General features: G+C 43.1%; 3 protein-coding genes across 3 annotated transcripts in view; 1 reads left to right on the top strand and 2 right to left on the bottom strand.

Moving 5' to 3' along the window:
* Armc9 (armadillo repeat containing 9) overlaps positions 1-55067 on the bottom strand; it is a 129518-nt gene extending 74451 nt beyond the window's left edge. The window contains exons 1-17 of the mRNA XM_028789580.1: positions 55023-55067; positions 52693-52780; positions 49500-49628; positions 47186-47356; positions 45219-45374; positions 40833-40925; positions 39345-39369; positions 35015-35172; positions 32174-32272; positions 21269-21303; positions 18439-18550; positions 16150-16242; positions 12888-12978; positions 10756-10879; positions 8818-8957; positions 7305-7381; positions 4167-4241 (exon numbers count right to left, since the gene is read on the bottom strand). Of these exons, the coding sequence (XP_028645413.1) occupies positions 4167-4241; positions 7305-7381; positions 8818-8957; positions 10756-10879; positions 12888-12978; positions 16150-16242; positions 18439-18550; positions 21269-21303; positions 32174-32272; positions 35015-35172; positions 39345-39369; positions 40833-40925; positions 45219-45374; positions 47186-47356; positions 49500-49628; positions 52693-52743 (1629 nt within the window). The 5' untranslated portion in view covers positions 52744-52780; positions 55023-55067. The remainder of the gene's footprint in view (positions 1-4166; positions 4242-7304; positions 7382-8817; positions 8958-10755; positions 10880-12887; positions 12979-16149; positions 16243-18438; positions 18551-21268; positions 21304-32173; positions 32273-35014; positions 35173-39344; positions 39370-40832; positions 40926-45218; positions 45375-47185; positions 47357-49499; positions 49629-52692; positions 52781-55022) is intronic.
* Positions 55068-70356: 15289 nt separating this feature from the next.
* On the bottom strand, positions 70357-142930 carry Psmd1 (proteasome 26S subunit, non-ATPase 1). The gene is made up of 25 exons (XM_028789542.1): positions 142744-142930; positions 136901-136944; positions 135875-135948; positions 135565-135734; positions 133160-133365; positions 130868-131011; positions 129588-129814; positions 126327-126387; positions 125146-125274; positions 123378-123466; positions 122498-122576; positions 122062-122235; positions 119998-120109; positions 118690-118886; positions 117130-117225; positions 115125-115189; positions 94016-94130; positions 90583-90699; positions 81276-81378; positions 79509-79678; positions 77127-77219; positions 75535-75621; positions 74489-74635; positions 71737-71891; positions 70357-70570 (listed from the first exon to the last, which is right to left on the bottom strand). Exons 1-24 carry the CDS (start codon positions 142757-142759, stop codon positions 71745-71747), a joined length of 2862 nt encoding a protein of 953 aa, XP_028645375.1. The 5' UTR covers positions 142760-142930; the 3' UTR covers positions 70357-70570; positions 71737-71744.
* Positions 99504-110846, top strand: Htr2b (5-hydroxytryptamine receptor 2B). The gene is made up of 3 exons (XM_028789544.1): positions 99504-100063; positions 107502-107702; positions 109741-110846. The coding sequence occupies exons 1-3, from the start codon at positions 99721-99723 to the stop codon at positions 110628-110630; spliced, it is 1434 nt and encodes a 477-aa protein (XP_028645377.1). The 5' UTR covers positions 99504-99720; the 3' UTR covers positions 110631-110846.
* Positions 142931-144179: the final 1249 nt, after the last annotated feature.

The following is a 144179-nucleotide window of genomic DNA, read 5'->3' as shown; positions in this document are numbered from 1 at the left end:
GGACTGAGAGACTCTGGCAGCTCCTGTGGGGCCAGTCAGCCATCTGGGCTCATCCTATAGTCATCCGCCAGCCTGCCTTAGTGCTTGGCTGCCAGAAGAGCTAAACATTCTCTCTCGGCTCACACAGTGGCCTCTTCCCCGTTTCCATCCCATGAGAGTGAGCTAGGGGCTCTCTATCATTAGGAGACAGTGACATGCTCAATCCTAACACGCCAACAACAACCACAATGGCTACTGAGAGCTTAGGAACACCCAGAGACAAAGAGCTTGTTCCAATTCTTCTCTTGCAGAGGCAATTCTGTGATCCGCCCATATCTTTATAGATCACTTGAGTTCAATTGACGCTTGTTCTTACATCTCCAGTTTAGTTAGCACGTGGAAAGCAAACATCTCAGCCCCTGTGTAGTTAGGAGACTGTTTGGACACCTCACAGCAAATACTCCAGTGAAAAATCTCACATATAGTTGTTAAAACCACATATTGTAGGTAATGTTTAATCTAAATTATAGAAATGAGAAGGCATAAAAAATAACAGTATTCTCTGGGTGTGGTGGTGCATGGCACCATGAAACCCTAGCATTCAGGAGGCCAGGGCAAGAGGACCAAGGGCTCAAGCCTGCCCTGGGCTAGAGTAAGACCCTGCCTCCAAAAATAAACAACAAAACCTGTTATTTCATCCTAAAAGCAATGGCCTGACACTTCAGATCACCCTGGACAAACACAGGGTTGGGAAGGGTGACGGGGACTCATCCCTTGTCACTCAGATGCCTCAGAGGGCACAGTGTGCCAAGTAGAAAGAAGTGAAGGACTTAGCCCAGCTATAGTTAAACAGTGAGACAAAGGCAAGTCTACCTTAGTGGAAATGCTTGAGGCCAGAAATGTTTGGAATTTTTAGATTTTGGAATATCTGCATATACATAATAAGTAGGATATCTTTAGACCCAGGTCTAAACAAAATTAATTTGTTTCGGATTCATATACCTTCAATATGTAGCCTTGCAATGATTTACATACTGTATCTACCGTATCTATATAATATAGTATAGAATATAGACACACACACACACACACACACACACACACACACACACTCAGTCAGGTGTTATTCCTGAGACTGTCTGTCTGAATAGCCCACACTGGCCTCAGTCTCACAATCCTTCTGCTTCTGTCTGCTGAGTGCTGCGACCATGACTGACCCTACCTGGCTATACAACATTTTTAACAGTTTTGTGGATGAAATGGTTTCATGGTGTGTATTTTCCATCTATGGCTTTATGTCTGTGCTCAAAAAGTTTCTGATTTTGAAGCCTTTTAAAATTTAAAAATTCTGCACTTTTAAATTGATTTCTTTAAGATTTATTTATTTATTTATTTATCTATCTATTTATTTATTTATTTTTGTTCCATGCATCTGCATGTCTATTCTTGTTTTAATACCATGTTATTTTTTTCTCTCTTTTTTTTGTTTTTTTAAAGGTATTTTTGAATGGTTTTATTAGCATATATTAATATAGAATGACACTTTCACACATGTATATAATACATTAAAATCAATTCCCTCCCTCATTCCCCCCCCCTTTTTTTTTTTACAAAATGGTTTATGTTTTATTCTAAAAAACATTCCTACAAACTTCTGAATTACCAGGTATCCAAGGTTGGCCAGAAAATGAGTCACTAGGAACTGCCTGTCCTGTTCACACACTGCTGACATTACAGGCACATGCATCCACACTAGGTTTTTTCCCCACCACTGGGAGATCCCACTTGGGTCCCCATGCTTGCAAGACAAGCTGTTTACCAACTGAGCCACGTCCTCAGCTCTTCAGTAGAGATTTTCACAGTAAGGACGTGATGTAAGAACATGACGTTGCTTTGCCCTTTCGTCAAACACTAAACACTACCTTTAGATACAGAGTGTTGTCCCATCAAAGTACTGCTCATAGATACGGAGAGCTATGGAGTGTCTAACTTGAAGTTAGACATTTGGGAATTTCTTTTTAAACAGAGCACCCCTTCCTATCAATGCAAAGACTGCAAATCTACTATTTTAGTAACCACAATAAAATGCTCAGGGAGTCTGCAATATGGGGATTAAAGTTTTATTTATTTATTTTATATGTGAGCACACTGTTGCTGTTTTCAGACACACCAGAAGGCATCGGATCCCATTACAGACGGTTGTGAGCCAGTATGTGGTTGCTAGGGTTTGAACTCAGTGCCTCTGGAAGAGCAGTCAGTGCTCTTAACCGCTGAGCCATCTCTCTAGTCCCTTTAAATTGATTTCTAATTAATTTAATTGATAATTAAATATACTCATTGCTGTTTCTTTTCTCATGTATACATTTAAGATGCACATGGGTTTTGCAGATTTATTTTAATCTTTATATGTGTTTGTGTGCACTTCACATGAGTGCAGGTGCCTCAGAGGCCAGAAGAGGGAGTTGGAGTTACAGGTGGGTGTGAGCTGCTCACAGTGTGATGGGAACTGAACTTGGACCTCAAGAAGAATTTCTCTGGCCCCCGTAGTCTGAATTTCTTGTGTTAGGATGCTCAGCTTGCCCCAACTGAGATGGCAGTATTAGCGTGAGAGGAACCAATTGGATATGGCCAGATTTCTCACTGGACTCAAGGCTGTAGTAGTGCTGGGATGTGTCTTAGTGGCAGAGTGCTTTCCTAGTCAATAAAGCCACATTAATTTCATCCCTGGTAGTTTGGGGAACAGGAGAGAGACAGAGAGAGAGGGAGGGGAGAGAGACAGAGACAGAGAGAGACAGAGAGAGAGAGAGAGACAGAGAGAGAGAGAGAGAGAGAGAGAGAGAGAGAGAGAGAGAGAGAGAGAGAAGAAAAGGGGGGGCAGAGGGGGACGGAGACGGGGAGAGGTTTTAATTTCTAGTGTGAGACACTGCAGCACAGGTGTGGAAAGTTCTGGTAGCAAACAGGGGATGGACGTACCCCTGGCTGTGTGACTCTAGGCAGAGATGGCTACTCCCAAGTCATCCATAAGGAAATGGACACAACATAGTCAGTACTTCAGGGCCTCTGAGCAAGTAGGAGAAAGCACCTGTCCCAGTACCAGAAAGAGCAGTGAGCACCACTAGGTGCACCTACTGTGTGCGTGTACATGCACATATAGTGTGTATGTGGAAGCCAGAAGGTAACTCCCAGGAATTGGCTTTCTTCTACTGCTCTGGTTCTGGAACAGAACTCAGGTTGTCAGGCTTGGTGGCAGGTGCCTTTACCCACTGAGGAACCTGCCACCCCTAAATAATACTAGTTAGTTTTAATGTGGAAGGCAATTTAGTTCCAATTGTTGGGTGTGTTTATACAGACAGTTCTTAAATGAATCATGTCTTATTTAACTATTGACGTGATTTTAGATAAACAACTAAAGATTTAGTGATTTTCTTAAAAAAAATAAACAAACAAAACCAATGGGCGGAATGTTCTTGTGGTCTCCCGTGTTCTGAGTGTGGAAACACATTTAATCCCTTCACCACAGAATTTAATGTGTACACAGCTACTCTGGTTTCAGGTGGCATTCAGAAAAAAGGTCAAAGCTTTAGTGGTTTTGCTGGCTCGCTTTAGAAACAACTGTCCTCTCAACATCAGACACTGACCACTTGGCCGTTGTTTCTGTGCTTCAAATATAAGCACAAATGTAAACAAAGCAAGGAAAACTCTTCTTCCCAGTAACTGTGGTGCAAGGCAGTTTTAGAAGCTGCCAGGAAACACCTCCAACATTACAAAAATAAGCCTGCTAGAATTTCCCTAACACTGTGGCTTTTTACCATTTACAATTTTTACCATTTCCTCATTTCCTCATGAGATTCTGAGGAAAGCAACAGATTCTCCCTTGAGAAAAACCACCAGTGTATCTTTACTCACAGTTTTGGGGAGTCTGCCCTGGAGGAAGTGGAGGTAGCCCTATCTCCACAGTACTGACTCATGGTCCTGGGAGGACTCTGTGAACTGCTCAGAACTTTTTTTATCTTCTTCTTTTCTGTGAGTCAGGGTCTCACAAGAAGGTCTCATATGAGCCAGGCTGGCCTCAACTCACTAGGTAGTTCAGAACAGTCTCAAATTTGCAGCGATCTTCCTGCCTCAGCCTCCCAAGTACTGAGATTGTATTCATGTACCACTATGCCCAGCTCAGAACATCCTCTTACCATGGCTCTGGCCTCCTCACGAATGGACGGGATGGAGAGGATACTGTATAGGGCTCCATTCACATATGGCTGTATCTTTAAGGGGAGCAAAAAGAGAAGTCATTTGCAAGTTTTCAAATACTATACAACTCAATTATCTGAAGTTAGACTTAAGAACAGTCTATAGGTAAGGGGAGAGTTGGTATCCCATCCTTCAGAACCCAGAATGCACATTTCACATGAGACACCTCCATTTGTTTGTGACAGCTGCAACTGAAGCCAAACCTGAATCCACTACTCTGTCTCTATCTTCTTCCTGCTGTGTCTCACTGCTTAAATGATGTGATTTCTGGCATCCTGGTCACTCAGAACAGAAACTTGGCGTCACCATGGAGTCTGCTCTTTCCTCCCAGGGTTTGCTTGCTAAGTGTTATTGCTAAGAGTCCTTTCCCTCATGGGCTGCTACTGTCCTTGGACAACAGTGACACAGCTGAGGATACATTGTCTCTAAACCAGACCCGCTTCTAAAGCTTGCCCTGTGGTCCAATAACTGTACAGCTAAGCCTTCTTGCCTGTTCCATTCGATAAGAGCCTCATACCCTAAAAATATTAGCATGCAGATGAATATGTTCGTCTTGTTCCTGATGGCTCTGGGTCTTATCTTTCAAGACCAGGGCTATCTAACTCAGGGTACATAGGTGCAACCTTTGTCTGCTGCAGCTAACATTCTTCCAGCTTCTAAAATACACACACATATATATTTATGTTCTTTCTTTCTTTCTTTCCTTCCTTCCTTCCTTCTGAGCCAAGTTTGCTTCAGCTCTACATAATAAGAAATGATGACGACATTGAATTTCTGACTCTCCTGCCTCCACCTCCCAAACCCTAGGTTACAGATAGCACACCTGGTTTATGTAGCGTTGGGGATTGAAGGCATGGCTTTCTGCACACCAGACAAGGGCTCTATTGCTCTTAAGCAAATGTACTGGCAACAGCTGATGACTTGAATTGACTCCTTTGGTCTCAGCCATTTGCATTTCATTATGTCAGGGGAAGAAAGTGATTCCTGCAGCACTCACCTGCCTGAGTTGAATACAATTAAGAGTCTCAGAGAGCAATCAAGTCAGGATTAAAGTAGTGAAAAATTCTTTGGCTGTTGTAGTGGGAAATATGAAAGGCCCAGCATGAACTGCCATGGCCATCAATGTCTACCTGCTGAAGATGCCAGTGTCAGCCAGGTGATGCAGCCGTGGGAATAAACTCGACCCGAGCTGCCTGCCTGGAGTGGGAACAGACGCGTGACAATCTAGACTCCTCCTGACTCAGGGATCCTGCCAAGCCTGCCTGCTCAAAGATGCCCTGGGCCAGATTAGTCAAGACATGTCTGCTTGTGGGTGTGGCTTCAGCTGCAAATGCAAAGGGATGCCCTCACCACAGCACTCTGAAGGCTGAGACAGGAGAATCACAAGATTGAGGCCAGCCTGGGCTACATAGAAGGTTTTTGCCACGCTGGGCTACTGTGAGATGCCATGTTTTCTGCAAAGACACTTATAAAAAGGAAGTGAGAGATGAATCACCTGTATCTATCTGGGTTTGTGAAGTTGTTGTCCTACATATTTTTAAAAAGGTAGACAATAACACCAGCTGTGGTGGTAATCGTCCTTCTGGAGGGCAACCTGAGCCCTGCATGTGCTGTGAGCTGGGAGCCCTGAGGGCCACATATGTCGTGGAAGCTCAGTGTAGGGCTCCATGGGACAACTGTGGAGCTATCCCAGAGGACAACCGTTGTAGTGGAGTGGAAAGCCATCAATGCCCCGCCCACAAGAAATAAGATATGTACCAGGGTACGGTGCAAGCCTGCAAGCCAGGGAGCACTGCAGTAGTGAAGCTGAAAACAGGAGACCCACAAAGCAATAGAGAACGTTCCCTAGATGCCAGGGGACGGTCGTCAACAAATGAGCTCAAGGATGCAATATCTTTTATGCAAATTAAGTTTAGCATAATTTAAAAATATAGCACCAGGGCTATTTTGAAAGCACGAGTATCCACAGACATACAACAAATAGCAGAGGACACGGGGGTAAGAATCCAGCTAGGATACATGATAACAGAAAGTAAGGTAGGACACGGACCTGGCTAGCTCAGTGGGAGCAGAGCACCAGAAAATGAGGCATGAAATGTTAGAAACTATACAAGATGTAAGTCACATTCAAAAATGGCCAGAGGAGGGGTTGGGAGACGGCTCAGAGTGGGTAAGCTGCTTGCTATGCAGGCAGAATGCCCTGAGTTCAGAGCATCGAACTTATGTACAAACTGGGCAGGTATGGTGTGGGACTACATAAGGGTATCCTGGGTCATGGTTGAGCAGGTACTTAGAACCCCGAGATTCTCCGTGGAATTCTGCGTGAGAACCGGCAGGAGTTTGGTCCCTCCCATCATCTAGGATCCTGAAAACAGTCACATTTCCATAGAGTCACATAGGCCAGGCTATAGGCCTCAGGCCCTAGAGATTTACATACTAATGAAGGCCAGAGGGCAGAGAAAATTAAACATGCCTCCCCCAGATCCTCCCCCAATCCTCCCCCTTTCTCCCTCCCTATATAACTCGGGACTGCCCTGAGTTTTGGGGGGGTACGCCTAGATCCATCTATTATCCGTCATGACAATAAATCTTTTTGGAACCAAGGACTTCCTCATGTTACTGGGGCCTGCCGCTGCCAAGGCCCTCAGGCCGCTGGAACCATAAGAATCCTCCTCCCTGATGTGAGACCCGCCACACTTGCGCCGATGTGGCGGCCTTTTTAAATTTTCCCCACAGTATGGTAGTACCTATAATCCCAGCACTTGGGAGACAGAGACTGGGGATCATTAGGGCTGCCAGACTGACAGCACAGGAGAGCTCTGGGCTCTGATGGTTCTTGCCTTAGTAAATAAAGTGGAAAGCAATCAAGGAAGATACCCAATACCAAAATCAGGCCTTCATGGACACCCACACACATCTGCACTCAAACACATGTAAACTCATCCACAGATGCATGCACACATGCAATATGTCTAATGCAGCAACTGCCCAAACCAGCCCCTTGTGTAAGAGGTCACAAGCACCTAGGTCACCATTACAGTCCCCTACTCCACCACAGGGGCCAGCAGCCTGAGTACCTCATGGTTTTCGTGGCCAAGGAGATCCGAAAGAACTTTCAACATGAGACCTGCCACCTTAGCACACATGTTCTTTCCTGTGGGAAACAAAGCAACATAAAATGCATGTCAGACAGGCTAGCACCAACTATGTTTGACCTTGAGCTGGTCACTTATGTCACAAATCGATTCTCTCCTTTTTAAAATGGCTTATTATGCTGGTAGGTTCGGTGGTAGTGCATGCTTATAATCCAGGGAGGCAGAGGCAGGAGGATCTCTGTGAACTGGGGGCCAGCCTGGTCTACACAGGGAGGACAGCCAGGGCTACATAGAAAAACGTTGCCTCAAACAAACAAACTAAATAGATTATTAGCATCTGCTCCAAAGGGAGGTACAGAATTAAGGAAACCCACATAAGCCTTGAGAACTCAGAAGCTGGTGGGTCCTGACAACAGTCAGAATATCATGGACTATGTGGGCATTCTGTATCACCAAAGACATCACCAAACCACAAGCTGACGACAGGAAAAGGTGGCTGGGATCTGACAAGCATGCTGAGAGCTGGGGCTTCCACACAGGCTATTCTTAGAGCAGAGGACTGAGCAGCAGCTGCTTACTCGGTGAACAGCACATGCTTGACTCAGGCATGAAGCCCTGCAGGTGGGGACCGGATGACAAGCAGCTGAGCCAGATGGCTTCTTGCCCTCCTTTCTAACAGACCCTAGGGGATGGAGGCAGCCCAGCTGGACCAAGCACATCTTCTAAGGCATCTCATACGGCAGGTGACAGAGTGTCTGAGAGGGCTGATGCGTGTATACAGAAGCTAAAACTTCCATCTCCAGTGAGTAGGTAAGTATTTTGGTTTGCTTGTGGGGGAGAGGGGGTTACATTTGCTTTTGTTTTTGAGACAAGGTCTTAGGCAGCCCAAGCAGCTTCTAACCTGTAGTACAGCCAAGGATGACTTTAAATTTCTGATCCACCTGCCTCTGTCTTCTGAGTGCTGGGGTTAGAGGCATGCACTATCATGCCTAGTTTATGTGGTGCCGGGGACTGTGCTAGGCAAGCATTCTACCAACCGAGCGACATTCCCAATGGGTGAGAAGAAGTCTGTGGTGCCCATGTGAACCTCCATCTCCAGGAGATAGAGAATAATGAGCATGACTTAATGCCACTGCTTCTGCCACCAACTTAATCCCAGAGGCTGCTGGGAGCACACCTCTGTCTTCAGTGGCAGGGATCATGACTCTTAACTTCCTATCTTTGAAAAATGTAACCAAGATGAGAATGGATTGCCTTTCCTCTCCAGAAGGGCATCGCATACATACAAAACTGCATAGAGATTGCTAGCTTCATACCTAGCTAGAAATGCTTTACTCACCCCTGTCCTAAATTTCCAGGAGGGAGACAGAAAGCAAGGTCTACTGGGCTCACTGAGAATGTAGATATGTGGGTAGGTCTCTGCCCGTCCATCCTCCATACCAGGACATGTATATATAGGCATGGGTGTGTATGGATTACTGGGGGGCTACGACACCTGCACTGCGGAGGCAGAGGTTCATGAGCAACGCCACGGAGTACTCCAACGTGTAGTCAGACAGGCAGTCAGGGTCCTTTAGCAGGTCGATCAGCCAGAAGATGAGGCCGTCCCGAATCATCGCCGTCTGCAGAGGACGCCTGAGAGGAAGGAACAACCTTATTAGATGAATTAACTGCCGGGAAGAGAGTGGTCCAGGGTACAAATAGGGATCAAATGGAGCTATGAAAAACAGACTCTGGGGAACAGCCTATTGTGAAGTCCATTCAGCTGGGACAATAAAAATCCTCTACCTTTTAAGGACACAATAGTTTAATGAAAGATTGAGCAGTAAGAAGGCCTCCGGCTTTGAAAATCTCCTTTTCAATATCTAAAACTAGCAGACTGCTACTTCAAATATGTAAATGTTATCAATAGCTTTGGTTTACTTGACCAGGCAACTGATCTCAGAAATACTACTTTGAAACAAAATCAATTTGGGGGTGGGAAGCTCGCAGGATTACATCTTCCATGATTCCATGTACTGGACATGCACAAGCTAGGTAGAGCTACAGACAGGTATAGGCGACTGCCTAGGGCTGGGGAAGGAACGAAGAGCGGCAACAACTAGTGGGAGACTTCTGTTCTGTACTGATAGAAATGCTCTAAACTGGGACTGGTGAAATGGCTCATGGGTAAGGGTACTTGCAGCCAAGCTGGATGACCTGAGTTTGATCCCTGGGACCCACATGATGGAAGAAGAGAACGGATCCTTACAGATCACCCTCTGACCACCACAATACACACAGGTAAGTAAGTAAGTAGATGGGAAATCTGACCCACAGTCCGGTTGTGGTGGCTGCAGAACTCTGCAAAGTTGTAAAAACCAGGCCTGCCCATTTATGATGGCGAGAGATGGCTCAGCCGTTAAACGCACTTGTTGGTTTTGCAGAAGATCTAGGTTCAGTTCTCAGGACCTACATCACAGCCCAGAACCATATGCAACCCTGTTTTAAGGGATCAGATGCCCTCTTCTGACCTCTAATATGTATAACACTAGGCACACACATGTTGCCCAAACATACACACAGGAAAAACAGTCAAATGCATAAAATATTTTGGAAATAATGTTTTACTCCGTAGCCTTGGCTGTCTGGCACTCACTATGTAGACCACGGTGACCCCAAACTCAGAGCTCCACCTGCCTCTGCCTCTCAATAGAACAAACATCTAAGGTGTTTTAAGACCACACGAGATCTGGTACAAAATGAACATGAATTGTTGAAGAGTTGGCTCAGTGGTTAAGAGCACCTGATGCTCTTCCAGGGGACCTAGGTTCAGTTCCTAGCAATGGCATGGTAGCTCACAGTCATCTGTAACTCCAGTTACAGGTGCTTCTGAGGGCACCAGGCACGCACATGTGGATATACATATATTCAGGCAAAATACTCATACACATAGCATATATTTTAAAAGAAATACTTAAAAAAAAAAAAGAAAAAGCACATGACTTAAGTTCCAAGTCGTGCCTGGTCCAGGCCAAGACTCCCACAGAACTACTGGTCACATGATGTATAATGGGAAGCAACTTCACTATGGGGGTTTACCTCTAAGCCAAGCACCTGGCTGGCACTAATGACCTGATAGTAGCTAGAAGAAGGCACTGGCATTCACTGTAATGCCTTCCTCTATCCCCAGCAGCCTTGAACAGCAGAGCTTAGAGAGAAGTTTCCAACTGTAGCCTGGAAAGTCATCTAACTTCTCCTAAGTGTTAGCAGAAAGATACCATTTGCATCCTACAATTAAGTAATAAGTGAGTGGTGGTTCAACAACAACAGCACACAGCCAGCCAGCCAGCCAGCCACACACACACATACAAACACACACATACACACACACATACACACACACACCAGCCTGAGTTCAAAGGCAGACACTGACCAGTGGTATGGTCCTCACCTGAGACTGAACTTCTGCAAGGCCCCAAGGACATTCTCACGAGTGATGACGTCCTTGTCTTCCTCCTTGAGCCTTCCCTCCAGCATCCGCAGTACCTTTGTGTTCTGGGCCAGGTAGAGGCGACCTAGTAATGTGCCAGAGAGGAAAAAAGGAAAGAGGTAAAGAATTAAATGATATGTGCCAATGTCACTTTCTAGTAAAGATCTACATAGGGTACACTAGAAAGTTCTGGAGGAAACTATTAAAGTGTATTTCCCCTGAGTCAGGTGTGGTGGCTCATGCCTGTAACCTCAGTACTAGCGGAGGCAAGGCAGAAGGACTGTGAGTCTGTGGCCAGGCTAGTACATACAGAGGGGGATCCTGTCTCAGAACAGTTTACTCAATCACTGACTGACAGAATACCCAATGGAAAGCCTTTCTTCCTGTAAGCTGAACATAAGCCATCATCACAGTATGTGACACCTAACCTTGAAGGACCGTCAAGGAGAAAGAGGAATGGAGCTATGTTGTGAGCCTTCACAGAGAGGCAGCCAACAACTGCCTCTGCCACACTCCACTGCCCCTTTTAGACACACTCAGGGCCTGATGGGGGCAGAGGCCCTACCTGAGACACCTTAGTAAGTATAAAGTCACTACTAAACTTCTGTAGGTTTCTGCATCGACAGATATTAATTTAAATAGGATGGTTAGATGGGTGGATCTCAGTGCATATGCTGGCTTATAATAAATGTTTGCCAAATGAAGAGAATAATGAATTAAATACACTTGGTGAGTAGCATGTATTCATTACCTGAAAACTCCTTTTATTCACATTAAAAACACCTTGAATGGGGCTGGGTGTGGTAGCATACACTCCCGGCACTCAGGAGGCAGAGGCAGGCAGATCTCTGTGAGCTCAAGGCTGTCCTGATCTACAGAGTGAGTGCCAGGACATCCAGGGCTACACAGTGAGACCCTGTCTAGAAAAACAAACAAATATGCAAAAACAAAACAACAAACTCAAACAAATAAGAATCTAAGGAAACTATCCTGGGTATGTCTGAATGAGTACACTTGTGAATGGGGGAGTGCGGGAGGCAAGAGATATACATGGAGGTCACAGGACAATTTCAGATGTCAGGTCTTTCCTTCACTATATTTTAAAGCAGGGTCTCTCTTGTTCTGGCACAGTGATGTCGCACAAACAATTCTGTCTCAGCCTCCCATCTCACCCTAGGAATACTAAGATCCATGTCTGACATGTTAGTGGGTTCTAGGGATCCATACCAGGTCACCAGGCGTAAGTAAGAGCTTTTACCAGCTGAGCGCTTTCACCTGATAATGGCCTTGTGTTGAGGTTTGGTCTTTTGCTATGCACTGTAATGCTAAGTACAGGCCCCCAAGACCAGAGATGAGAGCCTGCGCTTAGATGCAAGTGATGCTATGTGACCTTGCCCCCAGGTTATTTCTGATTGGTAAATAAAGGTGCCTACTGCCTACAGCTGGGCAGAATTGAGATAGGCGGCGCTTGGTGTTCCCATCAGGGACAATGTTTTATTATTTTTGAAACTTTCAAATCCTTTGAAGACAGAAGGAAATGGTGAAGTGCTTGCTAGAATAAGCTTTACTTGTTTCACCAAACATATATTGGCAAGTAGGAATTATAAAAAATAGTATTACCTATCATACAGTTTAAAAAATTAAATAAGAGTTATAAATCCTTATATATTATAAAATAAACTCCAAAGGCAAGAAAATCTGCTCTGACAGAAACTCAGGCATAAGAAATAATTTTCGTCAGACAGTGGTGGCGCACACCTTTAATCCCAGCACTTGGGAGGCTAAGGCAGGTGGATCTCTGAGTTCGAGGCCAGCCTGGTCTACAGAGTAAGTTCCAGGACAGCCCAGGCTATAAAGAGAAACCTTGTCTCAAAAAACAAAACAAAGCAAAACAAAAAAAAAAAACAAAAAACAAAAAACAAAAAAAAAGAAAGAAAGAAAGAAAGAAAGAAAGAAAGAATTTTCACAAGATATGTTAGAAATTTAAATGGGGGATTTGGGGTACTTTAAGCAATACTGGAAAACACTCATTTTACAGGAACGCTAGGTTGCTTTGCCAGGGCTGCTCTGCTTAGAGGAAAACATCATCTCACCTTCAGATAAGGATGCCAGGGCATTGATGAGCCTGGCCATGTACTGCCGCACAGCCTCGCTCTTGGAGTGCAGTAGCTGCAGCACGCTCCTCTGCAGAGAACAACCGTTGAGAGAGAGAAACAGTGAGGTTAGGAGGTGGAGAAGGGAAAGATGGCCTCTGCCTGGTTTGATGAGGGAAAGCACCGGCAACTAGAAAAGCAGGGCGCATCTGGCTGCTACCATTGACAGCTTTCCAGATGAGAGGACACACATTTGACTCAGGCCCCTCCTAACACGGAGGGACTATAGTAAATGGATTGTTTTTAAGACACAAATTCTGAAGAACTGATTAGATATCATGAGAAATGTTAACAGCACAGTTCTAGAAATAGGATGAAGACCTGAGGTCAGTCACAAGACAGTACTGGGCAAGGACAAATCCCCTTATTCCTCAACTGATTCCACCACTTATTCCTCAAAAGGTGGAGCACTAGGGACAAAGCCAGGGACAGTACAGACAGACAAAGAGAAGACAGAAACAAGATGACTAGACTGCGTTGTGCTACTCCTGTGACCTCGCAGCACAGGGGCAGGGAGGGAGGAGTATCCTAAGAGGGTAGCACTGAGTGTCTCAGCCTTGGGGCACACCAGGTCCACACCAGCAGGAAGCTACCAAAATGCAGAGAGGAAGTCATAGTGAAAGTGCACGCCTATCACCCCAGCACCGGGAAAGCCGAGGCAGGACAATCTCCAGTTTGAGGTCAGTGTAGGCTATAGTGAAACACTCTCAAAAACCAATGGCTACAAGGCTGGAGAGACAGCTCAGTAGCTAAGAGCACTTGCTGCTCTTGCAGAGGACCTGGGTTGGGTTCCTAGCACCCACATGCCAGCTATCAACCATGAACAACTTCAATTCCAGGGGATCCAATGCCCTCTTTTAACCTCCTCAGACATAGCATACACATGGTACACATACATACAGGCAAGCAAACATTCACACACAGTGTGTGTATCACTAGTGCCTGATTTAAGATCTCATTTCGAATTTCTCACAATGCGTGGAGGTTAGTTTTAACTGTCAACTTGACAGTCTAGAATCACCTGGGAAGAGAGTCTCAATGTGGCTTCTAGATCGGGCTGACCCCGGGATCCTCTAGGGATTCTCTTGATTTATGAGGAGAGACCTATTGTCAGTGTGGGCAGGCCTGGCTCCTGAATAGGGGTCCTGAGCTCTGAGCGAGGCTGAGCTGAGTGTAGGCCTGCATCCTTTTCTCTCTAGGGATCCGACCAGCTGCTCCACATGGCTGCTGCCTCCATCTGCTGGGCAAGGTGGACTGTGCGTTAAGACAAACTCTCCCCCAAGTTTCTTTTGTCACAGGGTTTTATCACAGCAACAGAAATGAAACCAGGCTAAGACACTGTACTCTGAGCCTCTGCTTAATGACTTGTAAAAGACAAGTTGTGATGCCCACATTCTAAGGTGGTATAAGAACCAACCACAATCTCTTATGGAAAAGCCCATAACAGAATGCTCTGCACACAGTAGGTATGTCTGGATATCAGATTTCTTTCCCTCTTTCCCTGGTACGAGTTGCACTGGCTTCTCGAGTTATACTTAATTTAACTTTATTTTTTGAGACAGAGTCTCTTTGTAGACTCTTGTCTCTTGGCTGTTCTGGTACTTGCTATGTACAGACCAGACTGGCCTTGGTCTCACAGAGATCCATTTGCCTCTGTCAAGTGCTGGGATTAAAGGTGAGCGCCATCACATCTTGTAATTAAATTAATCAAAATTACTTTAGATATTTGGCTTTAAAGTAGCTAGACAGCTTGGGCTACATTACTTACTTCTTGTAAGTAAAATGTAAGTAAATTTTATATGACTATAAATAGCACTCACCTTTCCCCAATAAATTTAGTTACTTAATATTTACAAGAGAGACCAGTTATGTCATTTCTGTTGAAGGTATATCTTTTTCTCAAAGCTCTCAACCTCTTGTGAACTAAAGTTCTCAGAAGAGGCTGTGCGTCTAAAAGCTTGCAGACTGCTTATCCTCTGTTGACTGGGGCTTTACAGAAGCAGGACAGCATCCTACATACCAACCACACTTTTATGTCTGTGAGTACACTGTAGCTGTCTTCAGATACACTAGAAAAGGGCATCAGATCCCATTACAGATGGTTGTGAGCCACCATGTGGTTGCTGGGAATTGAACTCAGGACCTCTGTAAGAGCAGTCAGTGCTCTTAACTGCTGAGCCATCTCTCTGGCCCACTCCTGATGTGGTCAGCCCAGACTCTGGGCCTTGTGAATGCTGGGATTAAAACTGGGTGCTGCGCTGCCACTGCCTGTTGTAAAATCTTAATGAGACCTTCAGGTTGGCAATGCCACATCCTAAATTTGAGAGTTACTAAGGAAGAAATAATTAGCCAGTCAGCTCAATTTTGCCTCTGAAGAGGCCAATCCACTTTGGAGTTATGGTGACCCAGGATCAGCGTTACCAAGGAGTCATCTGCCCTACAAGTTCTTTGATAATTTCAGAGAACTCTAAACCATTCCCTCTAAAAGAAACAAATAGACAGACAGACAGACAGACAGACAGACAGATAGATAGATAGATAGATAGACAGACAGACAGATAGGGCTGGGGATGAGCTTGGTCAGTAGGGTTCTTGTCTAGTAGATTATTTGTGAAGCCCTGACTTCCACCTCTAGCACCATATATAAGCCAGGCCCAGGCAACAAGCCTCCAATCCCAGCATTCAGGTTGTAGACACAGGAAGACCAGAAGGTCAAGGTCATCTTCAGCCTTCACAGTAAATTTGAAGCCAGCCTGGACACTGTGAGACCCTAACACCAACACCAACACCAAAACAAACACCAAGATACCAAATAACATGGTGGAATTACATCCTTCCATGGCTACAGAGATTGTAGCATTTGACAAAACCCACTATTGCAACACCAGCCGTAAACTCTAAAATTGGAGCATCTTTCAAGTGGGAGGAGGGAGGAGAGAGAAGGGAAGAGGGAGGAGGGATGAGGGAGGAGGGAGAAGGGAGAAGGGGAAACTAACAGAAAGGGGGCAGAGGGCATCAGGCCATCTGGCTTGCCTGGGAATCTCCAGAACGGAAGTAGGTCAAGAGGTGAACACAGACCCTCAAGCAGCTGAATAGGAAATGCCGGGCAAGCTCAGCCTTCGGACAGTGCCTAGAGAAACCAAAGCCTCAAGTCTGCTGAGGGCCTTTACTATCAAGGAAGGTCTGGCTGCCCCTCACTCACCTGGTTGTGGCTGTGGCAATCCAAGAGGTCATTGCTGATGTAGGCTTGCAGGACTGTCTCCCTCTGCTCTCCAGGATGGGACGTGGTCAGGCGCTGCAAAGAAAAACAAAAGCAACAAATTCCTACCCAGGAAGAGCGAGGCCATGACAAGTGAGCAGACAGTCAACCAGCAGGGCAGAAGGTGTGTGTGGGGTGGGGGAGGTGTTCAGAGAGAACTCTGGCTCAGAGCCTGGGGCCCAGGCTTCTTGCAGAAAGCTCTCAATGACCCTATCCAAGGGGCACTGATGAGCAACAGGTGGGGGAGGCAGATGGGAGAGAGGCTGGCTAGCTGGTTGGAATCTGGGAAGGCATTCAATCTGTTATGTTGCTATATGAATTCATCTAATATCCACAAGGAAGAAGTTGTGGTGGGAAGTATGTGGCTCCATAGTAATTTCCCACGTGACATTTCGGGCACAGTCCTTCAGCAGTCCCTTCTTCAGTGGTGACCTGTCAGCTAGCAGGTCGTCCCTCCCTCTGTCCTCAGGCAGAAGCTGATGTTGAACCTCAGGGTGTTTATTTTCCCGGAAAAGGGAGCACACTGCTCATGTCAGGTACCCAGCTCTCTCCTGTCCTAAAACAGACTGCCGCATGCAGCGTGGGCAAAGGCTAGGCCAGAGCCAATAGACACCACGGACAAGAGGGAGGAGAGGCCTTCTGAGGGAGGGGGGAGCTGCTAGCTGACAGATCACCATAGAGGATGGAGCTGCCAAAAATGTCACGTGAGGAAATACTGTGGATCATGAGGCTGGATGGGAAACTGGAGAGAAACAAAGGCAAAGCAAGTCTTTCCTGATTGTCTGAAGAAAGTGCAGTTTTCTCCTTTAAGGGAGGCCCTTCCTCAGCAAGAGGTCCAGGGAGTATATGGACTGAGCCATGGCTGGGTGGTAAACTTGAGCAAGCAGGGTGGGTGTGGTGACAGGATCAAACACAAGCAAACCAGGGTTGGGCAGCCCTTGCTGATCATTCTCCCTGCCCCACCTAGTTAACAGGTCCCTACAACCAGAGTAGAGATCACGGGGTTCTCCCCTTGGGCCCCCAGGACTCCTCATAGTTCCCAATGAGGCCAGGCAGGATGTGCCACCAGATGCTAAGTACCAGTGAGGACTATTTCTACTCAAGGATGGTGATGTTACTTGAAAAATTCTGGTCCCAGGGTTCTCTGAACTATGGGGATCCACCAAGGAGCCTGACACTACTCAGGGGTGGGTTAGAAAGGACTGTTTGGTGAAAGGCTTTGGTAAATAATTCTCAAGGGGTGGTTCAGAAAACTCTGGGCATCACCAAAACTCTTCCATGGGATCAGAGGGGACACTCGTATTTTCACACTGACAGTAAGATGGGTTCGGCCACACCCTTGATCAGTTTCTCAGAGACTGGCAAGTCCTCCCCGAGGCAGATGCTGAAGGCAGGCACAAGGATGCCTGACATTCTTCTCACTTGCTTTTTTGTCTGGGAAACAACTATTGTCATCTATGCGGACATGCCATTTATTTATTCTACAGGGAATGATAAATATTTAAGTTTTCTGTTTTAATTTTCTAATACTGTAAATACTGTTAAGATAAAATTCATATAAACAAAAATCTCCAGAGTAGAGGGGTCTGGAATGTTTGAAAATTGACCTAGGCTGCAACTAGTCAACCCAGCCTGAGGAGGAATGGGAGCCCAGATGAGGCCTGTAAGTGTTTGTCCTGAGGCCTACCTAGTGTGTCTGCTGGTCAGTACTTGTTCCCAGGGCTCTCTGGAGTTATGACTCGCTGGGCTTGCCTATATACTCCAACTAAAATGCAGGCCCCAAGTTGAATATAGCATGTGACCAGGTAGGGGCTGGATGACAGGGGCGGCAGCCACATTACACATGAAAGCAACAGTAACTGACAACAGTATAGAATGTTTCACAAGAAGGCCAGGGCCTATTTCAGGAGCTGATTTTCTTGCTGGGGGTGAGGGAACTGCCTTACCATGTAGCCCTGGCTGGTCTAGCTCCTGCTCTGTAGAGCAGGCTGGCCCTGAATTTACAGAACTCTAGCTTCCTTTGCCCTCTGAGAGCTGGGACTAAAGGCATGTGCTCCCACACCTGGCTGGAGCGGCTTTTCACCTCAGGTCTTGGCAGTGGGAGGAGGTAGGAAGGGGTTTTTAGTACAGGGGTTACAAGATACCAGCCAAGTTACCAGGTCGCCAGCCAAGAAAAGCAGTGCTGGCGTTTGTCTGTTTTTTTGTTTTTAACTTCAAGGGGAAGATACCTACCCAGCGCAGAGCCTGCAACAAGAAGGCTTTCAAGCGGTCACTCCCCCAAATCAAATCCTTCTTCAGTTTCTCATAATCCAGGGAGGGCAGTAGCGGGATATCCTTCAGCTTCCTGCTCAGTACCGCAAGTTCAAAGAGAAAAAAAAAGGGCAAAGGAGCATGCCATTACTCTCCTGAGCATCATGACACCTGCTTAGACTGAAGGATCCCGAGGTGACCCAACTGCCACCCAACTCAGCTCCCAGAATCCCACTGTCCAGGCCCCCACCCAGCCTCAGCCAGATCAGCCCTGCCTGCAATGCTGGGTGGATTTTATGTAGCTAAATTTAATTCTTCTTAGATTTCGATGGCATGCAAATTTTCTGTAATAAGCATGAATTACTTACATAATAAGAAAAAAATTACATACTAGGTTTTGTTTTAGTTTCTGTGTTCCAACAGGGTCTCACTGTGTGGCCCAGCTGACCCTCCCTCCCAAGTACAGTGATTATAGGCTGTGTCACGGAAGTCCAACTCCCTAAACCCATGCTGACTTTTTGAGTTTGCTAACTGCACAGGGCTTGTGTAAAATATTAACACTGGGAAGTCTTGTGGTGGGCTGGAGACACAGCTCAGTAGTTAAGGGTACTTGCTGCTCCTTCAGAGGATACAGGTTCCATTCCTAGCACCAACCATCTGTAACTCTAATTTCAGATATGGTAGGAATTCTAGTAGCATCACTATATCTAGGGTAAACCTTAGAAAGTAACAGTTGTTTTTCACTGTCACTAGGGAAGACATCAATGACAGTTGTTTTCTGGAAGTCCTTTGACCTTGAAGAAATCATTGCAGAAGACAGACTGTTTTCTGTTATCTGTAGCTCTTTTCCTGAAGGAGCTTTATGGCCTTTGCAGGACCTTGGTCATAAGATGGTCCAGGCACACCTGGAATGTCTGGTACTGGAGAATGTTGCAAACACTATACAACAGGGACTAAACATCAGAGGCCTGATGCTTTCCTTCAGGAAACATAGATTAGATTAGGGACTCTGGGATGAGGAACTAGTTTCACGTCCCCAAGAAACAACTTTTGTATAACAATAAAAAATGTCTTTGCATGGCTGATCAAGGTTCGGTTCATTGAGGCTCGACCTCCCTGCTGCCTTAGAGCCTGAATTACATTCTGGAGTACCCCTCTTTCTTTGGTTGACCCACATAACACAGAACACTGACAGGACCCAATACCCTCTTCGGGCCTCTGCAGGCCGTGCATGTGCTGTATACACAGGTAAGCTGGAATACACACATACACAAAAATAAATGCATCTCAAAAGAGAATTTTTAAACAGTTTTTTATATCTCAAGACTATTATAACAGCTGAGTATGGTGGCTAACTTGGAGGCTGAGACAGGAGGATTACAAGTTCAATGCTCTAGCCTGGACTAAATTGTAAATTCAAGACCAGCCTGGGCTATACAATAAAAAAATAATAATAATTTTAAAAATTTAAAGTATGAACGAGTCCTTGTTCTCCAGAAATTGCAAAGCCCAGTTTGGCTCTGCTCCACAACTGGGGCTTTCTCCAGAGGGAAGGGTGGAGAACGGCTCTCAGTGGGCTGTGCACACGGACTAGGGGGGTATGCGTGCCCACAAGGAGTATTACCAAGGGGCCCAGGACTCTTCCACTGATCAAGGAATCGGGTCATGCCTCCTCCCATGTCCTCTTACTATTCTCCACAAACCCACCTCTTGTTTTCTGTAGGTGACTGACCCTGCCCTTATGTCACTAACAATGCTAGCCAACATTCAGAGAGTGCTTACAATCACTGTCCAGCAGTGTACTGTACAGTCTTCCTCACGACAAGCCTGCCGTACAGTCACTACCACTCTTGTCATTTCACAGTAAAGAAGCGGAAGCTCAGAGGCATAGAAGGTCCAAGCACCAGAGCTGGCGGCAGAGGTGGGATTTAACCAGGCTAGCGTGCTTGTGAATCATACTATACTGTCACTAAGTGGCAAGACCATGGGGGACTCAGGAAGGGGGCAGGCAGGTTGTGGCTGTCTCTGCTTGAGTCATCTCACTGATGACTGGTGAGTACACTTGCTGGCTTCAAGGTTAACCAGAACCTACTCCAGTGCCAAAGCTAGAGCATTAACCATGGTCAGGCTTCCCACTTCCTCGCTGCTGTAACATAGCTAGTGAGGTATGCATGTCACACACCTCTGTGGTGACAGCCTAACTCATCTGAACAGGGAAGCTAGGGATAGGCAAAGCTATCCCGAGGATGTAGCCACAGTGTGAGCCAGCAGAAGACACGGGACCTAAGACACTGCAATGTCTGCCGACTGTGGAATGACGGATAGAATTCATTTCTAGAGGATACCACTGGAATAAGCCAACTTTTTTTTTTTTGTTATAGCTGGGTTTTGTGGTTTTACTGTTTGTTTGGTTTTGCTATTTCATGCCACCTTGTAAGAATTGATGTTAAAAGGTGATTCTGGTTCAGTACAATTTATAATCACTGGTATTTCCTCTCATATCCACATGTAGTTGAATGTTTAGTAAACCTATCTTGAATTTCAGTTTTACACATAGATACAAATAGGGAGCTGGAGAGGTCGCCATTGCCCACTCTTCCAGGAGGCCTGGGTTTGGTTCCTGGCCCCACATGGTGACTTACAACCATCTAGAGCACCAGTACCAGGGGATCCAGTGCCTTCTTCCAGCCTCTGCAGACACCACACATGCAGGTTATGTACAGACAGACATACAGGCAAAACACCCATACACATAAAAGTAAATACAATTTTGGAACACAATTAATGAAAACTCTGAAAACTGATTACTTACTCAGGTACCAAGGAGGCTCGTAGCATGGTTGAGGCCTGAGGAGGGGACAGGAACAAACAGACTGTGTTAAACGATGACAGTAGAGCTTCAGCCAAGCCCCTTCTAACAGCACATAAGCAGCCATTTGCAAAGTGCTCAGTGTCCCCCAAAGGCATATATGATTTTAAAGCTGCTACTTGGAAGGAATGTACCACTAGGCCAGTGTCAGTCAGCTGCCCTTGGTCTATTGAGAGTCTTAAGTCAAACGCAATGAAAACCACTGGGCTCTCCTAGCCACACTTAGAGCCATCAAACCATAGACAGCATGAAGAACAGAAGCAGTTTGGATTTTTACGTTCTTTTTTCCTAGTGAGATATTTCTCTTTAAGTACAAGGTAATGTCATTTTGTGCCAAGCCAAACACTCCACTCCACAGGTGCTTAAAAGAAAAACATGACAGTTCCCTTTTGCCTCACTCCCTCATGGTGTGCAGGCTGGCTTATCAACTCTTTTACAGACACACACACTGCCTCACGTGGCCCATGTGGTGTATATGTCCTTATGTTTTGTCACTATCAGCACTGCTGAATTAAATAACAGGAATACAGAGGACTAAACAAACTTGACATGAGGCATGTGTCTGGCAACACACATCAAACGTAAAAGAAAATTGAGAATGGGCTGGACTGGTATTGGGGATTCCTATTGATTCTATTTGCTTGTGGGTATTGTTTATTTCTTAAATCTATCTATTAGATGTGGATATTTCATTTATGGATCAAACTGTTTGAAACTGCCTTAAAAGGATAAGGGGAGAAGAGACTGTTTGCCTAGCACCCCCAGTTTGCAAAGAAAAAAAAAAAGAACAGGGTAGAATAATGCAGACCACCGGAGAGAAAAGCTACGCAGAGGAAAGAATGGAGCCACACCTATCAAGTGTCACCAATTCCTGCCAGTGAGGGACACAGAGGGACTCTCTCTCCTTTGGGAGTTTTTGAAAATGTTATTCTCATGTCCCAACACTGGTCATCTACAAACACCTAATCATCATGAGACTGTCCCAAGAGTTACTCTAAAGCTCCCATGGATACTAAGGAGGTGGTCTTGCCAGTGACCCTGGTTCTGACAGTTTCCATCGGCCAAGTTTACAGACCACAGATTCCAGATTCGAGCTCCATTTCTTTTTTGTTTGTTTGTTTGTTTTTCCACCAGGACAGGGTATCTTTATGTAGTCCTGGCTGTCCTGGAACTCACTCTGGAGACCATGATGGCCTGGAACTCAGAGATCTACCTATCTCTGCCTCCTGAGAGGTGGGATCAAAGGCATGTACCACCATGGCCCAGCCACGCCTCACTTCTAAATGCCTCATGACTATATATGTTTTAATAGTTTTTGCAGTGCTGGGATCTGAACCCAGGACCCTGCAAGTCCTAGGCCAGCAGTCTACTACCCAGCTATACTCTTAGCAGTTTTACTCCTTCAGTGTTTTGACTAAATAAATGACTTATTCCTATTATTAACTTATCAAGCCGTTTGGAAACGGGTCTTAGACACCATCTAGAGAACTCACCTAACGGCTCATCTCACACATTAAAAACAGCAGGACAGGAAGTAGGAAGCCACCTGGCTCAAGTGAGGACATGGAGCAGCTACAGTGTTACCATACACACACCAAATGCAAATCTTTAAGTCCATAATATCAACTCATTCCTAGTTCCCCCAATAAAACTCACCCCTCCCTAAAGAAATCTTCTATCTCAGGCTTCCTCCTCCTGAGGCTGACTACCAAGGCCCAGCTATCAAAGAAGTACTAAAGTCCAGCAATTAAAACCTGCCTTTGGCTCATACCCAATTAAAATTAAATACCTCATCCTAACACAGGGCTGCCCCTTGTATCTTTATAAACTGTGGGTCATGTCTGTCCCCTCACTATCCAGAGGCAGTACTTTGTCCCCCTCTGGGACACAGATCACTCCCCCCAACTCCCTTGTTCCTTTTTCCTCCTTCATCCTCTCTCCTGTCTTTGTCTTATTCCCTGCCCTTTGTCCTCTGGGACAAATAAAACTCATTTGTGCTGAGAACTTGGTCTTGGGGTGTCATGAACCCCAACCATAAAACTATTTCATTACAACTTCATATCTGCAATTTTGCTACTATTGTGAACGTAATATCTGATATGGAGAATGTCTGATACACAACCCAGATGCTGAGAATGGCTGCCCTAGCAGTTCCCACTGGGGAATGAGTCTGCCTCCAGAAAACATCTGGTGATGTCTGGAGAGACTGTTGGTTGTTACAACTCGTCTTTGCAAGGACTTATGTGATTTTTTTCTGGGTTGCTTTTGTTTTGTTTTTTTTGCAAAGGAGTCTCATGTAGCCCAGGCTGGACTCCAACTTGCCATGTAAACAAGTATGACTTCAAACTTTGGATCCTCCTGCCTCACCTCCTAGAGTACTGGGACTTCAGGTATCCACCACCATAGCTGGTTTTCCGTGGTTCTGAGTGTTGCACCCAAGGTTTCAAGCAGGCTAAGCATGCATGTACTCTGCCAACTGAGCCCCAGCCACATTCAGTGTCACAGTCACACCAGCTTGCCAGTCATCTCACTGCTTGCCAACCACCAGGCTGACACACAGCAAACAGTCAAGTGTCTTCTGAATGACTCCAACTTGACATTCTACCCATGGGACATAGGCGGTGCCCACCGGTGAGTCCAGTGAGAATATCACCGTGGGTGGGGACCCCAGTGAAGGCAGAACAGGTCAGCATCTTGCCCCACCGGTCTGTGCTAAGCTTCCTGCTCTGCTGGGGCTGCTTGAGTGGAGGGAGCCCTGGTTGCAGTGTGACAGCTCTGGCCTCATGTAGCCCAGGCTAGCTTCAAAGTCACTACTGAACTGAGAATGCCCTAGAGTTTCTGGTTCTCCTGAATGCTGGACTGTAGGTATGAGCCACATCCCCTGGTTTATGTGATGCTGGTGACTAAACCCAAGGCTTCCCTCATGCTGGCCATTCTATCAGCTGAGCCACTCCCCAGCCCCAGAAGTGTTGGTAATCACACAGACACTGAGGAAGCTGTCAACTTCTGTGGAGCAACAGTCCACATGCACTGGGTCTCTAAGGTGTCCACTGCAGGCTCTCAAGCCAGTTATGACCACAGCTACTGCTGCCTGATAGGAGTCACTGCCACACAGCTGTGAGCACTGCGCTGCGTAGGGTGTATGCAAAGCCCAACAGCTGGCCAGTTACAGCCCAGTGGGAGAAAACAGGAGACCACACAATCTATCACAGCCAGAACAAATCCCTCGACAAATCTCAAAGACTTTTTTTTTCCAGGACAGTTTCTTAACACAGAAGCAAGCTCCAGAAAGAACTAGGGCTCAGCTGAGAGAGATAAAGGGCAGCTACAGCTGCAGGGTGTTCCCAGCCTCCCTGAACAGTCATCTGGTTCACTTGAGGAATCCCTGAGGAAATGCTGGGTGGGAAAGAAGCTTCTTCCGGGCACAGACGGAGGACACAGTAGACTAAGCCATGGACCAAGGTGTCGATGACTGAGTCAGATCAGTGAAAGCTCCTAGGATTCTTAGACTTGAACACAAAGGTGCACGAAAGTCAAGGTGCAAATGTCACACCTCTCAGGATCTTCAGCCACAGGAAGCCCTGGAGCCGAGCCTTCCCTCAGATGCTACCTGAGGCCCCAGCTAGTAGGCCTGGGACAGTGATCACAACCTGACAACCTGTGGTGTCAGGCTGTCAGCAAGTACAGGGGTGACATCCTAGGGGCAGCTCAGGAGGGAGAGTGGCCCTCAACCAAGGGCCTTGCACAACAGTGCGCCAGGAATCTCACTAGGCCACATGCTTCCTAAATCAAAGTTTGTTTGTTCTGGGCTAGGTTTAGTCTGCAAACACATTTAAAAAAAAAAATGTAAGCACGAAAAAGGGCGGAAGGAACAAGTGCTCAGCCCAGGTAGGAGCAGAACGGGGTGGAGGCGCCACACAGTCGGCCGCTTGCGCCTAGGGGGATCAGAGGGGCCGACAAACCCCTTTAGTCCAGGCCCAGCTCTGCCATGCCTCGGATGTGCTAAAGTACACATGAATGAGGATTATGGTACCCTCCCGACAAAATTTCCAGAGAGGCTCAGATCACAGTGGGACATCCAAGGCCTCAGCCTGCACCTGAGGGAACAACCCTGAGTGACTCTGTAACCAGAAGAGGGTGTGTACAGAAAGAGAACCCCTTTACCTTGAAGTAAGGACAGTCATGGAGCAAAGGTGTAATGTAACCTGCTACCTCTAAGACACCCGAATCGTTCCTAGGATACAAAGACGTAAACAAACAGACCCACCCAGAAAGCTGAGTGAGTGACAAGCATGACAATGAGGGGAGACCCTGGCTCACAGACAGGAGAGAACTACCGACAGTCTCAGCAACACACAGCAACTGACATAGCAGAGAGAGCCCTCAGCCAGCTCCCAGTGACCAGTGCAGCTGAGTGAAGGGGAGGGCCCGGCCCTGAGTGACTCCCAGGGGTCTCATTCTCCACACCAGGCAACAGGGCAGAGTGGATAGTGGGCACATAAATGTTCCTGCGGGAATCTGAGGAAAGAGTCTGGAAGTCTGTCTGGAGCTAGGGAAAGGTCATGGTTCTCCCCACTGACTGAAGTATAAAGGTATGAACTGCCATAGATTTGGGATCACAGGTACAGGACATACATCTGTGTGTGAGGCAGCAGCAAGGGGACAGGATCTCAGTAGGTGGCTCTCTCACCACACTGACCCTGAAGTGGAGTGGCCGTGTGGACAGCTGCAGGTAGCCTGTGAAGACCTAGAGAAGTCCCGGGAGGTGCGGATGGCCACAGCTGCTGAGCTTCTGCCAGAGCAAGACTCACACAACAGGGAGAGAAGAGCCATGCCTGGTTCCACACCTCAACACCTGTACAGGCCGCCCTGCAAAAAGGGGGCAGCCACCACAGCCTTGTAACATCTTACTAAGACAAAGAGAGTGCAGCTGCAGCTTCCCTCCAAGGTTCCCGTTTCCTAGGTCTATCATGAATTTACTGCTATCACAGAGTAGCTCTCAACTCCAAGTCATCCTTACCTGGAGAGGTGGGGGAAACAGAGGGTTAGTTCCCGGTTCTGCTGTTTGTCCAAATAAGGATTCACGTAAATGAAAATTTCTCATGAACTCCTAAGTCCTGGAGAGTCAGTACTGGGCCTTGGGACTCACTTGAAGTATGGCTCACATTTCACCCTGAGAGTTGGCCAGGGCTCTCTGACACGGTCAGCTGCCCTCTTACACGGTCCCCTCCAGGCAGATCTCTGGAAGGACTGTCCCTCACCTGGCCTCCAGTGCATGTACACTCATTATCTAGAGTAAACTGGCAGAGGAAGGAAGGACGGGCAGTGTACCTTCACAGGGAGGAATGGCTGGATGTACTAAGACTGTCCTCAAGGTGCCGGACACCTTTAATTCCAGTGCTCAGGAGACAGGACTGTGTGAGTTCAAGGCTAGCCTGGTCTATATAGTGAGTTTCATTATAGCCACGGCTATGTAGAGAGACCCTGTTTCAAAAACCTGAACACCACCACCACCTATGTACAGCACAGGAACTAAAAGCACTCTAACAGAACGCTTTCAAAAGTGTAGTTAGGCTGGACAAGGTGATGCATGCATGCATGGAACCCGGCACGGAAAAGGGCTGAAGCAGGATTCTAAGTGCGAGGTCAGCTTGAGAGCCTGTCTCAAAACAATAAAAAGCGTACACAAAAGTCCTAGTGAGCTAAACAGTGAGTTATAGAACAGCATAAGTGTATGTATTTTTAAAGGTCTGGAGGATGTGTGTTTAACCCAGGCAGATGGTAAGCTATGGGAGGCAGCTTAGTTGAAGGAAAAGGTTTGTGTTCTGTTGGATTTACTGTTAAATTGCGGCTTTCAAGCCAAATGTTCACATGGCCCTAACCTGTGTTGATAAACTGACTCTTGGGCAGGTTGTACAGGGATGAGTTGGCACCAGGCTCCCTCTAACTGCATGGCAGGGAGCTGTGTAACCTGAGCACTCAGCATGCGTTCAACAACAATGGGGACCCAGGGAGTGGAGAGAAAGATCCGTGCTTAGGAGCGCTTTCTGCTTTGGACAAGATCTGAGTTCAACTCCCAGTAATGATGTTTGGCATCTTACAATCACCAGTTCCAGGGGACCCAATGCCCTTCTTCTGGGTACTGTATTCACACACACGCATAAACATAATCATTAAGATAGTGATAACAAAATATTTTAAAGACAACAGGGATACAGTCTTTAAAATTGCAGTTACATGTTTTTGTCTTTGTACAAAGATTGAAGGACAGGCATGGTGGCACACGCTTTTAATCCCAGCACTTGGGAAGTGGCGGCAGGGAGATCTCTGAGTTCCAGGCCAGCCTGGTCTACAGAGTGAGACTGTCTATAGTGCCGTGCCATTACCATGGTATTCAGGAGCTGCTGTTGGCTGATGTGAATATGCCATTATGTGGCATGGATATCCTTCCAGAATCTTAGAAAAGATTCTGTCTTTTTTCCTATGCCTAGGGAGAACTCTGACTTCTCACTAGGTAGCCAATAACACAGTCTGATTTCCTACCTGTTCCAATTCTGGCCCTTTAAGGCAAAGATGAGGAACACTACAGTTAGGTCAGCTACATGGGGACAAGGGACACGCATGATTCAGTGTTACAGAACATCCAGGAGAATCCTCTACCTTAAAACACCAGAATCTCACCCAAACTCATCCTGGGAACTGGATCCACCTGCCAGCCCCGACAAGGCAGCATTTTGGACACATTTTGGACACTCTCTCCTCTGGAGTTTGTGAGGCCTTCTGCCAGTATGGCTCTTCTTTTTTTCTGGGTAGAGGAATGACTCACGGGGCACACCTTGCTGTGTACCACCGGCCCACCCATTCCTGCCAACTGCAGAGCCTGCCAGAGAAAGGTTACTTCTGATCATCTATGCTGCCCCCGTGTGGTTACTCTGTGGTAAGGCCAGCTCTTGATCATCTATGCAGCCACCATGTGGTAGCTCTGCAGTAAGGCCAGCTCTTGCTTGTTTATGCTGCCCCCATGTGGTGATTCTGTGGTAAGGGCAGCAGTACAGGTTTGGCAGGCTGTACAGAAGCGATGCTACTCCCAGACTCAGTAGGGAACCTATTTCTCCACAAACGAAGCCCATGCTTTCCAACATGGCTTTGCCAGTATTGATGGTGATCTCTACAAACCCTCTGCCCAGTTCTTCTGTCTTGTATTCTAGTTCAGAAGGGGGTATGTGAAGCAGTCCAGATTGGAAACCAGTGCAGTGAATTTTACAAACAGCAGCAGGCTTCAGGTGGATGGTCAACTGCCTAGCTTGAAGCAGGCTTGATGCCCTCATCATGCAGGCTTCACAGGAAGGTGCGTTCCTTAAAACCTAGATAACCAACCCTTACATCTTTAAACTCAGCCAGCTCCTAAGATTTCTACATGCTAACTCTCCCTTGGCTAGATCCTAAGGCCGCCAGAGCCATCCTCTGCTTTTCTCTGAGTGCAGAGCGGCCAGCATGGCCAGCAGCTCTGGGGAACAGCTCTTCAGTACCCGAGTAAACACACAAGTGTAACTGAAGTACAATCCTTCTTCCAGGGAACAGAGAGCAACCAGGCCTATGCCTCAGTATTCAGATAATTGTTGGCAGCAATGGCTCAACTCTCGTCCAACCCGCTACTTATTTATTTATTTATTTATTTATTTATTTATTTATTTATTTCAATGAATCTGAGGGCTGGAGAGATGGCTCACCAGTTAAGAGTATCAGCTGCTCTTCTAGAAGACCTGGATTTGATCAGAAACCACAGTGGCTTACAATTGTCTATAACTCCAGTCCCAGGAGACTTGGCACCCTTTTCTAGTCTCTGTGGATACTGCATCCACATGGTGCACAGAAATATAGGCAGGAAAAATGACCATATCCATAAAAATTTTAAAAATAAATATTAAAATCTGGGGGCTGGAGAGATAGCTCAGAGGTTAAGAGCAGTGGCTGCTCTTCTAGAGGTCCTGAGTTCAATTCCCAGGAACCACATAGTGGCTCACAACTATCTGTAATGAGATCTGGTGTTCTCTTCTAGCCTGCAGGCATACATGTAGGCAGAACGTTGTATACATAATAAATAAATCTTTAAAAAGATATTAAATTTTAGCTGGGTATGGTAGCACATGCCTTTAATCCCAGCACTTGGGAGACAGAGGCAGGTGGATCTTTGTGAGTTTGAGGCAACTTAATGAGTTTCAGGACAGCCAGGGCTATGTAAAACACAAATTTAACTTGCTTTTAAATTACAAAGTGTGAATACTTAGAAAAAATTATTATTTTTTTATTTTAATTTTAAAGGGCACTCAGAGAGATTAAAGCACTAAAAAGTCTCCTTTAGAAATTGGGGGCGGGGGATGTTCACAGGAACCAATTTCCGACTCATGATTTCCTGGCCCATGCAGACAGCACATATCACGGTGTTTAGAACGCACAGAATATTACCTAACATAATTTCCTATCTTTGCCGCCTGGCCATAGCAGTATGACAAGCATGCAGCTGCAGTCTCTTTGCTGTGGGCGGCTGGGAAGCTAGGGACACACCGAGGCCAGCAGTTTGGACGTACGGTGACCATGACAGGCTCCCCCATAGCAGCTTGTTCTTATTTTTCTTTCGATCACAATCATCTTTAGTCTTTAGTGTTTTTTCATTTTGCATATTTATGTGTCTCTAGCCCTGGCTGTCCTGGAACTCACCCTGTAGACCAGGCTGGCCTCGAACTCAGAAATCTGACTGCCTCTGCCTCCCAAGTGCTGGGATTCAAGGCGTGCATCACCACCGCCCAGCTATGTCTCTGCCTTTCAATAACCTGCTTTAATCCTACTTGAGTATGTGGGAGGGTATAAATTTTAAAAAATACTACAGGCAATCTATTTATGAAGATTCTAATGTGAGTGTATGAATCCTGTTTCAAAGTTGCACTGATCCCTGGGTTATGAGGATCATCAGGGACTCTGTCCAGAGCAGGCCTCACCTGCCCAACCTCTGACCAGGCTCAGGCAGGTGTGAGCTCCAGGATGCAGGTGGGCTCCTGAATTTTGAGGGTGTCCTTAGAGAGATTAGTAGCCTTCCAGGGTTGAGAATCCCTGAGTCCACACTGTGCACTTCCAGCTGTGCTGCCTAGGGAAAGCATGTCATTCCCCAGGAAACACTCAGCCTGGTATGCAAACCTGAGCCCAACTGCAAGGCAACACCAAACACGGAAGGAGAGTAGCCTGCTCTTCTAAAGGAGGAGTATAGTTTCCCCAAGTGTCAATACGATGAAAGTCAAAGAAAAGCCCAGGGAAATGGCCCAGAGCAAAGAAGCTCCAGAGTCCCGACAACATACACAACACTCAGCTATACTGGTGGCTATGACGAGCAGGAGAGGTTCCAGTGACAAATGGAAGTGGACACACTAGATAAGGTGACTTACTGCAGTGATAATTATGTGATTAGTAAGAGAATACCCATCTTCTCCTTGTCCCTCTGTTTGGAGATACGATCTCCCTTTTCAGCCCATGCCAGTCTCATGCTCCCTGTGGAGTCCAAGGTAAGCTCTAACTTGCTGTCCCTTCCTGCTTCGGCCTCTTTAATGCTAGGATCAAGGAAAGAGGCTGACACAGGCAAACTGTAGAGATACACAATGGGGGCTGGAGAGATGACTCAGCAGTTAAGGGTACTTGCTGCTTTCCCAGAGGACCCAAGTTCTGTTCCCATAACTCAAGAACTCTGGGGATCCGATACCTCTGACCTGTATGCATCCATATGCACATAACCACATGCAGACATGCTACACTAAACTAAAAATAATAAAATAAACCTCTAAAAGAAAAGGAAAAGAAATACACATTGTAGTCAGGTGTGGTATCCCATGTCTGTAATCCTAGCACTTGGGAGGTAGGAGCATCGGAGCTTAAGGAAGTTCAACACCTGTCTGATCTACATGAGATCTTGTCTCAACAAAACAAGAAAGCAAAAATAAATATACACCAGTCTGACAAAGAGGTACAAATATTCTATAAACCCTATTGTGTTTGTGTATGGAGACACATGGGGGGTGGGGAGAGACACACATACAGAAGCGCACATAGATACACACACACACCAAGGGAATAAATAAATGCTGGTCAAGAAGATGCCAATGTTCCTTGCTATGTTTGTGATTTTTCTTTAAACCTTTAAGTCTTGTCTTAAGCCACTCAATCTCTCACCCCCAACTCCCTTGTACGTGTGTAAGCATGCGTCAGTACAGTCATGTGTGCGTGTGTGTGCGTGTACGTGTGGAGACCAGAGAACAAAGTTGGTTGTTAATCCTCGGGCATTGTTTACCTTTCTGGGAGACAGGCCTCTCCCTGTCCTGAGGCTCACAAGTAAGCTAGCCTGTCTGCGTGGCGAGCCTCAGGGACTGCCTACAGTCAGGGACTTGCCTATGCATCTTCCCAGCACGAGGATGTCAAGTGCTCCAGGCCTCAGGGAGCAAACTCAGGTCCTTGTGCTTGCATGCCAAGCACTTCACTGAGTGGTCATCCCAGCCCACAAGAGTTCTTTTAAAGACAAAGCAAGGCTTCTAGTTGTTCCTCCTGACTCCCAGGCCTCAGTGCGCAGGAGCAGCTGCCATGGTAGACCACAAAAGCACCTCTCCTTGCTCACCCAAAGGGCCAACCCTCAGCTGCAACCGCCTCAAAAATAGCTTTGTTTTCCTTCTGGGAGCTTCTAGACAGCCAGACAATTGCATTGCAGACTCCTGAATGTCACTTTCTCACAGGCTTTCATTCTCTCTAATAACTTCACTTTTAAGTCTTGGGGGACAAACCCAGGACATCCCATCTCTCATGGCACCTCACCGTCCCAGGCCTTGTGAAGTCCACGCTGTGTGCCAGGCTCTGCCGCATCTGGTTACTGAAGAGGCGGACGCAGACGCTCTGCAGGTACTCAGGGGTGATCTGCAAGGACAAGGTCATCAGGTGAAAGCCACGCAGCCTGCCCACAGGACCTCAGGTACCTCAGCATCTGCATCCGCAGCTACGTCTCCTGTAGATGGGCTGATGAGATGGCCATGCTACACAGCGCTGCTACTGTGACAAAAATACCTTATAAGCAGCAATGTAGGGAGAAAGGGTTACTTTAGCTCACTACAGCCTGTCACTGTGGGGAAGTTAGGTTAATAGAAACTTGAGGCAAGCCACATTCAGTAAAGGGCAGAGGTAATGCAAGTTGCATGCTTACTACTTAGCTTAATTTCTCCACTCTTACACAGTTCAAAATCCAGATCCAGGGAATGGTGCTGCCCACAGTGGGCTGGGTCTTCTCTATCAACTACCTTAAAACTCTTCTACAGATATGCCTGCCGGCCAACCTGATGCAGACAATCCCTCACTGAGATACTCTTCCCAGATGGTTGTAAAGTATGTCAAGTTGATCATTAAAAACCACCAAACCCTCAGAACTCTGGGGAAGAATTAACACACTAACCTAAGAGAATAAAAATAACTGCCTTGCTGGGCAGTGGTGGCGCACACCTTTAATCCCAGCACTTGGAAGGCAGACACAGTCAGATTTCTGAGTTCGAGGCCAGCATGGTCTACAGAGTGAGTTCCAGGACAGCCAGAGCTACACAGAGAAACCCTGTCTCAAAAAACTAAAAAAAAAAAAAAAAAAAAAATCAAACAAAACCAAAAGACCCTGCCCTGTTTGAATAGATGTGGCCCAGCAGTTAAGAGCTCTGGCTGTTCTTCTACAGGACAGGGTTAAATTCCCAGCACCCACATGGACAGCTCACAACTGTCTGTAATCCAGTTACAGGGGATCCAACACTCTCATAAATATAAGCAGGCAAACAACCAATGCACATTCCATAAAAAAATAATAAATCATTTTTAAAAAGTGACTACAAGTACAATCACAGGCTACCCTACCCCATCCATACCATTCACTCTGTGCGTTTCAATTGCCATGGAAACTAAATGGTTTCTCAAGCGTCTCTGTAGATTCAAGGCACAAAGTAAGTGGGCAGCCATATGCAGTAGCAAGAGCAGCACTTTCAAATCTGAAGATCTAGGCTCTCGTTCTTGATTCCTGACCACATGAGCAGCTCAGAAGTCCTGCATTCCTGAGCCATCAGTGAGATGAAAGGTGCCCAGCTGCCTGGCCCACACTAAGGAGAGAGGAGGCTGCAGATGGGCCCAGTATTAAGGAAATGCTGGCTGAGTGGATGACAGTTATCATCAGTGAGTTATCACATGACACGATGTGACTTCCTGCCATGAAGGCTCAGGCTGGCTTTGAATTCACAATCCTTCTGCTTCTGCCTCCCAAGACCTGAAATTATAGGTATACAAAATCCTACCCAATTACAAAGTTTAATCATGAATGGTGTTGCTGACTGTTACAGAAACAGGCATTCTGATACAACCTTGGAGGGTAGATTGAATTTTTAGAAGAGTAGTTTGACAACATCTGTCAAAACAGTGACTTAGCAATCCATTCCTAGCATCCTTTCTGCATTCTGAGGGATGCAGATTATATAAGAGCCCTTACTGCAGCAGTGTCACAGTAAACAAAAGTCCTAATCTCCATCACTGGAGATGAGGCTAGACTCTGAGCAAGCATTTGCAGAATGAGGTCCGTGGGATTCACTGATTCCATTTCTTTACGAATGTGCTAAAGGAAGGAAGGAAGGAAGGAGGCATGGGTGGGCAGAGACCATCAACACACTGTGATACAAGGAACAAAATAGCAAGGTCCAGAGAAATGATGAGTTATATATGAATATCACAACTAAACCTAAGAACACTGGGTGCACAAGTCTACACTTGCAAGCCTGCATGCATGTGCACAAATATACCTCAATCACACAGGAGAACATGTTAGCATCAATATCAAAAAAGGGGATGAAGGGCTGAGGAGATGGCTCTTCCAGAGGTCCTGTGCTCAATTCTCAGCAACCATACAACCGTCTGTAAAGGGATCTGATGCCCTCTTCTGGTGTGTCTGAAGACAGTGACAGTGTACTCACATACATAAAATAAATCTTTAAAGGCTGGGGGGTAAGACTATGGTGAGGTCACTATGTCTTCCTCTGCATTTGTCATAAGCTCAAGTTTCTAGACAAGCTATGGGCTGCAGAGAGGGCTCAGTGGTTAAGAGAGAGCACTTGCTTCTCTGTCCCAGAAGATCTGAGTTCAGTGCCCAGCATCCACATCAAGGAGCTCACGCGTGCCTGTAACTCCAGCTCCGTGGGCTCTGGGCCCCCTGTTCTTTCTCCTTGGGCACAAGGCATGCCTGTAGTGAATAAACACACATGTAGGCAAAACACATATACACATACAATCTAAATGAAAGTAAAAAAGAATGCATGCTTCATGCTTCGTCCATTTTTAAAAAGATGTATGTATTTTTATGTGTTTATGTGATGGCATTAACTTATGTGCCACTACTATGAAGGGCCCATTAGTGAAATTTAAAAAACAACAACAACAACAGCAGAAACAACAACAAAACGAAGGCAGAAACCGACAGCCAGATAGAGCACATGTTTGGAAGGCAGGTAAAACATCGCAAGTGTTAGCTTGGTTGCTGCACCCCAGCTGTTTGAAGTACAGGGCAGGAGCCCTGCAGCACTGCGGTCCAGGCTCCATGCACTTCTTCTGAAACACAATTCTAGACAGATGGTGTATGTTCCTTACCATCTTGCCACTGACTGTGGCCTCCAGAGAATCCACCAGCTCGGCTGTGACTCCGATGAGGTTGTGGTAGTCGGCTTGGATCTTATTGTACCGCTTCAGGTAGGTCATGGCCCGGCGCTCGGCCTCCACCAGCTGCTGGTGGAGCTGCTGCAGCATTTCTAGGAAGAGAGTCTGCGCTGAAGCCAAGCACAAGGACAGCAGTGGCAGCAAACTCAGAAACCAAGTAACCATGCTCTTGTCCCAAGCTGCCAAGCCTTCTGCCATGATGCATCATAGGACCACAGAAGTGGGGACAATCAGAAGAAAGGATGCGGGGAAGGAGAACCCTTACTCACTGCTGGCGGATTGTGAACTCAGACAGCCATTAAAAGAAATGGGATAGAAGCTCCCTGAAAACTCCATACAACCAAGCTATACCACTCTTGAGCCTACACTTCAAGGCCTCTTTGTCCCACCACAGAAATACCTGCTCTCGAAAAACCAAAAAAAAAAAAAAAAAAAGAAAGAAAAGTAAAGAAATACCTGCTTATCCACATTTACTGCTATTCCATTCACAATCACAAAATAAAATAATTTAAAAAATAAAAAATAAAAAAAGAGCCAGCCTAGATGCCCACTGAGGATGTCAACTGTTACCGGCATCCTGGTACCACATGCCTTTAACCTCAGCACTTGGGAAGCAGAGGCAAGTAGATCTCTAAGTTTAAGTCCATCTTGGTTTACAAAGTGAGTCTGCAACAAAGGAACAAAAAAAAGAGTGCCAACTATATTTGGGTGTCAGAAAACTGGTGCAGACCCTATCAAGCTGGGGACTGGCCCTGACTCATCTGAGTCCAGGCCAGCAGTGATAAGAGCAGCTGGGAATTCCCAGTTGGGCCTGTGTAGTAGGTAGAGAATCCTCCAGCCCTCCAAGGCTGGGTTCCAGCCATGTAGCAGCCCAGTAGTGACTGCCACACTACTTGCCAGGCTGACCCTGTGAAAACAGCTATGTCCCTGCTCCTCCATGGGGCAAGACCTGTACCCTGAGCCTTGAGTGCAGGAGCATAGCAGGCAGAACCAGTCACATATCTGGAACCATATGGGCACAAGTGAGTGTGGCATACTGTCTTGCTCTGATTTCTTTCAAAAGTATATCAGCAGCCACACTTGAAGGTATCTTTCAGGACAGAGTATAGGATGTTCCAACTATCACAAGTCCATTCTAGCAATGGCTTGGGATAATGCAAGAGAAACGCACTCAGATGCAGGGCTGCTGACTACATTATACCTGGTGGGGTGGGGTGTGTGTGTGTGTGTGTGTGTGTAGGTGTGTGTCTAAGAGTCTGGAAGAGGCTAGAAAAATCCTAAAATGCTATGAGCAGAGTGGAGTTTACAAAGTTTAACATGTGAGCCAGATAGGGCTTCCATGCAAACACAATCACAGACAATAAATCCCATGCTGTGTGCTTCCAGACGGAAAAGAGAATTCTACCGAGGACTGGAGAAAGGGCTGTCCTCCTTATACCGTGGCAAAAAAATTTTAGAATACTTGTTCCCACTCCTGGGCCTTGTCAGAGAGTAAGCCTGAAAGATGGCTTACTTGGCAGAGACTTCAAAGCAGCAGGGCATTTGGACTATGACATGGTCTTTGCTTTTTTCTTTTATTTTTTTTGAGATTTATTTATTTTATGTATATGAGTATACGGTAGATCTCTTCAGACATACCAGAAGAGGGCATCAGATCCCATTACAGATGGCTGTGAGCCACCATGTGGTTGCTGGGAATTAAACTCAGGGCCTCTGGAAGAGCAGTCACTGCTCTTAACTGCTGAACCATCTCTCCAGCCTGGGCATTGCTTTTTTTTTTTAACCAAATCTTCAATGGAAATTAAAAGCAAAAAGCCTAGCCAGAAAAAAGTAAGACATGGCTAAGACATATCTTGGTGGGTAAAATTAGTTCTAATAAAGAGAAGCTTGTGTCTTGGCCTTTGTGAATGAACCCAAGCCCTTTGCACTGAGACAACAGGAAACAGGCATGGAAACTGTCAGGAACTGTGTGGCTACCCCACCTGCCACAGAGTCAGACTCAGAGATATAATTTGGTTTCAAAGACTTTCCAGAAGCCAGGCAGTGGTGGTGCACGCCTTTAATCCCAACACTTGGGAGGCAAAGGCAGGTGGATTTCTGAGTTTGAAGCCAGCCTGGTCTACAGAGTGAGTTCCAGGACAGCCAGGGCTATACAGAGAAACCCTGTCTCGAAAAACCAAAAAAATAAAAAAATAAAAAAATAAATAAAAATAAAAATAAATAAATAAATAAATAAATAAAAAGACTTTCCAGAAAAGAAAAATGGGACCCAGCCTGTGCCACATTCAAGACTCTGACAAAACAGAACAGAACAGAACAAAACAAAACACAACACAATACAACACCAAACTATGGGATGCCCAATCCATCCCAGATGGTCTTAGGATTTCTGCAGTCAGCCAGCAAGGCCCTCTAGATGACTGAGACCAAAATTCTAATGGGTCCAGGTATGTTTTATACTAGCAGCAGAATCTGGTGTCATCCACAGGATGAAGGAATTACAGTCACGGCAGTGTCCATCAAGATTTCAATGCAAGCCTGAGGCTAAGCAGCATGTTGGGCTGGAGGCAAGCAACCCCAGTGAGGGGGTAGACTCTACAGTCCTCGTAGTGACACTGAAGCCACAGGAAGAGCGGGCACCACAATGGACAGCACGGGCCTAGGAAAGCTGCAGGCAGGATGCACAGCAGCCCGAGTGATGCTGACAAGTAAGGCTTTGGGGACTCTCAAGCGATGGAAGAGTGGGCTTTCACTGTGACGTGGTCATCATCAGCTTTTGGAGCCAGTGGTACAATCCAACAGTTTAAATGAGTGTCTCCCAAAGATCCATGTGTTAAAGACTTAGTCCCCAGAGTCGTGCTATTGGGAGGGAGCAGAAACTTTCAGAAGGACTCAGCCCATCTCCTTTTTGCTTTCTGGTTCATGATGTAAGCAGGATGAAGGAGTTAGAGTCATAGCAGCATCCATCAAGATTTCAATGCAAGCCTGTGAGGCTAAGCAGCGTGGAGGCAGCACTACCACATCACTAACCTTTACCATCAAGTCCAAACCAACCAGGCTGCCTGATCTTGGACTGCAGCCACCAGACCTGAGAACTAAATCAACACTTCTGCTTTATACATTAACTGCCTCCAATATTTATTTCACTTTGATGATGGACAGATGGCTGACACACTAGACAACCAAGAACAAAAATGTTTAAAACCTTTTTTTGCTGTGCAGCTAAAGTCTCTGTGTGTATTAGAAGTGAAGGATTACTCACTTGCCAGCTTCCTGGTAAGCTGAATTAAATAATTTACTAATACTTCCTTTCTTTAAAAAACAAAAACCATGCTGGGGCTGGAGATATGAACTCAGAGGTTGAGGCCGCTGACTGTTCACTGAGGACCCAGGCTTGGTTCCTAGCACCCACACTGCCGTTCACAACCATTGAAGACTCCAGTTCCAGGGGATCTGGCCCTCTTTTGGTATCTAAGGGAAACGGTGTGCATGTACACAGACTTCCATGGAGGCAAAACACCCATACATAGAAAATAAAAATAATCTTTTTTTAAGGGTTTAACTCTCTTAAACCAAACATAGAAAACCAAGGAAGGAAGTTCTCAAATTCTCTGACATTGCTCTTCTTGGAAACGGGCAGTGTTGTTTCATGGACCACATTTTCAGGAAGGGAAACTCCAAGTGCTGGGAGCTGGGGATCCCGCCTTCAGTACCATGTGTGGAGCTCATCACAGACATGGCCCAACAACTCAAGGTGTTTCCAAAACAGAGCACCCAAGACAAGACCAAGCAAGGTAGGCCACCACGGCTACTGAGACACTGAGGCTGCTGAGGCTGTGTCAACTAGTTTTTCTTACCTTTAAGATGAAATGCTCAGGTAAAAATTATTGACTATAGGGGGGGAAAAATGCTATTTTACGTACACAATCAAGACTGGAATTACTCTGAAAATAATTCCCCTGCCCCACAGCGGCTGTGTGCTCGTACTGAGCCAAGGTAGGTCCTTGTCGCCGGGCTGTGAGTTAGCTGATCCCCATTTCTCTGTTTCTCCATCTCTGTTATCTCGTATACCGGACATGCTGACCACCAGCCATCATTAAGGAGCGGGCCTCACGGAGCTACACAGAGCAGGGTCACAGACACTCTGTAAACATTTAGACTGTGAAAGCCCTCATTTCTCCAAGCCCACAAGTTCTGCCTCCCACAGCTTAGAAGATGAGCTGGCTAAGCTGTTCTCATGAAAACTGTCATCAAGACAACTTACCTTTGCTATTCGGTCCACTCTCCTTCTAGGTAAGAAATCAGCTCAGGAAAACGGCCCTGGGGCACAGAACTCTGATGTTGTGAGGCTGATAGAGAAAGGAACTGAGGCTGACAGAAGAGACTGCTAAAGATAGCAAAGCAGAGAGCAGTTCCTCATGCTCCTGCCAGCCCTCGATCCCTCACAGTGGCCTGGTGAGGACTATGGGCTGCAGTACTCCCTCAGCCTCCACACGGCCTGTCTGCCCCCAACAAAGGCCTTTGCCCTGCTGGCAAAACCTTGCTAATATGCTGAGCCCATAACCCTAAGGCGGCCACTGCAGTCCTAAAGCTTCAGCCCAAGGGCACAGACTTGGGGAGGGCAGTGGCTCAGGCTGCACCTGAAGCTGGGCTGCCTGGCTTCCAATCCTACATCCATGTGTCTGTACTGCTTTTCATTTATCTTACATATTTCTTCCTTCTCTGCTAACAGCTCTTATGCACACAGTCTGTGCAGGACCTATTTAAAGTGACGTTTCAGTGACTTTCTGTATGTTCAGAGTTAGACAACCAGCATGAGTCACCTTTGTTCTTTTTCTCTCCTTTCCTTTCTGTTTATCTTCTTCCAGGGCTAGGGAATGAAACCTAGGCCTTGTGCAGATCCTCCAGCCTAGTATGAGATAGCTTTAAATAGATGCCTGTCCACTGTCCACTAAGAAAAGATACATGGCCTTGTGGACTAATAACTGGTGGCTGATCAGTCTCCTGTGGGTGGGTAACTGCTATTCTTTGAATGGTCCCCATTTATAGCTGTGACACTGTCCCTCTGTACGCTCATAAATAGATTATGATAATGGCTGTACAACTGTCCAATTTCTAAAAATCAATGAATTTTACAGGTATGTCGGGTAAACATTATAGTATGTAAATGATACAATGCAGCAGCTTAAAAAGAAGTCTGGATCTGAATGACAAGTCCAAACACTGTGACCCTCAGGCCTTCCAAATTATTCAGTGGCCTTCTACAAAGGAAAACTTCTTCCAAGAAGATCTTTTTCAACAGGATAGATTGGTTTTTTCTGTTTTCCCTACCAAGACAGTGTCTAGGCTAGTGACACCAAAACAAGACCACAAGGCTGAAAGGATGGCTCAGTGGTTAACACAACCTCCTGAAACTCCAGCTCCAGGGTACCTGACACTTTCTTTTTGCCTCTGCACTCACCTGTACTCACATTATGTACACACACGCATAGCTTCTGTAGGTATCTGTACTAAGACACACATACAAACATACATATATTACTTCTGCAGATACCTATACTAACACGAACGCACGCACGCACGCACGCACACACGCACGCACGCACGCACGCACGCACGCACGCGTCAGCCCTTTCCAGGTCATGGCAAAGCCTCCACAGATGCTTCATTTGGCAGCTTGCTGACTCAAGACACTCAACGCCAGTGCCCCTGCTATCGCACCCAGGGGGCTCCACCCACTTCAAAAGGATACATAGATGGTTAAAAGCTTTGGTGTGTTACTGGCTTTAAAAATTAAAGCTAAGAACTTTTCCAGCTTCAGCTTTAATTCTGGAGTCCAAGAATCCTAGAGAAAATAAATAAATAAATAAATAAATAAATAGCCATGGTACCATCAAAGTCGTGGGGGTGGGTTAAATAACCTGTCAGCTACAGAAACCAGTGTCCTGCCAGGGTTGGGAGAGGATGGAAAACAGTTTTTCCAATGTGTGACTGATTCATTTATAAATGATTCAAGGATCCACAGCAGGTCAAATAGCTTGCATATGACTGGAATATTTCATGGGATTTAAACACAAGCATGATAGGAGGCCATATTAGGCTGAATATCAAAATGAATTTGGTGCAGTCTGGGCACGCATACCATGGTAGATGTGACGCAGACAATTATTCCTTAAGTTGCTAGACAACCTGCAAAGAAAGGGAGTCACTTCTAGACCTCACTTAGACAAGAAGAAAGGCATGGTACAGGCCATACCACCTCATGTCATGGCAAGCACTGTGACACAATTTTAGTTCAGCCTACCCTTGAAAATAAATTACTTATCTCAAATAACATCCATTAAGGAAAAAAAGACAGAAATTGTGAAAGAGAAAGCATGGCAATAATTATCATCTCACTTCATATGAGCTGAGGTTTTATTATGTTACTCAGGTTGGCCTTGAACTTTTGACTCTCTTGAGTGCTGGGAAAATAGACAGACACTACTATGTCTGGCTTGAAAGGAACATTTAGGCTGATAATGAACTTTATTGGGATCATTTTATTTCTATTCTTGAAATAAAAATATTTCCCACTTAAAAAATTAAAAATTAGACTTATCGGGCTGGAGAGATGGCTCAGTGGTTAAGAGCACTGACTGCACTTCCAGAGGTCCTGAGTTCAAATCCCAGCAACCACATGGTGGCTCACAACCATCTATAATGAGATCTGATGCCCTCTTCTGGTGCTTCTGGTGTGTCTGAAGACAGCTACAGTGTATTCATATATAATAAATAAATAAATCTTTAAAAAAAAAATTAGACTTATCCATTTGTTTTGATGTGTGAAATTTTTGCCTGTATGTATGTATGTATGTATGTATGTATGTATGTATGTATGTATGTCACCATGTGCTGGCCTGGTAGCTGTGGAGGTCAGAAAAGGGCATCGGATGCCCTGGAACTGGAGTTAGGGATGGTTGTAAATCAGCATGAGGGTGTTAGGCACTGAATCCAAGATTCTCTGTTAATGTTCTTAACAACTGAGCCATTTCTCCAGTTCCCCAATCAAAATATCTTAAAAGCAATCCAAATAAGGACTGAGAATGTGGTTTAGGTGGCAGAGTACTTGTCTTGCATACAACAAACATGAGATTTGATTCTTAGTACTGCATAAAACTGGGAGTGGTGGTACATGCAGTGTCCTATAAACCAACAAACAGGCACTTTCCACTCAGCCACTTCTGACAATGTTCTTGAAACCAGTGTGACAGGCAGGAATACACACTCTCCAGGCATGAAGCCCTTATCTCTCCTTGACTGCTCTTATTTCTACTGCCTTCAGCTTTGAGAAGAACACTTTCTGAATCTGATGAACACTTGATCCCACACTTCTGAAAGACCAGTGTAGAGAGCCAGAAATGGGTCAGCTCTGATAAACAGTTGGGAAAAGCCACTCATCTGTCTCTTCCTGTGCAGAACACAGGCTTTAAAGTAAACTCGTGGCTGCTTGACTGTCTTCCCAGCACTAAATGCTCTGACCCTTCAAAATCGCCAATGGAACCTGACACAGGGCTGGACTACTACGGCTGTGCCGATCGGGCCAGGGCTCACCTCCATGTCCTTCCTCTGTTCTCTTCAGTTCTCCCTCAGACCTCCATGGTGATCTGCACACTAAGCAAGGGCTCCACTGAGTTACATTCCCAGCATCCTTTATTTTTGAGATACTAGGATGTCATTAAATTGCCCTGACTGGCCTTAAACTTCCTGCCTCAGTCTCCCTAGAAGCTGTGATTTCAGTCTGTACCACCAGGCTAGCTTTCTATCTCTTTAAATCTTTACTAAGCTTACTTAACTTAGTCTCTGGCAAGACATTCAGGAATGTTCCTTGAAGTGGCATCCTAAGTATTTCTGCAAGAGGATGTTCACTGACAAACTGAGTTTATAGAACACATTATGATCGTTACAAAGAAGCGTAACTAGCTGGATTGGTAATGCACATCTTTTATATTCTTTTTATGATTTATTTATGTAAATGTATGTGTGTTTATGTATGTGCTCACAGAGGTGAAGGATATGTCAGCTCCCTGAAGCTGGGGTTTTCCAGGTAGTTGTGAGCTATCTCATGTGAATGCCGGGACTCAAACTCAGGTCCTATGCAAGAACCATATGGGCTCCTAACCACTGAGCCATTTCTCCAGCCCATGATGTACACTTTAATCACAGTACTAGGAAGGCAGAGCTCTCTGTGGGCTCAACGCCAGTCTACCCTACATAATGAGTTCCATGTCAGCTAGGATGACATGGCACAGTAAGAGCCTGACAAGAAGAAGAAAGAAAGAAGAGGAAGAAGAGGAAGAGAAGGAGGAAGAGAAGTAGGACGAGGAGGAAGAAGAGGAAGAGGAGGAGAAAAAGAAGGAAGAAGGGGAAGGAAGAAGGGGAAGGGGAAGGAGAAGGAGAAACAGCAGCAGCAGCAGCAGCAACAACAACAACTGGTGGATCTCTGTAAGTTCAAGGTCAGCCTGTTCTATATAGCAAGTTTCAGGACAGCCAGGAGCCAGGGCTACATAGAGAGACCTTGTCTCAAGGGGATAAAAAAGACAAAGAAATGTCCTTTCCAGATGATACTGCAACACATATAATGTCAAAACAAAACAAAAAAAACACAAAAGAAAAAAATGAAAATAACTAAAAACAAAGCACGCTGATAAAATGAGGTCCATTTAAAATCTCTGAGTGACAAGAAAGGAACCAGAGTCCACAAATAACAAGAATAAGAATCCTGAGAGTGGAAAACCTGTGACCTAGAGGGTTCCACCCTCAGTAACGAGTGAGATTTTCTGTCCTTCTGTCTATGTGAGGGTAGCCACACATTTCCTTGCTTTAGCCTCTGAATACAGATCCTTAGATGCTTGCCCTTCAGACTGGCTTGCTGTCACAATTGTACAGTGGATTTTTTACAAATCTCACTCAAGGCCAAATTGGTGAATTTTATCCCATGTGTTCTTTACCATAATTTTTAAAATAGGAAAAAAAAAAGGTATGGAGGAAATGGAAGTCATGGACATCTGATCAGCTGTCCAGAGGACACAATAGAGAACTGAAGAGAGGCAAGATATGAAGAAATACAAACAGAATTTTCCAGAACTGTTCCAAGACACAAGGCATCAAATCAAGGAAGCTCAATAAACCCAAAGTAAAATCAGATTTCTGACCTTAGACACACTAAAGTGAATTATATAACCTCAAATCCAAAAGAAAAAAAATCACCCTGTAACAGACAGACAGACAGACAGACAGACAGACAGACAAGTTACTCCAAACAGCAGCAAGTAAGAGAGATGCAGGTTAGCTAGGTTTAAACACAGGTGGATCTTCTCGGCAATTCTTATAAAGTATACACAGAAGGACTGCTCGTGTATCTTTAAAATGTCAGTCAGTTTGTAGGCCTTAGTGTTGACAACAACACCCCATATTACAACACAAGGAAAGTTTGTAAAAACAAACTATATGAACATTGTTTTAAAATAAAATGAAAATGTTTGCTTGGCACAGAGGTGGGGGAAGAAGCAAGCACAAAGGGATGACACAAGGTAGTTCTCAAGAATGACTACTGCCAACATTCTGCTCCCTAATGGTGGTGACAGGAGTTCTAACTATGCTCATGTTAAAAATCCACAGAACTTTACCTGTCCAGAAGTCAGTTTTACTTTATGATGTTTGAAAAAACTGACTTGACGTGTGTGCATGGGTGTATGCATATGTGCATATGTGTGTGCATCTTACTGAGGATTATGTCAAAATGTAGTTCAGATCATACAGATTATACATTGCTATTATTTCCATTCTGAGACTACAACTCAACTTCCTTCTGCAAGTCCCTGCTAATGTCTAACTAGCCTGCTTCTATGTCTTGCTACGTTCCTTACAGGTTTATGTATATGAGCAAGAACACACGACCACAGCTAGTACAGGACTGAAAAAGTAAGTCAAATGTTACCCAGCCATTCAATACAATACTATATAAATTACGATAGCTATATAAATTACAGTTAAGTCAGAATGAGGATAAATCTTAGGTTTTTTTAAAGCACCATACAGAAATCACCAATATAACAATGTGGTCTGGTCCTGACAAGTCCCATAGGCAGCTGCTTACCTGGAAGAGTTCTTTAAATGAGGGGTGGACCATAGGATTGGGCACGAAGGGGAGGGCATAGAAGGGAAGAAACTCCGTAGTTTGGCTCAGGGCAGCCCCTTTTGTCTCCAGGTAGGTTTTGAAATAAGAAATCCTCTCATCTAGCTCCTGTTTGTCCTAGAAGAAGGAAGACGTGCTCAGGGTCTCTGGCCTCAGTCCTCCTGCTCACCACGTCCACTCTGTGAGGATCCCTAGGTCCCAGCCACGCCACCCATTGCTCCACCTGGCCAGGCAGGCACACTGCTCCAGTGTCTAACATCACTTCTTTGGACAGGAATGCCAGAGGACCAACGTGTAGTTCACATGGTATTTTATATCACTAGTGCCATTTTCTCACATCCTTATAAAGCTCCACAAACATCACTTTCAGCATCAGAATCGATCAGCTTGTCTAACAGATGGACCCATCGCTTCCGATTTCCAGACACAAACATTTGTCTGCATTCCCATGTTTCTAAAGGAGAATGACACATCTTTGTAGATTCCTGGAACAGAAGCGTCCTCCTTCCCTTCATGAAGCTAAGGACTGACCAGGCCCACATCACTGTTCCAAGCACAGCCCAGTTTGAGGAATCCCTGGTACTTTTCTCCCCACCACACAGACCCCACTTTCCTTTTCCCATCTCACTCAGCCTGTGCCATGAGGTCCTCTCCTAAGCACTGGGCCTAGAAAACGGTTAATACTGACTTTCATATTACATTAACACAAAAAATTTTAAACAGAAATAGGTGGAACAAAACAACAACAACAACAAGCAGCACAGAAAGTCTGACTCTGCCCGCTGGGTCACACTTAGAGGAGCAGCCTTCCAAGAACGGCTCCCTCAGCACTGGTCCCTCCACTGTGGCCCTGACGCTCTATTGAGCTCCCACAGGAACTTAGGGCAATGAAGTGGGTTTGGCCTAATGCTGCTTATAGTGTTAATTTTGGTCCCCAAACTGCTAATAGGAAAGTCTACACAAGACACTGAGGGACCCTCCCCCAAGTTGGTTCCAACTGGTAAATAAAGATGCCAGTGGCCAATGGCTGGGCAAGGCAAATAGAGATTGGACTTTGAGGATTCCCCAGCTTGGGACAGAGAGAGAGATGGCCCAGACCACACCATGAGGGTGAGAAGGCCGAAACGTAGTATAAATGGAAAGCAGCCCTATAGGGAGAGTGTGTGTATGTGGTGGGGGGAAGAGGAAGAGGCGGTTACCAGGGCAACAAAGATAAAGTATAGATTAGGAGGGTGTTAATTCAAGTATACCAGAGGGGAGTGTTTGCTAGCTGCGGATAAATTTAAAAGTGCCCAGCCACTGAGCTAATCAAAGCATAACAAAACTAACTGGCATGTGTGTATGTATGTCTTTCATTCGTGAATCCAGAGGGCTCTGACAGGTGGCGGTTTAACTAATTCACTGCTACAGGGCAGTGTTACCATGAGTGATACAATGTATCTAACTCTGTCCTGTGCTGTTTTGTCTGTAATTGAAGGCTCATCAACCATGTGGGCTCAGCACTCCAGCCCTCTGCCTCCCTTCCCATACCTTCAGCCAATCTAGGAAAAGCCCACAGAAGGTAAATTCAAGCCCATGGATCTTCTCTACACATGGGCACACTCCTTCCCCAATACTTTCAATGAAATGTATGTTCTTGGTCTTCTCTCAGACACACCAAGTTACCCAATAAAGCCAACTTACTTGGATGAGTCTCCAAGACTCAGACACCTGAGGTGTTGAAAAGGAAAACAATTTAACTTTGATGACAGAAACTATAAAATCTCCACATAAACTAGGAAATAATCTTCTGAGAATGAAGCCAAAAATCATTTATCAGGACATAAAATGCAACATGATAAAATGGCCACAAACCTAAACCCACGCTTCCTTGGTATCTGTGAGGCCTGTTAGCTAGCTCAGACTGACCCAAACCCTAAGTGGCCTACCGGCCTGCCTCCGGAGTACTTGAGAAGGTAGATGGCGAAGTGGATGTGAAGGTAGAATTCCAGCTTCTGGGCCAGGGAGTCAGTGTCTCTGATGGAGCTGGGAACATGCCCCTCCCACAAGTCAAAGAACATCTTCTGGTCTCCACTGTCAAACGCTGACACCAAATCCTTCTGTGGAGAAGACAAAAAGATTCAGGTCAAAGCCAGGCATGGTGGTCCACACCTTACTCACAACACTTGGGAGACAGAGGCAGGTGCATCTCTGGTGAGTTTGAGGCCAGCCTGGTCTACAGAGCAAGTTCCAGGACAGCCAGGGCTACACAGAGAAATCCTGTCTTGAAAACCCTAAAGAAGAAAAAAAGAAGAATTCTAGTCAAATAAGATGCTCATTCTCCCAACACACCAACCTCACCACCTACTGATGCTAGATACCGGCACACTCTTTCCCAGAGGCCCCTTAGGCAAGCCCTGTGACAGCTCCTAGGTTTCCAGCCTTTGCAATACCCAACCTGGACACTGTTGAGAGGACGAAATGCTAAGGCTTTCAAAACAGAGTTCTGAGGCCAGAGGACTCATGGGTATGTATGTGAATGTACTGAAGTCTTCCTTGAGTCTTACAAACTTCCACGGTAGAGAACAACTGTTTCAGAATGCTGCCCTACCCTGAGCTGCTACCATCAATACAAACCTACAACTTTTAAAAAGGAGCCCAAGAATGAATTTCTATCTCCTCCAAACCAGCTTGGAAAAGTTGAGAGCAGCCTGTTAGTCACTGTGGATGGGTGCTAGCAGAACAAAGCACAGGCAGTCATGCACAGCCCCCAGTTGTCTGGGGAACCTGGTCAGAGGCTCCTTTCTTTCTTGTAAATGAGGAATACAATGGTGAAGTGATTGCCCAGGGCTGTGCTGCCGGGCTAGCCTCAGCCCCATGCTCCCCTCTGCTAAGTTCCCCTGCAAACCCTGCCAGGCACTCTGGGTCACTCTGGGTCAGCTGAGAGTTCCGTGACTGTGTGGACGAGGTGAGTGCAGACTTACCTTGTATTTTAAGGCTTAGAGCCATGACATTTTTTCAAACATGTCTTGGCAGACTCTACACATCAAATGGTCCATCTACAGTTTATTCTAGACTCTGTATTTGTAAATAACAGACCTTTGCTATGCCCTTACCATTGCATCTGTACCTGGAAATGGCCCCTGCTTTAAAATAACCTCTATACATATACTGATTCACTGTACCTCTGGTTGCAAACTGGTCCTCTGTTAGCCAGGACCACTAAGATAAGAATGCATACACACCACTAATCATGGACAGCACAGTGTTGCTGGAACTGGGCCTAAGAATAGCAGCTTACGGCAACTGACAGATTTTGCTTAACCACTACTGCAGACATTTTTGTGGTTTGAGTTTCTAAAAAACATTTTAATTACATCCATTTAGTGAGACAGTGTGTGTGTTAGTGTATGTGCATGTGTGGTGTGTTGGCACGTGTGCCTTAATGTGTATGTAAAGGTCAAAGGCAACCTTTGGGAGTTGGTTCTTCCACCTCATGATCACAGGAATCAAACTCAGGTCCTGAGGGCTGGGAGCGAGTGTGCTTACCCACTGAGCCATCGTTCTAGAGCACTTTTTGCCTGGATTCCCTTGTCTTGCTTTCCTGATCTCCCTGCCTCAGCCTCCCGAGTCCTGGGGATTGGGTGTGTGCCGCCATCCTCCTCTCATGCTCCAAGCTACTTGTTTGTGAACTCTATCAGTGGGGCATGATGACAGAGTGGTGGATGCTGTAGTATGATAATATACGGTATTATCTAATAGCTATTGACTGGATAGCCAAGACAAATAAATAGTAAACACACACAAACACCAGAAAAGAATACATGTTAGCAAAGATGAATAAAACTGAAACCCTCTATATTACTGGAGGGGACATAGATTTATTTTATTTTACATGCGTGGGAGTTTTGCCTACATGTATTTAAGTCTGTGCCCCACAGGCATGGCATACCTAATACCTGCTGAAGCCAAAAGGGGGTGTTAGATTCCTTGGAACTGGAGTTACCAATGGTTATGAGCCACCATGTGGGTGCTGGGAATTGAACCTGGGTCTTCTGGAAGAGGAGCCAGTGCTCTTAACTGTTGAGCCATCTCTCCAGCCCACTATGTTGTTCTTTGATGGTATCCATCCTAATGTGATACACTGTGGTTCTTAGTGCATTCCTCTGACAGCTTTGGGTTTATTTTTATCTAACTTGAAAGAACTTGCAATTTTCTGACTGTCATAAGCATCTTCAGAGCTGAAGCCAGGCGAGGCCTTACCTGGATTACCAGCGACTTGGAGTCCTTCTTTAATGACCCACCAACAGTTTTACATAGTGGCTTTCCTTTTACTTTGCATTCTTTTGAAAATGTCTTCAAGGTGTCTTCAAATTCAGCGAAATCTAAGTACTAGAAAAGAGGGCATAATTTAGAAACAAACAAACAAAAATAAAGCCCAAATACTGTAATTAAACAAAGGTCAAATGCCCTGAGCACATACTCTCTAATGTGGACACACAAAAGACCAACAGGAATATGCTCAAAACCACACCCACGAGAATGTGTGCCATCAAAAAGACAAGACCTGGGGATGGTTCAGCACATGATGATCTTCCATCAAGTCTGACTCTCAGCACCAGAATCAGGAGGCTCACAGCCAGAGGAACCAACCTCCCCTTCTGGTATCCACTGTCACGCACACACTTGAATGCACATAGATGCACACAAACACATAAATCATAAAATAAAGTAAGTCTTCAAAAAGGCAAGCGGTAACAGTAACAAAGGAAGTAGAGGAAAGGAAATCTTCTATACTGTTGGTGACAATGGAGACCAACCCAGCTATGGAGAAGGTAATGGGGTTCCCCAAAAAAGTAAAGATAGGGAGGATAATAATAATAATAATAATAATAATAATATGATATATATTACATACATGTATGCAATTGTCAAATAACAAGTCACTCAACAAAAAATCTGAACTAGGCTATGATCCAACAATCTCATTTTTGGGTACATATTTTGGGTATATATAGAAAATAAAATCTATTTCTACAAATAATATCCACACATGAGCATTTCTACAACATTATTCAAATCACCCAAGACATGAGACAAACCTAAAGATCCATCAACAGATGAGTGGGTAAGAAAATGTGTTGCACACTAAGATTACAACCTTAGGAAACCCTGCCCCTGGTAACATGGATGCACTGGGGGGCACAGAGTACATGAGACAGCCCAGGCAGAGATGGATAAACACTGCACATGTCACAACTCACAGAAGCAGACAGCACAATGGCAGTTGCCAGTGGCTGAGAAAACATTTTGGTCAAAGGATAAATTCCAATTATACAAAATGAGTAAAGCCTGTGAGCTAACAGTCACTATGATGGCTATAGTTAATAACACTGTTAAACACATTAGGGATTTGCTAGGCGAGCTGATTTTTGTTCTTAACACAGAGTAAGACAAGGAGGAGGAGGAAACATGGGATCGGTGTACTTAATTAGCTTGATCAATGATCACACCGGCTTGTCATAAATGTACATCTTTTTGTCAAGTACTTATAGAAGACAGGTGTTCATGGATTCCAGATAAAAGTAAAAGACTTCCTGGGGCTGAAGCTCCCGGTAACACCCTGCCTGGGTTCAGGGAAGCAAACCCGGGTCTTCCCTATGAGCCATGTGTGTTCTTAACCACTGAACCATCTCTCCAGCCCTGTCATCTTTATTAGTAAGAGAAACTAAAGTAACGCAGCTTGAAAAAAAAAAGGCTAACTCGCCTGGCAAAGGTCCACAGCTTTTGGTTTACTAGGATCCGTTTGAAATAGAATTAGAAACAATGCTTTGCTAACAGGAGAATGTAAACCATTAAAACTGGAAAACGTGGGCTGGAGAGATGGCTCATCGGTTAAGAGCACTGACCGTTCTTCCAGAGGTCCGGAGTTCAATTCCCAGCAACCACATGGTGGCTCATACCTATCTGTAATGGGATCTGATGCCCTCTTCTGGTGTGTCTGAAGATAGTGACAGAGTACTCATATACATTAAATAAATAAATAAATAAATAAATAAATATTTGTTTTAAAAAATGGAAAATGTTAGCAGTGTAGGCTCTTGCAGAGTGCGCCACTCTCAAGGACAATGCTCTAAAACAGTTCTTCAATTGGTATTGGTCACATTGTGTTCTACTTGTTCTAAACTGTGGCTGGGTCCCCTGGCCCTGTCTAGTCCTTGTGGTTTCAGTCATAGAAATGTGTTCAGCATCACCACCATGAACACAGTTGCCTGTCCAGAGTGGACACCATCTTCCCTCCAGTGTCTGTTGAAGCATGGATGACAGCTCGCTCACACTCAACAGCCTCCTCTTCTCCAGCTCCAAACCTCGCAGGGCCTGCCTGGGACCTTCTCTTCTCAAGCTTTCAGTGCAGCAGATCTAAATGGCCCTGAGATAAAGCTGACCTACGGCACAGGCCTGGGATCCCAGCACTGGGGAGGCAGAGGCCTGAGAAAAGGGACTTCAAGGTCATCTTTGGCTACCTATCAGTTTCAAGGCCATCCTGGGCTATATGAGATCCAATCAAACACAACACACTTGCATGCACACAAGTGAGTGAAGTGGAAAATCATGTAATGATTAAAAGAAAAAAATTGCAATTCAGAAAAAATATATCACACCTTACTATTTATTTATATAGCCATTTACTCATTTAATTTGTTTTGATAACCAGATGTCTACATAAAGCCCAGACTGACATGCTGAAGCCTCTCAAGTGCTGGGTTACATGTATAAGCCTGCTACATTTTAAAGATGTATTTATTTTTATTTTATGTGCGCAGGCAGCTTGTCTGCATGTATATCTGAACACAACGTGCACACAGCATCCACAAAGCCAGAAGACATCAAATCCTTTCAAACTGGAATTACAGGTGGCTGTTAGCCACCATATGGGTACTGAGACCCAAACCTGGGTCCTCTGGAAGAGCAGTCAGTGCTTTTAACCACCAAGCTATTCTTGCCACATTTTAATTTTCTTTTTAAAGCTTTGTTTTTTATTTTTATGTGTATGAGTATTTTGCCTACCTGTATGTATGTACACCACATCCATGCCTGGCATCCACAGAAGCCAGAAAAGTGTTGGGTTCTCTGAGACTAGAACTACTGATGGCTGTAAGTCCCCATGTGGGTGCAGAGAATCAAACTTGGGTCCTCTGGAAGAGTAGTCAATGATCTTAACCTCTGAGCCATCTCTCCGGTCCTACATGTTTTAGGGACCTGAGTTCCAATCTCAGAACCCACAAAGGGTGACTCACAAACTTCTCGCCTGCAATTTCATCTGCAGGAGATCCAGTGCCCCACTCTGGCTTCTGTGAGTGCTCACACACACAATGCAAACAGCCATACAGACATAAACACACAAATAATCTTTTTTTAAAAATGCTTTTCCGTGACTTGTGTTTTATATAACTACCTCTTTCACTAGTCCAAGTAATTCAGACTCATGAGCCAGGATATCCCCCATAGTGAACGGTTACTGGTAATTCTCACAGCAGAAATCTCTACAAGATAAAAACAAAACAAAGCAAAACAAAAACAAAGGTTAATTTAAACCACTGAGAAACCACAAGTGGGTGGCTGTGGTGGGCAGGATACATGGCCCCAAAGACAGGTACATAGTAATCCCCAGAACCGGTGACTAAGGGGCAACGGGAGGTCACATGACTAGGGGGATTTAAAGGTAAAGGCGGCATTAAGATAACTAATCAAGATAGCTGTCCTTCAAGCACAGAGATAAGCCTGGATTACTAGTTCAAGAGAAGTCACTGAGGAAGAGGAGACAAGATGCAGAAAGGGACTGGTCACTTTGGGCTTTGCAGAGAGTCACGGAGGCATGGCAGGAACTGGGAGGCAAGGTGCTGTCCTCTAGCTTGTCCTGAAAGGCCTGAATCCGGCACACTCATCTGAGTCCCCTCAGTAGGGGTCCAATCAATACTTTACATGGCTATCCACCAGAAATGCTCGCTGCAGGCTTCTAACTTGCAGAACTTCAGGACTCTAAGCCTGCACTACTTCAAGCACCAAGTTCATAGGGATTCCTCACAGCAACAGTAGAAGAGCTAAACTGTGGTTCTGCTGGGAGAGTGCTTGACTAATACGCATAAAGCCCTCTAGCACCTCATAAACTGGGTGTGCTAGCACATGTCTATAATCCTGGCACTTGGGAGGGAAGGGTGTGACGAACAGGCCTGTGATCCCAGCCTGTGGAGGTGTTTCTAGGAACCCACGGATGAAGCCAGACTTCTCAGGACTTCTCTCTAAACCCTTGGTAGCTCTCAATTGATCTGCTGACTTGAACCACACTGGTCAACACAGATTTCCAGCATACACGGAAGCTCCATGATGCCCACAATACACCTGCCCTCAAGGAAGACCTGCATGTCCACAGCTCTGTCCGTTTTGATGCTCTTTCTGCAAACATCTACATCTTGTTTGCTCTCTGCTTAAAGGTACTCATCCAGAGACTCAGAAAAACACCTCATCTGGCCATCACTCCCAAGCCGGCTGTGCTGTGCATCCCCAGAGGAACTCCCCACTGGTTGACTTCAATGTCCTCTCACTGATGCACCTGCATCAGAATCCCCTTCATAACTCAAAGCAAGCGTTATGTGTGGCCCTATGCCCCAAGATGCCTGTTAGACAACCTGGTCCGGACAGGACTGGAGCTGGATGGAAAGAGATTCAGGGAAGAGAATGAAAGCAAGAGCCGAGGTCACCATCTCATTAGAAACAGAGTAGCGGTTTGAAGAAAAGAGAAGATAGGAACCACACTGACTAAGGCAACATGGCAGGCTACTGGTAATTCTGAGTTCACTGAAGCTATATGGACATACATAGGATGGAAAGCTAGTATGCAGCACTCCTCCATGGCCTCAGCATCTATATCAGCTCATGCATTTGGGATCCTGCCCTGCCTCACTTCCCTTGATGAACAAAGATGTGGAATCTTAAGCAATATAAACCCTTTCTTCCCCTATGTTGTTTCTGGTCATACTGTTTCATTATGGCAAGAGAAACCTTAGCACAGTTCCCCACCTCATGGGCAAACTCACAGGTTCTCCAGAGCTAGAATTAAATCTATGCTGATATTGCAGGAGAATACGCAGGAGTCGGTTCTCTCCTTCTGAAGTGTGGATTCTGGGGTTCCAAGCCATCAGGCTTGGTCAGCAAGTGTCTATCTCTCGTGAGTTCAAGGCAACCCTTGAACTCTTTGTGTTGGATGGATGTCCTGTCTCCTTAGCTCAGTTAACTTAGTCCAAACAACCTCTGGGCTAAGGATCTACCTTATGGAGAAAGAAGTAAACTGTTCATAGAGTTTTGGCATGCGGTGACGATGCCACCCCTCCATCTGAGAGAGATTCAGGCCTACAGCTGGCTGGATAAGGAGAAGATGAATTTGTCCTGGAGGTAACATGCTTTCACTTAGATTCAGTGAAGAATGAGCGTATCCTGGGCGCTGGGAAGGAAGACTACTATTGAAAACTAAAGGGGTGGGGAGAGGGGGAGAGGCCTAAAAGTGCCAGGCTACGAGATCGTGCTGCCAATGCTCAGCGAGAAGGCCCGGGGCTACTCCAAGTCTGCCCCACCGCAGCGGAGTTAGGGGTTCCTGGGGGAAGCATGGGATGCTCAGGCGGTCGCCTCGGGCCCTGGCCAGGGAAGAACCGCGACTGACGAGGCGAGCCCTCCAGGTGGTGATCCCAGGCCTGCGCCAAGGGTCCAGCCGCAAGGAGGGGCCGCGCTTACCTACTGCGGGGCTGTGCTCTCCTCCAGACCGCCAGCTCGCCTGCCGTCACCCCGGCAACCGCTACCGCTAGCCAAAGTCACGTGAAGCGATCGGGCCAATCTTGGAGGGAGAGGACGACGCGGAGCATCCTGGGAAGAAGAGTGGGGGCACCATACGTGGTCAGTGCCGGAAGTGAGGCCGTACTGGCATTTGGCGTGCAGGAGTCTTTAATCTAGACAGCTGACGAACGATAACTCAGATCTGCCTGTGTAAGGTCCGAGCACCACACTTCCACCTGCCACAGAATCTTCCAGGGATTATTAGAGACACTTTTGTCTTTCCCATGTGAATTTAGGTTTGTAAAGCAAAACAAATTCGGAGGCCGGCGAGATGGCGTAAAGCCTTCCTCCAAGCTGGACGACGGAAGTTTGATCCCCAGGGCCTATTTAGTGCACGAGCTTGCATTAAATATTGCTCCAAAGTTCTGGCCTGCCCACTGCCCTGGGTGAATTCAGGGCATTCCTTCCTACTCTACTCTTCCTTCTCTGGTCCAAAGTCCGTGCTTAAGGCAGGAGAAAATCCTTCCCCTCTCCTCGAAGTGTTGAAGCTTTGTGGTAGAAGTCTCTATATTACCATTTTCCAGGCCTTCAAAAAGTGGGAGCCTCCCAGGAGGCTGTCCGGAGGACTTGGAGAAGAGAGGTGCCCTCGCCTTTAAAGAAGCTCTAGGATGGGCAGGGTCCCCATCTCCTGAGCTCTGTCCTGACAATGCTTTTGTGAGTTAGAATGTCTTTTAACTAAGGCTTTATTTAGGAAGAGAGTAGTATGCCCTATGCCCTGTCCAGATAATATGGCTTGAAATAATTTCCCCTAGCTGTATTCTCAGTTAATATTTATTGTCAGTATAACTGTGTGTCAGGGGTTACAGGTGAAATATAGAACAGCCGATTTTCTTTAAATTTCGGATAACTTTGTTATGAGTATATTGGCAGTATTGCAATATTCTATTGTGCATATCTGGGGACACATTTTTATTTGCTAAATATGCCATATTTGTGCCCAGCATCATACTAAGTAAGTGACATAGGTTCTTTGATTGATTCTTGTGTCTACAGGATGGATAAGGGGCTCTGTGTTGTATAGGCTAACACTGTTTGCTTTACCAGAATTCTGTGCATCTGCAAAACAGCCACAGTCAACACCCCTCCCCTCTTGATTTCCAAAATACCTCATCCTTTGTGTTCTGGGAAGGACCCAGATAAAACTATCCACTCTTCCTCATGAATCCCATGCAACTCAAATCTCAGCTAGCCGCTGATCCTCTTGTCATCCCATGGCAACGCCAAACAACATTCATTCAGCTTCCCGTTCTGTGTCTCCTAGTTGATTAGTGAATTTTAAGAACTGTATGCACTCCCCCGAAACTAGTCAGGAATAAACATTTCTGGGTCTTCTACTTGAGGGTTAACCATCCCAACCATAAATCATCCCACCCCTCCCTCTATGCAAGTCTTAGATACATTCACAGCTCTCCCTATTGCAATCACTTGATTTGAAAAAAAAAAAAAAGGGGGGGGTTGTCTTTGACAAAATAGACTTGGAGCCCTCTGGGACTAAAGAAATGTCTCATTTAGGCCCTTCCGGAGGACAAGGGTTCGATTTCCCACAGCTACGTAGCAGCTTACAACCATCTGTACGTGTAGTTTCAGGATATCTAATGCCTTCTTCTGGCTTCCAAGGGTACTGCATGCACCAGGTACGAAAACATACATGCAAGCTAAATGAACATATTAGTAAATAATAAATAAATAAATAAAATTTAGGGATAGAGAGATGTCTCCGCTGTTAAAAGCTTCCTGAGGACCCAGATTTGATTCTCATAACCACTTGATGGCTCACAACTACCTGTCACTCCAGTTTCTGGGGATCTGATGCTCTCTTCTGGACACCACAAGCCCTGCACACATTTGGTGCACATACAGACAAGGACATGCAAAGATAAATGAATGTAAATACTTTTTGTTTGTTTGTTTGTTTGTTCATTTGTTGAGACAGGCATTTTCTGTGTAGTCCTGGCTGTTGTGAAACTCACTGTGTAGACCAGGCTGGCCTGGAACTCAGAAATCTGCCTGTCTCTGCCTCTCATGTGCCTGTCAGATTAAAGGTGTGTGCCACCATTGCCTGGCAACAAATAAATGTTTGATTTTTAAGAATACCTAAAAAGCAGGAAGGTCCTCAGACCTCACAGAGATGGGAGAGCAAGCCCATCCCAGGCGTTTGTGCCTCTGAGCTCTGGCCAACAAAACCACCTCCAGGAAGCAGAGAGATGGCTCAGCTGGCAAGCTGGCTGCTGAGTAAGAGGGAAGCTCTGAGTTCAGCTCTCCATTGCCCACAGAGAAGCCGGGTCTGCTCCTGGGCTCTGTATCCTAGAGTCACTGGGGGAGGGGGGCAGAGTAGAACCTGCTTTAGAGCCCACTGGCCAGCCAGTCTAACTAAATCGCTGCATTCCAGGATCACCGAGAGACCTTGTCTCAACAAAATAAAATGAAGAACAATCAAAGAAGTTGGTTTTATGTTCACCTTTGGCCCCCACATTCACCTGAAAGCACATGTATACACACACACACACACACACACACAGACCACACACACATACACACAGACCACACACATAGACCACACACACACACACACACAGACCACACACACACATAGACCACACACACACACTCACAGAGGCAAAGACCCTCCAGAGTTTATCACTTCTAGATGTGTTTTCCTGATTGCCAACCATGGATTCAGTGTAATCTGACAGCAACCATGTTGAGTTATAGATGTCGTGATTACCCTTGAGTAATCCTGGTTAGTTTCCCACAAATAGTTTCTCAGCATACCATAAATAGTCAAATCCATGAGAGTGGTATGTAGGCCTGGAGGACTGTACCCTGGTGCCAAGAATATGCCTGGCTCTTTGATACTGGCTTGAGAAAAACCAGGTACATTCCAGCTCGAATGAGGTCACTTTTGTCCCGACTGCTGTATGAAGCCCCATCGGTTGACCCAAACTGTAGAGTCCGGCCCGGCCTTACTGCAGTAAAGCTCCAGTAAGCTGAACTCTGTACAAGTGGATCACTCTGCCGCATTCTCCTGTCACAAGGCATCTCGACCAGCTCTCAAACTCTGGGATTGTTTCAGAACAATAACACACCCAACTCATCCCCGTTCCCTGACTGCAGAGATGAACAGTCTGTGCTCCTCGGGATTAAGTTCACCCCATCCATCCCTTTGGCCACAGTAATTGGTTGAGAAAATGCATGTGACCTATTCCAACAAATCCAGAGTCAGTAAGCATTCTTTCTAAGGATTTTTCTACTGTAGTGTGATCATGCATGCCATTGTAAAATGGCACCCAGGGAAGTCTACAGTCATGTTCTTCATCATGTGGAAAAGCTTGAGAAAATCAAACCATCACCCAGGCTGAAGTCTGAAGAACAAGCCTGCCTCCATCTTGGGTTTAAAAGTCATCTTTTTTTTTTTCTTTTGGTTTTTTGAGACAGGGTTTCTCTGTGTAGCTCTGGCTGTCCTGGAACTCACTCTGTAGTCCAGGCTGGCCTCGAACTCTGAAATCTGCCTGCCTCTGCCTCCCAAGTGCTGGGATTAAAGGCGTGCGCCACCACTGCCCGGCCTAAAAGTCATCTTATAGTAGTAAAGATAAACTAAGTGCATTCCTGTTTATGATTAAACCTCTGTTTCTCAAGCATTGGGCTCTGCCCCACTTGTAACCTTAACTACAAATGACTCTGTACTGCATGTTCCAGGAATGGCAATCACGACTTTGTTTCAAAAAGTTGTTTATAATCATATTACAGCCCTACCTTTGTTTCAAAAGGTTATATGATCACCTATGAGTACCTTGTTATGATTACCTGTTGTTATGACTACCTGTTGCTATGACTACCTTGCTATGCCCACCTTTGCAACCATGTCTTTGTTTCAGGAGATCATCAGGGCTAACTTGCTATGCTTATGGTCTGCTCCTGTAACCTCTCCTATTTTGCCCACCAAATCCTTCATTGGAAACCCTTTACCTCTGAGCTTGTCTTCCTCACAAACTTCCCCCAAGGCTGACTCTCAAACCCTGCCTTAGGGGGAGGAAGCCTGTGGACACAAATAAAAAAGTTAGCTTTTATTAATGGTTTGCTTTAATTAGTGCGGTCATTGTTTGAGGTCTACGGTCTCTCCCATCTTTGGAAGTGACAGGTCCCTGGACACAGGCCTGGGGTCTTGGAGCTGCTCTCATTCTGGCAGCTCCTCCGTCTATTCTGTGAGCCGCACTATCTCCGACAACCTCTGATCCACTGTTGCTTTCTGCATAAACCGGTTCAAGCTGGGTTTCTATTGCAACCAAAGAGGCCTAGCAATGGAGGATTCAATTTTTATTTTTATTTATTTATTTATTTATTTATTTATTTATTTATTTATTTGAGACAGGGTTTCTCTGTGTAGCCCTGGCTGTCCTGGAACTCACTCTGTAGACCAGGCTAGCCTCGAACTCTCGAACTCAGAAATCCGCCTGCCTTTGCCTCCCAAGTGCTAGGATTAAAGGCGTGCGCCACCACCACCCAGCTTCAATTTTTATTTTTAAGATTTATTTTTGTTCTTATTTTCTGGTGTATCTGTGTGGATATATATCATATGTGTTCAGGTGTCATAGAGCCCAGACGAAGTTGGTTCATTCCCTAGATCTGGAGTTACACGTGGTAGTGAGGCATGTGACCTCGATGCTGGGACCCAAACAGCGTCTTCTGGAACAGCAGCAAGAATTGTTAATCCTTGAGCCATCTCCCCAGTCTCTGTCCAGAAGAGGCTTCTTGGCAGCGGCTTAATTTCTTAAGGATCTGGGTCAGCTTTGGAACCATACACTCTTTGTGAATGTGGGTGTTATGGTTTGAGTTTGAACTCCCCCACCTCTCCCTATCACCACTCAAAGACCCCTGTTTTGGATGCTGGTTCCCTCACTGGTGACACAGTTTTGGATGGACTTTGTGTAGTCTGGCTGGTGGAGGTAGGTCATTGGTGCTGGGCCTCTGAAGGTGTTACCAATTTCTGTTTCTGGTCTGGGACTTCGTGTTTCCCAGCCCGACATGATGTGATCACTTGCCACTGAAAGCTTCTGTTGAATGGATGCCTCCCTGGCTCCCTTGCCATGCTAGACTGAGGCCCTCTGAAACTATAAGACAAAAACTATAAGACAAAACCTCCTGAAGGTGGTTTGGTTACAGCAACTCAAAAGTAGCTAAGTGATCAATCCTGGCACAAGTTCATACCACCTCGTGCAATGAACACCTGGTACAATGAACACCTGGTACAAAGAACACCTGGTACAATGAACACCTGGTACAAAGAACACCTGGTACAATGAACACCTGGTACAATTAACATGTTTAAACTGTCACACTTCCTCAGTCATGTTTCCTCTTAGGACTTCTTTTGAATCTTAGGACACCCATGTGATGTTTTTTTTTTGTTTTTTTTTTGTTTTTTTTCTTAAAGATTTATTTATTTATTATATATGAATACACTGTAGCTGTCTTCAGACACACCAGAAGAGGGCATCAGATCTCATTACAGATGGTTGTGAGCCACCATGTGGTTGCTGGGATTTGAACTCAGGACCTCTGGAAGTACAGTCAGTGCTCTTAACCACTGAGCCATCTCTCCAGCCCCCCATGTGATGTTTAATACAAGACTTAAAGATTATTTACTAATTATTATTTTTAATTTATTTCATATACGTGTGTGTGTGTGTGTGTGAGAGAGAGAGAGAGAGGGAGGGAGGGAGGGAAGGAGGGAGGGGAGGGAGGGAGGGAGGGAGGGAGAGAGAGAGAAAGAGAGAACAACTTGCAGGAGTTGGTTCTTTCTACATGTGAACTGTAGGGATCAAATTCAGGTTGTCAAGCTAGGAAGGCTTGGTGGTCAGCATCTTTAACTGTAGAGCCATCTTGCTGGTCCTGTTTATTATTTTATATGTATGTGTGTCTGTGTGAGTTTATGTGCACTCTATACATACAGGAGCCAGAAGAGACTAGAAGATGGTGTCGGGTCTCCTGCAGGTGATTATGAGTTCCCAGATGTGAGTGCTAGGAATGGAACATAGGTCCTCTCAAAGAGCAGTAAGTGCTCATAACCCTTGAGCCATTTCTCCAGCCCCCTAACCACTCAGATTTGCAGCTTCCTCTGCTCTGTACTGGAGTGTCTCTGTCCTCACTGTCCCATGGGTTCAATGCGGTGTACCAAGCCAAATGGCTCAACCTCCAGGCTCTTAGAACTTGCCAAAGCACTCATTTGCTTTACAGATTTTTGCCTGACCTTTCTAGCTTTCTCAGAGCAGGACAAATCTTAACAGTGGGCCTAAGAAAACTTCTCAAATATTAATTATGAAAACTTCAAATATATGCAGAAGACACGACGACGTTAATGAATCCCCATAAACCCATTTCTCAGGTTCCAGGATTATCAAGACATTGCTGCTGGGAAAAACTTGACCTTAGAGTAAATCCTTCGAATGTGCAGAACACTTCAGCTACACTCTGGACATCAAAGGCTCTGGCCAAGCTCTGGATTCAGGGATTGGAAAACCATCAATCTTTTGCCTTCTGTGGCCCCAACCATGAGCACTCTAGTGGGGCATGTGGGGGGCGGCAGTGGGGATTGGGTTGGGGAATGGTTCTCTGTGGCACGCTCCATAATTCAAGAATAGCTTCATCTCTTTTTTAAAAGATTTAAAGAGAGATTTAGTTAGATTTTAGTTATGTGCCTGTGTTTGTGTAAGTGTATGCCATAGTGTGTAAAGGCCGGAAAAAGGGCATCTGGTCCACTGGAGCTGGAATTATAGGCAGGTGTAAACCACTAGCATGGGGGCTGAGCTCCTGGAAGACACCCCCCCCAAAAAAAACAACCCTATTTTCTCTCTTTTTCTTAAGATTCATGTATTTATTATTTCATGTCTATGAGTATTTTGCTTGTGTGTTTGTATGCTACCTGCATGCCTGGTGCCCTTGGAGGTCAGAAGAGGCCCACGGAGATCCCCTGGGACTGGAGTTATGGACAGTTATAAGCTTCCCTGTGGATGCTGGGATGAACTCGTGTCCTTTGAAAAAGCAGGTAGTAATCTTAACCTCTGAGTCATCTCTCCAGCCCTGGAACTCATCCTTTTCAAAAATATCTTATATTGCAGCTTATTTACCTACTTTGTATGTGTGTGTAGGTATGCATGGTGTCTTGGGGAGTCAGATCTTTCCACCATGTTGACCCCCAGGATTGAACTTAAGTCATTAGGCTTGGAGACAGATGCCTTTATCCACTTGGTCATTTCACTGGCCCCATAAATTTGTCTTTGCAGCTGTAGCAAGCAATTGCCTGGCTCTGTTAGAGGGCAATGAGCCGAGACCACAAGCAAAGAGAGGACTGGTAATTGTCATTCCTTTGCATTGGATCAAAAGCTAAAGCCACCTGGATTAAGCTCAGTAAGCTTAACTGGCTGTGATTTGCGTTGTCTGTGAGCTCCCGTAGGCAAGGCCAGACCAAAAGAACATTTCTGGGCAAGCTCTGGGCCTGAATCCAATTCGTGGGTGGAGAAGAACCCCCTGAAATCCCAGGCATAAATCTAGAGATGAGTTATAGTAAGACTCTGCTTAGGCTAAAATGGATCCTTCCAGAAAACTTAGATCCAAGTCACAGTGCAAAAAAATCATGACATGGTTGGGCATGCGCACGTGTGACTATAACTCCAAGCACTCTGAGGCCGAAGGAGCATGAGTTTGAGGCTAGCCTGGGCTACCTAGAGAGACACTGTCTCAATTTACCTCCTCCTCCCCAGCACACACAAATAACCTCTCCCACCCGCTCAACAAAACAACTCGAATGTTTTGTCAGGGATTCAGTCCCATTTGGGTCTTACTAGCTTCTGAGGCAGTGGTTTTCAACCTGCCGGTCCTGACCCTGTGTGGATCAAATGACCTTTTCACAGGAGTCACCTAAGACCATTGGAAAGCAGAGATACTTATGTTACTATTCATAACAGTAGCAAGGTTACACTTATGGAGTAACGGAGAAACTAAGTTTATGGTGGGGGTCACCACATGAGGGACAGTATTAAAGGGTGGGAGCATTAGGAAGGCTGAGAGCCACTGTTCCCAGGACTACTACATTTTTCCTCACAGCTGAAATGGTAGAGGTGAAGGGAAGTGGCAGCTGGGAAGACAGCTACCCCAAGAGCTGTCTTGGAAGCAGATGGAGACATTGCATCTGCACATAAGGACAGGGCGGGGACCCCTGGGCTATGAAGCAATGCTTTTGCTGTATGTCTGGGGTTGAATCACATCACAACACTAATACTACGGTGACCTGGATGAGGTTAACACAAAGCCTCGGGGGCTGAAAGAAATCTGTGGAAAGGCAAACATGGCTTCCAGGATGACTTGAAACCAAGCCTGCTCCACTCTTCGGTGGTGTTGATAGTCACAGACACAATATCAATGGCTTATTACTCATTTATTAAAAAAAAAAAAAGTTGAGCTGGGTAGTGTGGCACATGCCTTTAATCCCAGCACTTGGGAGGCAGAGGCAGGTGGATTTCTGAGTTCGAGGCCAGCCTGGTCTACAGAGTGAGTTCCAGGACAGCCAGGGCTACACAGAGAAACCCTGTCTCAAAAAAAAAAAAAAAGGTTGAAGATTATTTTTTAAAGAATAAGGGGGGGGGGGAGGGAAAAAGAGAGAAGAAAGGCAAAGAATGAAAGAAAAGGAAGAAATAAACTTGGGGAGTGTGAGGGTCTAAGGGCATTGCAGGCTGCTTGTTCATAGTCCAGGAGGAGGCAATCTGGATGGAGGGGTGGATAACTAAAGGGTCCACCTTATAGTGATTTCCTGGCAGTGGCACACCTTGAAATTTCAGGTCAGAGTGGTGGCATACAACTTTAACCCCATTACTCCAGAGGCAGAGGCAGAGAGATCTCTTGAGTTTGAGGACAGCCTGGTCTATAGAATGAGTTCTGGGACAGCCAGGACTACACAGAGAAACCTTTGTTTTGAAAAACCAAAAGAAGGGGAAAACCCAATCCTCCTCCTCCTTCTCCTTCTCCTCCTCCTCCTCCTCCTCCTCCTCCTCCTCCTCCTCCTCCTCCTCTTCCTCCTTTTTAATAACAACAGCAACAAACCCAGCAAGTAGTGTTTCATGGGAACTACCTTCAGTTGCCATACCCTCTGTCTCTCTTGGAAGGATGTTCCAGAGGGATTCCTGTAAACCTGGCACACATACTGTAGTCTTAACCTAAATACCAGCCTTACTGCCCCATACCCACTTTTATATTATGATGGTTGCTTCCAGAGTAGACTCGCAGATGATCTGAAGCGGCCTGAAACGTGACAACTGAGTTAATGAAGAAATGGTTAGTTAGTCTAAAGATATAAGAGAGGCACATTAACTTTCACTTCTCTAGCTATACTGGTTGTCTCAGGAACCGGCCTGAACCATGGTCAGAAGTTAAATGTTAAACATCTTCTGGATTCCAGAACTATGCCTATGATGCGAATGGGTCCCTGAATCCAGAATACAAAACTATGGGCCTGGTGAGCAAAGAAATCAAAAGAACAGATCCTATACTGGTTCTCCACATGTAGTTAGCATTGGAGAGAACTTAGAAGTTGCTAGCTGGTCATGCAAACCTTCTGTGGCTCGGGTGAGGAGGGCTCCTAAACTGGAACGTCTTGGTGACGCGCAGATGCCCGGTGGGATTGCAGATCGACCGGCAGGTGGTGCTAGGAGCATCCGTTGCCTTTCGGGATAAAACACTCCCAACCGGGCGCCTCTGCCGCCACCCACCGAGATCGCCCCCAGCTAGAGGCGGGAGATTTGCCCTGTGGCCTGACATTTGGGGTGTGCTCTCGTAACCTTGGGCCTGAGAAGGACGGGGCCAGCGGGGCTCTTGGTGGGGTCTTGGGAAACAGTCATCCTATCCACCTCACCTTCCCCGGCGCTCATTTCCAGGAACCCAGGCTCCGCTCGCTAGCTTGGCGGTCTGGAGGCGGAGGCATTCCCAGAAAATCAAGCTGGCAGCCGCAGCTATGTTTCCCTTCCATCCTGACCTCTGCCAGCTTCGAAGATTCGGGCGCCTCCACCCTGTGGCCAAGCCCATCCACCATCCCTGTGACAGGGTCTCTCTAGCCTTCCATGTCACCTTCCTTCCTAGCCTCAGCTCATGGAAGGACAGACAGGCTTGGGAGATCCAGGTGTCTTTGGGTAGGCACAGAAGATTTCAGACAGACTTAAACTGCAAGGGATAGAACCCGCTCGGGAAGGGCGAGAATGGTCTACTGTCCTCTTGCCTATTTCTCTCCGTGGATTGAGACTGTGTAACCAATGAGTGCCAGGGAACAAAAGGATCCACCTGCACCTCGGAAGGACTCCATCGTGGCTGAGGATCTTGCCCTTGACTTCCTAAAAGCCCGGTGCTCTGGGTGGTTAAAGTCCCTGTTTCTACAAAGATACTCTCATTGGTTGCTTTACTTAAAAACTGGATCTGGGCAGTCTGCTCAGACCCTAGATCAAGGCAGATGGTCTCAAGGCAGTTCAGCAGAGAAACCACAGATCCTATTTCTTCTGGTAGCTACAAAGGCTACCAGATATCCTCCTGGTGGGTGAGGGGACAAAGAATATGGCTCAGCTGATTGCTGGGACCCTCTTCTGTTTTGACACAGCCTAGACCCAGATTGCTACCCAGAGCAGCATGCTTGACACAGGATGACTCGGATGAGTCACCACCCTGTCCTGTGCCTCCACTTCCCTTCTGCGCAGTCAATGATGCCCAGTTCATTCTCTCTGAGTGAACTATCAAAAGGTTAGGGGATAAACATTTTGAACTCCAAGAACAACAGCGAATGGTGGAGGAGGAAGAGGCCAGTTTCTTCCCAGCCTTTCCACTGAAGAACCCAATCCGGGAGGCTGAAGCTGAGTTAGGGTAAGGAAATGACGTCAGCATTCCGGGGAGATGAGGGCACTGACATACACATGGCTGCATCCAAGGGCCCTGAGAAGAGTGGTACATGATGTAGCCTGGCCTCTGTAGCATCAGTCTCCATCTGGGCCAGAAAGCCTGTTTAAGCTATCTAGACCTTTGAATAGTTAGTTGTGTCCCTGGCACAGGCCTTTCGCCATTGACACCAGCCCTTGCCAAACCCAGAACCCAGGTGTGGGGGAAAAAAAGCCAAGATAAGGGACCCTCTCTAACCCTCATTCTGGTCCTAAGGATTCCCAGTGATCTAATGTCCTGACTCACTTTTTTCTAGAACCATCTGTCCATAGGAATGTATGCACCCATTTGGAAGCAAGTAACAGAATCATTGTGAACGGTTTTCCTTACTTGCATTTGAAAGTCTGTCTTGTCCGGAGCAAACCTAGAGTCTGCCTCCAGCTGGTAGTTTCTCAACATGGATTACAATGGAGTATAGTTTCTGAAAGGGGGTATTCAATTCCAGCCCTCCTCCCACCCACACTGTTTCAGGAAGCTTTCAACTCGGCTAGAGAGGGGAAGCTATTTGTGTTCTCTGCCTGCTCAGTCCTTACATGGCCTTAGAGGGTAGAGGCTGAACACTTTGCAGAGAGGCCAGGCCTGCTGGGAGAACAGGCCAGATAACTTTGTGGGTACCCCACTGAGTGTGCTGACCTGCCACTAGTCCCCAACTTTTTGGTGAACCCCTTTAATAACATTCTTTGTACTATTCTCTCTCCTATCTTAAAATAACGTTCCTAGATAATATATCCTGTTTGCCCACCACAGAGTTTATTTTTGATTTTTATGTGTGGGTGTTTAGCCTGTCTGTTTGTTTTGTGTGTCTGGTGTCTGCAGGGGCCAGGAAGAGGGTGTCAGGTGCCCTGGAACTGGAGTTACAGACAGCTGTGAACTGCCATGTGGCTGCTGGGACTTGAACCCAGGGCCTCTGAAAATGCAGCCGGCTTTTCAGACCCTCTTCAGCCACTGGTCACTGCTTAAAAATAAGCGATCTGTTTGTTTGCTGGCGAGAATATCCAAGTTTCGCTGGAGATGGCTGAGCTTGGAAAGGCATTTGCTACTAAACCTGAGCTAGATCCCCCGGACCCACAAGCTGAAGAAGAGAATCCAAACCAACTCCTAAACTCTTTCTCCACCCTCTTGCTAAGGGAAAGTGGATGTGTCTCACAATGATGGCAGATACAAGGTTGCAGAGGCTCAAGGCTACAAAAGTATCTTTGTTCAAGTTCATTGCTTCCCATCATCTCCCACCAGTTGTAGAGTCTATCATCACCATCTGCGCATGCAGGGAAAAGCCAGGGTTCTTCAAGAGCAAAATCAAATGAAAATCAGCAGAAATACTCATTCACTGCACGAGTAAGGAGAAACATCGAAGGTTGAAGCCCCTGGGGAAGGTGGCTTCAGAGCAAATGAATTAATCATCTGTGCTCATTGGACTCCAGATTGCTCTGTCAGTGGTCAGCTGCACTTCCCAGTTACTAGCAGTTTGTTTGCTTGTCTTGATTTGTTTTTTGTTTTTTGTTTTTTTTTGAGACAGGCTCTAAGCAGCCCTGGCTGTCCTTGAACTCATAGCTCCACACCTTGCCTCTGCCTCCCCTGGTGCTTCAATTAAAGGGAAGTGGCCAGTTCCAATTACCATTCTTCCCCTCCATCTGCATCTGTAGATCAGGCTGGCCTCTGCCTCCCGAGTCAGTGCTGGGATATTTAGACATGGTGGCATATGCTTGAAATTCTAGTATAACATTTGGAAAGCTGAAGCAGGTGGGTTGTGAGTTTATGGTGAGACTGGAAAAGAGAAAGTAGCGAGACAAATGCAAAAGGTCTGAACAGACAACAGAAGACAAATGTGAGCGACGTTAGGGAATGAGGCAATGGGTGAGGACATACTGTGAAGACAGGAGGCCTCACTTGGCCCTTTGCGGAAAAAATTCCAAAAGCAGACACCTAAACCACTGAAGATGGTCCTTAGCTTATAATTTGGGTTATCACACCTCGATTTTATAATGTGAAAGTGATATATAGTCAATACAACTGTACTTTACATTTTGACCGTGGGTTTTTCCTGAGCTAGTGATGTGTAGTTCAACCCTCTGGAAATGCTGGGCGGTAGCAGCGAGCCACAGCTTCCTGAAAGCCATGCAGTTACAAAGGCAGACAACTGGTTCTCCTGGGTAGTCTTGTGTTGCTAACCTACAATGTACAGTGGCTGTATAAAACATATATTCAATTTATCAGATTTATCAGATATAAACCAACATGAGTCAATCTATTGGATCTAGAGGTAAAACAGCAGAGTTGGGCTGGAGAGATGGCTCAGAAGTTAAGAGTATGTATCTTTCTTGCAGAAGATACAAGTTCAATTCCCAACACCACACAGGCAGCTCATAAGTGCCTGTAACTCTAGTTCCTGGGGAATTGGATGCTTATAGCCTCCATAGGTCTTGGTCTCGGTCTCTCTCTCTCTCAAAATAGTCTGAAGTCCAAAGTGTGCATTAAGGTAGAAGCAATGGTATAGGCAAAGGTTAGGTGACAGAATCTGGGAAGGCACTGAAGCAACAAAAGGCTGCAGGGATGAGCAACAGGGCTGTGGACAGATGCTCATGCAACAGGTGATCTGGAGCTTATTCGGCAAGCTTTTAATTAAGCAGGAGACCAACATGATTTACAAAGCTGGATTTGGAGAAAGGATTGGTGTGCTGAGTCTGGAGGTAGACACACTTGGGGTAGTGACCAGTGGTGAAGGTGAGTGGAGAGTGGAGAGCAGCTCAAAGCAGTAGAGAATGCTGGGTATAAAGTGTGCTTGGATGTGCTGTCTATGTTCATGAGACAGCCCACATGAGGATGCCCTGCCGCAGAAGCTGGAGGTGCATGTCAACCCCTTTCATCAGCACAAAGGTGATCATCAGTGTGGGATAGGAATGTTGCTTAGACAAAGCAGATTAACAACATTGTAGGCTAACAGTTATATTAGAGCTGGTAGGACCAAGTGCCAACAAATCCCTGTACAAGTTGTCCAAATTAAGTCCAACACTTGTCCCACCTGTGAAATGAAGGGGAGAATCAAGCCAGGAGGAAAACTAGAGTATGCCACAGGAGTGTTGGAGAGAACTTCTCTCTGCTTTCCAGACAGGGGTCTTGCAATGTAGTGGAAGGTAGCCTTGACGTTTCTAGCCCCAGGCCTCAGCTTCCTACTGGGATGAAAGGGCCTGGTTCCTAAGAGAGTAACCAGGTTCCCGAGAGGGCCTCCTGAAAGAGGAGTTTTAAAAGGCAGGAATCCTTTATCTACAGACTTGTAGAGGGACTGCTTATAGATCAGTTATTTCTGAAACCACATCATCTATTTCCACCTCTTGTTATGTAACCCAACCGGCCTTTCACGCTGGAAAGATGTGAGCCACTAACATCTAGGCAGAATTCCTGCCTTCTCTCTTCCATTTCTTGAACCGAGCCCCCAACTTCTAACTCCTACCCTGTGGGCATATGACTTTAGTCCTCTGTTGGCTCTCAGCACTATACATTCCCCAGGAAATCTATGGGGAAAAACCAAACCAAACCAAAACCCAGCAAGAAAGTCTCCTGATCCAAATGACCATTTTACACTCTAACCTGCACTTAAAGCTACCACCTGCTCAATACTCAAGGGCACTGCCTAACGAGAATCCTTTCTTCTGTAAGTTGGCTATTCTGTCAGGCTGGTGAAAAAACTATCTCTTCCCAGATGATGATGGCATCCACAAGACACTTCTGGTTTTTGATCACTTCAGATATTAAGGGAAATATAAGAGAAAACTGTCTGAAATGCAAGCAACATTAAGAGCTTAAACAGGAAGGGCATAGCTAATGAGAGGCTAGGAAATTAGATCATTTCTTTTATAGAATCATCGGACATGGAGGAAACAGGAGCTTACAAAGGAGGGGATACAATGAAATTAACTGTGTGGAACCATGCTTGGCAATCAGTAACCTTTAGACTGGACAGATGAGTGCATTAGGGCTGACCTCTATAGAATTACTTATTCATTTCCCTCCAGATTTTGAGGCTGTCTTTTGGGCTGGGGATATAGCTCATAGCTCAGTGGTACAAAGCATGCAGAAAACCCTGGATTCAATCTCCAGCACTGCCACAGAGTCCTCCAAAACAATCTCCTCAATTTAAGTCAAAGACTCAAAGCTCTCCTGCTTCAGCTCCCTAAGTACTAGGGTTATAGGCAGGTGCCATCAGGGCTATTAGCCTTGTGACAGATCCATAAGAAAACAAAACAACAACAAGAACAAATCAACTAAAGTCCTGTCAATGTGGAGATTTTAATATATTTATTTGAAAACCAAATTTTGTGAAAGAGAACACTGAACAGTCGTATATCTTCTCAACCAAAGGCTCGGGACACAGGTTCTTTATGTCAGCGTAGGCAATGGTGTGTGGATCGAGCAGGTCTCAGTGTGGGTTCCCTCGGGATATTTCAGTGTGCACCAGGACAGTCATCTACAGCTGAGCAGGCAGAGTCCTGGAAAAGCAAAAGCGTCAGAAGTTGACACTGTCCTTTACTCACAAACTTCTTTTTCTTTTTTCTTTTAAATTAGTACATGAAGTCTAAACCTAGTTCCTGCTTGGCATCTGCAGGCCTGATATGCCAATTTATTACTATAATTAATCTCTGAATTCCTAACAAATCAAGTATTTCAATTTCATCCTTTAAAAAACTTCCAAGAGTCCAGCTTCTAGCTGTGTACTTTGCAGTCACTCTATCTTGAACTACACACTCAGGTTGGTTGCAGTGAGGCAGTAGGGAGAGGCTGGAAGAGCCACCATGAGTCAGTAATGTGGTATAGACTGAGAGAGCACAGCACATGCATGTTGTAGGCAAAGCTGAGGCTGAGAGAGCACAGCAATGCAAGCCCGAGCACTCAGGACACACCTACTCTCCGAGATCCACTCCCCGAGGCAGGATTACCTCCTGTAATCAATGGCAGGGCTGGTCTTTAATTGCTAATCAGTGTATGCTAGATTTGCAACTTGTATGTTGTCTGTGTGTGTTGCAGGGAGTAACAGTTTATTAATTCTCTGAGAGTTTCACATCATGTACTTGTTTAATTAATTTTAAGAAGACTTTCTTGGGGCTGGAGAGATAGTTCAGTGGTTAAGAGCACTGGTTGCTTTTCCAGAGGACCTGAATTTCATTTCCAGCACCCACATGGCAGCAAGCTCACAATTGTCTGTAAGCCCAGTTCTAGAGGATCTGGCGCCCTCATACAGATATGTAGGCAGGACACCAATGCACATAGAAATAATCCTTAAAAAAGAAGGAAGGAAAGAAAGAAAGAAAGAAAGAAAGAAAGAAAGAAAGAAAGAAAGAAAGAAAGAAAGGAAGAAAGGAAGAAAGGAAGAAAGGAAGAAAGGAAGAAAGGACGAGAGAGAGAGAAAGATGACTTGTGAAAAATCAGCAAGATGTTTCCTCTGGGGCCAGCTCCTCACGTATGGACTTATATATAAAATGGTCTGAAGATTAGTCGCTTGGAAAAGAAGACGTGCATATGAGAAAGGTGAAGTTTTAATGCTGTTTGGGTAATTAGAGCAAATACAAGCAGGAGAGGGAAACACACTCCTGCTCTCGTAAACACCTATAAGCGCTGACAGAGATGCTTCCTGCAGAAGAGACTGCTGAGTACTCACCCTGGCCCTTAGTCATCGATATACTCAAATGGCTCTGGGGGCTCTGGCTCTTGCTCTTCCTCCTCAATTTTTGGGCCATGTGCTGCCACGGGTTCCACGAGTTCTTCAATGTCTTCGCTGGTGTCTTTCAGAATTATTATGCCCCCAATGGAGAGCTGCACACAGACAGGAAACAGAATTAGCTGCACTCACATGTCACGATGCTTTGCTCTCTAGAGCAGGTGCTTGTTAAGTGAACCCTCAACACTTGATGTGCAAGGAAAAGGCTGAGGGAGAATTAATTACACTAGCAGAAAACAACTCCAGCCGGGCAGTGGTGGCGCACGCCTTTAATCCCAGCACTTGGGAGGCAGAGACAGGCAGATTTCTGAGTTCAAGGCCAGCCTGGTCTACAGAGTGAGTTCTAGGACAGCCAGGGCTACACAGAGAAACCCTGTCTCAAAAAACAAAAAAGCAAACAAACAAACAAACAAACAAGAAAAGACAACAACTCCTCTCTAGTGAGCAGCTGCCAGCATAACCAGTGCATGGTAGGCCGTATGAGCTGCTCTGTGTGGCTGCTGCATCCCAACTGAAGACGTGTTTCCCAGCCAAAGAAATCTGACTGTGGGCTGAATGCCTACTGTCCCAACACAGAATTCTACTGCCTTCCTATATTACTCAAGATCTTGGATCAGCAACTTCATCACCACCCCAGAGCTTATTTAAAATGTGGGAAAGCTACTTCCAACTTGGAGACATGTCCCACTCCCTAAAATATTCTATTTATTTGTATTTTATGTGTATAGGTATTTTGTCTATATAAATACCTGTGTACTATGTGTGTGTAATCCCTGGGGAGACTACAAGAGGCACTGGATCCTCTGGAACTAGAGTTACAGTTGTGAGCTGCTATGTGGGTTTGAACAGGACCTGAGTCCTCTGTAAGAGCAACGAATACCTCTAGACCTCTGATATGAGTGTATTATTAGTTTTTGTTGTGCTCCTAGCCTTTAATGGCTGAACCAACTTTCCAGCCCTGCATTAGTTTTTTAAGCATGAATGTCTTTGTGACATTCATGGAAATCCACAAATAAAGGGCCACTTTTTTTCTCTCTCTAGCAATTCCAGAATGTCAGAGAAAATAAATATGACAGACATCTGAGTGTTCTCACTATAATCTAGAAAACATTATAATGTAAGCAATGAAAACAACAGATGCAGAGCTAAAGGAGAGTACAACAACAATTCTGTTAAGGAAGGCCTCTCCCAGTCTATTAGCTGAGGGTAAATTCAAACGCCATCTCTGGCATGCTAATCTTATTCTATTTGCATTCTTGTGTCAACGGAGATGGAAAGTTGCTCTCTGTAATTAAATCAGCCAACAGTGGCAAGGCACATCTGGAAAAAGCATACTTCTACAAAGTATATTACTGGGATGGAAAGAAGCACAGATTATTTGTGATATGACTCACATGGGTTAAGTATCTCTGCAGTTGAACCTAATCTGATTTTACTTACCAAGATTCTGCCCTGGTGAACTATAAAGCTGGTGTGCTTTCAAGCATTTCTAGACCATCTAACACATGCATTCACATGAAAGAATCTACAACTCTCTCCTGTAAAGTTTTCTTGAAAAGATTGCATTCAATGGAATGACTCTGCCTTGACTACCAACAGCAAGGGAATTACTTAGTCACACTCCTAAACAAAAGAGCCACGATATAAACCCAGGTATGCCCACCCTCAGCCTGAAACCAGCACACACAGCAATTTCCATTTCTTGCTTTTGCTTCTGTAAGCTGATAACCTATGCGGTCGGTCTAACTGTTACTACATGCGTGTCAGAGTCTAAATGACCTCATTAACATGGGCAACACAGTCCACATATCCATCCGCAGGGCTGTCCGTAGCTCAGCCACATTTTAGGTTGATTAATGCTTCCCATGCTGTGAAAGAGTTCATCAAGAGTTAGGAACGACTTGGCTCACAACTGAAACAAGAGTAGCTTTTAACTTGTCATTTAGTTGATTGGCAGGAGGACTGCTCATTGGTTCAAGGCCAGTCTGGGCTGCAAAATGAGTTCTATGCCAGAGTGGACTAAGATCTTGTCTCAAAACAAAGCAAAACAAGAAAAAACAAAACACCACCAAAAATAAAACAACAAAAAACTTGAAAGAAAGATCAAACAAGAATAAAGCCCTCCCTGAGCTGGTTCTGTCTGATATTCTGCCACAGTAATGAAAAAGATAACCAATATACACTTGTTTCTAATGAGAAAGATTCTGTCTTGGGATTAATTGAATATCACAAAGATCCTTTTTTGAATTCTAAAACTCAATGTGTTCAGGACAATAGTGTAATTATGACGATGGTCACGTGTTGGCAGGACCAGGTCTTGTTCCCAGTGCTTACATATTAGCTTCTTTGATTTGTGCCCGTTAGTTAAGGAGATACTTCCTATTTTACACATGGAGGAAAGGGAGAAACATTCAACCCAGTGTGTAGTTATGTGCCCATATCTAAGACAGAAGAGGGAAAACAGTTCTCGAGAATTAGAAAAAAATAGAAACTCTGCAGCAACCTATATGAGGCTGAGGAGATGGCTCTTGTTTTTGCTAACAGCCCTCCCCCCAACCCCCCGCTTTTTTTTTTTTAAAGTACTAGTGACTTTGCTCTAAAATACTTTGGGGATTTATCCTCTTCTGTCAATCTTACCTAGTATTACAGATTAATGACCCAACGGCAAATACAGCTAAGATGGATAACTTACTGGTTTGAAAGGCTGGTATCTGCAGGTCTCTGTCATACTTAAGACCTTCAGTTGGGCAGGCATAACTCGTGCTGGATTATCCAACAGCTGGAAGTTTGGTTCAGGCTCTTTTTTCTTCTCCTTCTCTTCCTTCTTCTCTGCTTCATCCTAGGACAGGAGAAATACAATCAATGAGGGATCACTTCTGTCCCACATCACTTGCATCTGTCTGCTAAGTTTACAGAACACTGTCAGGTACAAAAGGTAGTGGCAGATACAATAAAAGCACAACTTTCACCAGCCCTACTTAGGGATGAGAATGCTGTCAGGTACAAAAGGTAGTGGCAGATACAATAAAAGCACAACTTTCACCAGCCCTACTTAGGGATGAGAATGGTACAGATCATTTTAAAGGATGAAAAGGGTTTTCTACCAGCAGAGATCAGAAGAATCTATTTAAATGGTCGGATCATCATCTATCTTCCCAAAAGCCTTTCTTCATCAAGTCACTGTCTACTCAGAACGGTTTTCAAAGCCTACTTTAGCTGTAACTTTCTCTATGAACTCATTCCTGTTCTGTATCCTATCTTCTCACAAATGGACATGTGAAATTCCCTCTGTAAGTTCATGTATGGGAACATCTGGGAACCTTCTGGACAGGGCCTAACTGGTTGAAGGGATAGCCAGAGGGATGTAGAGTAGCTGCGTGGCCAGTCTGCACTCTTTGCTTCCTGATCAAGGTATGAGCAAGCCATTCTGCAAGCTCCCGCTGTCAAAGATGCAGCTCCAGACACCATGACTTTCCTGCTATGACAGACTGTATCCCTTAAAACCATGAGCCCAAATTCTCTTCTTTCTAAAGATGCTTCCAGTAGGTATTCTGTCCAAGCAATAAGAAAAACTAATACAGATATGGTTTTCTAGAGTCTCTTTCAAATATAATGGTATAATTCTATATGCTGGAAACAGAATAACTAACTGAAAAAGCTAAGAGCAAAGTACAACAGTGTTTAAGGAATCTGGACGACAACAGGCATTAACCCACATGACCACTGAGGTATACCTACCACTTCCATCTTCTCCTCCTCCTTTTTTTCTTTTTCTTTTTCTTTTTTTTTAGCTTTGGCAGTAATAGACAACACAGCAGTGGAAACCTTGGAGAAAGTTAAAATGGTATAAGACTGTTATAATCTCTTACCTACATACTAAGAAAGGAGCCCAAGAGAACAGTCCTATAGCATGTCCTTGACTCCTGTCAGTTACTATACACAACGAATACACTGAGAAGTAAAGGGAAAGCAAGCAGGATGTCAAGGTACATGGCTTGCTGCTACTATCATGCTTAGCTACCAGGGCTGCGTCCAAAACAACCAATCTTTTCTGATCTGCCTTGGATGTGAATTTGCTATCATTTACTTCTAACACACAGACTTGAGTGCTATGTTCTTTTTGGCTTTATGGGAAAAGCAATGGAAAATTCTCGGTCATAGCGATGTTCTCACAGCTGGATGTCTTGTAACGGTAATACACAGTGAGTGAAGTTAGCTAGGTGTGGTCTTCCTTGATGGATCTCACTTGAAATTAAAGGTGAAATAAGACTTGGAAAATGGGATACAATGCTTTCCCCACATAAGCATCATGAAAGGGCTGCTTGTTTTATTGAGTAGAACACCACAGTCAGTACAGCTCTGTAAATGCATTCATTACTCTTTATTATGTATTAGTGAATGTGCTAAAAAAACTGCTGAAGTTAGTTTTATCCATTTTCAAAAGGCAAACTAGGTAATATATCTGAAAAGAAATAACACAAATTACTTTTGACTACACAATTCCACATCTACTATTCTAAGTGACAGACACACTTGCATAAGAACATAGGTATGTACATAAACATTTTTATTGTAGCCTCACTGGTAGTGTAGTCAATAAAAATGTCCTTAAATGTACGTTAGATAAAAGAAATAATATATAGATATGGCTTTGCAGCTTCGGGGAAAAGTTATTCATTAAGATCAGCATGTAGAAAACAGCAGCAGTTTCAGTGTAAGAGGTTCTGACAGAGCAGAGTAAACTTTCAGGATTCACACATTGGAACTCCTGGGACATAGGGCTGGGATACCAAGACAGGAAAAGGAAAAGTCCTTTACTTTCTACTTAAATCTAATGTTAGTTGTCACCACAAGTGTTTCTATAAACAGATGTCCTCTTTTGGACATATACACACAGATCAATAAGGCAGAACAGGGTTGAACAGATAGCTCGATGGTTAGGAGCACACACTAACTTCTCTTACAAAGAACCCGAGCCTGGTCCCCCGGACCCATGTCCGGCAGCTCACAACAGTTTGTAACTCCAGCTCCAAGAATGTCTCCAGCCCCTCCAGCCCACACTCACACGGATACCTCCAGATTCCTATCATTAAAGCTGTGCAGCATGATGGTACATATCCTTAATCTTTGTACCTGGAGGCAGAGTTAAGTGGACCCTATGAGTCTGAGGTCAGTCTGATATACTATCTGGTACTAGGTTAGCCAGGACTCTACAGTAAGACTCTACTCCAGCCAGCCAGCCAGCCAACCAACCACATTTCAAAACTGTATCACCTGACAGTTAGTAGCTTTTCCAAGAAGAACAAAAGTTTAAGACCTAAAGAACATACCTTTTCCTTTTCTTTTTCTTTTGGTACTTCCAGAGGGGCAGGATAAGCGAATGTGGATGGTTTACAATTTGATTTATATTGAACTTTCGGCATCTGAAGAAATAAAACACTCTCTTGTTCTTTCCATGGAAATAACATCAAGATTTATGTATTCTGTTTATAACAAGCACATAGGCAGAGAGAGATGGAAAGTTCCCATACAAGTTAAATGTTCAACGACAGAACTGTTCCATGTTAGCATTCTATGAAGAGCACTGTGAGTTAATGCTGGTACTTAGTTCCCTATAGATCCTAACACTCTGCCACTGAACAAGCATCATTTTCTTCATCTCCTCACAAACCACTGGTGTCAGTGGGTTAAGTCCTACTCACGCTGTGAGCACGGGGACAACTGGTAGCCCCTTTGTAAAGAGTTATATATCCCTTCTGAACTCCCATGACCACTCATTGTACCACACTGACAACTTATAGTCTGTATACTCTTTACATAACACACAATCATGCTTTCTAACATGGGCCTAACACAAGACTACCTTTGCATTACTTAGAACAAACCTGCTATCTAGCTTGAATCTTTCTTTACTTACCTAATTTGCATTAATAAAAATGGTAATAAGCACTATATTTGCTAAGATGGGAACTTATCTTCTCTATCTCACTTTCATTGTGAAGAATGAAAACATTATAAAATTGTTCGGTAGACTGTAAGCCTCTAAAAATTATATGGGAAGTTTAATGATAATGTTAAATATTAGGGATTAGGAAAACAAAATATTGTTGTTTTGAGAAATAAAGATGCTAAATATTTATAACTGTCAGCAGTTTTAACATTAAAATACTTAGTTAAGGCAAATTTGAGCTTAAAATTTTTCCATTCTGAAAATTTAAACAAAACATCTTAACAACAGTGATGACCAAATGTAAGAGGTATTTAAAGCTTGAAAAGCCTTCAACCTTAAAGGAGAACAAGACGACTCATCAGGTCACAGGACTGAGAAAGCCCTAACTACAACCCTGTTAGCAATGTGATTAAACACTGGGATGACAGGGCATGGGGCAGCTGAAGCTTTTAACCTGTCATCAGTTTGTTCCGTCAGACTCCCTGACCCCTCACTGGTGGCCTTGGTTTCTGTTACTACTAACGGGATATCTTCCTGTGGCACTGTTCTTATACTAACAATTCTCTGTTAAGTAGGCATGGAGGTCCTTGTGCACACAGATAAACACTAGGGGAAACAGGAATGTTAAATACATTTGAAGAGCTGACTCTTCAAAAGGAGAAAGAGGTGTGTCATCTGTTTCCCGCCTGGCCACCGACCTCTGTGCTGTCTGTGTGGCTGGAGACTACAACGGGTCCTCTCTCAGACCTTTATCATGCATGAGCTTGTTTTTCTCAATCTACAGAACATATATTTATGCAAAATATGTATTTTAAAAAGTTTATAATGTAGTTAATGTCTTAAGCTTTGTTGTACACATCGAATCGAGTTAATTATCACCAGGAAAATTTTCACCAAACTAAGCTATGCTTAAATATGCCTAAAACAAACAACTTTGGGTCCGACTCTCCATGTTTGACTCAGTACTGGCTACTAGAGTGTGCTGAACCGACCTGCCTTCTTTCTTCCCATGGATCATAACCCTGCTGCTGTGGTGGTTGTGGAGACCCTGAAGTACATGACTGAGGTGTGCACTCTCTCAAACTTTATCCCTCAGTTATTAGTTAGTCTGAGTCCTTACTCTTTCCTGTCCAGATTAGTGCAACAGCACTGCCCACGTTTCTACTGACATCAGAATGGTCCTCTTTAGGAAAAACTATCATTACCCTCTTAAAAGCTTTCACCAGCTCTTGCAGCCTTTGGATTAAAGTGGCCTAGCATGGTGGCACAAGCCTGGAATTCCAGCACTCTGGAGGTTAAGGTAGGGGGATCCTGTATTCAGAGATCACAAGTATATAGAATGACTCTCTGCCTCCCAAACCAAAAATACTAGCCAGGCATGGTAGCATATGCCTTTAATCCAAGTCTGGAGGCAAAGGCAGGCAGGCTTCTGTGAGTTCAAGGTCAGCCTGGTCTACAATAGTGAATTCTAGACTAGTCATGGCTACATAGTGAGATTCTGTTGCAAAATGAAAACCAAACCACCCCCTCCAAATACACAGAATGGCTTCTAAAATCTCTTCATAATTTTGTATTAAACACCCTACCCCAGCATTCCCTTTCAAAAGATGTGTCCAGTACTACACAGCTAGTAAGAAAAGATTGTTTATAAAATGTCCACAGACACACTCTACTCTGTAAGGGCTAAGGACTAACTCAATGAATGGGAATATGGTCATCTATGACAAGAATATGCCACAGTGCTCAGGACTCACAGACATACCTTTAAATCCTTGTTAAGGCCAATGACACAGGTAGGAGTATAAGCCAATGACAGGAAGTGTGAAAGGGGAAACCAGAACCAGAACTGGGTAAAGACAAGGACGCCAACCACAGAAGGCATATGAGTATGCCCAGTCCTGGACTGTAAGGAGATTGTGACATTATGACCACCTGCAGAAAGAGAAAAACCATGAGCAGAGCAACCCATTAAGATGTCAATAAGCATTCCTAGGTACAGCACTAGGGAAGTAGCTGGTGGTTTATTTAATTACTTATTTTGATTAGGGTCTCACTAATCAGCTCTGACTGTAACTCACCATGTAGACCAGGTGACCTTGAACCCTCAGAGATCTGCCTCTGCCTCCAGAGTATTGGGGTTAAAAACATGTACCAGGGTACCCAGTGATTTATTTTATGTGTACGAGTGTTTTGCCTACATGTATGTATATATACCATGTGGGTGCCTGATGCCCACAAAGGAAGAAGAGGGTGTTGAATCCTTGAAACTCAAACCCCATGTGGTCTTGAACCACTTGATGTGGGTAGGGGAGCTGTACTTGGGTCTTCTGCAAGAACAGAAAGTGCTCTTAACCACTGAGCCATCTCTTCAGCCTCACAAAAAGAAAACTCTAACCATTTAATTTCTAACTCAACACACTTTCTGAGGAAGAATACAATAAACAGTGAAATCAGCTGACTCTAATCAGAAGTTTGTACTGTGAGAGGGTGAATGATTAAAAACCCAGCTTGTTCTGCCTCTTGCCACAGTCTCTAGACTATCCCTCTGGGAAGTAGAGAGAAATCCAGCTTGAAAGCCACCGAATTTGACTAAAGATCCAATCACCAACTAAAGAGTTGGATCTCAGCCAGACATAGTGGCCTGTGATTACCTATGATCCCAGTGCTTGGAGGCTGAGATAGGAGAATTGGCTTGAATTTGAGGCTAGTCTGGACTACATAGTGACCCCCCCCCTTCCCAGACAAACGAAAATCCCAACTGAAACTCCCTGGGCACTTTACTAAGTGAACAAAACTATTCTAATTTCTCTCCAATATATCTAATCCTTCCAGCACCATCAGGCAGACATTATAAAACATGAAAGAGGAACAAAGAGAGAAAAGGACTGGAGCTTATGGAACTGTTATAAAAAGATTAGCTCTGCCGAGCATGGTGGTGTACACTTGTTTCAGCTACTTGTAAAAGGTTGAGACAATAAGACAGTAAGTTAAGGGCCAACTGGGAAAACTTATAGAACGTCTTTCAGAATAAATCATAAAAAGGGGTGATGCTGCCGGGCAGTGATGAGGCACATCTTTAATCCCAGCAATCAGGAGGCAGAGCCAGGCAGATCTCTGTGAGTCTGAGGCTAGCCTGGTCTACAGAGCTAGTTCTAGGACAGCCAGAGCTACATGAAGAAACACTGTCTCAAAAAAAACCAAACACACGACAACAAAAACCCAGGTGCTGTATAGTTAGTTACTCAGCGGTATAATTACACTCACACTTAACAGGTAATGTCCTGTTCACTCTTCAGCAGGGAGGCAAGAGGGGACAGGGTGTGTCTGAGTCCAGGGAAGGAGTAGCTCTCAAACATATACTTTGTGCTTGAATAATTGAAAACTATCTCTGTAACCCACACACACTCTTCTCAAATTTTACTCTGGAATAATTTACTTCAGACTCAATTTCCATGACATCACACAGAGCATTGGATTAGCTGTATCATTGGATTTGCATAATGCATCTGGAAGACCTAAGAACATTTACCTGCATCCAGTATGCCTTGGGCCAGAATAGCGCCAAATTTGGCCATGACATCATCATGCTTGTCATTGATGACTTTGGAATACAGCTGCCGGAACTGATTCACCTGAAGAAGCAAGAAGAATAATTATAGTCTCTGTGCATTTGTCGTGCCATTAAAGAACACCCAATGAACTGCACTAATGGTGTTGAGACCCAGTTCTCAATTGCAAGGCATTTAGAAGGAGACAGACCAGATGTGAAGGCAGAACAGTTCTGTGCTTGAAATCAGTGTTCTGACTTCCTGGTGTGGGAGCACTAGCTGTTTTCAGCGGATGATTCAGACTCAAGGGAATGCTGAACAAGATTTCATTCTGCACCAGCTAGTCAGCAGGCCCAAACAGTCCCAGCAAACACTATGGCTTTTGCTGCACTTTGAATTACAGCTATGCTGCTTACTGTCAACCGAGCAGATTTCCTAACAGGCACAGTCGTTTGGTTCTACCTTAAGTAAACTACCCTTCACCCAGCCTGTGCGGGTGTATTCACAAACATTAAAGATGTGCATTCTGAATGCACATCAGTTTCTAAAGACTTGATCAGAATCAATTATGATTTGATTTAGGATGAGATAGCCAGTAATTTTGTATGCTTTAGAGGTTTTCTGAAATTATGATGTATTATTTTATATAATGCTTCTAAATATTTGAGATGTATATATATATATGTTTTGTTTTGTTTTGTTTTGCGAGACAGGGTTTCTCTGTATAGTCCTGGCTGTCCTGGAACTCACTCTGTAGACCAGGCTGGCCTAGAACTCAGCAATCTGCCTGGCTCTGCCTCCCAAGTGCTGGGATCAAAGGCGTGCGCCACCACAGCCCGGCTTAAAAAATATTTTAATAATATAAAAATGCTTCTAAACTATTTGTAAGGAATAAAGTGGTTTCTTTAACTGTTGGGTGGAGATGGGCCTATCTTATGCTTCTTCCACGGCTTACACTTCCTTGTTTTCCCGACAGTGCTTTCAAATGGTAGGCACTCAGGAAGAAGGCTGCTTGGTCAGGAAGCACATGATCATGGAGCTCCCCAAATCTGCCAAAAGCAGAAAACACCAGATTTGAGTTTCCTAATATAATGTAGTTTAGCACACATTCTTTCAGAACCTCTTTTCTGTATTGGTCTGAAGGGTATAGTGTGATGTTGTGGCAGAGTAACAGAATCAGACAGCCTGGGCATATGACTATCTCTGCTCTTAGAAGATATTTGGATAAATTACTAGTCTGTCTGTCTGTCCTATGGCCCTTTTCTTTTTAGATGAGACTTCTTGTAGGGTGGCCTAGGTCTCAAACTTCTGAGCCCAAAACAATCCTTTTGCTGAAGCCTCCTTAGTAGCTGGGACCATAGGTATGTATCACCATATTTGGCCACCTACTAGCTTTTCTGAGCTTTAGTTTTTCCCACTTTCCTTGAGGATTATAACATTTACCTCATCCATGTTCTAAAGATGACCTGAAGTAATCATGGTCACAAAAGGGGCACGGCGCGTACTTCAGCAGGTACAGACGTCACATAAGGGCAAAATTTTACTACCCTCTAGACTATTAGCTCTGCCATTTATATACTGCTAATAAAACAATATTCCTAGAAAATGGCTCTCAGTTTTATTCCCAGGCAACAACAAACTACAGTGGGCAAATATGATACGTACAATCACTATTAAGTCACACCCTCCCAGTCTTACCATTTTAAAAACTATAAAAATCCAGCATGATTAAATCACTGAGTTCATAAACTAATTTTAAATATCCTAAGGTTTAATGTTTTCACTCTGGCTCAACAGGTCAAAGTCCTTTGATTCTGAACTTGTTTTAGATGAATACTTACATTACCTTATAAAGGATGGAAAATTTATGTTTAAAGTTTAAAATAAAACCCATGAACTTATAAAAATAAAGATTAAACAAAACACTGCATGTGCATTACAAAGGAGAATTTAAATATACAACCAAATCTAAAACAATAGAAAAGCATCCAATGAGAAATTGAAAGATGGATTTTAAACAGTGAAAGTTTGTTCACCACTTTTATTTTCCTAACACTTTCTTAATGTTCATTCTTGTAATTCTTATAAGGAGTCACTGTGTTAGTAGAGCAGACAGAGGACTGATTCAGAAGGCAAGTGATCCTCTAGTCTACTCTGCTTCACAGATATCAACACACGTACAGCCACCTGCTGATTACCATGAGTGGTGATCAGGGGCAAGATCATGGTTTTCTAACTTCACAGTTCAGAATCTGATGGCGCCACAGCCCGGCAAAGAGGCACACACTTACAACCCCGTCTCTTGAGAGAGAGGAAGCCAGGCTCAACTACATAGGGAGCAAACCGCCTGTCTCAAAATCTAGGTTATTCTGTGATCTACATGGGAGTCTAAAATCCACCCTTCCTAAAATCATGCATTTAAAGAGTTCATCATTAGATCATAATTCAAGGCAGTGTACCATATAGACCATGACATGTTTCAAGGCACAGGCCAAGAAGATTTTGTACTTTTCCACCACCTGGACCCTCTTACCCCCTCCCCTTGTAAAACATGCTATAAAAAAAAGCATTTCATGTTCAAAAAAAAAAAAAGAAATTAAAAAAAAAAAGAAATCAAAAAAAAAAAATAAATAAAGAGTTCATCATGCTCTGCACTTTATACCTTACACTATTAGAAAAAACGTAGAAAGGAACAGAATTCTCCGGAGTGATTTCTTCTGCAGAGCACACGCCTTTCCCTCCTTCCCACTTCATTCTGGCTACACAAGTATCTCTGCATACTGGGGACCAGTTTGGAAGCTTTAATTTTATTACTGACATTACACCTGTCTTTAGAACATCAACTATACAACTGCAATTCCTTCCATGAAGTCCTTCAGGCCAGATGCATCTGGAATTCAGATTTAAAAAACGAACGTGAGGGCTGGAGGGACGGCTTAACGTGAAGAGCAGTGGCTGCTTTTCCAGAGGGCCTGTCTGCTACTTCAGTTCTGGGGGATCTGACCCTTTCCTGGTCTCTACAGGTATCAGGCACCCATATGTTACATACTCTCATATAGGTAAGATACCCACACATGTATTTTTAAAAGCTGACATGACACACACACTTTGTATTTCTGGTGGGTTATGGAACAATATTCCATAATTGAATTAGTCTTTTTTTTTTTTGGTTTTTTGTCAGGGTTTCTCTGTGTAGTCCTGGGTGTCCTGAAACTCACTCTGTAGACCAGGCTGGCCTATAACTCAGAAATCCGCCTGCCTCTGCCTCCCAAGTGCTGGGATCAAAGGCGTATGCCACCACTACCCGGCCAGATCAGTAACTTGGAAGTAGCAGTAGCAAACACATGGATAATCATAGTAAGTGATGCATTACTAGGTCAGGTTTTAGTCAGCTATGTCCTTAAAAGCAAACCTGTAAGTTTTCAGACCTTCCTGGATTTTGTAACTGTAAAGAGCTACTGATTTAACTGCCTTATGTCTAGTTCCTATACATCTCTGTTCAGTCTGCCCCATACACTTCTAGTTTTCTTTCCAGATGACTTGCTATTACTTCAAATTCCACATACCTAAAATAAAAATAAAAAATACCTTATTTTTCTTTTATGGTACTCTTCCTGATAATGTCATGATCTCACTGTGATGGTTTAAGCCTGACATGCCTCCAGTGCTCATGTTTGGTCACATGTGGTGATACTTTGTGTGGCTGTGGAACCTTAAGGACGTGGGTCCTAGATAATTAAAAAGGTTACTAGGAAGTAAGCTTTGAAGGTTATAGCAGTGGTTCTCTACCTTCCTAATGCTGAAACCCTTTAATACAGTTCTTTATGTTGTGGTGACCCCCAAACATAAAATTATTTTGTTGCTACTTCATAAGTGTAATTTTGTTACTGCTATGAATGGTAATGTAAATATCTGATATATATCATGTCCTGATCCATAGGTTGAGACGCACTGGGTGATAGTCATACCCCTGGTTCTGGTCTGTCTGTTTCTTGGTTCACTGCTATGCAAACAGCCACACCCTCTCCCAGGACACTCTTGGTGTCATCAAAGAGCCACTCTGCCATGCCTTTTTGCTATGATAAATTAAAATCCCTCAAACCATGAACCTAGATAGTTTCCATGAGCTACTTTGTTCACAGCCATGCAAAACTGACTAATGCAACTTGTTATAAGAATCTCACACAGTTTTAATTTTCATTCTGAATTTATTAGTATTTTAACAACATAATCCCCCCTCCTTCATTTTGCTTTTCAAGACAGGCTGTCCTGAAACTTGCTCTATAGACCAGGGTGACCCTGCACTCAGAGATCCACCTGCCTCTGATTCCAGAGTGTTGGGACTAAAGGCATACACACCACCACCTGGCTACAATAGTGTCTTATACCTTAAATATCTTATAAAACTTCCTGCTTAGAGTTTCAGCTTATAAATACATTTTTTTCTATAGAAATAAGAATCTAAGTTCTATGTTCCTAAAACTCACATTAAAAAAGACAAAAACAGGGGCTGGAGAGATGGCTCAGTGGTTAAGAGCACTGACTGCTCTGCCAGAGGTCCTGAGTTCAATTCTCAGCAACCACATGGTGGCTCACAACCATCTGTAATGGGATCTGATGCCCTCTGCTGGTGTGTCTAAAGAGAGCAATAGTGTACTCATATAAATAAAATAAATAAATAAATCTTAAAAAAAAAAAGACAAAACAATTCTAGCCTTTGAAAAGAACACTGTGTGTGTGTGTGCCTGTGTCTGTAGATGTCAAGAGAACACTTTTGAGAGTGTGGGTTTAAGGGATCAAATTCAGGTTACCAGGCTTGGTGATAACTGCCTGTACATGCTAAGCCATCTCTCTATCTCTCCGGCATAACGTTATGCATTTAAGATATTTATCATGTTCTGAATGCAGATCTTATACTTCTGGAAGGGAGAATGCTGTATGATCAAGGGAAAAGATTACAGTTCTTTGGATTCATTTCTGATGAATCATGATAGCCAACAAAAGCCTAATCTATCCAAACTGAATTTTATTTTAGAATTAAGAAGTTTAACAAGTGTGGCTAAACATGATCCCACTTCTAAAACAAGTACTTGTCAGAGGCTGGATGAGACTCTTTCACCAGGTTACATGTTAAATGATATAAGGCGAAGAAGAGCACCGCTTTCATTATTATTAGCTCTAAATGTACTCTAGTTTTTATTTTACATATGCTGGAGCTGGACTTAGAGTTGGTGAGCTGCCTAATGTGTCTGCTGGGAATCAAATTTGGATCCTCTGCTCGAGCAGCCAGGAATGTTAATGGGAAAGCCATCCCCTCTCTAGCCCTGAGAACTTATTCTTATAGTGTAACTTTCCATCTGATGTTTAGATACTGTATTTACTATGTAAATGTTCAAATAAACTTCTCATGGTGGATTTCATTTAACAAGACAAAACAGATGATTCATGAGGAGAAGAGTCAGGTTTTTGAGAGAAAACAGCTCCAAGAACCCATTAAAAGGTTAAGTGTGATACTCAAGACTTTCTAAATTGTGTGTTACTAATACAGAAATATGTCTATGATCTGGGATTTATTTTTGTGAGAAACTGATAGAAACAAGGCAAAAACATATGGGTATTATTTAAACCAAGGGCACAATGTGCAGGCTAAGTGTTAGGGCATAATACTACACAAACATTCTGATTTCCATTATGAATCTTACAAAATATCCAAGGCCATTTTCTTTTGCATTCCTTTGAGGAAGGGCTGTAATTCTTCTTTTAATTATTTTATGTATAAATCTCTGAACCATGTGTGTGCCTGGTACTCACAGAAACCTGAAGAGGATGTTGGATCCCCTGGGAGTGGAGTGGTTATGAGCTGCCATGTGGGTGCTAGGAATTGAACCTGGGTTCTCTGGAGGAGCAGCCAGTGCCCTTAACCACTGAGCTACCTCTCCAGCTCCAGGAGAGAATTCTTAATGCCTTGATGCTTTCTTTTGAGCTGTTTTCACTAATTTCAAGTATTGACTTGAAAATGTAAGACTCTGAGGATTCATTTTGTTCTCTTTAGGTCGGCAGGGAAACATTTACATTTCACAGCCAACTTATATTAACTGCAGAGCTACCAGCTACATGCACATTTCAATTGAACATTTTTTATTTTAAAGATGTACTTTTATCAAATAGTATTTGTTTTGTGTATCTATATGTTTGTGGGTGCATGCATACTACGATGTACATGTGGAAGTCACAGGGAGACTTGCAGGAGTTGTCCCCCCAACACGTGGGAACTCGGGTATCAGGCTGTTGGCAGATGTCTTCACCCATAGAGCCATCTTGCCAGTGCTATTTAATTAGTATTCATTATTCTTATACAACCTGAAGATAGGAGAGTACTTTATTTGTTCATATCATTAAGACTCCATTCAAGATCATAACTTGCAATTATTCAAAAAAACCCCAATTATTTAAATTGCTGTATCTTGTCTTTCTAAATGTGACATTTCTTAAGAGTAAATAAACAAAACGAACAACAACAAAAACAAAAAAAGACTATACTTTAGGCTATTCTACCTCCACAAAGGATTCTGCCACTGTTAGTTTGAGGTTATGACTACTAAAAAACCCTAAAATTACTTCTTTTTGTTGGTTTTTTTGAGATAGGGTTTCTCTGTGTCACCCCAGCTCTCCTAGAACTTGTTCTGTGGACCAGGCTGGCCTCAAACTCAAACTTCTGCTTCTCAAGTGCTAAGATTAAAGGTGTGTGCCACCACGCTCAGCTCTGAAAATTTTTTTCTTTGTTTATATAGGGTCTCAAGGATAGCCTTAGAATTACTGATGTAGGCTGGCCTGGAACTCCTGGGATTAAAAGCAGGCACTGCCATAGCAGTTTCATTTTAATTAGGTACTTTATTGTGTGTAGGGTATATATACATGTGGTATGCCCACACATATGCATGGAGGCTTGGGGAGAGTGCCAGAGTCCTACTATAGCACTCTTTACCTTGTTCCCTTTAGACAGGGTCTCTCACTGAACCTGGATCCAGGCTGGCAGCTGTAATCCCCAGAGATCCTCCTGTGTCTGTTCCTCACAGTGCTGGAGTTACAAGCGCATCTGTGTCCATGTGTCACTTTCACATGGGTGCTGGGGTCCAAACTCAGGCCTCCATGATTACACAGCTAACGCTCTACCTGATGAGCTATCTATCTCCCCAGCCTCTGGTTTAATCACTGGAATTCTATAGCCAGGATATGAGGATGGCTAAACGTTCGTCTAGTTGACAATAGAAGCAATGTGAAAGCCATGTGAGGTCCAAGTGAATAAATATTTATATGGCTATTTGAGGTGGTTCATTCTTTAATGACACTGCTCAGCTGGGTAACTTCCAAAGGCTCGGGGCAACATCAAAAGCAGAAATAAAAGCTACTCATATGATAGCTGCTATATTTAAAAGCACCAAGAAATGTGGTCTGTGTTTGCAAAGATGTTTATGTTCTAGAAGACATAGTATATTAAGCAATTCTTGGGAAAAAACAGGATGAGGAGTCAGATTGCAGTGCAATAATACAACTTTTAGAAACCCTGAAAATGATTTCGAGAGAGAAGCTCTGGACAATGAGACAACGACTGTGACTGCTCAGAAAGTGAGGTTTGTCAGACAGAGCTGTCTGAAGCAGAAGACCAATGCACAGTGGGGCAACTGTGCTCCTCTTTCCCAAGTCTCCTCTGCTTAAAATAAAGGTGCTCTGTGTCTGTTGCTGAGCAGAAGAGAGGCCAATGGCCTTGTCCTTTCCTTTCCTTCTATTTTTTTTTTTTTTTAAAAAGACAAAGTCTCACTATGTAGTTCAGGCTGGCCTTGAACTTGTGACCCTCCTGCCTTAGTCTCTTAGGTGCTGGGACTATATGCATTTGCTGGCCTGAACTTTTTTTTTTTTTTTTTAACTGCTAGCAATATTTTGTTTTTAAATGCTTCTCAGATATAAGCATAACTAATTCAAGGCTGCTAAACACTCTAAAAATCTAAGTACAATGGTATGGGCACAGGCTAAGTATTTTTCTTTCTTTTTTTCAGTCCTGGAGATTAAACCAAGGCATATAACCAATGTGCCACACCACCTAGTCTCGTTTATTTTAATATTGAGATGGGTCTTTACTAAGTTGTCCACGACTGCCTTGAAACCTCCTGTTGCCAAGACAGTGCTGAAACTTGAGAGTCTCCTGAGAAGCTGAGATTGCAGGTAGACACCACTTGTACACTACTGGTAGCTCACACTTCTACTGAACACAAGCAGGATAATCTCAGAATACACAAATAAAATACACGTACTTTCTGTTTTCAACACAACAAGATGTCTGGCTGTGTCCACTCGCATTGCACAGTAAAGACTAGTATGAGGTATAAGACACTGTCATGAGGGAAGTTTTAAATAAGTGCCTCAAACTCTGTTACAGTTAATCCAGAGGAGGTACGGTCCATGGAAGATGTAGGAAGGCGACTCCTTGAGGAGAGCTGGGCCATCTTTCTCCCTCACTATATAGATCCAGAGAGAGGATTCAGAGGGACTGCTTAGAGGACTCATGATCAGAGGTCATGAAACGTCATGTCAATGAGATGTCATGGAATCTGACATCTAAAACGGAAAGGAATTAGTTATTGACAGGACTTCCTGAGCCACTGACACCCTGTCCAGGATTGCCTAGGAGGGTAAGAATGTAGATGCAATTTTTAAATGACTGAGGTACACATAAAGCGACTGTAGAAGGTTTCATTGCCTCAAAAGGCAGAAAGGCAGACTGAATTTTCAGTCTCTAACAGAGTAGCCGATCAGTCCTGCTACATCTATTTAAAAGCACACAGAAAGGCAAAAACAGACACCAAAACACACAAAAGAGCTAATTTCATATTTTACCTTATAAGTTATAATTTCTTTAAAACAAACAGACAAACAAACAAACAAAAACAGGACAGGCCTTCTCTGTGTAGTTCTGGCTGTTCTGGAACTTGATTTATAGACCAGGCTGGTCTTGAACTCTCAGAAATCTGCCTGCCTGTGTCTCCTGAGTGCTGGGATTAAAGACATGTGCCACTATACCTGGCTTTTGAGTTATAATTTCTTAAGTATGTTGTCTACTTAAGTTAACAAAGTGACCTTAAATTTATAAAAATACAGCAGGGAAAATGATATCATTACAACAGTCCTAGTCTGCTGCACTCAAATGTGCTGCTTTTCTTTTTTTCTTTTTAGTCACTAAGTAAATTATAGAAAGACCCAAACACAGCTCTCTCCTTGAGCTTCTTGGCTCACCTTTGGACACGTGATTTCAGTCTGTTGGATCATGATGAGAGCTGAAGCTATCAGAGCCCCTTGTCTCACGTAGTTCACAGGGTCGTTGGTCATTGGCTCTAGTAAATTAATTGCTTCCTGAAAGCATAACAAACAAAACAACAAAACTTTAACTGAAGTTGAGATGGCTGTACCTTCAGATCACTCACTGTCAAAGGTATACTTTAGATAAGGGCAATGTTTATTTTTTTTCAAGGCAGAGTTTTTCTGTGTAGCTTTGGCTGTCCTAGAACTAGCTCTGTAGACCAGGCTGGCCTCTGCCTACTGAGTGCTGGAATTAAAGGCAAAGGCATGGGCTACCACTGCCCAGCTATAGTTCTTTTTTTTTTTTTTTGGTTTTTTTGAGACAGGGTTTCTCCGTATAGTCCAGGTGCTGTCCTGGAACTCACTCTGTAGACCAGGCTGGACTTGAACTCAGAAATCCGCCTGCCTCTGCCTCCCAAGTGCTGGGATTAAAGGCGTGCACCACCACTGCATGGCTCCAGCTATAGTTCTTAAATACTCTCTTTCAGCTATGTACAGATACCTGGGTTATACAAATTACTTAGAAATAAAGCAGAGTTATTTAGTATGAATAATAAAAATCTTTCATTGTATTAACTTGTCAGATGCTTTGCTTCAAAGACCATCTGCCCCTAGATATCATATTAAATTTAGAATAATATGGAAAGAGAAAGATCCAATTTGTATTTAAGTTATGAGAGCTGACATAAATGTAAATTAAAAGCCAAAGAGGAAAAATACTTAGCAAAATATCCAACCCTATACTTCCTTTGTTTACAGAACTAATGTAAACTAGAAAAAGAGGCAGCTGGTGAGATAGCTCAGCAGGTAAGGAGCCTGCTATTAAGTCTGACAGTCTGAGTTTGATTCTCAGGACCCACACATAGAGAAAACTGACTCCTACAAGCCATCCTCTGAACTTGACATATATGCTGTGGCGGGCATGCATTCCCTCCCACCTATAACAAAGGAATTCTTTTTTTTTTTTTTTTTTTTTTGAGACAGGGTTTCTCTGTGTAGTCTTGGCTGTCCTGGAACTCACCCTGTAGACCAGGCTGGCCTCGAACTCAGAAATCCGCCTGCCTCTGCCTCCCAAGTGCTGGGATTAAAGGCGTGCGCCACCACCGCCCGGCAACAAAGGAATTCTTAAATATACTTCATCTCTCTAACAAAAAAGATACATATTTTCAAAAGATTAAAGGTGGGGGTGGGTATGTGCACATGAATTCAGGTACCCTTGAAAGCCAGAGGAAGGTGTGGGATCTCCTGGAGCTAGAATTAAAAGACGGTTGTGTTGCTGAGTGGGAGGTGGCACATGCCTTTAATCCCAGCACTTGGAGGCAGAGCCAGGTGGGTTTCTGTGAGTTAGAGGCTAACCTAGTAACAGAGCAAGTTCGTATCTTGAAAAACAAACAAGCAACTGGGAAAAAAAAAAAAGGTGACTGTGAGCTACTCGGTGTAGGTGCTGGGAACCAAATGATGGTTCACTCCAGGAATAGTCAGTATGTGCTCTTAACCACAGAGCCATCTTCTCAGGCTCTGACACATTGTTTCTTCTTTCTCTCTCTCTTTTTTTTTTTGGACAGGGTCTCACTGTGTAGCCCTTGCTGGCCTGGAGCTTGGATTCGAATTCACGAAGATCTACCTGCCTCTACCTTCCAAGTGCTACCACGGCTGGCTTCACAGAGAAATTTGGTTCCTAATAAATCAAGTGCCAAGTACAATTGCTTGCTCTAGCAGTGGACATTTTGTTCAGCAGCTGGGACACAGAGATTAAGTTAAATAGTTATAAAAACATGTGAGTAGAGGCAAGCGCTTATAAAAAACAAACAGGAAACTGGTTGTGGTGATATAATCCTGTAACTGTTAGCATTTGAGAAGCTGAGGTGGGAAGATTCTGAATTCAAGGGCAGCCTGAGCAATATGGCAGGACTCTGCCAAGAAAAGGAGGGAGGGAAGGAGAGACTAGAAAAGCAGGCCAGACCAGATTGGGATAAAATGCTAGGAGAAAATGAAGTATCTCTGAAAAATTCTTTAAAAAGATTAATTTATTAATGTGTGGGCATGACTGCCACAGCGTATGAAGGGAATGCAACCTGTGGAGACTCGTCCTATTTCTACCATGTAGGTCAGAGAGGCTGAACTCAGGCCACCAGGCTTGGAAGCAAGTACCTTGACCTGTTGAGCTATCTTGCCAGCCCAAAGGAAATTCAGAGCCTTTTTTTTTTTTTCCATTAAGTGATATTTCTGTGTTTGCAATGTTGAGTATCAATGATGTATGTTGGATGTGCAGGTCAGTGGCGGTGGAGGTGCTGGGTGGGATGGGAGGGTGCTGTATCTAATATTTATTAAAGGAAACAGTCAAGCAAAGTAAAGTTTAAGTTTCCAGAACTAATCAATTTGAGATAAAGTTTGGGACTGGAGAGATGGTTTGGTGGTTAAGTATACTAAATGGGGTTCAATTCCAGCGCCCTCACACAGCAACAGTTGAACTATTAATTCTAGCTCCAAGAAACCCAATGCTCCTTTCTGGCTTCTGCTAGTACTGCATGTGGGTGGTATACAGACTAACACACAGGCAAAACATATAAAATAAAAAAATCTTTTAACAGACTAAACAATTTCTCTTTCTAGCACAAAAACATATACATTCATTGAGTTAAAAGAAAGGTCCATCCAAGGTGCCCAAGATATATGCATGTGTGCTATTCAAGGCTAAGTATAGTACTTGTATCAATGCTGTGAATCAAGATTACATGTTACATCCGGGCCCAGTGGGTAAGAGCATTTGTTGCCTAATGACCTGAGTTTGATCCCCACAATCAAAGGAGAGAATCAAAGGAAGGAGAGAATAGAATTAACTCCTGCACATGTGTGCATGTGCAAATACATACACACACACACACAGACACACAGACACACACACACACACACACACACACACACACACACACACACACAGAGCATTTTTAACATTTTTAGGGGCTAGAGAGCTCAGTGGTTAAGGGTATGTACACAACCATCTGTAACTATATCTTCTGAGAGATCTGACACCTCTGGCTTCCACAAGCAAACATTATCCACACAGGCATACACACATACATGTAACTAAAAATAATAAAAAAGTGAGTTGATTTTGGGTGGCTTTAGACAGTGATCATCATGTCTATAGTACTGAAGAGAATAACCATGTAATGACAGAGCAGTTCACAATGGTTAGCCAGTTTGTTCTTAGGAGTCTTCAGACACTGCAGCATAGGAAAGTGGGGGAGCACTGTGAAGCCCTGAACACCAAGCTCAGTTTTAGGGATCACACTGAACCTGTATTTTCACAGTTGTTTTACAAAAGCCTGCTGTCAGGAAAGAAGTGACCTCACTGGTTAGGCTGTACCTTGTTTCCTGTACCAGCACAGCAGATTCCCAGGGCCATTGCAGCTCCATAGCGCACATGAGGGTTATAACTCTCTGACAACAAAGAAACCACACTTGGACACTGTTCGGGCGTCCTGATAGGAAATAAAGAAAAAGAAGAGAGTGTTATAGGTAACATGTTATAAACCAAAATGGAGAAATTTTTAACAAGTTTTTATTGCTGTTTCTAAGATATAGGAAACAAAATAATACTTAACAAATAAGTTGTGGAACTAAAAATCTCCCACTGAGAGGTGCATTAACACAGACCTGTAACCCCAAGCAGTAGTGAAACAGATACAGGATGGTCATCACTTGAGCACAGCCTGTACTACACAAGAAAGTCAAGGCCATCAAGAGACACAAGTGGTGATATCCCACAGAATTCTATTTATAGTAGAAATATATTTTCTACATTTTGAAAACAAGCAGAGAGAGGACCGTAACAGAGACTTCTCAAGCAAGCCCCCTGCGTGCTGGTCATCTCCTAGCGCCCACACAGTGGACACTCACCAGTCACAGGGAGCACATTCCTCTGGACGCACTTTCCTACTTTCTGGGCACTATGTACTTTGTTACAGAATACAAGGCATTTACAGAGTCTTTTAGATGTTTCCAGGACAACACAAAAGATGAATCATCTACTTCCAGCACCTGGTGCAGAGGATACCTGTGAGTTTGAGACCAGCCTGGTCTAAATTTCAAGTTTCAGCTAGCCAGAGCTCCATGAAGAACTGGGGATGAGGATTACACCGAAATAAGGAACAAAATTCAGATTATTTTATTTTAATAAAAAGTTCCTTGTTTTCAGCCAACAGTCAGTCATCTTGCCAATGTTACTATTTGTACAAACCTTCCACAGAACAAGAACTCAGCAAGGGCATGCATACAAAGCACTGACATCATTTAACCATAAATTGTACATATGAACTTCCTTGCTTCAACATTCTAGCTTCTATGTCTTTACTGAGTATTTTCTAGAACTAATATATTATAACATATTAATAGATCAAGAGGCTTTCAGAATATGGAGTTTTTCCCCTTCATGAAAAGCTAGTAATACACGTGCACAGGCAGAAACAGTTCTTGGCAGGGTCATCACAAAAGAAAATGTGAAGGTATAAATCTCATGATACTTCTCTGGTAGAGTTACAAGTTTATAATTATCACTAGGTAAGTACCAAATCAGAGGCTTAGCACAATGCACAGGATACTAGCTCCTGAACGGTCCTTGTACTCTCTACAATCCAAGCACCATCTGCAATAGAATTTAAAGGCCGGCTGGACGTCTTTAACCAAACACATCACTGACACCTGAGTTGACACACAGACCCAGGACTCCCTCCCTTCCGCCATTTCTCTCATCATGACCATTCATCTACATAATTCTATTCTCTCCATTCCTCCAGAATCCACAGTTCATCTATCAGTAAATCAACGGAAACCCGTAACTCTTATTTCCACGTTCATGGCTTTGTTTCAGACCCTGATCACCTCTCACTAGTTTCTGTCAACTTACCTTTATTTTATTTATTTGTGTTTAGTTCATTGAGATAGAGGGAACATAGGCTTAGAGTCAGAAAGATCTGGGTTCCAATTCTAGGGCGGTTATTTATCATCAGGGAGGTAAGCTCTGAATCGTACGGGGTCTTTACCCACAAAATATTATCTGTTCCCTTTTGTGCATGCTAGAGAGAGCTGATGTGTCAGTATGCTGACACTGTTGAAATCTAGATGCAAAACCAGAAATTGGCTTTGAATCAGAAAGTTGTGTGCTAACTTGCTATAGTTGCATCTCTATTTTAAAAGACAGTGTAACAGTCAAAGGTCCTTTCAAAACAGTTATTAAACAAGCTGGATTTGCTAGGTAGCTAGCTAGAATTCTCACTTTCAGATTTTCTCAGAAACTTTTTAGGGAACTAGTGGCCCATAGAGTTTTACAACTTGTCATTGGTTGCAGCAAGGGGGGCTGCTGCAAGGAAAACGGACTCATAGAAAAGAATTTACCTAAAATCTATCTTAAAACTTCACCTAGTTGATAATCGGCACTTGAATAAGTAGTAGGAATAAGCAAGTTTTCCTGAGCCAAGCCCCCAAACCTTCAGTTTCCTTTCTTCTTATCAGTACACGGTCATTGGACAGAGCCTCTCTTCCACTCTGTTTTCATGCACGTGTATACTGCACCTTAGCCTTGCTGACCCGTCCATCACCTTTAGCCAAAAAAAAGAGGACACAACTTGGACTTAAGTGTTTTGTTCCTCAAATGGCATTATTTTATGAGACTTAGAAAAAAACAATTTTGCTTGGGACACAAACTCTGGGAAGCTGTTATAGGTCTTGCAGCTGACTTCAGTTAAGCAGAAATTGGTAGTGAGGGCTGGAAATGCAAAAGTCTTAAAAAAAAAAAAAAAGCAAACCCTGTCAGTTTTAGTCTAATAACATTCCAGCTCTGACACATTCTTCAGAAAACACAAGTGTTTGGCCAAGGAAAGACAGCCTATAATAAACTGGCTTAGGCATTTAACCTCTTTTGAGGAGTACAATAAAGCCATATGCTCTTTGCAGGCTCGTCAGTGTTTCAGCAGACAGCTCTAGATGGACTAATGAACACCTAGGCAGAGACTGCAATGCAAAAACACACTGGAAGCAAAACGCTTACACAGTAATCTTTGCTCACACATATGTATATGTAATGATTTAAAGTAATAGTAAATGAAGTCATGATAAAATTGTATAACCATGGGGCTGGAGAGATGGTTCAGTGAGTGGGTCACTGACTGCTTGCTCTTTTAAAAGTCCCGAGTTGAATTCCCAGCAACTATATGGTGGCTTACAACCATCTGTAATGGGGTCCAATGCTCTCTTCTGGTGTGTCTGAAGACAGCTACAGTGCACTCACATTCATAAAACAAATAGATCTTTAAAAAAATTATATAACTGTTTTGCAATTTACAAAGAATCAAGAGATCTCAACATGATTATCAATCAACATCTTGCAATCAATCAGACTTTATGCAAACCACCAGCCTGAGCTCTCAATAGGAAACAGACAAAATCGAGGGGTTGGGGGAGAGAAATTGAATCTGAATATTATGAAACTTCTAGAACAAATAATCAGGTACAGGAAATAGGGGCCATCGAGATGGCTTAGCAGGTAAGGAACCTGGTGCCAAGCCTGACTGCCCAAGTTTGATCCTTGGGACACACATGCAAACTGTCTTCTGACCACTCGAGTGCTGAGCCATGCACAACCCTTACATCATGCATGCAAAAACCAAATAAAACGGTAACAAAAATTTAAGTAAAATTTTTAGGAAATGCAATCAACAAAAGGTACTATTGAGAAATCAAACAGGAATGATGGCCCGAAAGAAAACAAATAGATCTTGAGGATTATCCTGAGCTATTTTCTTCAGTGTTACAGTCACTGGCATTGTGCTCATGGTCTGTAAATAACCTAATGAAACAACCTGCTGGGACATCGATGCAAAGATCAACCCATGAAAGTGGAAGAGGGGTGGTGGGGAGGAGGAGGAGGAGAAAGAAGAGCAAGAGGATGTGAAACATGATAGAAATGCCTTATGCATATGTATGAAGATGCTTAATAAGAAACACACAAATCTCATCAGTTAGAGGCTTTTTTGTTTTGTTTTGTTTCTCTGTGTAGTGCTGGCTGTGTCAGGACTGGCTCTGTAGACCAAGGTGGCCTTGAACTCAGACAGATCTGCCTGCCTCTGCCTCCCAAGTGCTGGGACTAAAGGTGTGCACCACCACTGCTCTGCTAGGGCTTTAATGTTAAGCCAGTTTTATAGTTTAGAGAAAACTTCAAGAGAATAATTGGTAAGATTTATACATTACTTTTCAGAAATAGGGCAGAAATACATTTTTTTCTACACATTATACACTCTTTCCAATTAAAAAACCTACTGGAAAAGAAGTTGCCAATGGACCAGCTCCCAAATTTGGATGCTGTTTAAAAATGAACAGTGACAAAGTTTCTGCCAAAATCTATGTATACAAGCAGCATGCGGATCTTTCTCTTCTTTTCTATATAAGGCTGTGACGTGAGTAAATTAATTGCACTCCACAGCAAAGGCATAAAGCTGGATGAGAATATTGTCTCACTGCAAGAAACTACAAGTGTGCAAACTGCTATACGGCCATGGGGGAGGATCTCCATAAAATACATACTCCAAAATCTCGAGATTCTATCTTCTTTTCTCAAAAGGGAAAAACAGTCTAGGTCTCATTCCAAATAAAATCATCTTATGCTACGGTAAGAGTTTACCCCTAAACAGCAAAGAAAACACATAAGGATATGACTTGAATAAGGGTCATGAACTTGCTGGAACACGATGAACGAGCTGTTTTATGAATCACAATGAATATAGCTATACTCTAATAATGACAGTATCACAAGAGGAAATAGCCTCTCTGGCAGGCAGACAGCTGCACAACACATTTGTTTCACTGCCTTCAAGTACCAGCTGCTGAGGCTCAGGGTAAGTAAGTCAATGGGAGGAGGATCTGTCAGGAGAGGGAGTCCAACTGAACAGACACAAGGACGGCATGCTTAGGAAAGCCACAAGCAGACAAGCGTAAGTACTTAGCAAATTCATATGGAACTAACAGGTTTTTGTTGTTCCCATTTTAATCTTCAGGAGCTCTGCTTCCATAGTCCTTTGCAGCTATTCAGTGGTTTAAGAATTACAAATATGAAGGCAAATTTAATATGGAATTTGTGAGTATAATGAACAAATAACATAATCTTCCTCTTAAAGTGCTTCTCAAGGGAACTGGGAAAAGTAAAGGAAACTTAAGAACTCAAAAAGAACTGGTTCAAACTTGGCAGACTGATTTGATTACATTTAAAATCTTACACAAAGAAGACATTCCTACTAAAAGCAAGTATTTGGCTAGTGATACTTTGTACTACTACTTTCTCTCCAACTTAAGAAATTATAAAATGAGTTACCAAGAAGCTTTAAAATTAACAACCATCATAAAAATGGCTACAAGTACAGATTCAGGTTCTTAGCTGGTAAATTCTTTACTCAGACCTTAGGGGCTTGCCTCTTACTTGGTGGGCCAGTACTTACTGAAACCTTTACTTGCAACTATTTAGAGCTTTGATTCACTATTTGAATGCTTTCTAAAGTTAAGGGAAAAGGTATCCAAGGGTTGGATACCAAGTAGTGTGTTATGGCCTCTATTATTAACTCCGTGGGCACTGGCTGCACTGTCACAAAGCACACCACCCTATCCAAATAGGAGGGGGACTTAGCTCTAAATAGGAAGGGTCCTTAGCTTTAGCGTTTTACTGCTTTCTGGAAATGACAACCTCTCTGTATCCAGGGGGAAACTCTGACATGTAAGTTCAAGTTCATCTCTTAAAATTATGGGAAAAAAAAGATATGATAAACTAACTTTTTTTCTTCCACATCTATTGGTGTCTTTCATCGAGTCTTCTGAAATCTAAGCCTCTAGAAAACTAAAATGTGGATGTCTTACCTGCAAACACCGACAGATGTGTATACAGTCCCATCTTGGAGAAGCTGAATCTTTTTAGAAGGAAGAAGTTAACCTTGGCTGTGAGTGTCTGGCAGGTACAATGCTTTGCAAAAGCAGATGACCTGGTGAGCTACTACTGACCATGCTGACCACTATCTGGAACTGGACTGAGTCATGGAAGGGCGAATGGCTTCATCTTATAAAATGTCTGAACAAAGAACAATCTCTGAGCACATTTTACAGAAAACATTTAACCGTTCTGGATTAAAGACAGAATCAGTAGCAGAGGAAATGAAGCAGACTGTGGAGGAACAGGGGAATACAGTGCACTGGGAAGCTCTCCTGATACTCGTGGTGATAATACCCACCATTGGCGGGAACATTCTTGTCATTCTGGCTGTTTCACTGGAGAAAAGGCTGCAGTATGCTACCAACTACTTTCTAATGTCCTTGGCGGTGGCGGATTTGCTGGTTGGACTATTTGTGATGCCGATTGCCCTCTTGACAATCATGTTTGGTAAGTATTTCCCCTTGTTCCTGCCACTGAACACTACTAAAGAAACGGAGGCTCACTGACCTTTTTTTTGTTTGAAATAAAAGATGGACCTGGATTAAAAACACAGAAGGGAACATTCCTTCATTTTTTCTATGATTTGTAATAAATGTGAAAGGACACAAAAATAATCTTAGGAGCATTTTTACCCTTTATTAGCCATCTTATAAACTCATTACGTTGGCAATATTTGCAGATTATGCATGTTACTTAAATATTATAGTAAGTAAAAAAGTGTATTTTAAAAAAAATTATTCATACTTTCTCTTTAACAAAGTGATCAATAACTAGGATAATTGTGGGACTTTAATAATAGAGTCATTGAATCAGCGAGTCCCAATTAAAATTAGGCATTGTTCAAAAAATTCCTATCTTAACTCTTTCTAACCTGAGTATTGAGCTTAGACAAGGTGTCTATACATAAGTCATGCTAAGTGAAAATGTTTAATTACAAAAGGAAATGGTCTTCCTCAAAGTATCTCAAGAGAAGTTCCATTTGTTTAATTTTTTTATGGTATCTGACCATCTGTGTTCCCAACAAACTTGTAAGTTAATAAAATAAGTGGAACAGACCCTGAGTTACTGTGATAATAAAAATATAGTTTGACTTTCAGATCTTTGTTATAATAAAAAAAAGACAGTATTAAAGTAGGCCTAGAGTATCTGCTGGATTACATCCTCCCTGCTGAGTGAAGAAACACAACTGAGACTGCTGAGAAGCGAGGACGGCTCCTGCTTCAAAGCCGCATTGTAAGGACAGTTCATCAGTCAGTGCTTGGTATAAACTGTTAGCCCACTAATAACTTAAAATTGTAGACGGTCAGGCTTCTAAGAACTGCACCTATGTGGAGAATAATTATGTAAGTTATAGAAGTAAAGTGCAGGAATTCAGAACACACTAGCTTATTGAACTTAAAAGTGAAGAAAAACTGCTATTCCAATTATTTTTATAAGAAACAACTCAGAGACATCTGAAATGAAGCACTCTGTCTTCATAGGCAGTAAGAGATGAGGAGTCACTCACTAAGCTTTAAAGGAAACCAAGCCAGGCTAAGCAACAACACTCAAGCCTCCACTGCCTTCATGGATTCTCTAGTCAGTTGTACTGTTTTTCTCGCCCTTCCCTTTCCTTGGTAATTCTGTAACCTTCTGAATAGCCTGATGGTACATGTTAGCCATAAAGAGTAAGAAATGATACTCTAAAAACAACCTGAAGGGCAAAGACAGGAAGTGAGGATGATGTAGGGCGGTCAGAAAGACCTCACAGGAGTAAGAGTCCAATTCTCATCTCCATGGTCCTAGCTATAGCTTAAAGCATAAAACCATACTCTTTGATGCTTTGCCAGGCAGCAAGAAAATGCTGAAATCCTTTTATCTTTGTTTTGCTAACACAAGATTAAAAATATTGAATGAAGAACTGAATTTTACAGAAGTGAAGTTTAACTTGAAAGCTTAGTCCGTAAACACCAAACATCTGCTTAACACAAAATTCTGAGCTGGGTATGTAAATCACTGGCTTAGGTTAAGGAATCTTAACAGAGGGAAGTTTTACAGTGTTCAAGTTAGCTGACAAACACTTCACAAGGTTCCAAATAGTAGGCATCCTATGAACTGAGAAAAACTGCTTATATAGAAAAATTGTTCTTAAGATATTCTTAACAATAAAAAGCAGAAAACAAACATTTTAACATAAAATATATATTCCACCTGCATACTTATGTTTTAAATTATAACCCATTTTAACAGCATTTCATTCTGCAAATACTTAAAAACAAATAATTAAACATTTGCTACTGGTAATTATGCTGTACAAAGGGGTTCTTAGATTGGGGTTTGGGGGGAAGTGACCCAGAACTAACTGGGGAACATAATCATCATTGAAAATGTCACAGTATGAATTCGTTATTTAAGACATACTGTGAGACAGTGCATGTGGACACATGCTGCCCTTGGGAAGCATCAAATCGATGTTTAGAAATTGGAAGCTGGGCACAGTCTGTGGGGACCTGACTCAAACAGTAAGGTCTTTGTATAGCCTTTCTCAGATGATTGACACTAAGACTTTCTAAACTAACACATTTGCATGAACTTCTGATAATTTTTAAAAGTAGCAACACATGACTTTCTCTAATTGCATGGGAAATCTTCAGAACTTCTGAAGTTTACAAACAAAAGTGCTCTTGGTTATATAATCATTAAAGATTAATTACCATTATAAACAGTCTTAGGTATTACCAGGAAATTCAATGACGGTAACTAAAAACCTTTATAACAGTTAAGTATTCAAACTTAAAAAAACAAGTTAAGAATAACGAAGTGCCCTAGTGTTCTTAACTGAGGAATATTTTATTCAAATTTATTTATGTAATGTTAATTGCATATTGTCTGAGTTTCTGTTTTACCAAGATTGTGACACTCTTGACACTTTCTGCCATTTCTTCTTTTGAAGCACTTGATGTGACCTTACAGCTTTACTTACTTATTTATTTTTATTGTTTTATCTTTTATTTTTAAAATCCATGATCATAATACATTGGCTTTTAACACAAACCCTGAAAATACCTACATTAGAAATACTTGGGCAAGGAAGTCTGGGGCAGGAGGACTGCAAACTGGATGTTATCCTGAGAGCTATACAGTACGACCCTGTCTCAACAAACAAATGAACAAACACACACCTCCAAACCACCAGCCACTGGAGAGATGGTAGTCTACGGTGCAGTGGGGAAGGTGGGGAAGGTGCTTGGTCGGGGGCCTGAGGTCATCCCTGAGACACATAGGGTAGGAGGAGAGAAATGACTCTGTCAAGTTGTCCTTACTGTGCACTGGCCCAAACACACACACACACACACACACACACACACACACACACACACCCCGCAAGCACAGACACTGAAACACTACAAACAAAAAATAAACACCAATCAACTAACCGAGAAGCTTTCTAAGAATCTAAGCTCTGAACCATGTTATTACTTTTTGAAATACAAAAAGCAGTAGAACTTCTTTTAAAACTTCTTTTAAAAAGCTACTTAGGGCTGTCCCACAACAGTTAATTTTCTAAACTGTGTAGCTTTGTGAACCCTGGGGGTATGGTCTTCTGGAAAGCCTTTCCAAACAATCTTTAAAGTTCTTAGAATAAGGGAGATATTTTATGACTCAAATTTATAGACTGATGCTAATGATTTTTTCATAAACTAAAATCCTGCCTAAAGGGCAAGTATATGTCAGACGCAGTGAACCTATCTCACCAAAGCAAGGAGCTTCTGGTTAAAAAATATCCGATTTCTACAATTAATAAAAAGAAATTCAGTAATAACATATTCTTCCTCCGAGCACAAGCCTGGACACAGCCCAATGACAATCCACATAAGTTACTAATGCTTCAGTGCAATAACAAATAGCAATAAAATTCAACTTTAGTAAAAGACACTTTCATGTTCTCTGCCTCCCCCAGTAGAGGCTAACGCTTAAAGTAGCTGCACTGCATTCTTGATGTACTTGGACAGAGAGACACTGGTTCTATACGGGTGATCTGGTTTGTTTCTGAACATGGTTCTTCACTGCTGGTTTGGTTGACCAGTTACTGTTGAAAATAGTAACAACAACGATAATTGTCATTTTCTGAGTGCTTTCTCTGTGCCATACTGTTTCAAACATTTTACACAGATTATTTTACTGTATTTCAAACCTAAAAATATAACATCACAGGAAGCTTATGAAATAGGTAATGCTAGCAGCATGACAGACAGGATCCTACCACAGGTTAACTAGACTGTCTGAGATGACAGAGTAAGTAGCAGCAATAGATGAATCTAGAGGGCTGAGTCTGGAGTTCATATGCTCGGCCTTCATGACTCTACTCTGCTTCTCAAACACAAGTGTTAATCCTACCAGCCCCAAGTATCATAGTCAGCAGGAGACTAACAAGAAAGCCTATAGAACTTTGGGAGTGATGAGGCAGAACCCACTATCTTTTCAATTAAAGATATATTCCATATTATGTGGTAGAATACTTAGGTCTCAGTACTTGTACAATCCTTTAGGTGAATGACTGATCTATTTTTTAAAGAAGGTACTAGAAACAGGCAATGCTTCCTAAGTTGCTGGACCTTGCTTGGAGGCAAATAGAGACAATCATATCCATGGTGTTTCACATTGAACAAAGTATTGTCCTACTAGCAGCTGAATAAACTGTCTACAAACTAAGACTTGTTTTGTTCCTGAAATACTACTCCATGACATTTAACCTACAATTATTTGGGTTCCCACAAAAATGCCAATTATTCCAATATTACTTTCTCTAGTTTTAGTTTAAAGACAGTAAAGGAATAAAGTTAAAAATGGGAGTTGAGCCGGGCAGTGGTGGCGCACGCCTTTAATCCCAGCACTTGGGAGGCAGAGGCAGGCGGATTTCTGAGTTCAAGGCCAGCCAGGTCTATAGAGTGAGTTCCAGGACAGCCAGGGCTACACAGAGAAACCCTGTCTCGAAAAAAAAAAAAAGGGTGGTGGCGGTGGTAGGTTGGAGTATAGCTTGCTTAAGTCTTGGGGCTGTGGTTCAATTTAGGGTGCTGCTGGCAGGTAGATAAGTAATACAGGGTAGGTGGAATTGCTTTTTCAGAAAAATTTTATGTGAAAGTCCAAGAAAAGAAGTTTTAATTAGTCTATATACCTGATTAACTTCTCTTACATTTTTTCTTTTTAAGCTTAAATATTTGCTGTTTCATTTGATTTCTATAAATTTAATTAATATCTAATCCAAGCTCTGCTGAAAATGGGTAGAATAAAATGCATTCCAACATATAACTGTAATTGTAAGTCAAGCCTGATGCTTCCTGTGTGCTCCACGGCGCTGCACTACAGGTGACATTCCTAGTCCTTCTTATGCTTTGCTAAGTTGTTGACTTCTGTTTGGAGACCAGGCGTTGATGTGCTGTCAAGGCTGGCTTTCACTTACTGTGTGGATCACAAACAGCTGCCACCATGCCTGGAGTTCCCTTCCTGCTCTCCACCAGCAATTTAGCATTTAGATTTTATTATCATTATTTTTTAAAGATTTATTTATTTATTTTATGTACACTGTCACTCTCTTCAAACACACCAGAAGAGGGCACTAGATCCCATTACAGATGGTTGTGAGCCACCATGTGGTTGCTGGGAATTGAATTCAGGATCTCTGGAAGAACACACAACCCTAGATTTTGATTTTTTTAAACCTTATTTTATGTGTCTGTATTTTGCCTACATGTATTTCTAGGCACTGTGGGTGCCTGGTGCTAGTAGAGTCTAGAAAAAGGTGTCAGATCCCCAGAACGATGGCTATAGACAGTTGTAAACTGCCATATGGGTGTTGGGAATCAAACTCAGGTCCTATAGAAGAACAGTTAGGCTCTCAACCACTCAACCATCTCTCCAGCTCCCTTTCTTGCTTTTTATAAAAGATTTCTACTAATCTAGTGTTGTTATATTGCTTTCATAAAGTCTATTTATTACTATTTCATAAGGTAGAATCTGAAAGATCTATCTCTCTTATCTCATATACTCTTGCTCTTAAAATTTTATATCACTGTTAGATATTGCTGATTAAAATATGGCTTTCACTAATTTTAATTCCTACTTCTGCTCCAAAATTAGTGTTCATAAATATATTAACTCTGTTGGAAAATAAATCTAACAAGGCTTCACATGCCTAATTAAATCAGCACTGGAAAGCTTTCCTTTTTAGCCTATAATGAGGAATATTATGGGTCAAAGAGTCAAATTCCAAAGACATGTACTTATATGTTTTCTCTGTGGCTTCCTGCTCACAACTACAAGATTTATGGCTAGAATTTTCCAGACCTTAATTTTCAAATGTAGAATACATAATTAAGACCAGCTAAACAGGGAAGTTTAAATTAGTACCAAAGTATTTTATTTTAAAAGTTCTACTGAGACTGTGTGCACTTGAGGATAAAACACCACAGCCAGATGAGGCAGAAGGGTCACATATTTTAGGACAGCTTGAGTCTATGGTGCTATCTCAAACAAAACAACCCAAGAAACCCTCCTCCTCCTCTTCCTCCTCTTCCTCCTCCTCCTCTTTTTCCTCTTCCTCCTCAACAAACAACAACAGAATTTCAAGCAGTAATTTTAGTAGCAGTAAACCTACTTATTAGCATACTTCAGACCCTGGTTTCCATCTCTAGCAATAAATATGCTCTTGTTTTCATTTTTGATGCACGGTGTTGCTATGTTGCCCACGTTAGATTGGATCTGGGGTTAAGTGACCCTTCCATGTCAGCCTCCACAGTAGTGGAGACTCTAGGGTCTACTTCAACCTATAGTCCAGACTCTATTTCCCTATTTTCCTACTCAGTGCCCAGAATGTAGGTTTGGCTTCCCTTTAGTTTCCACTAAAGAAACTCTCCTGTCAGTGATTCTTTTCATTTTTCCACTAGTTGCCTTTAATGTTAGGTGGTTAGAGAATGCATTGTCAGTTCTAAGGTCACTTTCCACTGCTAACAGAACACTGGATGTTTCGGCTAAGAAACTTCAATTACTTAGGTTTTTCTCTATCTGCAGGTTTCTTATGAGTTGTGTGTGTGTGTGTGTGTGTGTGTGTGTGTGTGTGTGTGTGTGTGTGTGTAGGTCAGAGGTTGATGTCAGGTGTCTTCCTCACTCACTTTCCACCTAATTTTTTGAGGAAAGGTCTCTTTACCGAGCCTAGAGCTCAGTGATCTGACTAGGCAGGGTGGCCAGCAGATCCCAGGGACTCTTGTTTCTGTCTCCCTAGCACTGGGGGGTTATTCCAGTACTCAGATTACAGTGCAGATTGTCACAGCTGGGTTTTTAATAAGGTCTGGGGTCTGAACTCAGGTACTTATGCTTGCTGCATGGAAGTACTTTATCAGTCAAGCCGCCCCAGCTCTTAAATGCTCCTTTTTCTATGAGACATTCTGAGTGTCTATCTCATACCAGTAAACCCAGGGATATTTTTTAAGTCTAAAATAGCCTTTTCTACAAAGTATCCCCACAGAATGCATGTTTAAACGTATTTCCATACGATCCCATAGGGATGTGGCTCACTGCATTTTCACACAATGCCTGTGTGTATTATCAGACAGAGTCCCAGAGCCGGCTTTCTCCATCAGTGCCTCAGGTGACACCCTCCCCACTCACTACTCTTGATCAGAATACACAACCTTCTATAGAACGTTTTCAATTAAGATTTCAATTCTGATAAATGCCCTCCTCCATAAACATACTCAAAGATTTAATTACATTTGAATTGATTCATTTGCAACATCAACAGCATCTCAAGGGTCACTTTAAGAGCTTTAAAAATATGTACTGGATTAAGAAAAAAAAAAAAGATTAAACCGAAAGTTGCCATTCAATGAAGAAATGTTTTTTCTTTCAGAGGCTATGTGGCCCCTCCCGCTGGCCCTGTGTCCTGCCTGGTTATTCCTCGATGTTCTCTTTTCAACTGCCTCCATCATGCATCTCTGTGCCATTTCCCTGGACCGCTATATAGCCATCAAAAAGCCAATTCAGGCCAATCAGTGCAACTCCCGGGCTACTGCATTTATCAAGATTACAGTGGTATGGTTAATTTCAATAGGTATGTGGGGAATGCCAAAGACATGGGTGGAGTATCTAGCCTTTATTTCCATATGGCCAGAATGCCAGGTCTGGTACCCAGGAAAACTCAGCGGTCAAGGCAATCCACTGACACCCAGATACTCGTACGTCACGCTCACTGTGCAGCTTCTGAGCCATGCCACCAGTAAAATCTAAGTCGGCAGTAAGTCCGTGTCTTTGGACTACCATCCCACTTTCATATTCAGGAAGTTTAAGCCCAAAGAGTTGATATTTGCAACAAACAGTTAAAGTCTAACTAGTACAAGGAATCTAGGCCCCAAAGTAAAAGAGCAAAAAAACGAAATACATCATAAATCACATCTAACAGCATAAACAAAAGAGGGAAAAGTCAACCTTGCCAAATTTTGTATGCAAGTACCAAAGACCATAAATTCACCCAGTAAGTTGGAGTTCCCATATGTACAGAGTAAAGGCAGTTAAATATCTACTTTAATGTCTTAACTGTCAAAAGGACAGATGTAAAGCTAATGTTTAGAGATGATTTCTAGAAAGAAATCAATTTCCTTTAATCCGTTCTGTTTCTGAGCTCATCATTTTGTTTTTTAAAGATTAGCATTTATTCTGTGTATGAGTACTTTGCCTGCACAGATACATGTGCATCTTGTGAGTGCCTCGTGTCCGAGGAGGCTAGATGAGGACACTGGAGTTTCAGCTGACTGTGAGCACTTTTCCAGTCTGTTGTCATCATCAACACTCAAAGACTGCTGCTACTAGGGTACATCGAGTACAGCATTCATTCAAAGCTCTCCTGAGTTAGTTAGTACCAGAAAAAGAAGCGCATAGATTTGTAACATATGAACCGACCAGGGATTTACTGCTTCCCAGTAGAAAGAACATTTTTTGAAGAGGAAAATAATTATGAGACCTGAAGTGCTAAAAGAGGAGAACACACCCATTGCTTACTTCTCTCTAATCAGTGTCAGGATGTGCTCAATAAAGAAAGATACTGAAATTATCCCCACATTGCTGAAACATTGGCTCTAGAGCCCAAACATTTTTGAAAAACCTGGGAGGAAGGAGGAGGAGTCAAGGAAACATCTACTCAGGATACAGAGACTTTTATGTCAAACAGTAGACGATCAGAATGGGAAAGAACAGAAATAACAAGGTAGGTAAGGGATAAGAGGACTTTCTATAAAGAGCAGGAATATGGTGATAGTTTGTCAGTTAGAACTTATCTAAATGAAGGCTGGATAACATGACTTCATAAACATCAAATTTTTACTAAGTATCTATAATGTGCAAGCTCCTAAGACTATATGGACAAAAGCTGGGTGGTGGCGGCACACATCTTTAATCCAGGCATCTGGGAGGCAGAGGCAGGCGAATCTCTGAGTTTAAGGCCAGCCTGGTCTACAGAGTGAGTTCCAGGCTAGCCAGGGCTACACAGAGGAAACTCTGTCTTGAAAAAAACCAAAAAACACAAAAAGAAAAAAAATTACACGAGAAAAAAAAAAGACAAAGCGCTAACACGGCTCAGCAGTTATGTGCTGTAAGTAAGTTCTCCAGGCGGCAGGCTGCACAGACTTAACCGTGCTGTAGGAGAGGCAGAGAAAGGCAAGCACTGCCACACCCAGCTCAGGCAGCAACTTTCTAAGAAAGAACATTTTGTTTTCTCTAAAAATAGGATTACAAGACACTCACAAATATGAAAAGCTAAAATTCTTAGGTGTGCTTGTACAACCTCAAAAATAATAAGACAGAACTGCCTGAAAATTAAGACACCGAATTTCCAAATTCTCTCTAAACTAACTACTCTGGATACTAACCTTATCTTGTGAATTCTTTTCCAATATGGAAAAGAGCAGATTTGCTCAGTTAGATTCCATTCGTCAAAGGGCCTGTTGATAATTCTGAACAGATTTGAAGGAACTGAAGGTCTCAGGAATTATAAAGCACTCATTAGCATAAAGTTACTGTGATAAACTCTCAAAACGACTGATCTAAGAACAAGAGGTCTTGAAGTGACTCAGTTTATCTTCCTTGGTCTTCCTCAGGCATCGCCATCCCAGTCCCAATTAAAGGGATAGAGAGTGGCGTGGTTGACGCACAGAACGTCACCTGTGTGCTGACGAAGGAGCGCTTTGGCAGTTTCATGCTCTTTGGGTCGCTGGCTGCTTTCTTTGTCCCGCTCGCGATCATGATAGTCACCTACGTTCTCACCATTCACACTTTACGGAGGAAAGCTTACTTAGTCAAAAATAAGCCACCTCAACGCCTAACACGGTGGACTGTGTCCACAGTTTTCCTACGGGAAGACTCATCCTTTTCATCACCAGAAAAAGTGGCAATGCTGGATGGTTCTCACACGGATAAAATTCTACCTAACTCAACTGATGAGACACTTATGCGAAGAATGTCCACAGTTGGAAAAAAATCAGCCCAAACCATTTCTAATGAACAGAGAGCCTCAAAGGTCCTTGGAATTGTGTTTTTCCTCTTTCTGCTCATGTGGTGCCCCTTTTTTATTACAAACATAACTTTAGCTCTGTGTGATTCCTGCAACCAGACTACTCTCAAAACGCTCCTGGAGATATTTGTGTGGATAGGCTACGTTTCCTCGGGGGTGAATCCTCTGATCTATACACTCTTCAATAAGACGTTTCGGGAAGCATTTGGCAAGTACATCACTTGCAATTACCGGGTCACAAGGTCAGTAAAAGTGCTTAAAAAGTGTTCTAGCACACTCTATTTTGGGAATTCAATGGTAGAAAACTCTAAATTTTTCACAAAACATGGAATTCGAAATGGGATCAACCCTGCCATGTACCAGAGCCCAATGAGGCTCCGAAGTTCAACCATTCAGTCCTCATCTGTCATTCTCCTCGACACCCTTCTCACTGAAAACGACAGTGACAGAGCGGAAGAGCAAGTCAGCTATGTATAGTGAACGGGCCGCCCTCATCTGACTGCGTGAGGTGATGAGCAGGACGCACGCGCACCAGGAGAAAGGCGAGTGAAAACTCCCGAGGTTGTCCAGCTTCCTTATCTAAACAAACTCAAAGCACGGGTAAAGTAGTTATGTATGGCTACAAACAAAAGCAATCCCTACTCTGGTTTTCAAATGGAATAAAATTAAATAAGTTGATAAATTTCAGTCTTTTAAAAAATATAAATGTCAAAAAATTTTTAAGTTCCTAATTATGTGTAAAGTTGTGCTAAGAAAGAAATAAAATGAAACAAAAATGTTAACTCTCTACATTTTAAAAAGCACAAGGCACAAACAACAATGACAGGACCAGGAGGCAAAAGCAAAGACTATAACCGGGATCACAGGCTAGGGGATGGTTCAGTGCTCACCATGCAGGAATGAGGACCTGGTGTGGGTCCTCTGCACCCACATAAAGAGCTAGATATAGTGTTGCCTGCCTGCGATCAACTGCTGGGGAGGCAGAGACAGGAGGATCCCTGGTCTTGCTGATCCAATGAGGTCCAGATTCAGTGAGATACCCCCACAATGCAAAACTCAGGAAAACCTGTCACATACTGTATCCCCTCACCCCACAAATACACATGTAAAACCCTAGAACCAAATCGTACAACAAAAAACCTGTTGATGATATTTGTCTGTAAGTGAAGAGTAACTTTAATGGTGATATAACTAAACGTAGTCAGGATTTTCCTCAGTCAGAAAGCTATGTTGACAGAAGGGGTGGGGAGGACAGCAGTTAGATTCAGGCAACGGAACAGAGCTCAGAAGCACAACTCTTAACAGACATCTGATGACCAAAGGCAGGTCCCCTGGAAGAGGCGGAGGAGAAGGCAAATGAAATTGTCCTTGGGTACTTGAATCAAGTAATGGTCCTTAAAGGTATGAATCAACATGCTGAAAAGGGAACTATAGAACCTCAATCCAGAGACCTAAACAGTATGAGATCTCATAAACCCAGTTTACCTCTGCCTGTATTTACACAATGCTGAGGTTGAACAAAATTTTATTGTTTGTTATTTCATCTTGCACTGATACAGGTGGAAATGAGTCAACCTGTACTGGACAGCTTACTAAATTTAGAAATGATATTCAGTTTAACCTCACCTCAGTCTTTGTACCTACACCTTGTGCCATTCTTAACAGGGATCAGTAAATGGCAGTCAGTTCTATTGACTGTTGGTGGATCTGTTCAATGCTATTTACACTAATGGCAAACAAATTAAGGCTAGAGAAGAGGCAATAAAGACAAGCCCATACCTTAGCTTTACCATTTCAAGCTGACCCGAACTTATACTTCTTCCTCCTGCCCTCTCACCAAGCCTTTCTAGGCAACTGAGTTTAGGATGATTATCTTATGAAATGTACGAGCTATGGAAAAATCTTGGCATAAGTGAACCAGACATATATTCCTCTAGTGGCAGAATCTTTCCCTAAAACATGAATGTAATGCACAGACCCCAACATGCAACACATATGCATTGGCTCTGCATCATCTGCAAGCCAAAGTATATCTCAAATTTTTAATTCATTTGTCATTAAAGTATTAGCCATTCCTCCCAAGTGGTCTCAATGCTTTCAATAGCATAGGGATGTGTTAGTTTAGTTAAAATAAAATAATTTACACTATCTCCCCACCCCAAAATAAAACAAACAAAAGCCAGACACAGAAAAAAAATATTCTTCTTTGGTTTGAGGTTGTAATCTAATGAGTCTGTCATATGTTAAGATTTATATTCTCGTCATAGCAAACATATTTTCCCCTTTCTGATGCTTTAGATCAAACCCAGAGCTTCATGAATGCCAAAAAGGGTGTCCTATAGCTGAGCCTCCCCCCACCCCTAAGGAGACTTGTCAGACATCACACTGATAACATTCAAAGCTCTATACTGTACTTTATGCACCAGGAAATATGTACAGCTGTTTCATAAGCTCTAACATAGAGTTACCAGTAATACTGCCAAAGTGCTATCCAACATGCTTGATACTGCTCACGAATTTCTATTACTGCTCAAATATATGCACACCTACAAAAATAATTACAGAACCCATAAACTAGCTTCACTATTACTTCCTTGTCTATAGCTAATTTGATCATTCTAATATTTCCAGAATAGCCTACTGATTGAAATATAACATTAATATCAACTATTTGTGAAATTAGCTGTAATTTCTATTTTATGAATACTTTAAAGAAATCTATAATTTGATGAGGCCAGAGAGATTATTCAGTGATTATAGCACTAGATGCTCTTACAGGTTTAATTGCTAGCACTCACACGATGGCTCATAACTCCAACTCCAGTTTCAAGGGATCTGACGGTGATAACAAAGTGGTGCGCAAATACACATGCAGGCAAAACACCATGCACATTAAAAGAAAAGGAGGGACATCTCGATACCTGAAGCTATGGTTGGCCTTAAGTGTACGATCTTCCAGAGGCTGGGATTACAGGCATGTACTACCATAACGCCTATCAACTCTTTAACTGTGTTTTGTTTGTGGTTTTTGTCTTCTGATAGTGCTGGGGATCAGACCCAGGGTCTTGTAGATGGTAGAAAACTGCTCTACCATCGAGCTACATCCCAGTAATGTTTTTATTACTAATCATAACCATTATAAGGAAATTAACAGCCTACAGATCTGAAGAATAAAAATAGCAAAACTACATGATCTCGCTTGTGAATAAAGAGAATAATTCAGATGAGAATTTTACACAAAGATAATTTCATTTAAGAAAAAAATCAAGAAAAAATAAATTTTTTAGACATGGTATAAGCTAACTGACTGCAGAATCATTTAAGGAGTACTGCCTAGAGACTACAGTGACAGTACATGCCTATAATCCTAGTACTTGGGAGGCTAAGGCAGCATGATTATGACTTAAAAGCCATCTTGGGTTACAAAATCACAATAAGGCAACCTGGAGCAAGAACCTTTATCAAAAACCAAAACATGATTCTACTGGGAAAAATGGAAAAGACAAAATGGAGGATTCTGGAAGGATGGCTCAGCAGTTAAGAGCATTTAGTGCTTTGCAGAAGACTCAGTTTCCATTTCCAGAGACCACAACAGTAGCTCACAACTGCCTGTAACTACAGTTCCAGGGGATCTGATGCCTGTTTCTAGTCACTGTACATATGTGATGCATATACATACATGTAGGTAAAAGACTTATAAACATAAAAATAAAAAAACCCAAATAGATTATATACTTGAAAGCAAATGTCGTACGGGAAAACACATAAGAATTTAATAATAGGACACGTACTTCTCAAGTGTTAAGGGCAACAAAGAAGTTTGAGAGTAACAATATTCTGTTAGAGACTCTTCAGGGAAGACAGCTCTGACAGACGCACATGGCAGAGAAAACCTGATTTATCTATCATCAGACTGTCTGGAATCTAAGGCTTATCATTTAGTTCCACAGCAACAGGAACTTTGCTAACTATTGTGAAATTGGATAACATTAGCTTAAAAACATATATATGAGATATGGGCCAATAACATGGCTCAGTAGGTAAAGGCACTTTGATATCAAGCCTGATGGCTTGACTTTGATCTCTGGGAACCTACATGGTACAAGAATTGACTCCCAAGTTTTTCTCTCACCTCCATATGTACATGTGCTGTGGTACATACACATCCACAGACAGACAGACAGACAGACAGACAGACAGACAGACACAAATAAATGTAACAAAACATTCAAAAAGAATACTTATTGATTTCTAAGTTCCTTTCACCTTTAAAAATAATAAATGGAGAAACTGTCTTAAAGTGAGACTTGAAGAACTTGTTTAACTCTAGTCATTTAAAGTAACTGACCACATATTACTTTCTTTATCTATAAAGAAGTTTTAGGCAAGCTAGTGTTTCGATACTCTCTAGCCCTTCCATCTTCAAGAATGTATTCTGGAGAACAACTCAAAGGTCTCTCAGAGGAACAATCACCACATGCAGGGTCCTCCCAAGTACTAGGGTCACAGGCACATACTATCACTGTGGTCTGTAGACGCCACTCTTTAAATGACTCTGCAACCTCAACTACTCAGAAAGCTGAGGCAGGAGAATCGCTTGAGCCCAAGTTCAGGACCAGCCTGGCTAATACTGTGGCCAGCACAGAACTCATCTGACTCACTTGCACCATCTGAAGGTCATGGTATGAAAAGGGTTTATTAACAAAAGATGGTTCACAGGTGACATCTGCTGTTGAAACTGGGGATTTAGCGCATGTATGAGCCACAGGAAATACAGGGGCAAAAAATTAAAAGAAGTAAATAATAAGGAAAACTGAACAGAAAGACGTACTTTACTTTTCAACCCACAGCATCGTTCAAACACACAGAACTAACCCAACTGTCCTCGCTCTGAACCTAGACATGGTCTGGTATTTTAGTTCCTATTTAAGAATCAGAAGGCAAACAGAATCTGCAGTTAGAAATTATTACCTGAACAAAATGAAGCCGAGTGACTCCACTGCTGCTCTCCTGACATCATCGTTGACATCACTTACCTAGGGGGCGATGGAAGGTGATTAGAACACAGATTCCATTAATAAGATGATACAAACTCCCCATCATGTAAATATAAATTAGACCTCAATAAGTCTTTTTCCTTAATATGTATATCAAAATATATTATATACCTTAGGTATATACAGTTAATAAATGTAAGAATAACGACACATGTAGGTTTCATAAAGTCTTTCCTTGCACAGCTTTACTCCCCAGCACTAGGAAAGCAAAGGGAAGTGCATTTCTGTGAGCTTGAGGTAAATATTATCTACATGTGAAGTTCAAGACTAGCCAGGTTTACACAGTGAGAGCCTGCCTCAAACAACAACAACAACAACAACAACAAAATCCTCCTTTCCTTAACTTAGAAAAAAACCCCTTAGAATTCCACTTCGAAACTTCTTAGATGCCTTTGTAGCATGGTGAAGTCTAAGGTTCAGAGCTACTGAAGAATAACTCAGCTGCAGCTTTCGTGAGTTATAAGGAATATCAAGCATTTCTTCAATGCTGTTTCCAGACAACATACTCTAAGATTAAGGAAAATGCAAATGTCTACAGTATAACTCATACTATGTTGACTGTGGGGGTCTGAGTGGAAATGCTCCCACAGCTCATAGGGAATGGTACTATTGGGAAGTGTGGCCTTGTCAGAGGAAGTATGTCACTGGAGTTGGGCTTTGGGGTTTGAGAAGCCCAAGCCAGGCACAGAGTCACTCTTTCTTGATGCTGTGTGCAGAAGAGGACTCTCAGCTCCCCTCTAGCACCGTGTCTGCCCGCATGCTGCCATGCTCCCTGCCACGATGATAATGGACTACACCTCTGAAACTGTAAGCCAGCCCCAATAAGTGTTTTCCCTTACAAGAGTTGCTGTTGCCATGATGTCTCTTTCACAGCAATAAAACCCTAAGACAGTGACCACGCACAAATTCTAATCTATAACGTGAGACAAGAGTGTCTCTTGAAAGAAGAGGTTAAGTATCGATTTCAAACCCTTCTTGCACTGGAAGTGATGTCATTTTTCCTTTTCCCATTGTCTAGATGACAGGAATTCACTAAGTTATATGTGGAATAAAAATTACTTGAACTGGCAACATTACTCTTAATAAACTATGAAACTGAGAAGACGGTGAAAAAGCCAACTGGAAAGCGTGGGCATCAGATTTTCTATGCCGAAGATCTCTTAAAATAGACCATGTCCCCATTAGTGGACCTAAAGTTAATTTCACTGGCTAGAAAAAGTGGTTTCTCGATTTGCCTATCTTAGGACGATCAAATATTCTCTCCTGACCTTGTCCCTTACAAATGAGAATGCCGCTTGGGGTAGAGTTTCAGAAATTACAATTGATTGGTTTTGAAGACTATGCATGCTGACACAGCACTGTTCTATTTCATTCTAAAAACCAACTGCTGAATTACGGACTATTGTGTCCAGTGAATGAGAATCTGAACTTGAGACCACTGACAATGGGCATAGATATGATGGTAATATACACGGTGTATCTAACCTGCACCTCTTTGAGGTGGTCTGAATAGGTATGCCCCCATAGCCTCATGTGTTTGAATGCTTGGCCCATAGCAGGTGGCATTCTTAGGAGGTGTGGCCTTGTTAGAGGAAGTGTGTCATGTGGGAGATGGGCTTGGGGTTCTCTGATGCTCAAGCTATGCCAGCACGGACTGTCTCTCCTTACTGCCTGCAGATTAAGATGCAGAACTAACTCTGAGCTCTGTCTCTGACACCATGCTGGACTGGGTGCTGCCAGGCTTCCCACCATGATGATAATGGACTAACCCTCTAAAACTGTAAGCCAGCCCCAATTAAATGTTGTCCCTTTTAAGAGTTGCTGTGGTCATGATGTCCCTTCACAGTAATAAAACCCTGACACCTCTACTATCCACCTGCAAGCTTCCCCTTCCCCCTGAAAAAGGTCAGCGTACTTACAGCAACATGCAGCAGGCGTCGAATAGCTTTGTTGTTACCAGAGCCACAATAAGCCATGGCTACAGTATACATTCCAGATCTTCTAAGAATTGGGTCCTAAGAAAGAATAATTCCCATTAGTCCTCAAAAGTGACTGCCACTGGGCACTGTGAAGCAAGCCTGTGGCCCAACCTGGAGGCTCAGCTGGGAGGTGTGAGTGCAGTTGTTTCAGACTAGCCTGGGAGATACAGTAAAACTCACTCTGAAAACAAACTTCTCACATTCCCCCCTCCAATAGCAATAAACCGAAATAATAACTATTCTTGAATAACAGCCACACAGGCTCCTTTAATGGAGGAACCATGAACCTTAAAATAACTGGTCTGTTACTGATAATGTTCAAAGTGAATGGGGAAAACGAACCCTCAATAAAGAGGGAATTGCTTTTAATTCCTAACACTTTCTGCAATCATTTCTGTCCTGCTTTATACTTCTGGGAAGTCAAGTCAAGGTGCTATCAATAGACCCAGCTACATGAGATCGACTCCCACTTAGGAAAAAAACCAAAGAAGACAGGTCCTATTTCCATAGTCTTTTCTTTTTCTTGTTTTTGGTTTTTCAAGACAGGGTTTCTGTGTAGCCCTGGCTATCCTAGAACTCACTCTGTAAACTAGGCCTCGCAGAGATTCCTCTCTGCCTCCAAAGTGCTGGAATCAAAGGTATGAGCCAGGGTCATATTCTAATTTATGTTTTCCTTATCTAATTCTTGAACATGGAGCAATGAGTGGAAGAAATTTGGAGTCTAAATAATTACTAAATAATTAGTAATACAGCTAATGAGTTATAATATATTGATCACATTACAGAGAAGAGAGTGACTCTGGTCACCTGTTGCATGCAACATCATCATATAAATAAAAGGTATCAGAAAACCTTTACTCGGGCCAGTGGTGGTGCATGCCTTTAATCTCAGCACTTGGGAGGTGAAGGCAGGTGGATTTCTGAGTTCGAGGCCAGCCTGGTCTACAGAGTTCCAGGACAGCCAGGGCTACAAAGAGAAACCCGGTCTCAAAAAAAAAAAAAAAAAAAGAAAAGAAAAGAAAAGAAAAGAAAACCTTTACTCATGTAAGTACAGAGAATGCCAATAGGAAAAAAAATAGTAAAACAAACATTATACCTTATTAAAGGAGTATTAAGCTAGGCAGTGGTGGTGCATGCCTTTATTCCTAGCACTCAGGAGACAGAGGGAATCAGATCTCTGTGAGTTTGAGACCAGCCTAGTTTACAGAGCAAGTTCCCAGAAGCCAGGGATACTCAGAGAAACCCTGTCTCATGCTTGAAGAATGCCTTTAATCCTAGCATTAGGGAGGCAGAGACAGGTGTATCTGTGAGGTGGAGGCCAGCCTGGTCTATAAAGCAAGTTCCAGGACAGCCAGGGCTGTTAAAGAGAAAAGTTGTCTCAAAACTGGAAAACCAACCAACCCTATCTTGGAGAGTGTGGGGGTGAAGCAGACAACTATTTAAGTGTTCAAAAATATTATAGAATATAGGATGCAGGGGAGAAAACAAGTAGGACCTCACCTTGTCACGACAGAGCGACTCAATGAGAGCATCAGCCTCCTCCATCCTCCCGTACATCACCAGTGCAATGCCAACTGCTAGACCACGCAGAATCTTCTCGTGTTGAGTTTCTTGTGCATAGCCAACCATATCCTCAATCGCCTGGGCGTTTTTAGAACCTAACATAACCAAACCTAAGGCCAGGCCAGCTGCCTCCCCTGGAGTAAAGAGTAAAATAATGAGCAATGCCAGTGTGTATAAAGATATCCAATTGAAAGTACCACCTATTTGTATCAGTTATCAACATAACCACTAGCTGTCTGAAAGAAACTAACAATTTCTAGATTTAGTTTATGTGTGAGTACTTTGCCTGCATGTATGTATGTGCAATCACATATGTGTCTGGTGCCTGCAGAGGCCAAAAGAGGGTGGTAAATTTCTTATAACTGCAGTTATGAGCAGCCACCACATGGGTGCTGGGAACCAAACCCAGAGCAACAAGTGTTTTTAACTACTCAACTATGTTCCCAGCCCTTGCCACCCTTTAAAAAATTATTTATTTATTTATTTATTTATTTATTTATTTATTTATTTATTTATCTATCCATCCATCCATCCATCCATCCATCCATCCATTCATGTGTATGTGTATATGTGTGTGTGTCTGTTTATACATATGCACGTCCAAGAAGGTCAGAGGGAGTTGGATCCTCTGGAGCTGGTATCACAAGCAGTTCTGAGCTGCCTGATGTACATGTTGGGAATTGAACTCAGGTCCTCTATAAGATCATGGGCTTTTAACTGCTGAGCCACCTCTCTTCAACACCGATTTTTAAAAAGAGAGACAGTGTATAAGGAAATGCATCCATATATTTATAGCAATTTTCCATTTAAATCTTGACAGTATGCACAATCAAATCTTGTAATAAAGTCAAGAAACATTATGGCAATTAAAAAAAATAGTAACGCTATCACCAAGCACCATAGAACAGCCTCGAGACACATATAGTTCTGTTTAATAACTTCTTATTTGCACAAGTAACTTCTGACAGGACATGCTATGTACAGTCCTTTAGAAAGCCTACATTAAACAAAACAAAAACACCAAGATAAACCCACTAAATGGAACAAATTCTGCTCCCTCTTCAACAAGAGAAAACTGATTTTAAGGACAACAACTAGCTAGCCTTTTCTATCGTGTAATGCCAAATGCAAAACTAGGTAAAATTTTTCTCATTGAGTTTTTAAAAGGAGACTACAAAAAGGCATGTAAAAACATGACAAGTATATTAATCACAAAATTTACTGTTTTCAGTAACAAGGGCTTACCTGTCACAGCATCATCCTGATACAGGTTTGTTTTCAGCAAATCATATACATCCTGACGTGCAGTTCCCATGGCAGCCAAACCAAGGCCCAGGCTGCCTCCGTGTCTAACAATCTAGGGCAAAAAGCATTGCTCCAATAATCCAGAACACAGTACTTAAAATCCAAACTTTAATTCTAAAGAGCACAGTGTACATGCGTCCACCTCCTCCCCCTACCTCGCCTAGGCTGGTTTAAGCTCACTGTGTAGCTGGGGGTGATCCTGAACAGGTTGATCCTACCTCCACTTCAGAAGGTGTCTCAGTAAGAAAGAGCAGATCAGATAATCAGGAGCCCTGTGGTAATCTCGGCAACTTCATTTATAATGTTTGTTGGCATAAACAGTGACTTGAAAAGTACTTGAGAGAAAACAAGATGGACAGTTGTACCTCCATTACATTACGTGAGGAAGGCTGAACAATACTAAGATGCAAGTACCAGTAAAGGATTAGGAGGCCAGGCAGGTGAAATCTGCAGCTGTCTGTGGGCTAAGGAGGAGAAGAGGCAGTATAGACAAAGAAGCTAGCTAGAATGAAAAGGAAAAAGCACCGAACTAACATGGTTGTGAAGTAGAGAAAATGGGGTCAGAGCACAAGGTTGGTCTTCATGTAAAAAAGGAGGCTTTGGAAGTTGTCCATTTTGAGTTTACAGTTCACTCTTACTGATGGCGGCACTCCAGATTGCTCTGGGAGCTCTTTCTCCACTGGCTGGCCTCGGTGAAGTGTCATTTAAGAAGCTCCCATCTTCCCCTAACTGAAGTGTGGGTGCTACTGAAGCCAGGGCAGTAGGGTGCTCCACTTCTAGAACTGTAATGTCTTCAACTAGAGAAATCTAAGGACAAAACTGTTTCAAGTTTGTTCATCCTGACAACAGGCCCTGGAAAACATAACTCCCATTAGCTCCTGTTTATATGTACTGAGTCACCCAGAGTTACCCAGCTTTGAGTCAAAAGCTGGTTCGTTAACATCTTCATTAATTATATAAAATACTTTTGATGAACTCCTTGCTTCAGTCAGAAGAGGCTTCTATTACTAGTTTGTTGTTTGTTTGTTTTGTGTGCGTGTGTGTCCATAAAATATCCAGTAATGGTTTATGCTACTCTGGATGCTCTGCATTTCCTTTAAAATGATATAGTTAACTAGGTGAAAAGTAATGCCAATACAGTAATAACATTCCATGATATTTAAGAGCACAGCATGTTTCTTTCTTTCATTCATTCATTCATTCATTCATTCATTCATTCATTCATTCATACATTCATTCATACATTCATTCATTCATTCAAGAAAGGGTTTTTCAGAGTAGCCCTGGATGTCTTGGAACTTACTCTATAGTCCAGAACTCTGGCCTGGAACTCAGAGATCCCCCTGCCTCTGCCTCCTAGGTGCTGGGGTTAAGGGTATACACCATGACCTCCACACAGCTGAGACCACTGTGTTTCAGACACTTAAAACTGTCTTGTTTGTTTCACTTGGTCTTAAAGAACTAAGAAGCACAATTTTAAGAAAGGAAAAATGGCAAGTGTGATAACTCACTGCTGTTAATTCCAGCACTTAGGAGGCTGAGGTAGGAGAATGTCTGAGAAGGAAGACAGCTTGAGCTAAACAGCAAGACTCTAGTTCAAGAAAACCAAAACTCAAACAAAAGCAGCACCCACACAAACCCCCAAATTACTACTGAAAGTACTGTTTTTGGTTTCCCAAATCCTAAGAAATCTATTCACTAAAATACTGAGCAAATACATAATTTCCTTGATCAGTGACTCTCAATCTCCCTAATCCTGCAACCCACTAATATAGATCCTCATGTTGTGGTGACCCCAACTATAAAATTATTTTCATAGCTACCTCATAACTGTAATTTTGCTGTTATGAATCATAATGTAAATACCTGATATGCAGGATATATGATATATAACTCCTGTGAAAAGGTCATTTGACTCCCAAAGGGGTTGAGACTCACAGGTTAAGAACCACTGTCCTAGATTCTCAAAAAAATGGAAATTTGGTTTTTCATCCTAATACTTACATCATTGCTGGCATTCTTGAGCTGATTAAGAAGATAGTCAATTATGTCACCACCATGATTGGCATGAATGAGACCCAATGCATAGAGACCTCCACCTTCCTGATAGGCTGATCCTGGAGAAGTGTCCTTAGGAAGGTATGTTGCCATTAACTGTAGTGCTTCCTTCTCATGGCCCTGTGAATGTGAGTCACAAAGAGGTAAGAAAGACACAGAGGAAAGCAGATGCAGCAACTTGTCCAGAGTGCCCACTTGACGGCTGGTAACAGAACATGCTCTCACCAGAGAACCAGATATGGCCTGGTTAGAAAATACTGTAACTAGATCTATTATCTGACAACATATACCTGTTGGTTAATTACAATCAACATATGCTTCTTAGCACCCCACAAAATGGATTCTTCTCCAATGGCCAGTCACAATGAATAAAATATATTACCTTATGGATTACACCCAAGCTGGCAGTTGCAGTAAATTTGGCCCAGTTTGTGGCTCTGGCCAACCATTCCAAGTTATCTCTGTAAAAAAGAAAATCAGCCTAGCATCATTAGTCCTAACTTTCCTCCTAAGCAAGCTGTTCCTTTTTGGAGAATGAATCCAGCACTGTAGCCCAGACTGGTCTTTAGCCAGTGGTCTTCCTTGCCTTAGCCTCCCAAGCAAGAGAATTATAGGCATGCATTCATATTCTGAAAAAACAATTTTTTTTTTGGTCTTTTTAGACAAGATTTTCCTATGTAGCACTGGCTGCCCTGGAATTCAATCTGTAGACCAAGCTGGCCCTAAACTCAGATCTCCTCCTGCCTCTGCCTCCCCAGTGCAGGGATTAAAGGTGTGTACAACCTGGGTCTTCAGATTCCTAAAATGCATGATATATAATTCTACTTTGAACAAAAGGAAAATCATGTATCTTTTTCCTTTAGGTTTAACTAGGGAACTAATAAAAGTAATTAACTTTACTTTAAAATAAGTAAACATAAAACAAACAATGTATATCTAATAAGCAAAACATACTTAAAATTCAAGACTAAAAGTATGATAAGAAATACTATCAATGTAATCTTGGTTAAAAAGCCATTTTGGGGGGCGGAGGCTGAAGAGAGCTCTGTGGTTAAGAGTTTGCACTGTTCTTATAGAGAACCCAAGTTCAGTTTCCAGCACCCAAGTCAGTGGCTCACAACCTTCTGGAAATTTGGCTCCAAGGAATCTGACACCTCTTCTGGCTTCCAAATGCAACTATGCATACCCTATCCCCAGACATACTGGAATATACATATTTTTTTAAAAACTGCACCAAGGTAGAATTTTCCACGCATATTTACCTAAGAAACTGGTCACTGGTTGTACCACAGTGCATGAATGAGTTTGCTATTACAGTTGCTGTATGACATACAGAATTTCGTACTGCATCCTACAAACAAATACAGAGACTTCTTTATCACTGGCAAAGTATTTATACATACATACATGCTCACATACATTCAGAAGCTCTATTCTGCAGCATAACCAGAAAACAATTGAAATGAGATTTAAAATATGAATCTTGGGACGTCTCTTTATGTAAAGATGAAATAGCTAGTCTGTAAAAACAAGGCAAAGAATTTTATTTGCAGCATTAACTTAAGGTTACTCTCAGACTTGTTTGTTTTGGGGACAGGGCTTCATGTCACCCAAAAAGGCCTGAACTTGCTTGAGCTCCAGAAACTGTGACGTCAGCTCCAGTCTGTGGAGTCTAGGAGTATCACAACCGGGCTGACTCAGTCACAGATCTGAAGTGTGAATTCAGATCTCCCACTCCCCTCCTTCTAAAGAGTCTAACTATTCAGCTAACTACTCAGACATTTCTATTCCTCTTCAGCATCTTGCCTCAGGTCTCCACGGTGTTGGAGTAACTTAAGTAGCAACGATATATTCTTCCCGCCTGAACCTCTGCCAGTCACCAAATTATGTACACATCAATGTAGGAATGTATTTACAGTACTGGGGACAGAACCCAAGGCCTTTTATATTCCAGGCAATCTCTCTATTCCTGAACTACCTCCTGAGCCCTAACCTACTTATACATTTTATGAGTCTGTATCTTTTCTGCTATTTGTAATCACATACTTAAGGTTTCAGAAGGCATTATATATGAGCATAAATCAAACACTGTTTGGTCACTGGACAGCATATGGCTGTAAGAAAAGAACAAATGTCTCCTGGAGAGCACACTGAGTAAGAGAGAAGAAAGACGTTTTAAATGCATGTTTTTACATGAAGACGTTTTACTCCTAAGAAAAAGTTTATTTAGTATACTACAAAGAGATCAGTGGGCTAGCAATGATAACGAGCTATTTGCCTTGAAAAGACTATGCTGTGTGCGTGTGTTCATGTGGGAGCATGTCAGTCCCCAGGAGCTGACCCCTTTGCTTTTTGAGACAGCGTCTCTCACTGGCCTAGAGTTCAACAAATGGGCTATGCTGGTTAGCTGGTGAGCCCCAGAGATTCGCCTGACTCCCCAACACCAGTATTACAAACATACACCATCACACTCACTATTTTTTTTTTGTGGATTCTGGGGTGTGAACTCATGTCTTTGTGTTTGCAAAACAAGTAAGCACCTCACCAGCTAAACTACTGCTCTAGCCCTTTAGAACGAAATATGCAATCACATTTGTCCAAAACTTAAAATTTGTTTGGTTCAATATCTCAATAAATGTAACAATGACGTTGGGATCTATGCTCAAGACTGATGGGAGAGTGGGAAATACAGTTATATAAACTGTATCAATGTCTTGACTGTGCTATCATGTTCAACTGCTAAGATAAAAACGTATTTAAAATGAAACAAAAAATGTACCATACTTCTGAACCATAGACTAACAACAGGAACTCAATCCTTGCTAATTCCTTTCCTTCCAATAAGTACGACCTTTTTCATGCTGGAGGTTCAATGCAGAGACACACTCACACATTGAGTAGATGTTCTTACATGGAGTTCAGCCACACTCATTGTTATTTTTATAAAAACTTTAACATCACCTTGATTATGGGCATACAACAAAGTCTCAAGAGATATAAAAGAATGCTCCATTGTAGAAAACTTTCTACCTTTGTGTTTTTCAGAATCATGAGGTCTGTGTTATTATTTCGTATTAGGAACTGCAGGTGTAATTCAATAGCCATTTCACCACTTAAAATTTTAATCATTTTCAGGGTCTGGTCCTTGGGCTCTGGACTCTGCCAAACAAAAAAGAATAAAAATGCTAGTATTAATAAAGTTCACTAAGCCATTTTTATTTCATCAGTCTTAAACCAATGAAAGCAATCACACCCACATGCAGATACATTCACACACACTCACATGCACACACTCACATACACACAACACAACATATAACACATACACTCTCTCATATATACACACTCTCCTCATATTTCAATGATGGGATCTAAAAAATTCAACTATCATTGTTTGGAAAAAACACAATTTCCTTTGTTACATTTCACCGAGATAGACTACAAGTTCAAGAGAAGAAAACAATTTATTCCAAGGTAGCTTTTTAAACCAAAATTTATTTTATGATTTTTAAAATTTGTATATGTCTGTGAGAATGTATGCCATGTGTGTGCGGGTGTCAGAAAAAAGCATCAGGTTTCCCAAAGAAGAAGGTTACAGGTGGACGGGAGCCTCCTACCATGGGTAACAGGAACCCGACTAAGGTCTTCTGAATGCAGCACACAGTTTTAACTACTAAGCTTACCTCTCAGGATCCCATGGTAGCTGGTATTTACTTTTAAAGATTTCTTTATTTAATCTGTGTGGGTATTTGCCTTCATGGATTGGCTATGCACCATTTCCATACCTAGCCACAGAGGCTAGGAAGCAGAGGATCCCCTAGAACTGGAGTTACAGATAGCTATGAACCACATTCTACGTGCTAGAATTAAATCTGGGTCCTCTGGATGAATTTTCATAGAAAATCTATTTTTATAAAATGACTCTGGTATCACAAAACAAAAAAACCAAAACTTTCAAAAACTCAAGTATATATACCATGTACATAAAACAATGTGCTGGTCACGATGGTACACACCTTTAATCCCAACATTTGTCAGGCAGAATTCCAATCTGATCTATTGTACTGAATTCCAGCCAGTGCTACAGAGTGACAGTTCCCCATGTCCCCATCCTCCCCCAAAATAATGAAGAAGAGGAAGAGGAGGAAGAGGAAGAATAAGAATAAAAAGCCTCGAGAGAGTCCTTGAGCAGTAACTGAACGCACACTCACCGCGTCTGGTGTCTTCCCGGCCACTGTGCTGGCTGTCTTCTCCTCGGTCTCCATGGGGTCACTGAAATGAGAAAAGCCAATCGTCAACACTTCAATAAATCTCTTCTAAATAGAAGCTGCAGGCAATTTAGTTATAGCATAGATCTGAACTATATCCAAATTATTCTACAAGAAAATAAATTTACTTTGTGGGTATTACTCAATAAAAAATAAGACTCTAGCATCTCTAAGATGGAGGAAGCAGTTACTAAATTTCCCTCAAATAAACTGTTTTAAAAAACAAAAAAAAACAAATACACACAAAAAACCCTAATCTAGTTAGCAAAATCCTTGAATAATAAATACAACTAGAAGAGGGGACAAAAAAATCTTGTGTATTCCTAAGTCAGCTGGAGATGGACCTCCAGCAGCTAAGTAAATCCTGGGATCCCTATAACTCTAAAGCCAAACAAGTGACACTTCCTTCTAGGTCAGAAGATAATCCTGGAGAGAAAACACAAACACTATCGTTTTGTTTGCTACCTCACAAACACAACACAAGAGAAAGTCAGTTTTAGGGAACATTGAAAATAGAAAAATAAGTTTAAACAAGCCATCTTTGTAATAGTTTAGGAAAGCTAATTAATTAGTAAAGCTAATTAGTTTAGTAAATCATAGAAAATAATAATATATAATACTATATGAGAAATTTTATTTTTAAGTAGTGGACATTACAGGCACAGTAGTACATGCCTTTAATCCTAGCATTAAGGGAGCAGAGACAGGTGGAGCTCTGAGTTTGAGGCCAGCCTGGTCTACACAATGAATTGCAGGCTAGCCAGGGTTACACAGTAAGACTCTGTCCAAAAGCGGGTGGGGTGTGAGGGGGAAGAAGAAAAAATAATAATTTAAAATTAAAAGAGAATCAGGGCTAGAGAGATAGCTTAGTGGTTAAGAGCAGTGACTGCTCTTCCAGAAGTCCTGAGTTCAATTCCCAGCAATCACATGGAGGCTCACAACATCTGTAATGGAATCTTATGCCCTTTCTGGTGTGTCTGAAGACAGCTACAGTGTACTCATAAATAAAACAAATAAATCTGAGAGGGGGGAATGAATATCAGACTGGGTAAGAAGGTGGGTCATTTGAGTGTTTGCACAGCATGCATAGAGCACTGGGTTCAACCCTTAGCATTCTGCTGCACAGTAGCCAATGTGCATACCATCCCAGAACTCTGGCCAGCCTGGGGAAACGCCTGTCTCAAAACAAAACAAAACAAATCAGAATTAGAGAAACTCAGAAATTAAAAAACAACTAGTAGGAAATTACAGATGAGGAAAAAAAAGCCCAATCATTTCAGAAAAGATCAACTCACAATGAAATGACAGCAGAGAAACATAGAATAACTTTGAAAAAAATTCAAGGAAGAAACTTCTATAAATAAACAAGGGTAAATATGGGGGGAGGGGCAGGAAACTAAATGCTATTCCCCTCAGAAACAAAGGATACTCACTTTCATTCTATTCTAAAAACAATGGGAATCCCAGCCAGTGTAGACAAAAGGGGGAAGGGGAGGGTAGAGAGAAAGGGAGACATGAAATGGTCTCTATTGGCAGATGTATGTACGATTCCTATGTACAGTTTTATAGAATCTATTTTTAAATTTTTCTAAAGCTAAAAAGTAAATAAAGAAAAGTACCATGTTCATAGATTATGGGCTGAATATTGCCAGGGCTACAGGTTCTGTATTGTGAGATTTCAGTGAAGAGATTCAACACAATCCTAGTCAAAATCCCCACAGGCTCACAGAAATGCAACAGATCTACAACAGCCACAATAAAAAAAAAAAAGAATCAAACTGTGGATCTGAGGGTTTGAGATGTATCTCAATGGTAGAGTGTCTGTACAGAATTTACAAGGTTCCCTAGCAATGGGATAATAACATCTCATATTATCTGATTTTAAGACACCATCAGTCTTAGTAATAAAAAAGTTAGTTCTCATATAAGGAAAGAAAACTAGATCAACAGAAAAGCAGGGAGGGAGAAAAGATCTTCCTAGTTCCCACAGGACAGTGCATTAAACTCTAAGCATTCAATGGCTCCTTCCCCCAAAACTTACAAATACTTCATAGTCTCCCCAAAACAACATGGTCAGGCACTTCACAGCAACACTGTACTATTTTGGTACCAATCTTCAGGGAATTTGCTTCCTTTTGCTGTGATGAACACCACCACCACCACCACCACCACGGCGGGAGCTGGGTGTTATCTGGCTTGAATGCCCCACTCTCAGTACATCATGGGGAGAGCCAGAAAAGGAACTCATGGCAGGAATCTGGAGGCAGAACTAAAGCAGAGGCTGTGGAAGAACACTGCTCACTGCCTGGTCCTATGGTTTGCTCAGTTTGCTCTTTTATAGAACCACTTGCACAGGGTGGCAATGCCCACAGCAGGCTGCCCCTCACCCCCAACTTATCATTAATCAAGTAATCGCCCTATAGACCTACCTACAGGCGATCTGATGGAGGGAATTTCTCAACCAAGATCCCCTCTTCTCAGAGGACTATGTCAAACTGTCTGCTGTGTCAATCAAGTACGTAGTCCTTATACTGTTTAGTCTAGGGACCAACCCTCCCCAGTCAGTCAGTCTAATCGGTCAATGCACCTGTGGATATAGCTATAGAGCTTTGAAGGATACTTTCTAGACCTAGAATTTTGTTTGAAATTTATGAGGAAGGCATTAACAGTTGAAGGGAAAGAAAGATCTTAATAGGTCTCAAAACAATGACTCTTATTGCTAAACAGACAATTTTGGAAGAAAAAAAATGCTTGACCAGTCAAGACACAAACATATTACACCACTGGTCTAAATATATACGAATATGAAGGGGAAACTGCTATTGTGTGGGTCTAAGATATTATTGGTTTTACCAAAAGTACAAAGTCCAGAACATTTCTTTCTAAATATTTAGCCCAGATAAACCTGAGGCAAATATATCCCACATATTTTATTATTATAATTGATTAGTAGCCACATGCTATCTGACATGCTTTCCTTACCACCCAATCCTTTCTATTTCTTTCTAGGAGGATCCACTTTGTCCTACTTTGTCTATCATAGTATAAGACGGGGCAATAGTTGTGCTATTACAATCTTACAATCTGTAGAAGCTAATGGTTAACTTATTTATTCTTAAAATCTACTCTCTATGAATATCCTACTGAGTCCCCAGATGAATACAGATGTGCAGTTAGCTCTGATGCAAAAGAAGATACTTATACCTGTCTTTCTCTGATCCTGGCACAGTACCCGTATTGGTAGATCCAGGAACAGAAGCAATAGGGGTACCAACAGTTCGAAGATTCTGGATTACAGATGACAAAAACTGCTGGCTAGCACTTTCATACAAATCAAAACAAATCTGATAGGCCATCAGTAGGTTGTCTTCTTTTACCAGCTTTTCTAAAATATCACTCACGGCCTGAGGGTCATCTAAGAAAATTAAGCACTGAAATAGAGATAAAAAAACAAGCATATAGTAACTGAAAACTTCATATGCAAGGTACTTAGAGCATAACAAATAGTCCCCAATAAAAACTGTATCTAGCCTAGCATTTCATTCAGAACCCAATACTAAGTAAATTTTTTCTAAAAGTCATATTCACAGTCCTAATACTATGCCTGGTGGCTAGCAGTATTCAATATTAGCTGCTCAATCAATTTTCACTTCTTTTTATTGAGACAGGATCTCATTGTCTATCCATGACTAGCTAACTGGCCTGGAACTTGCTATGTATAGAGATCAGGTTAGCCTCAAACTCAAACAAATATCTTTCTGGCTCAGCCTCCTGAGTGCTAAGACTAAAGGTGGGCACCAGCACACCCAGCAATCATCACTTCCTCTAACCACATCCATAATTTCTTTATTTGGTTTTTCAAGACAGGTCTTTTCTTTGTGGCTCTGGTTGTCCTGGAACTCTATAGACCAGGCTGGCCTGAACTGTGAGAGCCACTTGCCTTTAAAAAAAAAAAATATATATATATATATCTCCTTTATACCCATTACAATGAATATGAAAAATGCTATGTTCTTAAGCAATATACAAAAGCATATATAGTATATTAATTGCATAAAAGTATCTCCAGTCAGTGAAAGCTACAGACACTGAGAAGAGTGTAATAGATCAAAATGTACAATACACTGGGAAAAACATCTACAATTATCTTAGGGAAAGGATTACAGAAGGGGAAAAAAAAATCAGGCTTTCTTTCATACATCTTCTATGCTACTTGAATATTTTAAGTGGTACAAAAATTAAGAGAAAAACATACCCAATGTTTAGTTGTATTTTAAGTAATGAGCCCACAGACTATATCAAACTGAATAAGAACATACAAAATAGTTTTTAAGTGTTGTGAGATTCCATTTATCAGTAAAGGGAGTATGCTCCATGTATCGTCTCCTCACAGGATGTGGAAAGATCGACTGAGCCACCACAGCAACTCAGCATAAGGAAATGTGATGCACGTGATGTCACAGTAAGGAGATCAGGGTAAGTACCTGACAAACATTGATGAAATCAGGTTTTTCCAAGTTCATGTAGATTTTAACCAGGACTCTCAATACTTTATTCCGAAACTGCTTATTCTGCATTAAAGACATGCAGAGTTTGAGGCTGTAAGCTAGCATTCCTGGGACATCATTCTGAAAGACACAATTTAAAGACATATCATTATCTAGTTACTAAAGCATTATGTATAGTTAGAACCAAATTGTTTTAATTCTCCTTTGTTTTGTTTTGTTTTGAGACAGGGTTTCTCTGTGTAGCCCTGGCTGTCCTGGAACTCACTCTGTAGACCAGGCTGGCCTCCAACTCAGAAATCCGCCTGCCTCTGCCTCCCAAGTGCTGGGATTGAATGTGTGCGCCACCACCACCTGGCCCCCTTTGTTTTTTTTTAAGGTTTTTCGAGATAGGGTTTTGCTGTGTACTTCAGGCTGCCCTGGACCCAGAGATCTGTCTACCTCTGCTTCAAAAGTATTGGGATTAAAGGCATGTGCTATCACCACCTGGCTATGATTTAAACTTGAAAATAAAACAAACAAAACAAAAAACTAAAAACTAAAAACTAAAAAAAATGTAAACTCATTTAGAGGCTAGTTTTGTGACTCAAGGCGACAAGCAGGAGTGCATCCTGCCCGAGGCTCCTCTCCAGCCTCCAGCTTTCTCGGAGCGTCTGTCTCACATGTAATCAATCCTCCTGTCTTCACATTCCAAGTGTGCAGATTAAAGACATGTGCCACACATGTGGCCTTGAGGAATTATAAAAGTAATTACACAGTTCTATCTCCTTATGGAAAAAATTGTAAAGAAAAACAAGGCACGGTGGTGCTCATCCATGATCCCACATCTTGGTTGGAAGAAAGAAGTTAGGAATTCAAATTTGAGACCAGACTGGCCTGCATGTGACTCTGCTTCAAAAAAACAACAAAACCAAAAATAAAACAAACCAAAACACAAAACAAAAAAAGGAGTGAAAATAATTTAATCCTACTTAGTGGTCAGTCAGGACATCACTAAGTGAACAGAGCTCCTGTAACAGTCATCCTGTTATAAAAATCTGACCGTCAAATGCTGCACTTTGCAATCACCTCCTCCTACCTTGCTGCTACAGCCCCTTTGACTTGCTGCCCATACTCACTCAAAGGTCAGGAAGCATAATGTGGCAGAGCGAGCTCTGGCTCTGAGTGATTCGAGCCTTTGTTTGATATTCATTTTGTTAAATAGACAACAGTGTCCAGTACTTTCTAAATGCTTGTTTATCCTCATAGGTTATTGGGGCTATCAGCCTTGGCCAGAGAAACTTCTTACAGACTTGTAACTGGCCAAGGTGCTGAGAATAAATGACTGCTGTGTGTTCAGCTCTACACTGGACATTTATACCAACCATTTAGGGAGCACTGAGGAATGGAGAGCATGGAGACTATCAGAGCTGGAGGTAGGGACAGCATTTTGCTGTCTCCTGGACATGATATGACTACTGTATTCATAGTGTATTCATGAATTCATAGCAGCTTTGGTCACCTGCACAAGATCTGCACAGGCTCAAACCAGTCACCATTCCAACATGGATGAGGGACAGGCTCAACAGACTAGCTCTAGATGAGGAGCTATTAGCAATTGATGGGTGCCAAGGAAGAGAAGCCATTTTTCTTTGGGGGTATGGGCACTGATGAACTGCTATGCTCAGTGGGAGGACCCTAGACCCATGCACATTCAGAAAGCATTAATTAGACCCTGTAAATTATAAAAGAAAGGACAGGCTGGAGGGGTGACTCAGTAGGTAAAGATACTTGTTACCAAGACTGACCAACGTTCATCCTCCAGACTCACATGGAAGAAGGAAAGACACATCCGCAATTGTCTTCTGACTCCTACGCATGCACTGTGGCACACGTGTGCTCCCCCTACACACAAATAATAAAATGCAATGAAAGAGAAAAAGAGGTCTCGGGGTGGGACACGCTGGGGACATCTAGGAGTGTGAAGAGGGAGGTGGGAGTGGAAATGATCTAGATATACTGCATATGGGTATGAGTGTCAGACAATCAATGAAAAGCATTCTAAAAAATCTGAGTGACAGTGGCACGAGCCTTTAATCCCAGCAGTCAGGAGGCAGTGGCAGGTGTATCTCTTGAGGACAGCCTGGTCTACAGAGGGAGTTCCAGGACAGTCAGGGCCATACAGAGAAATCCCAAAACCAAACAAAACAAAAACATGACTTTGTTCTTGAACACTCTGTTCCGTTGATTTTCCCATCAATCTCAACCCCTAAAATGACACTGTCTACTTACAGATTCCAGTATCGTCTTCTCAAAGACATCTAGTCTCCTGGTCTCCAGAGCGATGCCGATGGCTTGCTTGTACTTGTGATCATCGAGGCATCGCTGGAACATTTTATTCACGATGCCTTCCAATCTCTGGTCAATTGGCTTTTTTTCTCCTTCAGGCAAATCTGCATTTTCCACACACTGTTTGGTATAATGATCGATGCACTTTGCTATGGAGAAAATAAAATAATTATTCTGTAAATTGTTCTACACTACCAGAAGAGGACGATGTCTGCATTTATGATCCTGAACACTAGAAAAAAGTAAAGTAGAAAGTACACATTAAAATGCTAGAATTTTCAATAGTCATTTTTGTGACAGTTACAATAAAGGACGACACATCAATGCCAACAAAACTGATACTATTCCAAACATTAATAAATTATTTTGATCAAAATTATATTAATCAATTTGATTAATTCAAAAGAGTTGACTACAAATAGTTGCTGTCACTTTAAAAAAAATATATACACAAAATGTATTAAAAGATATTACACAGAATATTTTAAAAGGCCTGTAACAACAACTACCACACAGAATGTAATATACTTCACATTTGAAACTAGGTATCCTGAGATTAAGAACTGTTAGTAAATTATGTTTGTGGAATAATGGAGCCACAGGCTCAAAAAGCAACTCCAAATAATGCAAATACTTTTCAAGCAACAGCAGCAAATTAGGAAAAAAAAATTCCTAGCATGATATGGAACCTATATCATCCTGGACTGCCTGAAAATTCATGCAGGAGCACACATGCTCAACTCAATTCCACATTCTATAATGGTTAGCGTAGATGGAGGAGACGGAGACATACTGAAGGGACCAATAACACACTGGATGAGAAAGGCATGTACAAGTTAGTTATAGTTTTTGTAATCATGTCTTACGCATTCTAGATAAAATCAAAACAGGCATTTCCTCAAGCCACCTTATCCGTCCCTACAGGGTGACGGGGCACACTAGTAATTCCCTCTCTTCACTGGTTTGTCACAAAGCAGCAAGGTCAAGATTAATTAGCTGCAAATCTTGGGAAACAGAAATAACTACCACAAAGAATTGTTAGCCCACTAGATGATCTATGTTAAGAGTCTCGGTATGGGGGAATAGCAACGGACTTTTATAAACTGAGTACACCACTAGGGCTCATCTAGGTAGAACCATGAAAATTTAAGTCAGTTGATAAGAATAAACTAGCAATCACAAAACAGCCATCGAGCACTGTGCTTGTAGAAAATATTCATCAGACTGAAAATCTCTGAAGGAAAATACCAAATTTTCTCCTTTTAAAGGTCTAGGCAAATAATGCAGCTCTCCCCTTAATTAGCAATGGAGATATATCTGCACTTCTAAGATAGCCAGGGATACACAGAGAAAGTTTGTGTCAAAAAACCATTTCATTATAAGTGGATAATCTTAAGTCTTTGTTACAGTGACAGACTACCACACCAATATTTCTCAAATCAACAAATGAGCCAGATATGGTGGCACATACTACAATCCTAGTACTTGAGAGGTGGAGGCAGGAGGATCAAAAGTTTGATAGCCTGGGCTATAGAGAAATATAATGGTCTAGGCTGCACTGGGCTACATAAATAGTAAACCCCATCTCAATAAACAAACAATAATAACAATAAGGGCTTTAGAGCCAATCTAGGTTTTAATTTCTTAATTGGTTTATTTAATAGTCATGTGTCTTTTCATTTAAAACCCTTGTTTTCTCATTTGTGCAACAAGGCTAGCTCCTCACAGCGAGTTGTAGAACAAATCAAGACTGTGACGAGTGGCTAGCATGGCATGAAGAACAAACACTTGCTATGTTAGCAGTAACTATATAAGACAGTTGTGGCCGGGCGGTGGTGGCGCACGCCTTTAATCCCAGCACTTGGGAGGCAGAGGCAGGCAGATTTCTGAGTTTGAGGCCAGCCTGGTCTACAGAGTGAGTTCCAGGACAGCCAGGGCTACACAGAGAAACCCTGTCTCGAAAAAACAAACAAACAAACAAACAAACAAACAACAGTTGTGGCAGATGCCTCAGGAGACGCAGGCAAGAGAATTCTGGGTTCAGGACCAGCCTGCTGTATCGTAAAAACAAGGACAGACAAGACAACTATAAAAACTAGCAATCTGGTGTCATCATTGCACCAAACTGCTCACTGGACTAGAGATGGCTGTCACTGCAGAGATAAGCTGCACTCAGCCAGAAGCCAGCGTACAATCAGAGCCTGTTTAATACTATTGGCTGATGACTAGGAACTTCCAATTAAACTAAGATCTGGCAGCGTGATATTAAAGTGAATAAAAGGGTTATATCCACTAGAGTAAAAAAGACAAATGCAAGATATGAACCTTGTCAGATGGAAGATAATTACCTATAATAGTCTCCACATATTCAGAATTATCATTGACATTGAAGAGGTCACCTGCTCCAAGAGCATAATTCAGAGACTCCTCAAAAGCCCCCAAGTGATAAAATACTTTCGATGCCACCAAAGCTGCAAACTGCCGACTCCGGAAACCTTCATCTTCATATAAAACTTCTCTGAAAGAAATAAGGAAAGACAGGCCTCATTTAAGGTATGGTCTTCCTTAAAAACTCACAATTTAAATATGCAAGCCACAAATCAGCAGCAGATTTCTAAATGAGCTATCCAAATTTATCAAAATAAAGTATTTGCTTACATTTTGTCTACAGACTCAGAAATTTCTGCCCAGAAGTCATTCACAACTGCATTCAATTTGTGTAGTGCAAATTCCTGTAAAATAAAACAAAACTAGATTTTAAAAAGACTTCACGTCACATTTGCTGTAAGTGCCCACCAATCAGCCAAGTGTGGTGGTGCACACCTGTAATGCCAGCACTGCTGAGGCAGAGGCAGACCAATCACTCAGTTCAAGGCCAGCCTGGTCTCATATTGTTCCAGGACAGCCAAAGCTATGTAGAATGACCCTGTCTCAAAAAACAGAGCAAGTATCCACAAGTTTATGGCCAAATTCTCAGTAATATTTATTAAAAAAGTCATGTCTGACAAATTCATAATTTAGGAACTAATGTACTTTTTCTTAGATTTATCCATTTCTTTTTTGTTGTTTTCAAACACAAAATAGCAAACTATGCACGTGAGCATTTCTTCTTTGAATCTGTAAGGCTCTAAGCTGCTAGTTTACATTACATCAGTACAGGTATCTAGAGCCACTGACAGAACATTCTAATTGTTTTTAACTTTAATAACAATTGTTTTATTACATTTATTTGGATGTGTGCATGTGCGTGTGTCCATGTGCCACAGTGTGCCTGTGGAGGTCAAGAGACAATTTGTGGGGGTCAGTTCTCTTCTGCCATATGGGTTGTGGGGATCAAACTCAGGTTGTCAAGCTAAGCAGCAAGTGCTTTTTCCTGCTGAGATCTTGCCTGCTCAGGATCTCACATTTTTGTCAAGTGAAAATAAGTACATAACACACAAGAAGCAATGTTTTATGCTCACTGCCGATAAGGAAACTGGAGGGTTACTTACTCCTGTGCTGTTTTATGGTCTTTTACCCAACATTAATTTCTAGTATCAAAATACTGTCCTCTCTAGCTAGATTTCAATGACTAGCTACAGACTAGGATGGCTACTTTAAATGATGGGAAATGTAAAGATATCACAACACAAAAGTTGTTTCACAGAATTCACAGTGAGCCAAGTGACTTTCTTCAATTCATACCTTAAGCTGTGGTTCTTCTTCATCCAGAAGAGAAATAATTCCAGCTGTAAGACAAACGATATACCACAAATAAGAAACATACGCATGCAGATAGACACTAATACTTGGTCAAACCTAACAATGGGGCTGGTGAGATGGCTCGGCTGGTAAAATGCAGGAGGCATGGGCACAAGGACCAGAGATGGATCCCGGCACCTATGTAAAAAAGGCATGATCCTAAGCCCTATCTCAAAAAAGAGGTAGTGATAGAAGATGTCTGCTATCAACCCATCCTAAGTTTAACCCTTAGAGCCCACTTAAAGGCTAGGCATAATCTCAGCATAGACACACGGGCAGATATCCAGAGCTTACTGGCCAGCTAGTCTAGCCCACTGGTAAGCTCTGGGCTCAGTGAGACCCTGTCTCAAAAAGCAAAGTGCAGAGTGATAGAGGAAGACATCTGATATTAGTAACTTTTGTCTTCTACATTCACTGGTACATACATATGTGTACATGGATACACACGCATGCACTGCATATATACACAATACAGAAGAAAAGGAAAAAGGTATTTTTAGTGATAACTTCATTAGGAAAACAATTATTTTTCTTTAAAACTGTAGATGTTGGGGTTAGGGAAATGGCCAGGCAGGTAGAGTGCTTGCTTAGCAAGCACGAAGACCCGAGGCCACATGTACCAGTTATTCCAGCTCTGGTGTAGTTGTAGTTGGGGCAGAGAGAGGAGGATCATGATGGGGTGTGTGTGGGGGTAGGGGGGGGATGCTGGCCTGAAGCCTAAATCCAGGTTCAGTAAGAGATCCTGTCTCAGAGGAACAAGGGAGGGAGAGAGAGAGACAGAAGCAGAGAAACAGAAAGAGACAGCACAAGGGAGACGGATACCCAATGTACTCCTCTAGCCTCTGTATGTGTGCAGGAGCACACATACCTGTGCATAAACCACAAACACATTCTCGTATTCTCTCCTACACCCCCCCCCACAACAACAACTTTTTACTATGGGGGAACAGGTGTATGCCGTAGCATACATGGAGGTTAGAGGACAACTGATGGACGTTGGCTTGCCCTTTAACCACATGGGTCCTGGGTGTCAAACTCAAATAATTAAGTTTGGGGCAAGTACCTTACCCACTGAGCCATCTCACTGGCCCATAAATAAAATGATTTTAAAAACAACTGTAAAAGTATGTATTTTGGAACTTTTAGACTTATTTGTATTAATATTGAAAATCTCACCAACCTCCTAGCCTAGCCCAACTGTTTTAAAAGTACAGTTTTAGGTCCAATAGGATTACAATTACTTGGGAACTTACTATAAGTGTAAATTCTTGGTCCTGTCCCAGAACTTCATTATCAGAAAAAATGAGGTTAAGACCCAGGAATAAAGTTTCCCTGTGGTTCTTGTGCCCACTACAGTTCGGTAACTATGGTAACTACTCACTTATGTACGACCAAGTTGGTACAATTTTATACAACTTTAGAATAAAATTTATTCACACAAAATAAACCAACAACTGCTAACTGTGGTAGTCCATATTGTAATCTTAGCATTGTGGAGGCGAAGGCAAGAGAATCTCAAGTTTGAGACTGACCTTGTCTCAAAAGTTAAAGTAATATAACTTAGAAAACAGTAACATTTCAATTATTTCAGTGTGCCCATGTTAAAGTACCTCTGCCTATCACAAATAACAGATTGTAAATATTTATTTTTACATTTATCTATTTATTGTGCGAGCACCTATCACGGTACATACAACTTTTATAACTTGTGTGACTCAGTTCTCTCCTGCCAATTGGGTTCCAGAAATTGAAATCAGATATCAAGCTTGGAGGCAAGAGCTCTTACCCACTCAGCCATGGTGCTAGCCCACAAATAACACTGTCACTAAATGGTAAGCAGTCACAGCAAGCACAGTGCCACCACCTCACCTTAGCCTCAGAGGGTCAGCAGTAAAGAGAATAAAAGAAAACTGTCTTCTCCCAAAAACAGAGATTACTAGGAAAATGATAATGGAAAATTCTTTCCTTGTGCCATAAACAAAACCAAAGCTTCTCAAATACGTTTTCCGTCTTTGTTATAAAATCATTCTGGACCACTAAAACTGGTTAATTAAAGTGTCCCTGTCGGCCGGGCAGTGGTGGCGCACGCCTTTAATTCCAGCACTTGGGAGGCAGAGGCAGGTGGATCTCTGAGTTCGAGTCCAGCCTGGTCTACAGAGTGAGTTCCAGCACAGCCAGGGATACACAAAGAAACCCTGTATTGGAAAACAAAACAAAACAAAAAGTGTCCCTGTCATTTTAGTTCAAAGGTGTAACTGCTTGCTTCCACCTGCTAAATACAGTTTTGGCAAATAGCTCCAGCAGTTTTGGGGAAGCCACAAAGGAAAAGGTTTAGCAGTAAAATGAAGGCACCTCACTGTTCTAAAAGTGGAAACCGTGGTCTGGTGGGTTGTCATGACACATTCAGAACAAAGAGGAGGAAAGATAAACTTAAAATGAAATAATTTTAGCCACTAAATGCTTTAATTGACTATTGAAACACTTGGTAACTAGTGTGTGGGGTGGGGAATGTGGTCCGGATGGCAGACCAGAACAGTTGACATGCAGAATCCGAAGACACCGGTTACCTATCACAGGCAGTGTTGCATTGGAATGGCTTTTTTTGCCAGAAGAGATGGATCTTTGGACTCTCCTGTGTGGTTTCAACTGTGACTTGCTTCTTACATAGTTTCCTGGCATAGTAATCAGTTTTCAATGATGAGCACAGCTAAATCATCATGCTATATATGCTTACACTAATATTTCCTACTTATAGACAAAATAGAATCCAACTTGGGATAGGTGAAGACCTAAGTGCCTTAAAACAAAACAAACAAACAAACAAACAATCCCTGTATTTTATTTTACATGAGAATGTTCTGTCAGCATATATGTATGTGTACTGTGCGTGCTTAGTGCTTACAAAAGTCAGAAGTGGGCATCTGATCCCCAGGAACTAGAAGTTCCAGATAATTGTGATCTACCATGTGGGTGCTGGGAATCAAACCTGGGTCCTCTGCAAGAGTAACAAGCCCTTTTAACCACTGAGCCATCTCTGCTGCCCCTGAAAGTGTTTTTAAAAAACGTGTATGAAGCTGGAGAGATGCTCGGTGGTTGAGAGCACTGGTTGCTCTTACAGAGGACCAGGGCAAAGATCCCAGCACCCTATGATAGCTCAGAACCACCCATAACTCCAGTTCTGGGGAATCTGAAGCCCTCTTTTGACCTCCACAGGTACCAGGCACACAGGTGGTACACATACATACACAAAGGTAAAACACTCACACACATAAAACAAATAAATCTGAATAAAAATAAAAGCTTATGTCATAATAGAAACTTAGTAGCTACTGCCTTAAATTGTTGACTCAATTAATAGCAATATTTTCATATTATTTATCAATATAGAGGTATATCCTGGAAATATATCCTGGAAAACTTTTAAGTATAAAAGTTGAAAACGGTCAATTCAGGAGGTGGGAAGAGTATAGAGGGTAGAAAGCTATTTTTTAAAGCTTGTCTGCGTTACTTCCTCTATTCGCTGTGTTAAATCCAATCCTCTCAAGTTCATGCTTCCTTCTAGTAAATAAGTACTAACGTCTTTGTCCCCACTCCCTTTCAGTCAAATCTCTTGAAAAAACAAAACAAAACAAAACCCAAAATGGTATACATTGACCTCTTATTCACCACTGCTTTTAGCGAACACGTGTGCCCAGTGAGTAAATGAATGAATACTAGACCCATGACTGTGGCCTTTGTAATGCCCAGGTCCTAAGCTACCTAACTTGAGCTGACGGGAAACAAAGTGTCAAAAAGGTTAGAACAGAAGCTAATTGTACTCCATAAACATAAACAATAGCTATAAATGTATACTATGTTATCATCCCAGTGTTTCACAGGGCAGGACCTCAAAATCCGGAGTCCTGACACTGCAAAGAAGGTAGAATTTCCGTCTATTCCCACCAGCCCTCTTTCAGTCTGCTCTAAACTCAGGGGACTGAGGTTCAGTCAAGGCACGCTTTTTAACATCTGGCACACACTGCAGTGTGCTTAGAATTCTGGAAATGGGTCTCCTGCCCAAAATTCTACTCTGGAATAAGCAGTTTGGGGTAACAGCTTAAGACAAGTTAACGTGGCCATGACAGAACTGTGATAGAGAGGTGGCTGCCAGTGGAGAGCCGGCGACTTTCTAATAGAGGGATAAATTTGAGATGAACACTGAAGATCTACAACACCTCGTGAAAGAAAAGGCTAGAGTGGGAACAGAACATACAAGAACTCTTAAGTAGGAGAGAGACTGAACCAAACACTCTAGTGTCCTTCGATGTAATGAGAATGAGAAACGCTACACAAAGTTCCTATAGCAAATTCGGAACTAGAGGAATGAGCTTAGAAAACGTATTGGTGGAAAAAAAAATGTCTTGAGGCTAATCTACTAGCCCAGGCAAGAGACAAAGGAGGCCTGGACCACATTCCAAATGAGGGGCCATTCCTGGGTCCACTCTATCAAGCACCCACACAACTATGACCAGTGATGCTAACACTCTGAAGACCAGTGGAATGGTGGGACCTAAGCCTATACTTACAAGTGGCAAAAAAAACCTAGCATTTACCTCCAGAGCTAATTGGGCAAAAAAAGAAAAAAAAATGCTTCCTTTGATGGGAACTAAAATTCATTGTAATCATTTGTATCTATCAGGCCAAAAGTCTAACTTCAAGTACAAACACTTCATGTGTTTGAAAATAACCATCATAGGGTGTAGTGGTTCACATTTTAAATCCCAGTACTTGGGAAGCAGAGGCAGGAGATCTCTGTGAATTTGAGGTCAACCTGGTCTATATTGTGAGTTCGAGGACAGCCAGAGCTGCACAGTGAGACCCTGTCTGAAAAAGACAAACAACCAAAGAGAAGAGGGAGGAGAGGACTGTCCGATTCCCTGGCATCTCTACCCATTTCCTTAACCAGTCCTCACAAAGATGATCTTAAGGTCCCCACCATACAGAGTACGGTCTACTGAGAACCTGTCTGTTCACAATCAAATACTTGTAGAGCAAGTACAGAATAAGGACAACCAAGCAACCAAAGCTGAAAAAGCATCAAGGCTGGGAATAGCTATATGCAAATCAAGTCTGTAATGGTGGGCTTGAAAATCTCCATTTAGAAATTCATCTCCACACCTTCCCATGTCAATAGCCATTACAAGTATCTACGCATAAAACTATACAAGTGTGCGAGGCCGGCTTTGTAGTCCTGAGGAGCTAAACACACACAGTAAGTTGGCTCTCCAGTCAATGCTGCCTTCACTGAACGAGGTTCTTAAGTGAATACGGTAGCCCCAGAAACCCAGCCACCTCAAACCTAATTTCGGATTTCCAGAAGGTATTTCAAGCCCGAGCCAGAAGCACTTAGTGTAGCAGTTAGGCTGCCAGGCCAGGGGCTGTTACAAGATGCTTATGATGACATCGGAGCCCATCCCAAACCAAAACACCTGCGGGGAATGTTTGGGGGTCACTCGACCAAGAAGTGGACAGAGAATAAAAGGTCCAGCGACCGCCTAGGAGCCCGGTCCGGTCCTGGCACGGGGGTGTGGCTGGAGAGGGACGCCCAGGTCCTATTCTTACGAACCCAAGGGGTCTGCAGTGGCCTGGCAAGTTTCCCAGCCCTTGATCCCCGAGGTGGGCCTCGGGCAGAGGGGCCTCGCAGGCCGGCGCTCGACCCGGAGGTGCCCAGTCACCCGCCCTGACTCAGCTAAACGCCGGCGCGGCGGCGGCTCCTCACTGCGGCGCCTGCTCCCGGCCGCACTCACCCGCTGAAGTGATCATGGCTGCGCCCTGCACTCGCCGATCCGCTCGTCCACAGTCCTGGCCAAGCCCTGGATCTGTCAGCTCAGGGCCCGCTTGCTCTACCGCACCTCCAGGTTCCCGGGTGCGCTGCTCAGTCAGTCCCCTCCACAGGCCGCCGGCTCGCTTTTAGCCGAGGACCCCGCCCGCCCTAGGGCTGCCCGCATCTCCGCCTGAGGCTTGGAGCAAATTTACCTCCACGCCTGTGCATTTTGTGCAGCTCTCGCCTCTCGAGATCATGCAACCGTGTAAAAAACATGACGTTGTTGTTTTTTTTTTATAACTTTCCGCGAGGTCAGCGATCTGGCCGGCTGCGAGCGAACATTCATTTGCTCTTGCCATCAGGCTTCAAAATAGACACCCTTTCAAAGAGAGGCCCACTCATCACCCGCCATTGCTAAGAGAAAGAGTGTTAAGGGAGGTATAAGCAGTGCTCGCAGCGCCACCTGATGATATGGCGGTCTCACTGCAGTAATGCCGGTCAACTCAAGACTATTGGGAATATAGGGAAGTGTTTTCTTAGAAAAGCGACTTGAGGCAGAAGGATCTTGAATCCGAGGCCAGCCTGGGCTATACAAGATCTGCTATCTAAGTGGAAAAATATGGTGGTGGCTTACTGGTGGAAAGACGAGGTCGCTTTAAGTGGTTGCCATTAAAATATGAAGACCTGAGGTTGAGTATGAATTCCCAGCGGCCCCTGTAAACCCAGTGCGGGAGGAAGTGAAGACAGGTGGATATTTGGGGCTTGCTGGCCGGCCTGTCTAGCCAGTCGGTGAGCTCCAGGTCTAGTAAGAGACAAAAAATAAACTAGTAGCTAGGTGTAGTGGTTCACGCCTTTAGTCACAGCACTCAGGAAGCAGAGGCAAAGGCAGGAGGATCTCTGTGGATTTAAGGGCACCCTTGCCTACAAGTGGGTTCCAGGACAGCCAGAGTCACAAAGTGAGACCTTGGGCAGGGGGTGGCTAGGGAAGGGTGGAAGAGCAATTAAAGAAGACACCCAATGTCAACCTCCAGCCCACTTGCACATGTGTATATATGTGTATATGTGTATATGTGTATATGTTTGGCACAAACTTGCCTCCATGCCTGTGTCTTTTGTGCAACCTCAACCTCCAGAAGATCTTCCTATCTCCCTAAATACGAACACACACACACACACACACACACACACACACACACAAATAGACTTTCCAGGTGTCAAACATGGTGGTACACACCTTGGGAGGCAATGGTAGGCAGATCTCCGTGAGTTCCAGGCCAGCCTCGACTCCATAGTGAATTCCAGTGAAGTAGGGGGTCATAGAGTGAGACCCTATCTTAAAAGGGCTGGGTTGGTGGCAGTTCCGGAGAGTTGCCTTTAGTGGTTAAGCTTCCAGAGGACTCAAGTACAATTCCCAGCACC

The sequence above is a fragment of the Grammomys surdaster genome, unplaced genomic scaffold, assembly GCF_004785775.1.
Source record: "Grammomys surdaster isolate TR1022 unplaced genomic scaffold, NIH_TR_1.0 125846, whole genome shotgun sequence".
Taxonomy (NCBI): Eukaryota; Metazoa; Chordata; class Mammalia; order Rodentia; family Muridae; genus Grammomys; species Grammomys surdaster.
The sequence above is the reverse complement of the archived record's forward strand: the minus strand, read 5'-3'. Positions and strand labels throughout refer to the sequence as shown.

Coding starts and splice junctions, on each gene's coding strand:
- Htr2b (XM_028789544.1), top strand. CDS start 99,721: ATGGAAGGGCGAATGGCTTCATCTTATAAAATGTCTGAACAAAGAACA. Junction 100,064..107,501: donor CCTCTTGACAATCATGTTTG/GTAAGTATTTCC, acceptor TTTTTCTTTCAG/AGGCTATGTGGCCCCTCCCG. Junction 107,703..109,740: donor GGTATGGTTAATTTCAATAG/GTATGTGGGGAA, acceptor GGTCTTCCTCAG/GCATCGCCATCCCAGTCCCA.
- Psmd1 (XM_028789542.1), bottom strand. Junction 131,012..133,159: donor AGAAGACGATACTGGAATCT/GTAAGTAGACAG, acceptor TGTGTCTTTCAG/AATGATGTCCCAGGAATGCT. Junction 75,622..77,126: donor AAGAAAAAGAAAAGGAAAAG/GTATGTTCTTTA, acceptor ACTTTCTCCAAG/GTTTCCACTGCTGTGTTGTC.